This window comes from Taudactylus pleione, unplaced genomic scaffold (assembly GCF_031769625.1).
Source record: "Taudactylus pleione unplaced genomic scaffold, aTauple2 ptg000959l, whole genome shotgun sequence".
NCBI classification, from domain to species: Eukaryota; Metazoa; Chordata; class Amphibia; order Anura; family Myobatrachidae; genus Taudactylus; species Taudactylus pleione.
In genome coordinates, this window is record NW_028285360.1 from 5,109,615 (window position 1) to 5,253,793 (window position 144,179).

At 44.4% G+C, this 144,179-nt stretch overlaps 1 protein-coding gene across 1 annotated transcript; it reads right to left on the minus strand.

The window, feature by feature from the left end:
* Nucleotides 1-25,651: 25,651 nt before the first annotated feature.
* On the minus strand, nt 25,652-70,509 carry THEMIS2 (thymocyte selection associated family member 2). The gene is made up of 7 exons (XM_088459967.1): nt 70,407-70,509; nt 61,600-61,740; nt 58,763-59,167; nt 54,793-55,859; nt 52,408-52,549; nt 47,786-47,867; nt 25,652-27,514 (listed from the first exon to the last, which is right to left on the minus strand). The coding sequence occupies exons 1-6, from the start codon at nt 70,507-70,509 to the stop codon at nt 47,800-47,802; spliced, it is 1,926 nt and encodes a 641-aa protein (XP_088316093.1). The 3' UTR covers nt 25,652-27,514; nt 47,786-47,799.
* Between the last annotated feature and the right edge of the window lie 73,670 nt (nt 70,510-144,179).

Consider the following 144,179-nt stretch of genomic DNA (forward strand, 5'->3'; position numbering starts at 1 on the left):
CGGGCTAGTTACATCAGTGCAGCACTGATGTAACCATGCCAGCCCCGCTGATGACAGTCCTATACTCCTGTACAGTCCTACCAAGGTGCTGATGAGAGGACTCCAGGGCTGCCATTCCACCTTGCCAGTCACACGAACAGGAACCATCGGGACTGCCTTTCCAGACTGTCTGTCCCTCTACATGGTGACATACAGATAGGCTCCTCCTCTTGGCTGTTGGAGCCCACCAAAGTGATGGTGGGGGGTGAGATGTGCTGCTTACATGACTGGACAGACACGTATGTTGCTTGTCTACCTGTATTGCGATGTCTCAGAGGACAGTCAGTGCAAGGCAGGCTGGGAGTGTTGCAAAAGTGTTCTGACACACTGAATAGTTATTAAAAGTTAGGGGTGAGTTGGGAGCGTGGCCTGACGAGCGAGGAGAGTAGACGTTCCTTATAGAAACTCCTGCCCAACCCCTAGATAATCGCCTTTTCTGACCCCTGAAATCCTGCTGGTGCCCCCTTTGCTGCTCTACGCCTGGGGGGTTTGGTCTACAGAGCTGGGGTCTGATTTTTAACTTCCCTCCGGGTTGCTGCCCTTATCAAGCTGGAGCCTCAATTTTGGGCCTCCACTACCCTGCAGACCAGAGTGCATTCCCGTCCTGCCCCGGATTAGACTCCTGCCCTCCCACACCAGGAGTGCCTGGTCTCCTGCAGCCACTGGTTCTCTGCTGTCTGGACTCGGCTGCGGGGGCCGTATACTTTGGCTGCTACTATATGCGGCGACCATTATTCCAGCGGCTGCCTCAATTCCAGCGGCACTCCCGTCCTGCCTGGGATTGGACTCTTGCTCTCCCACACTAGGATTACCTGGTCTGCTCCTGCTGGTTCATCGCTGCCCGGACTCGGCTGCAGGAGCCGCTACAGCACACGGTGGCCATTGCTTCATCGACTGCCTAGCTCCCAACAGCACTTGGGCTGTCATTTGGTCCACACCCTGTGTCTCTCGCTCCAGCCAACCCTACTGCAGCCTCCTGAAGACTTGGTGGAGACCTCCTTACCTGCCCAGCAGGCAGTGGTGAGCGCTGAGTTAGACTACTATCTCTCCCTCCCTTTGCCTCACCTCCCCCTTCATGCTCCCCATTCACTTTAAGCAGTGTGCTGTTTAAACTGCCATCCTTTGCTCAAAAAAAGTAGGCGGCGTCTAAGAACACATATCAGGGAGTGTATTTATAAACCACCTTTATTAAAGGCTCAAAAATCAGTATGTAAACTTTCAAAAAATATCAAAACTAGTTGAGGACACGGGCCACTTGTGAGAGCTGAACCCAATTGCTGTCGCAAACTCATCCCCTGGGACTATTTCCATATATCTCTCCCGCTCACACATCATACACACAGCTGAAGCCCCGCGTGACCCGCGCAGCCTCCTGTGAGACACTCGGAGGACTGCGGACGGATTTCTCCATCAGGATAGATGGTGGTTTTGTGTGCAATATATATTTTTTATGCTGCTGATTCAGAGCTACCATCATCTGCAAGCCGCTGGAGCGGTGGGACCGTCAAGAGGGGAGTGAGTACAGCGGAGAACTGAGGGCCTGATTCAGACCCGCTAGTGAGCGCTCGCAAGCGGGTCGATGATGCCCTAGTGCGCATGCGCACGACGGAGGGAACTCCGTAGTGCACATGCGCGAGACCCGGCTAGCGACGAGCACTCCGTCGCTCCGGGTCTCGCACCAAAGGGGGCGTGCTGTCGATGGTGAGTGACAGCACGCCCCCTTTGGTGGGCGTGCTGGGGGCGTTGCTGCCCAGATGGAGGCGTTCCCATGGGAATGCCTACCGTCTGGTGCCGGCCCCACTGACATCACTTGTGATGTCAGTAGGAACGCTTTTGGCTCTGATAGAGCCAAAAGCACTCCTGGGCTAGCGGCAGCGAGACCCTACCGCAGGATCTCGTCGCAAGCCCGATGGTCGCGATGGTCATGACCATCGCGACCATCTTTTAGGCCGCTCGCATAAGCTGTGGGTGGTCACCCACAGCTATGCGAGCGGCCAGAAGGCCGCTCCAATTTTAGGTAGGAGGGCTCTGATTCAGAGTGAGCACTCTGGTCAGAGCGTCCGGCTCTGAATCAGGCCCTGAGTTCTCTCATTCCGCATTATCACTTTGGAAGCGCACACAGCGCATTGTGGAACATTGTCAGCTATTTAGTTTTATTGGGCCACTCAGCTCTCAATTTACTACTGTTTAGCAGCTTTCTTCTCAGTTGCTGGACACACTGTTGCTAATTGATGTGGAACACTGTCAGCTACTTAGTTTTATTGGGCCATTCAGCTTTCAATTCATTGCTACATGAAAATATATTTTTTTTCTCAGTTATTCAGAACATTGCTGCTAACTGGGTCATTTTCACTTGGCTCATAGAAGCATCAGAGCTCAGATGTTCAATCCATCAATTTGAGAATAATAGAGATATTTTATTGTGATTGTTTATCTTTTAATTGTAATTTTGTGCTTCATTTGAAGACATGTTATTCATTTAAATACTGTGTGTATAGAATTTTCTTATACTCCCGGGAATTTTATTGATATTTTTGAAAGTTTATACTGATTTTTGAGCCTTTAATAAAGGTGGTTTATAAATACACTCCCTGATATGTGTTCTTAGACGCCGCCTACTTTTTTTGTGTATTTATTATTGTTGGAAGTGTGGCAAAAACTTCCTGTGGGCGTGCTGCAATCTACACAAGGAGGGGGGTCAACAGCACACCATTACTGGCGCTTGGGCTATCTATCTTTTTTGCTATCCTTTGCTGCCTACTATTTTACAAGAGCCCTGCTGTCCCTAACCCCTGCTTGATAGACCTGTAAGGCAGGCAATTTTCAGAATTTGTTCCCCTTTTATAATAAATTGCTTTGCCTCCGGTTATTGCTATTACAAGCTTGATAATTTTATTATTGAGGCTCTGGCTCCCTCTTGTGGCAGTCTGTTATAGCTTCCCTATATAAAAGAATATATAATTTCAGCCTTTTTCTTATCAGATAGTTATAGCTCCATAACTTCTTGACCTATAAGCCCTCTTATCCCCTGACAAGTTAGATCCTCACACAGATGTTTATTACCTTAATTAACTTGAATGAAGGCACTGACAACTGAAGTGGAATCAATATTGAACAAAGATTTTATTACAAGGAAAGAATATTTTTGGTGGCGAAGAAAAAAGCATTGCTTCCCAAGCTCTAGTCCACGATAAAATAGTAAATGCGGAAACCTGAAGGCTTCTGATGCAACCTGAGTTACGATAGGCTACACCCCCCTTTATTTGGCTTAGTACTACTGGGTCCAACCTCTAGGAAGAAGCCAAGATCCCCCCTTGGCACAGACAACTTGCCCTGGGAAAGCAAGGCCGCTGGGAAGTAATGCTTTTCCGCCAACGCTAGGTTCATATCGAACCGCAGCTCACTACCCCAAAACTACAACACCACCCCAAATGCTGAAAAAAGGCTGCGCAAAAACAGTGACATGCACACTACATTAAGATGAACCCCATCAGGGCGGAATAAACTGGAGTCATCATATTGGACGTAAGGGTGTTTAACCACAAAACACCATTTCGCTATAACAAATTTGCCAACAGAGGCATTAACTTTCCTTCTCACCCGGTATAAGAGCATTGCCACTCGCGACACTGAGTGATGCCAGACCATACTAATCTAATGGGGCTCCACCGAGCCTGCACCTCCTTCAAATCGGCTTTATTTCGGAGTATAAGGCTGATGCCTGTTCCTATACCGAGATCATTGCCGCCGGCATGAAAAACCAAGCACCCAGGTACGCCCCATTTCGCAATGGACTCAGTAACAAGTGGAAGGACTTCCACCTAAGCCCCCTAACTCCTAAACGCTGCTGCCCTGGAAGATAAATGGGATTGCCCTGCCCAGAAAATTAAGGAATGCCCGATAAACCAAAAAGGGGAGCCGTCTTGAGATGCATCTGTAATCAGATTAATCCCAACACAGTCAATATCAATACAGAAACAGAAAACATACCGGCATAAATTAACATTCCTCCAAAAACAAAACATGACCAATACCAAACAAAAGGGGTCAGCAGGGAGAAGGGAGGGAGGGGCGGCACAGTAGGAGGAAACGTGCGACCCAGGTGAAGGTAAAACCATCTAAAAAAACCTTGGGGATCTTATATTGCTTTTGTTTATTTCTTTGTTTCATCTTTTTTCTCCTTCATCCACTAGGGGACACTGGAGTTCAAGACAGTGGGGTATAGACGGTGGTAGAGTAGAGCCTGGCACTTTAAATAATTTAGAAGTGTGACTGGCTCCTCCCCCTCTATGCCCCATCAGCCCCAGTTTTTAGAATGTGCCTGAGAGAGCCGGTCGCACATGAGGCTGTCTCCAGCCTTTCTCATATAATTTTTAATTTTTACTTAACAAGCTGAGGACAGGCAGGCTGCTTACTGTGGCAGTCTGCCTGCTACGTGGGAGCCACACGGCTACTGCAGTCTGTGTCCGGTGACCCTGAGGGGGAACTTTAAACAGTCATCGGACTCCATGAGGACCCGCCACAACTGAAACCGGTTCGTGTCCGGGTTTCCTCATTTGCCCCCCTGCCCAGCAACCCGGCCGCAGCAGTCCGTAAGTATATCCCACTACTCCTGACTAGCTGGAGTGGTGGGCCAAAACGCTGGGCTCAGGGACAGCGCACACTGCATGGCTGTGACACATGGCTCCTTCCCCCTGCCAGTGAAAGTGGTAGTGTCGGAGCTGCTGACGAGACCTGCCGCTGCACTCGACAGTCAGCGTCCGGGTCTCTGGCTTATACCTAGCCATCCCCCTCCTATTAACGAGGGGATGGAGCGCGGGCCCCTGCAAGTGCGTGTTAAGCGGCAGTGATTCTGTGACTGTCACTGAGACGCCTGTTCCTCCCTTCTCTATATGGGAGTAGAAACGCTGGGCGGTGTGAGTAAGATCACACAAATGACAGACGCCGCACCGCTGCTCACTAAATAGTGTAGCACAGGCGAGGTCCTGCCATCTGCCATTGGTAGTGTAATGGCGGGCTTCAGGAGGCCAGACGAGTCCCTCTACATGAGGCAGCGCTGACAAGCAGCGCGATCCTTGGTGTAGGAGTACCCGCGTAAAGAGGCTTCCCTTATTGAGAACAAGGGCCCAGCCTTATAAATGTGTCTGCTGATGCTCCCGTACCCCGCTCAGAAGGGCCGGGAGGAAGGTTGTCTTCCCTACATTACGCCCAGCCCACTTTTTCCTAGTAAGTGGGCAGAGGCGAGCCTTACAGTGCACGCGCGCGCACACACTGATAGCCGGTATTTTAGGGAAGGGCGCGTCATACATAATAGCCGCGCCATCTGTAGTCGGGCTCATGCTCTAAGCCCTCATCTGAGAGCAGCGCGGTCTGCCGGTCCGTTAGCGCTGCTGCGCAGACATACTCTGCATTAGTCCCCCCGTGAAGGGACCTCAGAGGTACCTGGGAGGGCATCCTGCCGCGTCTAAAGCAGGCAGCAGCAGCCCCCCAGTATTAAAATGGCGGCCGCACTCGGGGCAAAGCCACACCCCCTTCGCGGCCCTAATTGCGGGCACGCAACAGCCCAACCAGCGGGGCAGCCACCACTGCCTACCGCTGGTTAAAGATGCAGTGCAGTGCAGACCAGCGCCTGAATGAGCGCGGCTGCCTCCTAACTCCTGCAACAGGGTTAATTAATGCGACTCCCTCCCCCTCCCACGCTGGGAGTGCTGCTAGCACAAAAGTAGAAGTAGGAGGGAGTGCTTTTATAGTGCTAGCTACAAATAAGTATCAGCGCAGGGCTCGGATCTTTCCACGGCTCTTGCTGTGTGGAGTTTGTATGTTCTCCCGGTGCAGGCAGCACTGTCTTTGCTTAGGCTCATCTTAAGAATTAGCAACGCTCCTCATCTAAATCTCAGGAGGAGATGCCGCGTCCCGCAGCTCCTGGCTGGGCTGAGCAGGCTTCCCTGTTAGCTATAACATAGGGCTAATAGCCTTACGTTATACCAGCACAATGCGGCTCCCCGATGCAGCGCTGTATGACCATCACACTCCTGTCACAGCAGGACAGCATCACCGCTTTATACTATTAAGGGGGCTAGCAGCGCTGTGCTAACTGGAGTGTAGCAGTTTGCACACGCACAGCGCGGTATTCATGAACAAACAGCCCCCCTGCTTCCCTTTTAAGGACTGTAGTTACTGCCTGCACACAAGCAGTATAGCTCAGTGCACTACCTGCAGCAGGGAGTGCTTTAGCGTGGGTCTCTTACGCCTACCACACTGGGAGTGCTTCAGCGCAAAAGGTAGGGGAGGCCCTGTCCTTGTATAATAGGAGTTTAGTGCTAGCTACAGTGGATAGCTGGTTGCTAGCTGTATGGGCACTAGCCCAATTCCCTTTTGCACATAACACCACGTTAGGCGGTTCTGAAAGAGGCCAGTTCAGTCGATGCATCACAGCTAGAAGCGAGGGGTTGGTTATGACAGTCCCGCCAATGCAGCGCCGCTTGGCAGGCTTCCCTTCGTTCTATAACAAAGGGCGCCTAGCTTAATCTAATGGCTTGATATCTCAGCCTGTGAAGTATCATAGCCTCATGGTGTACTAGCTCTACTGTTCTGGTGCTGCTGCCAGAACTTATGGTTACAGCATACCCTTCACCCAGGGTTAGCACACTTTGGCATCCCATCCCCAGGCTTATGCCTCACATGGGCTCGCCTTCAAGAGAATCTTCCCATGCATATATGTGGCAGCACATATACTACATTATAGGCTGGTCTTAAAACCTTTCACCAGTTTTCTGTGCTTACCTTAGAAGGTATGCATATGTGCATCTATTTATATCTCATGTGTTCCCTTCGGCAGCACATACAGGAAGAGGTTAGTAACGTGCGGCTAGTGTAGTTGTTGGCATTACTGCCTCACAGCACTGAGGTAGTCTTTTTGATTCCCACTTCGAAAAATGGGTTAATCTGGCGCTAAAAGGGCTCACCTGCTAAGGCGAGTACACCTGTAACAGAAGGGTCCCAGGATCGAAACCAGTCTGGGACAGCACGCAGCTACCATATCCTGCCCCTGCGCAGTAGCTGAGTGACGGCCACACGCGGTACATGAGCAGTCCCCATGCGGGGGGGTAAGCCACGGGTATGGTATGTATATATGTGTGTGTGTGTGTATATATATATATATATATATAGCCCTGCAGTAGAAACATATACATGCTGGAGTGAAATTTGTCCTTGGAGTTCCTTCCATGGCTTTAATTTTTGCTCATGTTCTAGTTTTACAATATTATCGTCACCTACTAAATTTGTATGTAGGTATGCGTATGCATATATGGATATCGCTTCTTATCCTTACCATAAGAGCAGGGGTAGGATCTGTTCTTATCAGTTTTATGTCTGATACCTAGCATATTGATAGAAGGCTGCGATTGGAGGCTGGACTCCTGATGCGGTAGTTGGTACAATAACTCCGCTTAACACGATCTCTCCCGGGGGATTGGGTTGTGTGTGTATATACATGTATATGTGTAGGAGGCCTATACTTCCACAAGCATTAGGTTACCTATAATACCACGCATGGGAAGCCGCCTGGGATTACCAGAAGCTGTAGGCTATATCCATACATATTATATGGTGGCTCTATAATCCAAAGTCATGTGCTGCAGCTTACATAGTGATAGTCACAATTCCCTAAGGCATTGCTTCTAGCATGGACCCTAGACATGTCACATGTATATAAGGATATATACTTATATAGCTCGGTTCATGTCAGTCTATATCTATGGCGCCCCATTTCGGGGGACCTATTATCATTACAGTGATGCACTTGGTAGCAAGCTTGTAAGACGCCCATTCTTTGTATGTATATTTCCTAATAATTGGGAAACAAAAACCTGTTTTCTGTTTAACCCTACTGGGGTTATCACTACTGCTATCTCCCTTCTTTGCTTGGGATAACTAACGAGTTCTATGTCTAAGTACAGGTACCCTTCTCAGTATCGATTCCGGTACTCCATATTATTGTCGCATATCTCAATAGAATGAGTCTAAAGGGCCCTTAGGTACAATTCATATCTTGAAGGCATAGGGCCACCTACCGATTTAGGCAGGGACAGACCTGGGTTATATTAGATTGGTGGGCATAATACACATTGTAAATATTTGTGTAAGGATACTTAAACTAGCAGACCGTTTTTGGGGTATAAGTATAATCTACAGATACACGTCTCTAATGGAACAGGCTCAGGTATAGAGTCCTGTTTTACGACCTTCTTGTCTCCACTAACATTTTGCTAGTTTCCACAGTATTTTCTACTGCACATCTCCAGACTGAAGTATGTGCTGTAGATCATTGGTCTTAGCCCACTGAAGCTACTCTCTATTCCTAATGTGGCGGGTTGCTTTGCGATAGAACAGGTCAGTGACATTCTACATTTCGGCCAGAGGGCTTCTGGTCGCTCACAGGTGAGAGCTTACCCACTAATGCCTCGGTAGAGGCTCCTATTTCATGTAAACTGACATACATAGAGTTCTTCTCCCTTACTGCCTCCTAGCAGCCATCTGTTCTTTTAATCAGTTGGCTCTACACTTTAGAATTTTCCTGGAGTGTGGGTGCATAGTTACAACATTGAGAACCAATTCTACTAGAATCTGTTGGCGTTATGGACCAAAGCACATCTCTGGGCTACTGCACATCTTTACATAGAAGTGTGACAGTCACTATGTTCCACTCAGGGGGCCTGGTGGGTTTCCTGTTCAGTAGCTGTTGATATTTTTATCATACTGACAGGTACCTGACTGGTATCTTCCTGGTTTTTCTCATGCTATGTTCAGGCCAGCAGTTACTACTGCCTATGCACTTCCATCATGTTGGAAGTTGTCCGTTGTTTTCTCTTTAGCGTCAGGGTTTCAGTTGCTGGTTTATTCCTGTTCTCAGAATGGGTTGTACTGCGGTCTGACCCTCTGAAAGGTATTGTAATCTCAATCCTCTCGAAGCCGCCTCATGCCCAGGGTGATCTCCACTCTTTGGAGATTTCTATGGTCTCATCCTTCCGCTGGTTAACAACTTTGTAGTACTTGGACTTCCAGAAGGGTTCAGGGCGACTGTGCGGCCTTGACTTTTACCTCCCTGTATACTCTTTGTGAGGAGTCTGTGGACTCTCTGTTTTTGTAGATTGGTATCGTTATACTTCTATCTATATGAGTTATGTCCAGCAGTGCTGGTATTCTGCTATCTGCAAAATGTGGCAGCTTCCTGTTTCCGACTCTGGTACGGTTTCCTTGAGGTTTCTTCTCGGGTTACTGCCCTTCTCCTATGGATTCGGGTAGGAGTTCTCTTCTCCCAACAGTCTGGCTTGGTCTGTTTTCAGCTGAGTTTACAGTGTTCTGATGCTTCTCATCTGAGGGTGTTTTCTCGCTAGCCGCTTATTCCATTCGACTACTGTACGTTGTGGTATTCTGTGTCTGTTCCGCACGGAGTTCTGTTTGTCTCCTGGCTCACGACACTTGATTCTCAGCTCTTGCCTTCCGTTGAACCTCCGGTTCTATGCGGTCCCTGTTCGGTTGGCCGAAGGGTCGGCATGTTCTCCGCGCTTCCCACCCGGGAGGTTGGCTTTGGGACGTCCCCACTGTCTTGAACTCCAGTGTCCCCTAGTGGATGAAGGAGAAAACAGGATTTTGGTACTTACCGATAAATCCCTTTCTCCGATTCCACAGGGGACACTGGACGACCGCCCGGCGCGGCGAACCTGCCTGTTGTGGGTCTTTATATAGTTGTGTGACTGCATGTGTTCCCTGCAGTGGTTTCCTCTGTTTTCCTTCAGTCGGTATTGTTCCGTTCTGTGGTCTTCTCCTCGTTTTCCTGTTGTCCTCCGTCTCCTCTCGGGCTCAGTTCTTAAACTGGGGCTGATGGGGCATAGAGGGGGAGGAGCCAGTCACACTTCTAAATTATTTAAAGTGCCAGGCTCTACTCTACCACCGTCTATACCCCACTGTCTTGAACTCCAGTGTCCCCTGTGGAATCGGAGAAAGGGATTTATCGGTAAGTACCAAAATCCTGTTATTTCATTTGTTTATTTTATGTTTTATTTTCATTTTCTTTTCCCTCGAAGTAAAAAAATTGTTCGGCCATATCCCTTCACACCCCCACAATGGTGACGAGTAAAAATCTGGGTCAACCCCGCAGGGAGCGCATTTCTACCTGCTAATATTAGGACAAATGTAACAATTGTAAGTGGAAGATTTCCGATGCCTTCTTCTGCAGCGCAAGTGGCAGCTCTTATCCTAAAGTAATGAGGAGCTCATTCAGAGCCGGTCGCTAGCAAGCGGCCGCTCGTTGCAGACGATGTTCACTAATGTGCGCATACGTGTTCGCAGTGCTCGTGTGCAAACTAGTACGAGCGAACGCAAATTTCTCACTCACCCTGCAAAAACAGCCCAGTGGAATGAGAGACAGGAGAGGCCGTTTGTGGGTGGTAACTGGCAGGCCAGTAGTAATAGATGACTGGAGTTGCGGACGCAGGCGTGCCAGAGTGTTTTCACGCCATCTCTGAGGCGTGCAAAATTAACAGGCAGCATCATAGTTCACGTCACCTGGTTGATTTTTACACTGTACTGCTCGCAATGCTTGTGGTAGGGTACAGACAACCGCAAGCACTGCGGTCAGATTCGATGGATCTCGATGTACCGATGGTTGTATATACTTCCTAAAGACAGGCTGGTGGGTGTCTAGAAACAAAAGGTAATCGCTCACCCAGACATAGTGGGCGTGCTTATGCCTTGCCGTGCGATCACCTGCCTTGAAGTCACTTAGCTGAATTTCCATACACTGGGAGCGAGCGGCCGCAACTAGCGAGCGGCTTTGAATCAGGCCCTGAGTCCCATAAGAGGACACATCCAAATTTAAAGCCAGCAAACAACATTTAAAGACAGCTGAAAATTGAAATTTCGTAAGGGGAGAGGAATTTGCATGTGCCAGCCAATGGGAACAGCCCAACGGGCGTAAACTAGTAAACTTAACTGCTAACAATATCGGGCACACTCTGGACTGAGGCTGCGCTCTGAGGGTAATCCACCGCCCCGACCAAGCTGATCAGTCTTTGGCCCTGATTCAGAGCCGGACGCTCACATAGCTGTGGGTGCCCAAAGCTATTGCGAGCGGCCAGGATGATGGCCACGATGGTCAAGACCATCGGGCTTGAGACGAGACCTTTGTGGTAGGGTCTCGTGGCCGCAAGCCCCAGACAGCTTCTGGCTTTAATAGAGCCGGAAGCTCTCCCACTGACATCACTTGTGATGTCAGTGGGGCCACCCACAAACGGCAGGCGTTCGCTTGGGAACGCCTCCGTTTGTGGAGCCACCCCCAAGCCACACCTACCAAATGGGGCGAGCTGTCAATCACCATCGACAGCTCGCCCCCTTTGGTGCGAGACCCGGAGCGACGGAGCACCCGTCGCTAGCCGGGTCTCGTGCATGCGCACGATGAAGCCGGCTCCATCGTGCTCATGCCCAGTGGGCAAACCGACCCGATTGCGAGCGCTCAGCGCTTGCGACCGGGTCTGCATCAGGCCCTCTGAGCGGTGGATCTTGCATAAAAGGGAGTCGGCCTTACGTACCACGTTCTCAGCTAGCATGCCTGAATCCAACGAGCCCTTAGATGATGCAACCAACTAACAAATTCTAAAAGCCCCGTAAAAAGTTATTGCAAATGCAACCTGAAACAGTGCTGCCTCGTATGGGTCCGCAGCTACTGCCGGCACTACCTCGACCAGCGAACGCAACAATGTAAGATCGATGGGCTGCCTCCTATCCTCCCTAGGCTTATCGCAACAGGCCCAGTCCTTTATGGCTTTTGAAACTAAAAAGGATTTAGTTGGGTCTGCCTTGCCATTTAATCTTAAAAAATAAGCAATCCCAGCTAGGGCTGTAGTTGTAGACGCTCTAGACCTACCTCCTTCATAACAGCCCCAGAAAAATGCACTAAGGAATTGCTCCTCTATCTTACCTGAGGCAAACTACGACCCGAGGAAGTGTTCCCAATCCCTCCAAGCACGCCTAGTCCTTCTATACTGGCTCTACAATCTGCCATACAGAAGGAGGACAAATAAGGCCCTGAGAACTAGCATGTGATGCTAGACTCCTAAATCTTAACCACTGAAAATGCAACAATGCATCTGCTATGCAGTTGTCCATCCCCGTGGTATGCCCTAAAACCAATATTCGCTTCCAAGCAACGAAGGACTAGATGCAGGCATAGAAGAAGACTTCTGCTTATCAATGGTTTGAACAACCCCTAAATTGCCGCACCAGAACACAATGTTCTGATTACTCAATTTATGGGTCCAAGCTCTACGGCGACTATTATTGGAAAGAGCTCCAATAGTAGCATATTTGCCGTTAAGCCTGAGTAGTGCCATGCTTCCGGCCAAGGCTCAGCACACCATTCGCCATCATAATATGCGCCAAAACTGACTGCTGGCCCCCTGCGGAGAAGGCCAAATCCTGACGCCATTAAATTCGCCTAAGAACGACCACCACAAAGTCAGATCGTCTTTGATCTCCCTAGGCAGGCGTAATTTGTGATGCGGCAAAGATATGCCTGACGTGGCTATCTCTAGGTTCCTACAAAAAACTCTCCCTATGGGCATCACGCGGCATGAGAAATGTAACAACCCTAACAAGGACTGCACCTCCTGCAAAGAAACCTTGCTTCTACGCAATAACCAATCTCTCGCAACTGCCTGAACCTTGTCATCCGGCAAGCGACAACAACCGGCCAAGGTGTCTATCTCAATGCCTAGGTAGGATAAGCATGTCACTGGGCCTTCTGTTTTTTCACGCATGACGGGCACCCCCAGTGTGCAGAACAATGCATTCACTGAAAAAAGCACGTTGCCATACGTGACCGCACCTGCTGGTCCCACGATTAAAAAATCATCCAGGTAATGGGCAACCCCGGTATGACCGGTACCCGCCTGGATGCAACATTGAAGAAAAGTACTAAACTTCTCGAAGAATGCGCAAGAGACTGTGCATCCCATGGGCAAACAACGGTCCAAAAAATAAGAACTGTCAAACTTAAACCCATCAAGCAAAAAGATTTGGGGTGTAAGGGCAACAAACGGAAGGCCAACTCAATATCAACTTTTGCCGTTAATGCCCCAAGCCCAAAACTCCTCACCATACTTAGCTCATCATCAAAAGATTGATAACTCAAGCTGCAAATGTTAGGCTCAATAGCATCGTTAACTGGCCTGCCGGCAGGGTACGGCAAGTGCTGTATGAGCCTGAACTTACCTGGGACCTTTTTTGGGAACTACGCCCAGTGGTGATATGCACAAATTGGGCATGGGAAGTTCGGGAAATGGACCATGCGACCCAAACCCAGTTCTGTAGCCATTTTAGCTCTAACCACTTCGGGAAACATTCTGACGGAACGTAAATTGCGGGAAGCTAACAATGCAACCGGCCCTACTACTGGGATGTAAAAACAAAAAACCTTGAAACAAAAACGCGGAGGCCTTATCAATGTAAAAATCCAACCATCTAAACAAAGCTGGCAAACAAATCGGGGAAGGGGCTATACCAAGATTACTTTGTGGTGTCGCTACGAGGGGTGCCTGAAGACCCGACCTGTTTTAGTGCAATCTTTGGCGGAGTGGCTTCCACTGCATCTAGCACAGGAGTGGCGAAAACTAAATTTTGCTCCCCTATCACACTGCCCACAATTAAAAGCAAAGCACTTTCCTTTCACAAATGGAATGGCTTGTGTTTTGCCAGGGACTGGAACCGTACGCATTGGTGTGCTGTCACCTGGGACTTTGCACTGCTGCGTAACGTCAAGCCATACCTCGACGTCCTTAAAACCCAATGCCATGATCTGAGTACCATCCTGCTACCTGCGAACATGCTCATCGTAGGAACACCAGGTGGTGCCACGGGCTTTAACCTGCATGCCATGTAATGTATGAGATGAATGTACCTGAGTACATTCATCTATTCTGCTGGCCTAGTCTCGAGATAACAAGTAGCAAAAACCAGCATGCCACTCATCCAATTATTATAAGAATGATATACTGCCTCGCCATTTCCCCCGGATGCCTTTGCTGATGTTAGACCCTTCCTGCCTAACTCCGTAATTGTAAAAAGTTACACATAGTGACCCTTGTTAATCTTTTCTTTAACTCATCTTCTAATGCCCCAGTTATTGCCGTATTGGAACAATGCACTAAATCGGCATCATGACCCACAGTTGCTGCTCGTGCCTTGGCTGGCTTAATCGCTGCACCCTTGCCTTTTCCCTTAAAGTACTGCTCCAGCATGCGAATAAGCTTGCGCAGCCTCCTTGGCGAACCCGAGGAGGAACTAGAATCGCTAGAGGTAGAGCTATCGCTGCCAGGGACAATATTAGCAGATCCATCCTCACCAACAACGGGACCAGCGGTCGTAGCTACTTCGTCTTTGTCAGCTGCCGACGTGTAGTACCAAGTGTATTCTTAACTCGACTCTCCGAATCTCCAGAAGGGGCTGTAAGAGAAAGAAAAGCGGCAGTATCAACGAGCCTAACACTGTGGGCATTACTAGTAACAGGATTCGCAACTAGAGGAGGCGGCTGCTCTATCGCAGCCGCTGCCCCGCCGATTGGAGCAGAGAGTTGGCCCATGACAGGAGGTTGGCTAGGAGTGGGCGGAGTGAAAGGTCCCCACCCCGGAGGAGCCCAATAGGGATAAAACCCTGTCCCTGCAAATTGTAAGTAACTATGTGATTCTTTTTACCATTATTACATTCTCTGTAACTATTTGTACATAAGCTTTTAAGATATTCTTGAATTAAACATTAATTCTAGTTCTGGATCTGTGTTTTTATGACCCAAGGCCTCATATGGCTCACGTTACCTATTTTTCTAAGTATTGACAATTGTGTAAGCAGCTGAGAGCAGAGGCTCACCTTATGCTTTAGCATTATAGTTTTCTTCTGCTGGTGGCAGTTACCAGGTTTAGTTAACCACACGTGCTGAGGTAACCTGTAAAAGTCATGGGTGGCGATTCTCAGATTGGCGTATCTGGAGGGTCGGACCGCAGAACCGTGACAGCATTGGCTGATTATTTTTCTATTAAAGCGGCAAATTGCCCCTGTTCAACTTTGGTTTGGGAGGCCCATAAATCTGTTATCCGGGGACACATAATTAGCTACGCTTCTTATAGAAATAAGGAGCACAAACTTGAAATTGGCTCTTTTGACTGAGGAAGTTAAGCGTTTAGAAACTTCCCATAAAAACTTCCTCCTATTCTTTACAAAACACTTACATTAGTAAGAAACGAACTTAATACCCTTTTATCTGAAAAAAAAAACGACAAATCCCTCCGCTGGCTTAATCATCGTTTTTATGAAAAGAGTAATAAGGCGGACACATTACTGGCCAACAGGTTAAAATCTCGGAAAGCTAAATCTGCCATTCAGGCCCTACGATATGGAAATGGTGACTCTCGATATGATCCAGGTGCCATAAATACTATTTTGAAGACTTATTATAACCAATTTTATAATCTCTCAGATTCAGCCATTGTGGACCCTAGTATCGGTTTACAAACTGTTGATTAACTTTGTTCCTGTGGTCTTCCCTGTATTGACCTACAAGTGGCGGGAACACTTGGACTTCCCATCCCAGGGAGGAAATCCGTAATGTCCTAAAACCACATAAACCTTCCAAAGTAACGGGCCCTGACGGATTCCCAATATCCTAGTATAAAACGTTCCAAGCCTACTACCAGAGCAACCATTATGGTCATTCCCAAACCAAATAAGGATCCTCTCATCACCTCTAATTATCAACTTATCTCACTACTTAATGCTGATTTGAAAATTTTTGCTCAGATCCTTGCAACTAGGCTCAATCCCCTACTACCCAACCTTATTCACCCTGACCAGGTGGGCTTTGTCCCGTCTAGGCAAGCACTTGATAATATTAGACGTACAGTGGACATCATTCAGTATATAAATACTCATCAACTACCTTCTCTTGTGCTTGCCATGGACGCGGAGAAGGCCTTTGATAGGGTCTCCTGGCCATTTATGATGCACATGCTTACTGATTTTGGTTTAAGGGGCAAATTTTGCAGGCCACTAAGGCCCTTTACTTTAATCCAACTACTTCTGTTCTCGCTGGGGGATTACTTTAAGATCCTTTTTCTATAACCAATGGAACCCGGCAAGGATGCCCTTTATCACCCCTAATTTTTGCGATGATTATAGAACCACTGGCTAGGAGAATACGTATTAATCACGATATTGCTGGTGTGACTGTTGGAGAATCTCAATATACTCTTTCCCTATTTGTCGATGATATTCTTCTCACCTTGACTAAACCGCTCACTTCTCTGCCAAACTTATTCCGTGAATTATCTATATATGGAGATCTGTCGGGCTACAAAATCAACCATACCAATCTGAAGCTCTCCCTCTCCATCTTCTGGGGGGTCTGAAACAAATGTAATAAATTTAAAATTCCATTGGAGGAAAGGCTCCTTGCATTATCTTGGGTGTAATATTACCAAAACATGTGATCGTTTATATAAAGCTGATTACTCTCCCTTGTTTAAGTCTATTGAACGTGATCTTTTCAATGGAAGACTTATTTTATCTCATGGGTTGAGCGTATGAATGCTATTAAGATGAACGTTCTACCTAAACTGCTATACTTGTTTCAGACACTACCGGTTGCGATACGATCCCGAGTTCTTAATCAACTCCAATCTTTGTATTGTAAATTTAATTGGAACTATAAAAGATCCCTCATATGCTGGGATATTTTCGCTAAGTGACCATCTGACAGGGGATTGCGGTTACCTATGCTCCTACAGTACTATAATGCTTCTCGGTTAAGTCAGATGGTTGCTTGGCATGCTCCTAATTTTACTAAACACTGGTTTGACCTTGAGAGTGCTTTAGTGGGTATAGATTCCATTTCCCATCTACCTTGGCTGCCACGCAAACATAGACCTCGGGCCGCCCTCTAAATTCCAGCTATAGCTCTAACACTCTCCATATGGGATAATCTTAATAAAAAATGTGATCTCTCCACATACCCATCACCTCAGACATCCTTGTGGAACAACTCTTCTTTCCCGTCTGGTCAGGGGCAGGTATTACTTGCTTCTGTCACATTGTGGGACAATTTGCCCCCAGTCTTTTGGTGATATCAAGGAAAAAACATGGCATTCCCAACTCCTTTCACTACCAATACTTACAAATTCGCCATTTTGTTATCTCTTTGCTTTCTGCTCTCACACCTCGAAATCCTCCTATAGAAAGACTTTGCATATACCGACCTACTCACAGGGGTACTATATCCTTTCTTTACTACTCTATTTTGATATTGGAGTCCCCCCAATTTCTATACACGAACTTGCATGGGAGGCAGATTTGGGACATCCATTGGGTGATGATACTTGGAATGGAATTGGTAGCGGCAGCCCGACAGGAGCAGAGTGCGACACAGCGGAAGCCCGACAGCGCTGGAAATCCCGATCGTGGATAGGTAAGTATCCACTAACCTAACCCTCCTTAGGGGTGCCTAACCCTAACTCCCCCCCCGTGTCTAACCCTAATCCCCCCTCTAAGTGCCTAACCCTAACCACCCCCTTCCCCGCTGCCTAAACCTAAGTCCCCCGGGGGGGTGCCTAGCCCTAAGTCCCCCCCCTGGGGTGCCTAACCCTCCCTCCCCCTAGCCTAACCCTCCCGGGGGGGTGCCTAACCCTGTCCCTCCCGGGAGCCCTAAACCTAACCCTCCCCCCCGCGGCTGTCCGCTCGCGGCGCCGGGCATCACTACGATCGTGATGCCGGTCGCCGGTCTTCCGGCATCGGGGAAATGGCGTCTACATCTAGACCCCCGGCATTTCACCCTTGCCGGGATAAGACAGTCGGGAAGCCGGCTGCCGGTATATAGGCAGTCGGCTTCTCGATTGCCTCCCCTTGGGAATCAGTACATCTTGCTAGTTCCAAATGTTCTCTCAGTGAGACTATCCGAGAAAATTCATATAAAGTCTTCACTAGATGGTACCTAGTTCCAGAGCGCCTCCATCATATGTTTTCTAAAACTTCTGACCTGTGTTGGAGGCAATGCGGTCAAGTTGGCACATTTTTTCATACTAGGTGGACCTGCCCAAAAATTATTCCATTCTGGAGCATGGTTTGCTCCCTTATTTCATCTGCTGTTGCCCTACCTCTCTCCCTCTCCCCTGGCAACCTATTCCTCTGTGCCCCAGTTGACCAGGCTTTGAAAAAAACACTAACAAACTGATTCTCCACATCTCCTGTGCAGCCAAATATCAATTGGCACTTAATTGGAAAAAAAACAGATACTCCAACTCAACAAGAACTCCTGAACAGAATCTGGTTTGTATCTAAGATGGAGTACACTACTAGTTTAATGAATAACACAGTGAATCAATTTCATTCGGTGTGGTCTCCCTGGTACTCCTCTCAAGTGGTTACCCTCACCGGTCTCAAGTGAACCGTGATTTCTGTTTCTACTCCTGTTTATTTTTTTAAATTATTATTTTTTTATTTGACTGTTTTATCCCGGCTCGCCTATACTCCCCCCTTCCCCTCCCCACTTTCTATCCTTTCCTCTTCCTCAAATATCCAACTGCTCAACTTTATTTTCTACCATATGTTTTCTCCATATGCTTATTGATATTTAAGATGGTCTCCTTTTCAATTCTTGCGGTGCTGAAGAACTTTTATTATGTTGTTTATTTTGTTTATTTTTTATTATAATGTGATTTTTTCTATCGCTGTATACGCCATTGTATGTGTTTTCTATATGTGTACTATTTTTTTTCCATATATGGCTTCATGTTTTTTGCTAGATTTTCTATCTGTCGTAATACTATACTGTTTTGTTGTATGTTTCTGATATACCTAATAAACGATATTAAAACAAAAGTTAGGGGTGATTTAATTAAATTCTTGACCAAATATAGCAGGCTAATTTTTAACTTGATAATTCTGTATTGCCCGCGAGTACGTTATAAATATCCATATGGCCCATGGCAGAAAAAAGGTTCCCCACTCCTGGTCTAGTGTGTATGGTCCGAATGACAATTGTCGTAATCGTGCAGTCGTTTTCATGTCTTTAAGCAGATGTGTGCTTTAACAATATTTTTTATATTATTTATAGATTCAGAGAATCAAATGTTTACAATGTTATATGCAAGTTTTCTTTTATTTATCCAACAACTTGAGCCCATCTAGATATTTGATAATACTTTGGATATTCTTAATATTCATTTGTTTGTGCTGCACCCATAATTGACACAAATTTAATTCAAGTGCTATGACATGATTTAAAGCACATCTCTAATAAAGACGTCATCCTTCTGATGGATCTGGAATCCCTATCACAAGCACAGCTGAGCTAATCAAGGAGCCCAGCACTGTTGGAGAGTAGGCTTCTCCTTGATTACAGACTTTGTTAACAGATTGAGCTCAATGGGATATAATCTGTTATGTAGGATAAGACTACCTAATGGTGTGACAATTAATTTTCAGTGAGTGGTGTGTGTAGTGGATGTTATAATGGTAAAAAAGGAGAGGGGGAGTGAATGTTATAGTGTATTGGGGGTACTGTAATGGAGTGCACTTTAATGTGGCATAATTGGAACGGGAGCAATGTAATGTTGCATAAGATGAACTGGAGGGCATTGTAATGTTGCACAATATACACTGGAGGCACTATAGTGTGGCATAATAAGTACTGTGGGCACTGCAATATGGCTTAATAGGAACTGGGGAAGTATAATGTGTCAGAATATGAATTGTGGGCACTTCTGTGTGGCATAATTTGTGCTGGGGACACTGTGTGTCATAATGTGATCTGGGTAATTGTGAGGTGTAATATGCACTGGCAGCAATACAATGTGGCATATTGTAAACTGGGGGTGCTAAAATGTATCATAATGTGAATTGGAGGCACAATGGGTATAATGTGAACTATTGCACTACTATGGGCACCAAATGAACTAGGGCACTACTATGGGGCATAACATTAACTAGGGAACTACTATGGGGCATAAAATGAACGCCTATGCGGAGAGAGTGCCTCTCTAAATGCGCTGGGGCAGGGGCCTCTTCAAAATAATGCTATGGGTCCTAAAAAGTTCTGGCTATACTCCTGTTTATGCAGTCCAGTGTTCCAGACATTGACATGACTATACTTGTGACCTTCAAAAGTTATTAAATTGAAATGGCTCTCAACACAGGCCTAAACAGCAAGCGGGACACACGGATACCATCTACCGTCTAACCACTCACACATTCCATCAGCTTTGAGCCAAAGCCAGTGATACGGATCAGCTGGGTTAGAAAACACCTCCGTGCAGTTGCCAGATACCTGTGGGAGTGCAAACTGTGCATCTTCAATACATCTCACGACTGTATAGTGCATTATTACTACAATTCTGGATACGCAATTGACATTCCAATTGACAAACTGTCCATTATATAATAGTAAATATAATAAAAAATAAATAAAGTAACAAGCGCTCCTGTTGTATAGCAGCCTTCAATTAAATCTAGACAGATACAAACAAATGTACGTAAAATGGTATGAAAGCGCTTGTGGGAACAGATATAAATGCATAAAACTAAATCAAATGGAGTGTGTAAAAAATCATACATATCATCCAAAAAAAATACTAATGAAATAAAATAAGAGCCAGACAACTTATGTAAATTGCACACAATGAACATTCTGCACAGAGACAGCACAAAACAATGTTTAAGCTTTTCTGTAGAAAAAAATCAGTCACACAGTGTGAACAGAGAACTGGGAGTAGTTGCAGCTCACCATATCTCTCCCTAGCGTCAGGTGCCGCCGGAGCCCAGAGTCTTCCCCTTTGACCTCGCTATTATGATCCCTTAGGCAGAAGATGCACTCTGGGGACAAATAGTTGAAGAGATAGGGTAGGCTGCAGCTACTCCCCATTCTGTGGGCCTGATTCTGCAAGGATCGTAATTGCAAAACTATATGCAGGCTATAGATATATGATGTATGCACGCAGGCAGCTTTGCAATTGTGACCCTTGCAGATATGGTAATGCAGCAGGAGGCATCACACCTCCTGTGCATTACTTATCCGAGCTGCGTTGTCCAAAGCAGCATCGCATAATCTGCGTAACATCGGCTGGCTGCGGTGACCCATGCGATCAGCCAACGGAGATCCTGGCTTCTTCCCTCCCCTGCAACGGCGGTGACACACCTCTGTTTCAGGAAACAGAGGGCAATGCCGCCCCCTCCCCGCCCACAAATGGCAGCAGACTGTCAATCGCTGCCAGTCTGCTGCCAGTCTGCGAGTGAGTTAGCAGGACCCATTCTGCACACTCACAGAATTGGTCCTGCGCCTACGTAGATTCCCAAACATCGGGAATCTGCATTCAGGCCCTGTGTTCACACTACTGGGAATTCACTCAGATTTTCTACTAAAGAGCTTAAACATAATTTTGTGCTGTCTCTGTGCAGAATGTTCATTGTGTGCAGTTTACATAAGTAGTCTGGCTCTTATTTTATTTTATTGTATTTATTTTATTATTATTTTTATGGACTATATATATTATTGTTTCACACTCCATTCAATTTGGTTTTATACCTTTATATTTGTTTCCCAAAAGTGCTTTCATCCCATTTTACATTGTTCCATTATATAAACTCACAGCTACTGAAACAGAAAATGGAGAGAACAATTTTTTAAATCATTTAATATATAATTTACTTACTTCCCGTTTTTTTGTGTTTTTATTTTTTTCTTAAGGTGGGTACACAACTGAAAGATATACCTGCAGATCGAGTGATCTGCAGATATATCTGCAGATGATGGTCTTTCATACACACTGCACGACCATCATCTGTGCTCCAGCGGGTCCCGGTGGCCGGTGGGCGTGTAAGGGGCGTGGCCACGCCCTCTTTGGGGAAAAAAAAAACATTTGCGGCACTGGGGAGGGGAGCGCTGTGTGCCCCTCAGCCCGGCGCACAGTCAATGGGCGGCACGATCAGCGTGATCGCTCCCCCCTTTGGCATAGGAGACGGCTCGGGCTGCTGCTTTAGTAGCCTCGGACAGTCTCTCAGTGCAGCCCAGCACACAGCAGCGTGTGCTGGGCTGCTTTGGATGGGGAGCTGTGCCGCACCAGGTAAGTAGTACCCACTCGCGTCTCCCCCACCTCTCTCTGTACCTCTGTGTACGGGCGTTCGGCTGATCGCCCGTACACACTTGTCGATGGACAATATATGTCTGCAGACATATCTGTTCATTGACTGTGCAGCACAGCCAATGCGATATGTCTGTGAACGACGTTGTTCACAGACATATCGTCTGTACACACTGCCCGACGGGGGCACGATATATTGGCCAATCAATTGATCAGCCAATATATCGGCCAGTGTGTACCCAGCTTTAGTTTGACGCAAAGTCCTTACATTTGACACTATGTCATAGGGATATATACCAATTGTACTGTATTTAATGTAATTTATGTTTTATTGTAAAAATATTTTTAATATAAAATTGGGCTCAAGTTGTTTTAATTATAGAAATACAAGCACCTCACATTTCCTGTTATATGTGAATTTTTTGAGAAGCCAGCCACATCTAATTGAGGTTGCTGTGTTTCCATAAAGGAAGCAGCCAGACTGCAAGTGCTGAATAAATTATTTTTCATTACTTAAAATGATTTCTCCCTACAATAGAGCCCAGCAAAATATTAAAATTGGTGCTTGGTTTGCTTACCAGAATATTTTATAGGTGGGACAGGTACACAGTGTATTCATGGTGTTGTGGATTACTGTGGTGTCAACCTATACTCTTTTATATAGGAGCACCCACTAAGTCAGTGTTGGCTAACCTTGACACTCCAGCTGTTGTGGAACTATATATCCCAGCATGCCCTGCCACAGTTTTAGCATGCCCTAATAGCAAAACTGTAGCAGTGTATGCTGGGTTATGTAGTTCCATAACAGCTGGAGTGTCAAGGTTAGCCAACACTTCACTAAGCTATACATATTTTATTCCATCTGTAGATGTGATTCTGTCCTAATGAAAGTAACAATGAATCAATAATACTGTAAGTATCTCAGCAGTGATAGTTTTGAATGTACATACAGTTTGGTTTCACTTGACAGAGATGGCAGTTCTATTTAAGAAGTGATGTTGCCCATAGCAACCAATCAGATTCCAGGTATTATCTTCTAGAAGGGGCTAGATAAATGAGAAGTAGAATCTGATTGATTGCTATGAGCAACATCACTTCTTAAATAGAACTCCCAACTGAGTAAATTTACCCCTTATTCTGTGAAGTCTCAGTATCATTTGTTAATCATATAGTGGATGGAGAATAACGCTTGTAACTAACTCACCTTTCAAATAACACCAATGTGATGTTGATAATTGGTCTGTTCTCCACCAAAATAGATAATTTAATCAGGTTTACTGGTCAGAATCATAGGCAAACGCAGGGGGGGTTTCCGTCTGCCTGGAAACCCCCCTCCCCAGCACAAATCATGTCCACAATAGAAATAGTAATATAATACAATGTTACTAGTGCTGCATGTTCATCTCAGTATCACAAATGAAATGATTAGCAACACCTGTGGATTTTTTAAAATGTGTCGCCAGTAATAAATATACCTGTGCACCAACTAGGGGATGTGGAAAACATGCACTGTTAGGGGTGCACTGCTATAGACCCTCAATAGGGTTATTATTATTACTGTATAATAATACACTATCCAGTACAGAGACCAATATGTACATATATGTCCAGGGCAGTGCTATGTTCTTCTGCTGCTCCCCCAGACTCCAGGACTTGCTCCAATGCTCTGGAATGATGCCCACATCTGAAAAAAAACATTCTGCTCACACAGGATGGACCTTCTGCCGTATCTAATGGCTTACTGTGATCGCTGGTCCTGTATATGCTGGAATTATGCAACACAATATACTTTGTATGATACATATTAAAGCTGGATAAGTGTTAATTATACCCTCTTCATGGACTGGCCACACTCGCTCTAAAATCAAGCATTTGGAAACCCCCCTCTAGAAACCCTGCGTTTGCCACTGAGAGTGCAGTGATTGTTGATTCATTAATATGTGGGTTATCAAAGATCACAGCGATGACTCCTACGTGTCCATAATACTTCTACAACTAGTTCATGGTTGTGCTTCAATTCAATCAGACCAGTTAATAAATTAATTGCATTATACAATATATATTTAGTTTATAAATGATAAACACATTAACAGTCCATCCATATGTCTATTTATGAACTCTGGGCCTCATTCAGAGCCGGACGCTCTTTAAGAGCGCTCGCTCTGAATCAGGGCGTTTTGTTTTTTTTTGGTTGCGGCCTCCTGGCCGCTCGCTAAGCTGTGGGTGACCACCCACAGCTTTTGCGGGCGGCCAGGAGATGGTCGCGACCATCGGGGCTTGCGACGAGACCCTTGTGGTAGGGTCTCATCTGTCGCAAACCCCAGAGAATTTCCTGCTCTAACAGAGCAGGAAGCTCTCCACTGACATCACTGGTGATGTCAGTGGTGCCTCCCACAAACGGCAGGCGTTCCTTTGGGAACGCCTACGTTTGTGTAGCCACCCCCCGCCCGACAGCCGCCCCATTTGTAGTGAGTCCTGGACCGAGAGAATTTCTCTCTCGCTCCGGGGCTTGCTCATGCGCGCGCCGCGCGTGCGCAGTACCCCACCACCCCGCGAGCGGGTCTGAATCAGGCCCTCTGTTTGATAGGCAATAGTAATCAAGTATTCCCTATTTACCCCTGTTAATAGCTGGGCCAAGTGGATTCTTTTTTTTTTTTATATAATTTTTTATTAAGGCATCACAGATCAATGTGATATTCATGGTTACATAGTATCATTGCCATTTTCAAAAAATTCCGATAACATATCAGTTTCATAACTTTGCAATTAACATACAAAAAGATATTCAAACATCAAATAACCAAAGTAGTGGTTGCAGCATTTACATTTATGTTTACTATTCATATTGCAGAAAGAAAATAATGCATGCGAATATAGAATGGTTTCTAGTAGTTTCGGTTGGAAAATATATAATATGGTTCTGTGAACCCGGGAGGGAGACACCAGAAAGGCCATAATTATTCATCCAAATAAGTATGCGGATCCTGTACTGACAATCTAGTGAGATACCAGGTAGTATTTTTAAGACTATGGGGGGTATCCAAATAGCCCCGAAGTCGGCCTGACGCCGGCACTTATCGGGTTTTTTTTCCCTGGACCTGATGTGTCCCGAAAGAGAATCCATGATAATTGCCATTTTTTCACCTTAAAATAAGGCGTAAACACATAGGTCCGCGAACTTATCGCGGGACCTATGTGTTTTCATGAGAACTATCCTATTATTTCGACCGGGGAACAATGTTCGTGGCTAATTGGATACCGCTCTATGATGGATTTGTTTTCTGGTTGTGAGTGGGAGGGTGTGAATGTAAGATTCCCATAGTATAAAAAAAAGTTCCTCCTGTTTCTCCATATGTAGGAGTGCTTCCACTCAATTCTTATAGTTAGCATTACATTCAACAACTTCATAATTGAGAAAAATTGATTCTGTGCAGTTCGTCATCTGTCTTAATTCTTAATAGTTCTTGTGAGGTACTTGGATTTGGTAATCATGCATTTTTATTATTAGCTTTTATTTATAAGGCACCACAAACCTCCACAGCACTGTACAAAGCAAATACAAGACCAGGTAAACTGAGTAACAGGATATAATACTGTATATACATTATAGCAACAAATGTGACACATACAAATACAATTTTTTACAAATACAGCAAAATAGTTATAAATGTGGGAATAATACTGACACATAATAAATGTGATACATACCAAATGATAGAGATAGTGAACATAGGGGGAGGAAGAAACATTAGGAGGGAGAGTCCTGCTCGTGAGACCTTACATTCTAAAAGGGAAGTAGTGGATCTGACTCAATCGCAGCAGCACCTATGCATGTACACTCTGTGTAATGAATGTGCCTTAGGGGTTTTTGAAAATGTTTGCGTATGTGCAGTTGCAAACAAATCACTCAGCTACGTGAACACCGACATTGCGTGTGGATTGCATGCGTCTCAGGCCCTAAGTGATTGCCTAACCTGCCCCCCCACTTTCTGTGCTCTGAGGGTCACTTGTTGGTAACAAGACTCCTACCTGCTCACTGTCTATTGCACAATCAGGTGGAGGAGGTTGATGTAATGCCAGATTATGCAGTAGACAGCAGCAGAGCACAATATCAGACACATTTGTCTGACTATATATCAATATATAACCACACTCAAACAGCCACTCCTTCTGTTGTATGTGTAGCTGCTTTGGATAGAACACTGGGACCTATGCATGTGTGCTTGCATGGTAACAGAACCTATGAACTGTGTCAGTCTCACCATGGGGCATTCGTGTTGTTTTACATACCTGTACCAATTGATTATTGTGGGGGCATATGGACAAGCGACCCTTCCTGCCCAGTGAGATCTCGTAAACTATTTTGGAACCAATCTGACTTTGTTGTAAGCTCAAGGTTTGAACCTATGAATGCTGCCTTTTTGTGGACTATTTGTAGGGCAACTTAAGATTTCCCATGTTAGTATTTGTTTGTCTTGTCAGTATTTATTATGTACATATTTTTTTAATTCCTTCCTACATCTCATACTAATGACAATCCCACAATTCTTTTATAAAGAAAAAAAATTACTGTGGTTAAGTTTGCCACACAATACACAATATTGGATTAGTTATTTAAAAAGACTGAAGGAAAAAACAAAGTGTATCTTGTCTGCATACTTTCAATTTGTTCTGAGTTGTGATCTCCAAAATGTAGGAGGGTTCCCTGCTCTGCCCGGAGTCCGCTGTACAACTGAGGATAGTTGGCTCCACTCAAAATGAAGGGAAGACGGATGCTGCAGGAGAATATTACTTTCTTCAACACCTCGTTTTTAATTATTTACCATAATATCAGACTAGGCACATACATGATGCAGCACAGAAACACAGTATTGTCCATATTTGAAGCTTTTTTATTCTTTATGTTTTGTATGTTTATTGGCCTTTACCACCCACCTGTATTTTCCAGTAAAATCTAAGGAAACGTTGTTGGACTGACTGATGGTATGAGCATCTGGAGGCACACAATTACTAATTTAGGGCACATACACACAGAATGCCAAAGGCAGCATTAGCTCTATTACTTCCTTATGTGCTGTACACTCTGATGCAGGATCCAGTTAACAAATAGCAACCTCCTGGTGTCATATCAAGCCTGTATGGCATAGGGATCCAATAATAACTTCAGACTTAACCATTTTGTTTTTGCAGAAAACTTTATAGAAATCAATATTTGTAATCACACGGTGAGGGTAATAACAGGCCTTTGTGTCTTCATAGAGATGTACAGATGACTCATTCTCTGCTTTCAAATGAATCTAAACCAAGGGAAAGAAACACAAAATAAAATGGGAAACTCCATTATTTCTAAGTGTTATTCGCTGCTCCTGGTGCCTGGTTTTGATATATTCAACAAAATGCCAAACTAAACCTGTCCACCACACTATCTCAGCTGCCAACTAGCCACAGATTGGAAATCTCATACTCCTCCTTTTGCTGCAGTTTGTCAATGAAAACTCTTATAAAACAACTCATTATTATTGTTTCTCAATATCTGGGAACCCTGGGCAACTGACTATAATAATAAGAATTAGCCATTCTCTCTTTAACTATTCTTCCTTATTCATTTTGTACAAGTGTTTTATATATTTACACATAGAATTTACCCTTCCTCTTCCCTTCCTGCCACTTATTGTTCTGTTTTAATTTCTTTCAAAATGAAGAAAAATCTTCAAATAACATATAAATAAGTAAAGAGAGCTAAAATATCCCAATACTAGTGGTCCATAAATTAAATAATTGATCATCTATTATTTTATTAGTCATAAACATTTGCTTGAAATAAACTATAAATGAATGTATAGATCTATTTACCCTATATCTGCCATCTCCTGATTGTGCTATGATTCGGAGGGCAAAATTTACTAAGCGGCGGTTTGACAGCGGTTTCTATTCTATTCTAAACCCCGAAGGTTTGGTGGCGGTTTCTATTCTATTCTAAACCCCGAAGGTTTGGTGGCGGTTTCTATTCTATTCTAAACCCCGGTGGTTTGGTGGTGGTTTTGCAGCGGTTTCTAATGACAGCCCTGTTCTATTCTATTCTAAAATGTGTTTTGATGGCAGTTTTGCAGTGGTTTTGGCCTTAGTAAATCTGCAGAAAGCAAAACCGCCACCAAACCACAGTCAAAACACATTTTAGAATAGAATAGAACAGGTCTGTCATTTAGAAACCGCTGCAAAACCGCCACCAAACCGCCGGGGTTTAGAATAGAATACCGCCACCAAACCGCCGGGATTTGAATAGAATAGAAACCGCCGTCAAACCGCCGCTTAGTAAATTTTGCCCTCTGCGTCTTACTATTTAAAGATTATTGGGTAGTCTCACATGGTATACTACTGACTAGGCACCATCTCCTGAGACATTGGCATTGCAGGGTAAGGAAGTACATCTGATATTGGACCCTCCACTAGGTGGTCTACCACTATATGATTCTTTGTTTTTGTTACCTGATTTTTATTTATTTTTTTAATTCTCCCAATTAAAAAGAAAATATTAAGAAGTAGCATGGGGATGGGTCAACCACCATTTTAAATGTCCAGCAGCTCCCTGTCTGTCAGCCTAAATTAAGATTCCTTGGTTGACAGATGAGGTACACAACCAAACAGGACAGGTGGCTAATCGTTTTCCCTCCCTGATATTCTGGCTGGCCGATCCTTGCCCAACCCCTTTCCTGTCTCCCAGATGTCGTAGCTGACTGATCTCTCCCCTTCTTCTGTTTTATTATCTATCCTTTACTCATTTCCATATAGGTTATTCATGTAATGTGGGGTTGATGGGTCAAATTATGTAAGGGATAATAACTGAATGTGGGTATCCATATTACATGTGGGATTGAGAAACAGTCTTGTATAATATTGCCCACCAGAGGTCACTAATGTTATTAAGCTTGTCTATTTTCCAAATTGGGCAATACTGTATCAGGAGCATCCATCCTGGATCCTGTTTGGTCCTATACATAGACACTCCATGATTGAATCATTTACATCTTGCATTTTGTTTGCCCGTCTCCTGCTACATGCATCTGTTTCTTGTGACATATTTGAGTGGTGTTACCCAAAGCTCAAAACATGTCTATGCTGTTCTAATTAACATTATTCTCATGGGGGGGAATTCAATTCAGTGCGATGTTGAACAGCCACGAGAGGGAGCTCCCGAAGCTATTCAATACACCGCGCTGTTTGTGCGGGCAAAGGATTTCTTCTCGCACCCCCTTGGGGATGCGAGGAGAAATCCGACAAAAGTGCTGGGAGCGCAGCTCTTTTACTACCTAGCGCTGCGCTAACAGCCGCGCGCCCAGCACTTTAGTCAGAGAATGCCGGGCATTCTCCGACATAACAGTGCACTGAATTGAATAGCTCCGGGCGCTCCCTTCCGGCACTATTCAATTGACGTTGAATTGAATTCCCCCCCATGGATAGAGTATCATATATATATATATATATATATAAGTGCATGTCAGTATGTATAAATATTGAGCAAAAATTTTATCAATACGTTTCCAAGATAAACAATGTTGCTACTAGAGATTACTTTCTGTATATGGTGCTAAGTAGAGCAAATAAACAAATATGATGTTGTCATTAATAAAGCATAATATATTAACTTTTAGGAGAAGCAGACCCTTATGTCAGTATTAATAGGTCAAAGTTCTCATTTAAGTCCTTAAAAGAAAGTTAAATAGTGATGTGAATTTGTGATAGCAGTGCTATATTTTTTTCTTGGACTAACTGTCCACATAAGTGTTGTACAGTACATTATACATGATTTTCTGCATCCTGATTCTCTAAATATTAGAGCATGTTCGCAGTAATGAATATGTGTAAGTCTACACAAAAGCAGAGTCCCGCAGTTGTGGTTAATTGGTGCACTGGGCCTGATTCAGACCCGGTAGCGAGCGCTGAGCGCTCGCAACCGGGTCGATGGTGGCCCACAGCGCCTGCGCATGACAGAGCCGGCTCCGTCGTGCGCAGGCGCGAGACCTGGCTAGCGACGGGCAATCCGTTGCTACGGGTCTCGCACCAAAGGGGGCTAGCTGTCGATGTTGAGTGACAGCTCACCACCATTGGTGGGCGGGCCAGGGGGTGGCTTCCCAAACGGAGGCGTTCCCATGAGAACGCCTGCCGTTTGGGGGCGGCCCCACTGACATCACAAGTGATGTCAGTGGAGAGCTTCCGGCTCTGTCAGAGCCGAAAGCTCTCTGGATCTTGCGATGAACGAGACCCTACCACAAGGGTCTCGTCGCAAGCCCGATGGTTGCGATGGTCTTGACCATCGCGACCATCATCATGGCCGCTCGCTATAGCTGTGGGTGGTCACCCACAGCAATGCGAGCGGCCAAGAGGCCGCTCCAAAAAAAAAAAAGCCCTGCCTTGATTCAGAGCGAGCGCTCTGTCAGAGCGGCTGGGTCTGAATCAGGCCCACTGTTCAGTCTTATTGGGAAATATCCTATGGATATTATCCATTTGTCGGTTTGGTCCCTCAAAGTTCAGCGGGACTGTGTAGCTGTCTACTGGTTTTGGCGTCCTTTTGCCGTCTTCAGCACAAAATTCAGTTAATCTTTAAAAGTACTCTTGAGTTGCTCGGTATTCTGACTCTATTACAATTAGCTCTATAGTCCAATGGACTTTAGCTAATACACTAGTATTGTAACAATGGGCCTGATTCAGAGATGGACGCTAATCACTCACTGAGGCGCGCGCATCCAAAAGGGGCGGCTGTCGATGTTGATCGACAGCTTGCCCCGTTTGGTAGGCGGGTCGGGTGGGGTAGCTGCTGTTTTGGGGCGGCCCCACTGACATCACGAGTGATGTCAGTGGTGAGCTTCCAGCTCTATTAGAGCCAGAAGCTCACTGGGGCTTGCGGGAACGAGACCCTACCACAAGGGTCTTGTCGCAAGCCCGATGGTCGTGACCATCACCTGGGCGCTCGCAAAAGCTGTGGGTGGTCACCCACAGTATGCGAGTGGCCAGGAGGCTGGCTTTAAAAAAAAAAGCAGCTGCCCTGATTCAGAGCGAGCGGCTCTGAATCAGGCCCAGAGCCCTAACATTTCAGGCTCTGGACAGTAGCAACAGAACTTACAACACCAACAGAAACAACAATTGGTAATCAAAACTGCAAGAACTACAGGAGGTTGCATCACAGTCTAACAACTGGTCCAGTTCTGGCAGTATAGTTGCATTATTGGGATACTGACCTGTACGTGGAGTTTGCCCGGACGGGTTTGACATTTGGTAGATTTGCCTTGAATCATGCTGCTCTGCTTGTGATGAGGGGGTCACATGCACTTAACAGTGATGTCCAGGGTGTTGCTTCATGATGTACTATTCTGTGCAGAGCACCATTGATGTTATGAGTGAGAAACTCTCTGTGTATATGTCTGTGTTATGATGGAATCATCTTATATGAGGCGAGCGAGTCACCTGTTCAATGCTGGGATTCTAGGATCCTCACATGCAGGATTGCAAAGTGGTGTGATTGATGGTCAGCTGAGGATGCACAATGCTTCTGGAGTCCCACACACTCCTGAATGAGTAGGTGACCCTTCCACATCCCGCCCACTTTCTATTGATTTCTCAGAAAATTATTTATTTATTAACAGTTATTAACAGTTATTTATATTGTGCCAGAATATTCTCTTGCGCTTACAAATGGGAGCAAAACATTTATAAGACGTGACTGGGTAATAACAAACAAAGAGGTAAGAGGGCCCTCCTAGTAAGCTTACAATCAGTAGGAAAATAGAAATTTGATTGCAAATGGTAAAACAAGATTGCAAAGGTTGGTTGGCTACATGATCCAATCAAGCAGCAATGTTGGCATGGGGTCAGTGGGTTGTGTGAGTGTAGAGATAGAACATTTGTAAAGTTAACGCTATTTGTACACAGCGGACCTTTGCTGCCTCGCCGACTATAGCGTTCCTATGGGTTCTCTCGGCTCAGCTGCACGAGCAGTGTCCTGTTTCATCTGATGGAAAGGGACTCTGGGCCTGATTCAGACCCGCTCACGAGCGCAATGGTCCCCCACTGCACATGCGCACGCCGGAGCCGGCTCCGGCGTGCGCGAGACCCGGCCAGCGACGGGTGATCCAACGCTACGGGTCTCGCACCATTGTGATTGACAGCTTGCCCCGTTTTGGAGGCGGGCAGGGGGGGTGGCTGGCCAAATGGAGGCGTTCCCGAAGGAATGCCTGTCGTTTGGGGGCGGCCCCACTGACATCACGAGTGATGTCAGTGGGTGAGCTTCCGGCTCTATTAGAGCTGAAGGCTCACTGGGGCTTGCGGGAACGAGACCCTACCACAAGGGTCTCGTCGCAAGCCCCGATGGTCGCAATGGTAGTGACCATCGCAACCATCACCTGGCCGCTCGCTAAAGCTTTGGGTGGTCACCCACAGCTTAGCGAGCGGCCAGGAGGCCGTCTTTAAAAAAAACCAGGGACGCCCTGATTCAGAGCGAGCGCTCTCAAAGAGCGTCCGGCTCTGAATCAGGCCCTCTGTCTCCTCGTGATATCTCCTAGCTGTCTCCGGTTCTTGTGGCCTCTCCGACGGCTCCATAGCCGCACCAACAACTCCCCTGCTGTTCTCTGGCTTCCTAATCTCTCCAGCACCTCCCTAACGGCACTGGCAGTGACGGCCCTCCAAGCCGAATCAGCATTCTCGGCAGATCAGTGGATGCTAACTTGTACACAAATTTGTACACTAACTTGTACTCAAACTTTTGTACTGTTTGTCAGGACTTTGGGCCTAATTCAGACCTGCTCGTGAGCGCTGAGCGCTCGCAAGAAGGTCGATGTTGGCCCAGTGCGCATGCGCACGACGGAGGCGGCTCTGTCGTGCGCATGCGCGAGACCCGGATAGCGAAGGGCAAACCGTCGCTCCGGGTGTTGCACCAAAGGGGGCGTGCTGTCGATGTTGAGTGACAGCACGCCCCCTTTGGTGGGCGTGCCTTGTGGCGTGCCTGCCCAGACGGAGGCGTCCCCATGGGAACGCCTACCGTCTGGGGCCGGCCCCACTGACATCACAAGTGATGTCAGTGGGAGTGTGCCTTCGGCTCTGATAGAGCCGAAAGCACTCCAGGGCTTGCGGCAACTAGACCCTACCACAAGGGTCTCGTCGCAAGCCCGATGGTCGCGATGGTCTTGACCATCACGACCATCTTCCTGGCCTCTCGCTATAGCAGTGGGTGGTCACCCACAGCTGTACGAGCGGCCAGGAGGCCGCTCTAAAAATGAAGGACGGCCCTGATTCAGAGCGAGCGCTCTGTCGAGCATCCGGCTGTGAATCAGGGCCTTTGTACGCAAATTTGTACTCAAACTGGTACACTAACGTGTACTCAAACCCATGTGCTAATTGTCAGGACTTTGGGCCTGATTCAGACCCACTCGCGAGCGGCTGTCCGCTCGCAAGTGGGTCGCTGTTCTGGACTGAGCATGCGCACGACGGAGGGAGCTCCGTCGTGCGCATGCGCCAGACGCGACGAGCGAAGGAAAGTCCTTCGCTCGTTGTGTCCGATCAAAGGGGGCGTGCTGTCAATGTTGATTGACAGCACGCCCCCTTTGGTAGGCGTGCCGGGGGCGTGCCTCCCTGACGGGGGCGTTCCCACGGGAACGCCTCCCGTCAAAAGCCGGCCCACTGACATCACTAGTGATGTCAGTGGGAGTGATTTTGGCTCTGATAGAGCCAAAATCACTCCGGAGCTTGCGGTTGAAAACCTCAACCGCAGGCTCCGGCTCGCAATTTCGATGGTCGCGATGGTCTCGACCATCGCGGCCATCAAAATGCACGCTCGTATAGCCTGTGGGTGGTGACCCACAGCTATACGAGTGTCCAGGAGGACGCTCCATGAAAATGGAGCCCGGCCCTCATGCAGAGCGTGCGCTCTGCTCAGAGCGTACGGCTCTGAATGAGGGCCTTTGTCCTTATAGCTTATATTGGACCTAAACCATACTTCTAGTCCAGGAAACTCCCAAATAGATCAATCTCCCAGATCCTGCCCACTTCCCCAGTGAGGTAGGTGGTCCAAGGGCTTGATAATGCAACTTGCAGTGAATTATTTAATTAAATCCCAGTCCTTGTTATGTGATGATCCACAGTGGTGTGAGAAGCCACAATGATACAAATGGTGTCAATCCCCTCCCCGCGAACATTCATATAATGTCAGAAAGTATGGTACTATACCAGCCAAGCTGGGAGGGTTATATGCTTACATCAGTGCATCCAGTGGCAAATGCAGGATTTCTAGAGGGGACGCTCCATTTTCATGGAGCCCGGCCCTCATTCAGAGCGTGCGCTCTGCTGAATGAGGGCCTTTGTATGCAAACGTGTACACAGATTTGTACACTAACTGGTATTCAAACCTATGTACTATTTGTCGACGTTGTACATTGATCAGTGCGCTAACTCGCACCATCGGCTCTCAAAGCCAAATCAACTATTAAACTCTCCTCAGCACAGGCTCCAAGCCAAACCATTGGCTCTCAAAGCCAAATCAACTACTAAACTCTCCTCAGCACTGGCTCCAAGCTGCACCATCGGCTCTCAAAGCCAAAGCAACTATTAAACTCTCTTCAGCATGGGCTCCAAGTCACACCATTGGCTCTCCAAGTCAAATCAACTATGTAACTCTCCTCAGCATGGGCCCAAGCTGTACCATCGGCTCTCAAAGTCAAATCAACGATTAAACTCTTCAGTATTGGCTCCAAGCCGCACCTTTGGCTCTCAAAGCCAAATCAACTATTTAACCCTCTTCAGTACGGGCTCCAAGCCGCCCCATCGGCTCTCAAGGCCGTATCAACTATTAAACTCTTCTCAGTATGGGCCTCAAACCACATCATCGGCTCTCAAAGTCATATCACCTATTAACTACCAACAGTATCTTGCACCGGCTTCTAGCTGCATCGATAGCATACCACCTCTTGAACTGGCTCCAAACTCATATCAACCATCCACTGTACAGTCTCCATCTCTACTGTTACTCTCACCATTGAATCCTTTTGCTCCTCCGTGTGAATTGCTACTACCTCGAGCTGTAAGTCCAGGCGGCCGCCTAAGTACCGGTGAACGTACCCTGGTTCTAAGGGAACAATGGGCAGTTGTTATTGGCAGAAAATCTCGCTAGCCTGGTTCTAGACTTTTCACATGGAGTAGGCATTGGATATCATAACAAAACACATACTTAGAAGAAAGCATACATCCTGAGCAGAGCCGAATTAAGGAGGGGGGCACAGAACATAAATAGTTTCAGAATTTTATTTTGTTTCTACTGTTTCAGTTATTGTCTTGTGATTACCAGACAGTAACTAAAGGGTATGCAGTCGGGAAGCCGGCAGACCTAATACCGACAGACGGCTTCCCGACTGCTTAATCCCGGCGAGGGTTAAATGACAGGCATCTAAATCTAGACGCCTGTCATTTTACCGACGCCGGGAGACTGGCGCCCGGCAACCCGATTGAAGGGATGCCGGGCACCGAGTGCGGATAGCCACAGGGGGAATGGTTAGGTTTAGGGTTCCTAGGGGGGGAGTTAGGGTTAGGCACCCCCCGGGAGGTTAGGGTTAGGCTAGGGGGATGGAGGGTTAGGCACCTCTGGGGGGGAGGTTAGGGTTAGGCACCCCCCGGGGGACTTAGGTTTAGGCGGCAGGGAAGGGGGGGTTAGGTTTAGGCACTTAGAGGGGGGATTAGGGTTAGGCACTGGGGGGGCGGTTAGGGTTAGGCACCCCTAAGGAGGGGTTAGGGTTAGAGGGATAGAAATTATTTAGAGAATACTTACCTTCGACGATCAGGATTTCCTCCTATGCCTGGATGCCGCTGTCGGGATTCCAACCACCGGGCAGGGGTCCGGCGGTAAATCATACCGATTCCAACTAAAGAGACTCCCCTATTTTAAGAAAGGGTGCCTCCATGTGTGTGCAGGCCAGTATGGGGGAAATAGGGCAATAGTGACATAGCCCATCGGATCTGCATGCAAGTGTGTATGCACTAGTCGAAACGGGGACCCCAGCTGGGTACCGACGCACGATAGGTAGGCTGGGTACACGTTGTTAAATGTGTACCCAGCTTTAGACTGTGCGTCTCAACCGCATCACATCGGGATACATGTGCCGTGGAACTGTTTTTTAATTGCTTAGATGCATGTACAGTTGCAAAACACTGAGCATGTGCACTAACATCGGCATTGCGTGCGACTCAGAATCAGGCAATTCAGCACTGACTTCTTGCAGTTAAGGTGATCACTCAGATTTGTATTCATTTTGTGAAACTGTAAATTATCACATTTTATTTCTGTAGCCTGGCTGTCGGTACTTCCCAACTGTTAACTATGCAATTCTGTGGTTTTTGCAGAGAACATTGCACTTAACTGGAATAAGGAAGTTGTTTTTCAATTTTTATATTTTGTTATGATTCATATAATGTATCAGAATCACATGAAATAAGCACTTTTGCCATATGCGCTCATTTACTTCTATATTAACTTTATAATTAACAGTTTCTTATATAGCGCAGCATATTTCGCTGCACTTTACAATTGGAAACAACAGTAATAGAACAAACTGGGTAATAAAAGACAGATATAGAGGTAGGAAGATCCTTCTCACAAGCTTACAGAACTTTATATGTAAATAGAGATACATAATTCTCAAATATTTAAATTGACAGTAAATTGACCAGTCCCACTTTTAACAAGTACATTTTAATACTGAAAACAAAAAAATATATATAGTTGTTGGCAGGGCCGTAGAGAGCCGTATTATCATGGGCGTGGTCTAATCGTGGGAGGCGTGGCCATGCCCCCTTAGTAAAAAAAACAGAGAAAAAAAAACCTATTTGCGGCGATGTGTGCTGAGTAGGGGGACACTGTTTACCCCCTAGATAGGAGCACCTGGTTATTGGCACTAATGAGACAATATTGTTCCTGCTGAAAGTAAATCTACAATCTCCATGCAAAGCACTTAAGTTCAGAAAACAAATAATTGAGCAGCCCTGATATTGGCTCTACCCAATGTGAGGTTCTGGTTTTGTTGTGGACCCGGGTGGTGATAGGAGAAGACACAGAAGCAGATTTAAATGAAAATGTGGAACTTTTAATGAATGGTTTAGTAGACATGAATATGGCAAAAGTAAAAGTCCAGGCAAAGCACTGAAGTGGGAACTGTAGTGAAGTAAATGGGAGAATGTCCAGATAGTAACAGGCAGGAAACAGTCCAGTATGCAGGTATGGTGAGCTGAAATGATATGCAGGCAGAGGGGATGTGATCCAGCAGAGTGTAAGTGGAGGCAAGGTGCAGGGTAACAGCAGACTCAGGTACTCAGGCAGGAGGAAGGCAAATGGAGGGTGCATGGAAGTCCAGCGGTTGAAGCAGCAAGGTAAACAGGCTAGGTAGTGTTGCCAAGGAGGCAGGTAATGAGCACAGGAACTCTCTCTCTCAGCTGTCGCTGAGAAACACGTTGCACTGGCAATGAAGGGAGGCTCTGGACCTCTCTAAATACCAAGTGCCGCACCGTGAGTGGCCGGAGAGAGCACGTGACCCACCAGGATTGGACAACTGAATCACATGGCCGGAGGCAAGATGATGGCGCCCATGCTGGATGGAACGGAAGCACCGCCAGGCCTCACCAGCCCAGAGTGACTATGTGCCCGCAAAGAACCATACACAGCCAATGCCCCTCGCCAAACACCAGTGCCACCGCCAGATGCCCCTCGCCACAGCGACCTCACAGGTATTACCCGTCAACCACCATGCCGAGAAACCCTGGTTGTGACACCCAATTAGGGATGGCCATCAACTGTCAATAGTTAGCAAGCATCGATGGTTTGCCACCAATGATCTTTGGTTTTGCCAACTATGGTGGAGGTCCAGTGGTTCTTTGCCATCAATGGCAGAGATTCTGCTACTTTTTCCCACAGGGGCAGGGTGCTTAAACCCCCCACCCCTCCACCCAGTTGTCCACTTTAACCTGCCCTTTTCACTGATTAGCCCACCGCCTCCTTGGGAGCAACAACAGGGATATCCATTGATGGTTCAAACCATTGATCATTCTCCTTCCTCAATTTCCTCCTTTCATTGATGGAAACCACAGATGGCAGCACCAATGAAAATCATGAAGAATGGATGTTGAAATCAGTACAGAGCGAAGCTATGGGCCACCCAGCAGCTCGGGAAGCACTGGGCACACCCAAATTTCACATACAACAGAGAGATGGAGTAAGCGGCGTAGAGAGAAAAACAGCCAGGCAGTGCCGGAGCCACACTTGTCAGTCTGGCAGAACTAAGTTGAATGATGACCACACATGAAACAATTGGGTCATTTAGCCAGATTGCAGAATGTTCACCTTTGACTTTTTTTGGAGACTCTCCCTGATGGCCACTTGTGCATATCGGATCATTTGATCAGACTGAGCAACCAAATTGTGAAGGATCCATAAATTGCATGGTCAACCAGTGATCTCATACATGCGTCTATTTGATCACCAAGCTCATTTTACTGTATAAAATACATCCAAGATATAAAGGTCATACGCAGTCCCTATTATTCAGACTAGCAGACAGGCCACTACTGCCTCTAAGTATTTATACCAAGTTTATCAACATCCTATATTGTTGATGCTCAAGAGAAAGTTTATAAAACAATTTTGATATAATAATTGTCTAATCACTATCCTTTATATATTTACCATATATCTACTATATATGTTTACACTTGCATGATTTGTTTTCACTGAGGAGCTCATTCAGACCCGCTCGCTAGATGCGTTCTTTTGCATCCAGCATATGCAAATTCGGCTAAGTGACGGCACGGCAAGCGGTTGCACGGCAAGGCATAAGTACGCCCACTATGTCTTGGATGCGATCACTTTGTGTATACACACGCCCACCAGCCTGTCTTAAGACGCCCACTTGTGCACGTCATCTCCAGGAAGTGTATGCAAGCATCGGTACATTGGGTACCACCGGAAGCAAACGCAGTGCTTGAGGTTGACTATGCCCTACCGCAAGCACTGCGATCACTTCAGTGTGAAATACAGGCAGGTGACGTGTACAATGACACTTCCTTTTAATTATGTACGCCTCTGAAACGGCGTTGGGACGCTCAGGCACGCCTACGTTCACACCTCCACTCCCCCGTTTCTAGTGGCTGTCACCACCCACAAATGGCCTCTCTTGTCACTCACTCTGCTGGGCTGTTTATGCGCAATGAGCGAACGCTTCTCCATCTTTCACACTAGTACGTGCACCGCGATGCGTACACATGCGCAGAATGCGAACTTCGGGCAGCTACGAGCGAACGCATCTTAGCGTCCGGGTCTGAATCAGGTCCTAAGTGTTTTATTATTTTGCTGTGTCGATTATAACAGTCAATGTGCATGGATATAATATATTTTATTATTTTAATGCGCTGAACCTCCAGATTCTCTCCTATTAATTCCAGAGGATTTTGAAGGCTTCCTCTCCTTTGCACTTGTGCTGGTGGTAGTTTAGTCTGACCCAATGTGTGCTGAACCTGCATTCCTGTGAGTTTTCTGGTGAATGACCTGGACTATCTTTAGATTCTATTTCTGTCTACTGCTTGATCTTAGCCAGTGTATTGGAATTTCCCTTACCCACTGCCTACCTCTGAACTTGGATTGTTTACTGGACTTTACTTTACCACTGTTTCACCTGACCTCAGATTGTTTACTGGACCTTGCATTGCTTACTGCCTGACCTGCCTGACCTAACCTTTAAATGTTTACTGGACTTTGGGCCTGATTCAGAGCCGCTCGTAAGCGGCCACTCGTTCGTTCCGAGCGATGTTTGCCCAACTGCGCATGCGTACGGATTTTAATACGCATGCGCGAACCAGTCAGTGCGGCCGAAAATCGTTTGTTCGCTAAATAGCGAATGCCTGCTAATATGAGTGACAGGAGGAGGCGTATGTGGGTGGTAACAGGGGAAGGTGCTTGAAAACGGGGAGTGGAGATCCGAACGCAGGCGTGCTTAAAGGTCAAAACGGGCGTTTTATGGGTGTGCATAATTAATACAGCAGCGTTATTGACCACGTCACTGGGTTATTTTATAGTCAGAACTGCTTGCAAGATTGTGGTAGGAAAAACCAACCACAAGAATAGCGAGCAGTTCATACGCTGGTCGATGTACTTGATTAATCTAATAAATAGCGGACATGACGTAGGATGCGAGCGGCCAGGGGGCGTAGTTATCCAAAAAATGACCGCAAGTTTTGTTCGCTCGTTCAGACATGGAGGCGTCAACAGACCGCAAAGAGCGAACGGTTCATTTGAATAGCCAGCCCCTTTTCCTGAACGACCGTCCGCAAATAGCGTCCGGCTCTGAATCAGACCCATTGTTTGCCTCATGCGGCACCCATATCCTGCCTGTCTGTATCCAGTCTGTGGAGTCAGCACCCAGTGAGCACCTTACCGTCTCTCTGCTTCTATCTGTGTTCTGTTACTTCACCTACTTTATAATACCATAAGTCCTGCTACTTGGAGCTGAAGATCTGGGGGAATCTGAGTTTCTGTGAGCATATAGAAGTCTAGGAGAGAGGTTGCTTGCAATAGGTGAAAACCTCACTAAGTGGTTCAAGGGATCTTATTGTCTTAATTGCCCCAATAATTTTTCCTGTCCACAATCATGTAACAAATAGTTGGTGTCTATCTACACTCTGTAAACAAAGCCTATAGCCAATTTGTGCTGTGATCTCACAGTGAAGAATGGCAGAACCAGCCTGATACTCTTCAATATTAGGGGCCTATTCATCAAAGCTAAATTAACGGTTTTAAGAAAATTTTTCCTGAATTACCGTTTTCTGATATTCATTAACACACTTAATGCAGGGGATATCATTCTTAACATCCTTGTTAAGTGCGTCTGCATTAATTTCCACACTCCCCATACTTTAGTATGGGATTAGGCTATTCATCAAATTCCAAAAATTATTTATTTTCAGAATTTGATGGTGTTACTGTATGCCATCTTCAGATGGCGTACAGCCCCTGTAAGGCTGTAGCAGCGGGATATACTTACCTGCTTTCAGCGTGAGCAGGTCCTCCTCTGGCTCCCTCCGTCGCTCCCTAGTCCCTCCTCAGGCTCCGGCTGCACTGTGTGTTCACCCCGCTACTGCACGCTGCTGCTGCCGGGAAGTGTCTCCCCTCTGTTCACCGGTGGTTCTTAACTAAAAACAGTTAATTGAGGAAGCATTTACAAGTGCCACAGTGAACAGACAAAGGGTAGATGCTTCCCGGCAGCAGCAGCATTGCGGCGGGGAGAACATAGTAAAGTTAAAAAAAAAAAAAAAAGTCTTCAGCCTCCTCTCCCTGGCTGTCCTGTCCCCTTGTAGCCGATGCAGACCAAGGCTGGGCGGGAGATCGGGGGTCCGCGCCAGTGGCTGCAGCCTTTAACAGCCAGAAGGTGTGTAGTGCGGGGGACATAGAATGCGGAAGGGGCCGTAGCCACCCCCGCTGATGACAGACCTTTGTACAGAGGATGGAGCCGGGGGAGGGGGGTGTCCCGCAGGTACTTCTACATTCAAGCCGGGCTGATCCGGGAGGTAGAGGATGCAGATGCAGACGGAGGGAAAAGTATCTATTTTCAGAAAAGTTGTCATCGCAAAAATTACAGCTTTTCGGAATAGATACTTATGGAGAGGAGGAATGATGAATTCCTCAGGTAATTAGGTAGAACTCCTTGCAAGTTCTAAACCTAATTGTCTCCAGACAATTGTAAGTAATAATGAATAGTCCCCTTTGCCTTTACAGGATGTAGTAATAATTAATAGACCCCTTAGCCTGTACGCTGGGATGCCGATGGTCTGAATACCGGTGCCGAAATCCCGACAGGTCGGGATTCCTGCACCAGTATCCGACCTCCGGCATCCAGAAGGTAAGTATCGGGGTGTTAGGAGGAGATTAGGGTGTGGGGTAAGGGTTAGGCACTAGAGGGATGGTTAAGGTTAGGCAGTGGGGAGGGAGTGTTATGATTAGGGTGCGGGGAGGGGGGGTTAGGTTTAGGCACTAGGGGGGGAGCTTAGGTTTAGGCATCGGGGAGGGAGTGTTAGGGTGCGGGGAAGGGAGGGGGAGGTTAGGCTTAGGCACTAGCGGGGGAGGTTAGGGTTAGGCACCGGGGAGAGAGGGTTAGGGTAGGGGTTAGGGTGAGACTTACCATTCTTCCTTATGGGTGTCGGGATTCTGGCTGTCAGGATGCCGCTGTCGGTATTCTGACCTGCAGAATCCCGACAGACGGGATTTCATACCCAACCCGCCTGTACAAAAACAATGCTATCAGCTCACTTTGCAATGAGGTTCCAGGAAGTACTTACAGGCTCCCTATTGTACTTCCAGCTATGTACATAATTAGACAGATCATGGGTGTGTATAGGGGTGACCAACTATAAGTGCCCCATTTATGTTATTACAATTTTAGTTTAGGCTGAACACATATATTTATATTCATTTTTTGGCAGGTTTGTAACCGCTGCTCTATAGCAATGTCTATTTTTGTGGCCTAGTTTCTTTTTGTTTGTTTGTTTTACTTCCGTTACCTTCACTTAGTAAGTTTGTGGTTTTTGTTTGTGAATATCTTTTGAGCAACTGAAATAAGGAAGTTAAGACCTTGTCTTCACAATTTTAGTTAGTGAAACCATACTCATATCATATATCTAAATCACATGAAATAGAAATTGCTCATATATGCAGTAATGAGTTGCTACTAATAAAAGTGAGGCTCTGCATTACATAGTAGATAATATTACATTTATTTCTACTTTTTGTATTGAGGTTGTTTTGTTAAGTTTAAAAGCTGGTAATCTTAAATAGTAGAACCTAATAATAATTTTGAAAGAAGCACGTTTAAAACAGAAAATAATATTTTTTCTTAATTTAGGGTTTCAGCTTCGACTATTTTGATAAACTGTTCTCAAAAACACTTAATTAATACAATAGTAATTTGGTCAATCACACGTTATCATGGAAGCCACTAAGGTAATTCCAATCCAACCACTTCTTTTGGAATCTTCAAAGTCACTGCGACGTACACAAGGTAAGAGTAATTTTTGTCACTAATGCCCCTGGCCACTAGGCTGGAGTTGCAGAGTGTCTTTGGATAGGTGCCTCTGATACCACTTTGGTAATACCGCTTTTATACCAAAGTTCCAGGTCTGACCCGGAGGTTGGAACAGAGTTAAAATCCGGATCAGACCCGGAAATTCCCCAGCGCCGATCCAGGATATTCCCGAGTCGGGGCTATTCACACCGGAGCCATGTCTGCAGTGACCCGGCTCTTCTGGCCTTGAAGTGGACGCTTAAAGATTATGCCATCTCCAAGCGCCACTGAAGCCAGCCAATCGTCCGACATGCGGCACGATCCGGGTCATCGTTACCCAGATCGCGCCGTTTACACTGCAGGGTGGCACGGGAACGACCCGTGGCCAACTCTGCAAAATACCTGAGTTGGATCCCCGGGTCCATGGACCCGGGTGGATCTATTTACACCGACAAAAATCCCAGGTTGATGCACATCAACCTAGGATTTTTAGCTCGGTGTAAAAGGGGTATAAAAGGATTTACAAACCACTGTCCATTGGTACTGGCTGTTAATAAAGGAGTATGATAAGTCAGTTGATGGTTCATTTACCATTAGGGGGGAGATTCAATAAATCTGGTGGATGATTACCCGGATTCAATTAGCAAAGTTTAATGTGGTTAAACCTTGTGGTGTTTAGCGCGAAAGGAAACCCATTGATTCTACATTTTATGCGGAATCAATGAGTTAGCGCACGTTAACCCAGTATTTACCGCGCAGGGAAAAGGCTAATTAACTGAATAGCTATTCCCAGCGTGGCAAGATCAGTTAGCTGTGGGGTCAATCCTGCAGCTAATTGAATTCCCCCTAGGTTTGCAAAGCCTAGACCAAGTTTACCTTTGAGCTTTCAGTAGGTAATAGGTGATGAAATACCACTGGAGGAACTGGGAGATCTTTTCCTGACTCACCCAAAACACAAGAAAGAGGACATAATAGAACAAGCAAATAAAGTACATCTATTACAAAGCAGGAAGAGATAAGGGTGTTATAAGGGGGTGTTTGGTTGTTTTCTTAAAAATTTGATTTGTGCAACATTTTAGTTATGATTTACTTTTGTTTAATTTATGTAAATCACATACAAAAATTAAACTTGTCTCTACAGTATATGAATTATTATTAAAAGTGGGGATCTACCCAAATTATTCTTTCATTTTCATTATAACCCCAATACTGTATTTTGTAATAGTAACTTTAGTTTGCTTTCTTGATAATTTGTGCCAGTCTATTATATTGCTTATTCAGTGGATACATGATTGTGAAATGGAGAGCACTGTATTAGGATTCTGTCTATGTAGTCAGGGCCTGATTCAGAGCCGGACGCTCTCACCAGAGTGCTCGCTCTGAATCAGGGCCCTCCTACATGAAAATGGAGCGGCCTCTTGGACGCTCGCATAGCTGTGGGTGACCACCCACAGCTTATGCGAGCGTCCATGATGATGGTCGCGATGGTCAAGACCATTGCGACCAGCGGGCTTGCGACGGAGACCCTGCAGTAGGGTCTCGCTGCCGCAAGCCCTGGAGTGATTTTGGCTCTATCAGAGCCAAAATCACTCCCACTGACATCACTACTGATGTCAGTGGGGCCGGCTTCAGACGGTAGCCGTTTCCATGGGAACGCCTCCGTCTGGCAGCCACGCCCCCGGCACGCCCACCAAAGGAGGCGTGTTGTCAATCAACATCAACAGCACGCCCCCTTTGGTGTGAGACCCGGAGCGACGGCTACCCTGTCGCTAGCCGGGTCTCGCGCATGCGCACGACGGAGCTCCCTCCGTCGTGCGCATGCGCAGTGGGGTAACATCGACCCGCTTGCGAGCGTCCTGCGCTCACGAGCGGGTCTGAATGACCCCCTCAGTGTCTGACACTGATTCACTGTGTGTATGCTTTCAATTACCGTAAGCTGCTTTGCAGGTGTTAGTATGCCAGTCTATGCCTATGGTATTACCCTGCATGTGACATCTTGCTTTTAATTAATTAATTGAGCTGCTGTGCAGGTGTGTTTACCTACAAGTTTCTGGATTAGCTGTTCCCTGTATTTAAGACCTGTCCTAACATTTCACCATTCCCATTGATAGCGGTTGCTTACAGCAGTAGTGGCCTGGTTCTAAATGATACATCTGACTACTATTCCTGGTTCTATTTCCTCGCTACAGCTGACTATGATTCCTGGTTATGATTCTTGGCAGGGTTTGCCGGGATTCCGGTCTAGTGTCCGGCAGACCATCTGTGTTCCTGTCACATGTCTGGCTGTCATGTAATTACCATTCCATTCCCGGGTGAATTGGAGACGTTCAGTGTTGCCGTGTCTGCAGTTCAATTGTCTTTCACATCTACTCACTCGGATGTGGACACAGAAAACACAACAGCCTCGTCTTTGGATGCAGCTGCTGTGTGTAAATAATGTAATGTGTGTGAATATTGTAATGTGTGTAAATAATGTAATGTGTGTAAATAATGTAATGTGTGTGAATATTGTAATGTGTGTAAATAATGTAATGTGTGTAAATAATGTAATGTGTGTGAATATTGTAATGTGTGTAAATAATGTAATGTGTGTAAATAATGTAATGTGTGTGAATATTGTAATGTTTGTAAATAATGTAATGTGTGTAAATAATGTAATGTGTGTGAATATTGTAATGTGTGTAAATAATGTAATGTGTGTGAATATTGTAATGTGTGTAAATAATGTAATGGGTGTGAATAATGTAATGTTTGTGAATATTGTAATGTGTGTAAATAATGTAATGATTGTGAATGTTGTAATATGTGTGAATAATGTATTATTTGTGAATATTGTAATGTGTGTAAATAATGTAATGATTGTGAATATTGTAATGTGTGTGAATATTGTAATGTGTGCAAATAATGTAATGTGTGTAAACAATGTAATGTGTGTGAATATTGTAATGTGTGTAAATATTGTAATGTGTGTGAATATTGTAATGTGTGTAAATAATGTAATGTGTGTAAATAATGTAATGTTTGTGAATATTGTAATGCTGCAGGAGGCAACTGAAGGAATAGATGGTACTTCCTCATCTAGTTACGCTACTTACATATCTTCACTAATCAGTGAGTAGTGTAAAGATCAGCCAGTGTGCAACGTCATTCCCTATCATCCAAGTGGGCATGGAGGGGGAATATATCCATGTGGCGGGTGAAGCGAGCTACCGTGACCACAGTGTGGCGAGCGAAGCGAGCCTGCAAGGGGCTGAATGGTATTTCCTCATCTTTACGCTACTTACGCATCTTCACTGACGAGTGAAGATACGTAAGTAGCGTAACCAGCACCACCAGCAGGGGGCCGCAAAGATGAGGAAGTACTGAATAGACTCCTCCTGACTACATCGTAGATCTGACTGCTGCATCTGAAGGTGCAGCATTGGATCACCATTGCAACCAGAAAGACAAAGGCTACTTAGAATGGCAATCTTACCTTCTGGAGTCAGGAAATCTGTGTCTTTTGACGCAGAGCCTGGCCTTGGCACTCCCAGAAAATGGGGGCAACATACCCTTATTTACTAAAACGCAGGCCAGTGCAACACTCTCCCCACCCCCCAAACGGCCACAGTCTGTCAGTCAGGCTGCTGCTGTCGTGCACTGTGAGTGTGATCGCAGGACTCATTCTTGGCATGCGCAGAACAAGTCCTGCATGTGCACAGTTCATCCACCATCGGGTTAGAACGTAAACCATTGGGTTTACGTACTAACCTGATTCAGGCATTGTGTTTGCTGACTTATGCTGGTACATCATGTGGCTCCGCACTCCGGTATTCAGCTACTCTGCATCCAGTCAGACCTACATCTTGACCACCATCTGCACTCACCTCAGTTCCAATCAATACATCTACAGTGGTAAGAACTTGTGCTAGACTTACCTGTTGTTGGGGCCTTTTGCCGGTTATACTGAGGGGCTCTGGACCCGTGTTTATGGGATTATTCTGCTCTCTGTTATATTCCTGATTCCAGACCATGATTTTTTACTATTTCCATGTGTACCCATTCAGGAGTGTATTCCTGCACTGTCATTCGGAACATTCATTTATTCCTTACTGAACATGATGGTTTTGCATAAGCCGTTCTGCACATGATGTTCTTGCGTAGAAGGTCCTAGACATGATGATCTGCATATAATATTCTGCTTATGCTTCTCTACATCTGATTTCCTGCTCAAGTATTCTGCATTTCTACGTTCTAAGAATGATCTGTTTTGGTCTATTTGTGATATTAATAGAGACTGTCCTTGTGGTTCCTGCTACTAACCTGGCACACTGATCTCTTAATAGGCTATATACTGTACATGGACATTGGTACATACAACATATATATTTAGATAAAACCATATTATTACAACAAATGCACGAAGCATGACAGCGCTGGGTGGATTCTAAGCACAAGCCTTACATTTATCAAACATTTTTCAAACATCTCGTTAACCCTTATAAAAAGATACTGTACCTTCACTTGTTCAGTTAATTCATTATCTTTAAATGATGTTTCATTTTTTCTTCTATATGTTCATACTCATGATCACTGTCATCTGCGTAGAAGATATACTTACAGTTAATCTCCAAAAGATAATTTACTATCATAGTCAAAGACAGGGGTATAGCAAAGCCACAGGCAAGATATAGCAATAACAGTCTGCTATCTGTTTGAAAGAAAATTACAGTATATACAAATTTTATTTATAGGGATCAATAATCCTTTTATTTAGATGCATGCATGCTGTGTGCCCTTTGCAATGAACTATCACACTGCATTGCTACCAAAGCATGACCAATGCCTTTGGGGTCTATTTACTAAGCCTTGGATGGAGATAAAGTGATTGGAGATAAAGTACCAGACAATCAGCTCCTAACTGTCATGTCACAGGCTTTGTTCGAAAAATGACAGTTAGGAGCTGGTTGGCTGGTACTTTATCTCTGTCCACTTTATCTCCATCCAAGGCTTAGTAAATAGACCCCCTAGTACTTTATTTAGAGCTGGATGGAATTTCCACCAAAAACAGAGGCATAAATTGTCTGAAAATGATGCAATATTCATGGCATGCAGATATTAAGATACATTAGTCCTGAATCAGAGTTGTACGGTACTACACAGCCGCAGGGAAGTAGCTGTGCAATACCGTACAATGCGTATGCAAATACAGCAGGGGTCGTCTTGGGTGAATAGATCTGAGTGCCGCGTTCTAACCGTGAGGTTACTCAGATTGCTCCTCGCAGCTATGGTGCTGAGGCCAGGAAGTCTCCATCGGAAGACGCAGACCCTGAGCTCGGCACAACCAGAAAACGGGGGCAACACGTACCTGTTTCTGGGAACGGAGGCCGTCCCCATCCCCAACAGGCTGTGGCTTGGGGGAACTGCGAGCAATCTCGCAGAGAGAAACCTGCACGTGCGCAGTACAGATCCTGCACATGCGCAAGTCTCTCACAATCGGATTAGTACGCAAACCATCGCATTTGCTTACTACTCTGAATCAGGCCCATAATAAATTAATTATATATATAAGTGTGTATCATTTTAAATTTGTTAATTGTACCAGGCCTACCATCAGTCAGATGGCGATGATAACTGCCGTCTATAGTTGCTTTATTTCATGATAATCATAAATCAAAGAACAAAAATTAACCAAACGTGTCCCCTGTCCCCACACTAATGCCAGTATTAGCGCTCCTAGCCTAGGCTAGTATTAGCAAAGCCTTTGTAATAAAATAGTAGGGTCCCCCAAAAAATTCTGATGCAAGCACTTGGGCTACGCTAGCCAGGGCTGGTGGCATTGTAGTAGGGGAAAGCCACAGCGTGGGGTCCCCCTGCAAGAGTGACAACCAGCACTAGCCTGTTCAGCATGAGTCTGATTCCCTATAGGTTTGTGGACACTCCCTCCACCACCATATAAATATCCAGCCTAGTACTTACAGTTCTTGATCTAAATCAGGGATGGGGAACGTCCCGCCCACAGACAAATCATTTGGTCTGGTCCTCTGAGGCTAGCAGGGTGCCTAGAATGGCAACCTGGAACTAGAATCTATGCAGCAGTGCTTAGTCCTCAGGACGCTTCAGACGGTCACACCGCTGCCTTTACAGCTCCCCGGAGCATCCTCAGGATGCTCCGGTCATTGCTGTAATCACCAGCGATTGTGGCCCTGCCCCTGTGTGCTGTCACGCGGAGGGGCGTGGCCTGCTCCGGGCCTGTGAATAACGTTATATATATCGAAAATGGCACTCAGCAGAAAAAAGGTTCCCCACTCCTGATCTAAAGCTAGGTACACACTGGGCCTGATTCAGAGCCGCTCGCTCTGACAGAGCGCTCGCTCTGAATCAGGGCCGGGCTTTTTTTTTTTTTTGAGTGGCCTCTTGGCCGCTCGCATACCTGTGGGTGACTACCCACAGCTATAGCGAGCGACCATCAGGCTTGCGACGAGACCCTTGTGGTAGGGTCTCGTTCATCGCAAGCCCCAGAGAGCTTTCGGCTCTAACAGAGCCGGAAGCTCTCCACTGACATCACTTGTGATGTCAGTGGGGCCGCCCCCAAATGGCAGGCGTTCTCATGGGAATGCCTCCGTTTGGGCAGCCACCCCCCTGGCCCGCCCACCAAACGGGGCGAGCTGTCACTCAACATCGACAGCTCGCCCCCTTTGGTGCGAGACCCGGAGCAACGGAGTGCCCGTCGCTAGCCGGGTCTCGGGCATGCGCACGACAGAGCCGGCTCCGTCATGCGCATGCACTGTTGGCCACCATCGACCCGGTTGCGAGCGCTCAGTGCTTGCGACCGGGTCTGAATCAGGCCCACTGTCCGATTTTTTTTTGACTGGGCCGACAAACGGGCCAATTTTTTTTCAAATCCAATGTCCCAATATCTGTGCTACACATTTTCCACCACACTGATTTTTCATATGTCCGCCCACAAGGAGGATGGCATAAACTTAGAAAATATGGGCGGGTTATCGAGAATGCACACACTGCTTGATATCGGGAGAATAAGGCGAAGATGTCCTGTCTTGGCCGACCGATCGGATAATCAAAGGTATGCGTTTGTGGAAATTATTAACCATTTTATCTGTGAAACGCTCATGCCTACACACTATACAATAAATTAGACTGATTACCCGATTATTGGCAAATCGGCCCAATAATTGTATATTGCATATGTAGCTTTACTCTTCCTTTATTATTACACCACACCCACTGCACCAGGGGTGTGATGAGCCCTAGTGCATTCAGCACAGAGCTGTTTCTTCCTAGGGTGGGACCCACATTCTTTACAATACATTTGCATGTTCCGTGCTACTGATGATCTTGTACCAGGTGTGAGGGACCTCTTGTTTATCTGTGTCTCCATCCACCACTACATAGAAGGCAAGGTGCACAACACACCCTCACACCCTTACCGTACTTGGACTACTACACTAACCCCCACCTTTCCTCCCCTCGTTCAGCCTCTCTAAGCATAGATAAGTGCAATGCAGAAACATATATAAGTTTGCATAGAGATTTATAGATACGCACTTTTATTGCACATGCACAGTAAAAGTGGACTTCTGTTCATATCCACTAACCCTGTACCTGTTGTGGGTATAGGACAGATGGGAGCATTAGGGGGTTTTGAGAGTGAAGTGTCTGCCTGCAGTGTGCTCACAGCACTTAAACAAGAGGCAAAATAGTCACAGGTCTCACTGACCCTAATAAGTTCTCTCTGATCTGAACAGGTTGTGCTGCAAGTGTTAAGCAATGCACTGGTTGCCAACATTGAACACACCCTTGTAAACATTAGAAATATATAGATTACACTGTTTAAAATAAATGTCAAATTAGAATGAGTGGGAATGGACCATATTAGTTAATCACATCATACCATTTCTGTTTGGACTCAGCAGATAACTACTATTTGTAGATTTCCTCTTTTTGTCCAACACAATAGAACGCAACATTGTAATGTATTTGTGCATATTGTGGGAACAAAAACAGAAGGCTGCCATGGGGGGAATCCATTTGCGGCTGGGTTTTTGCTATTAAATTAGGTGACTGAAAATGGGACCCGGTGATTTCTATAGAAATCACAACATCTTTTTTCTTGCATTTCCAGAGCAAGTATGGTTTTTCCTAAAACCGTTAATTTTAGGACAAATCAGCGGGACTTGCTCTGGGATCCTGGTGGCACCCCCTCCCGAGGACTAATGAAGTAATTGGAAGTTTCCAATGAGCTTAATTAGTCCTTAATTACTCACCTTTTGAAGCAGTGTCTTCTGCATCCAGTGTCGGGAGCCGGGTCTTCTGCAGCCGAGTGAGTATGTGAGTGTGCGTGAGTGTTTTGTAAGTGTGTATGAGTGAGTGTGTGTGTGAGAGACCCCTCCACCCGTGTGAGTGTACCCCCCCTGTAGCCGGAGCTGGGAGACCTACATCCCCCAGAAGCCCTGACACCTCCCAGTAGCCCCGGAGCCTCCCTGCAGCCCCCTCCCCAGTGACAAGATAAAGGTGACCACCAGAGACCCCCAGACAGGTGAGTATTTTTTTACATGCCGCAGGGTTTTCAGCTCTGAAAACCTTGCAATCACTTTAAAATTTGATACCCGCAGTAATCCAATATTGGGCGCGAGGGCCACAAGGTTTTTTACCTCGCTAAACCTCACACCCAATTGAATATGTGAATATGCCTCATAGTGTAGTATTTTATTTTACATCAGACATAATGCTGCAGATAAACTTGAATGAAAAGTGTTTGTCAAAACCAAAAGGTTTTCAATAATTTTATTTTACTTTAGATATATATGATTGGGGCATTGAAAACAGAAATATACTGTAATTGCATAGCCAGGCATTGGTTTCTCCACATCTAGGGGGAGATGTATGAAACGTTTGATAGAGTGGTGAAGTTCACAAGTGGAGATTTTCCACCTGAGAAGTTGCCTATAGTAACCAATCAGCTTCTACCTATTATTTTATAAAATGTACTTGATAAATTATATGTAGCAGCTGATTGGTTGATTTGGGAAACTTCTCCACCTGTCCACTTCTCCGTTCTTTAGAAGGTTTGATACCTTTCCCCCTTAGATAGTTCTAGTCAGGGAACATAAACTAACCTTCATGTTTAACTGAGCTCTGTTTTGGTGCTGGAGTGTACACATTACTCTTCTGCAATTTATATGTCTCACCAATTGAGTTACTTCCATCTGAAGTGCGTCTGGGGGGTATGACAGGCCCAGCAATTATGTTGTCTGGTTCCTGCAATGGGAGAGAGAAAACAGAGCAGAATACAAATTAGTCTCAGTCATTAATAGTAGAAATTAATGTGACATAACAGAGACAATTGTATTGAAAGACCTCCATAAGGGTCCCACTTTGACTAGATAAGTGGTATGTACAGTATATGATTAAATATACTGTAGATGCATCATTTTAGAAATGTGATTGTCAGTAATAAATTAAGATTTTTCTGTTATAGTGCACAGTGTGCCTACTAATACATAAAATAAAACTCTTCTTTGGCCTCTCTATTTATCTGGTATAAAGGAACAGTAAGCTTGATTCAAATGTGGACGTAATGCCGATATTTACGCTGTTGAGTGATCATCGGTCGACTGCACATTCATCACAGTCACACTGGGTACACGCCAAGCTACCATAGCGATGACGCTCACAGTAAAAATTTCTTTGCAAAGTGATTGAAATTCAGGGATCATTTGGGGGCAATTACGGGGATTATTGGCAAAAATGCAGGCATGTGGCGACGATTTTCGGGGTGTGTATCTGCCTATACCTGCGATCCCATATGCAGATAATATGGCGCCAGTGTCTTAGTTACCTCTGCCATTCTGCGCCACTATAGGGTTATTCAGATGGTCAATTATCGAAGGATCTGCGATCACTGCTGCGTGTTTTTATTCACTTGCTTGGATATGCAAAGCAATGTGGTGGGTGTCTCAATACATTGCCAGGTGGCTACAGCATTAGCATATTTTTGCATAGCAACTGCGTATGGAATCACGGCTGCGATTGCATTAGTGCACATCTCTGAGTCAGGCCCATTATTCCCATTTGCCAACTTATTATGAACAAGTTAGATTTATGGGGCCAAATGTAATAGGGTGAGAGTTTAGGACATGTGAGAGTTTAGTGGTAAGCTGCCACATTGGTCATGTTTTATCTTCAAAATGGGAAAACATCTGGATGAGCTTTTAAATTGTGAGAGTTTTTTTAGTCCAGTGTTGGCTAACCTTGACACTCCAGCTGTTGTGGAACTATATATCCCAGCATGCCCTGCCACAGTTTTAGCATGCCCTAATAGCAAAACTGTAGCAGTGCATGCTGGGTTATGTAGTTCCATAACAGCTGGAGTGTCAAGGTTAGCCAACACTGTTTTAGTCTAACAACATGTGAGTTTACCTGTTCTTGGACTCTATTACATTGGCTGAGTTTATACAGTGTCAGAGTTTACTGCTAAACTCTCACATTTTCTAATCTCTCACCCTATTACATTTGGCTCTTGAAATTTGTTTCAGATAGTGGCATATTTGACCCAACAATCTTCCCACACCAATATGACAGAAGCCTTGAATTACTAATATGAGCTGCTAGTGATGCCCTGCTACATCCACTTTCTAATGTTCAGTATCAGACTTAATGCCTGACAGTCATAATGTTGACAGGTTCAGAATGCCGACATGTACATTAGGTTAACAAGCAATATGTCGACATTCACACGTTAAAATGTGAACATGTTTATGAGTTAGATATTTACCATATCGACACCAGCATGACGACATAAAGTTTTTTGCATATTTTAGCCTAACCCATAACCCCTAAACCTAACCCAAAAAATAACACAAAAATTTACTGTCAACATGCTGGTGTTGACATGTTAATATTGGCATTTGTTCATGTCAACATTTTTCTTGTCGACCTTCTGTCCGTGTCGACATGCTGGCTGTTGAGATTCCGACCAGATCCTGTCTGCCACTATTCACTTCCCCATTTCATAACACTACCACTGGCACAGACAAACTTGTCCCCACTAGTGGATAGGCCATTGCCTTCCATAACATCAGTATAGCCATTTGCTGACATAATCACTCCTAGCAATCTGATTGACTACAGATATGTTATTCTCACCTATTGCAAACCGTGGGAAACATGCATGAAAGGGTCATAGAATACTAGATAAAGGGCTCTGACTTTTGTATGCACATTAAAAATGCATCTTAGACCAGGTTGGATACAAAAAGTTATAACAAGGCCGTTCCGTGTCAAATCAACACACTTTTTGTTAAAATTTTGCCCCACCATTTAAATAAAATGTTGTATTTTTCTTAGACTACATGTATACTGTACTCTCCATATACCAAATTTGAACAAAATCTGAGCTGGTGAGATAAAATCAGTGTGTTGATTTGACATGAAATGACCCAACAGGAAAGGGAGATGGGGAAATTATACTAATCATAACAAAAAGACATATGTTCACACACCTTCAAACTAAGAGGATCTATATTTTTTGACCTCGCAGATTCAGTGTGTGGTCTTTCTTCTTTAGTTTGTACTTGTCTTTTAGGTGGCCTAGGAGGTGGAATTTGATTGCTTGGCAGGCTTTTCATCAGACTATAATAAAACAATTCCTTAAGCTCTTCCACCTTAATGGAAGTAATAAATCCTTCAACTGATGTCACAGGCTCTTCCAATAAAACCACTGTTATATTAAAGTATTTAATAGGCAGCTCAAAGCACTTTGAGACATCGTCATATAGACAGACCAACAACACAGGTTCTTCAATAATCTCTTCCAGCCTGAGAGAACCAAAAGAAGCCAAAGGATCAGAAGGCAAAGCTGTGTCTTTTGTTACAACTTTCACTTCGCAAGGAAGTTTAAGCTTCTGGATTATATTGGAAATACTGTACTTTTTGTTATCTTTAACGTCTTCTACAAAACGTCCTTCCATATGGAAAGGTAGCATGATTTCTTCAGGTTCATCATCCTCATCATCATCCGCAGATTCTTTACTACACACTAACACATCTACTTCTTCTGTTCCCATTTGGGTTGATCGGACAGATCTGGTATGATGCAAAATATGTAAATGATCTCCAATACATAGGGAAGGGAAATTATCATCAACACTCTCACAATCCTGGGTCACCACCACAGTTAATTTGCTTCCATCTGTCATTTTGGTCCAAATCTCATAAACTGATGAAAACTCTCTTGGTCTTTGACGAAATTTTCCTTGGTACAAATTGTGGATGTAAAAGAACCTGGATGTCTTACCTTTCATGCCTGAAGCTAGCATTTTTTTACAAAGAATCTTTTTGTAAATGATGATCTTTTGTCCTTTATGCAGAGAAGAGTAATTGTCATTTGACAACAAATGGCTGCATTCTCCTCTATCCAGAATTTCTGCTACAACTGGAAACCTGTCCTCAAGCTCACAAACTTCTGTCAAGAACAAAGGCTGGATAAAGGTGATGTCTCCACACTGGTCACTGATGTCTATCACATCTACTTCTAGGCTTGATGGCATCTTCACACAGTCTTTTCTCACTGCAATAAGGGAAAACAAAGCTTATACATATTATATATATATATATATATATATATATATATATAATGCAGTGCTAATTATCAGAAGGAACTCAGGGCCTGATTCAGACCCGCTCGCGAGTGCTGAGCGCTCGCAAGCGGGTCGATGTTGGCCCAGTGCGCATGTGCACGATGGAGGCGGCTCCGTCGTGCGCATGTGCGAGACCCGGATAGCGACGGGCAAGCCGTCGCTCCGGGTCTCGCTACAAGGGGGGCGTGCTGTCGATGTTGAGTGACAGCACGCCCCCTTTGGTGGGCGTGCCGGGTGCGTGGCTGCCCAGACGGATGCGTTCCCATGGGAACGCCTACCGTCTAGGGCCGGCCCCACTGACATCACAAGTGATGTCAGTGGGTGGACTTCTTGCTTTGTAAGAGCAAGAAGTCCACTGGGACTTGCGGCAACGAGACCCTACCACAAGGGTCTCGTCGCAAGTCTGATGGTCATGATGGTCTTGACCATCTCGACCATCATCCTGGCCACTCGCACTAGCTGTGGGTAGTCACCCACAGCTATGCGAGTGGCCAGGAGGCAGCTCTAAAAATACAATAGGCGGGCACTGATTCAGAGCGAGCGCTCTGAAAGATTATCCGGCTCTGAATCAGGCCCTCAGTTCCTGAATATACAGTCAGGTGCATAAATATTAGGACATTGACAGAATTTTCATATTTTGGCCTCTATTCACCACCACAATGGCTTTGAAATGAAACAAACAAGATGTACTTTAACTGCAGACTTTCAGATTTAATTTGAGGGTAATTACATCCAAATCGGGTGAACGGTGTAGGAATTACAACGGTTTCTATATGTGCCTCCCACTTTTTAAGGGGCCAAAAGTAATGGGACTATCAACTCAAAAGCTATTTCATGGACAAGTGTGGGCTATTCCCTCGTTATTTCATTATCAATTAAGCAGGTAAAAGGTCTGGAGTTGATTCTAGGTGTGACATTTGCATTTGGAATCAGTTGCTGTCGACTCTCAATATGAGATCCAAAAAGCTGTCACTATCAGTGAAGCAAGCCATCATTAGGCTGAAAAATCAAAACAAACCCATCAGAGAGATAGCAAAAACATTAGGTGTGGCCAAATCAACTGTTTGGAACATTCTGAAAAAGAAAGAACACACCGTAGAGCTCAACAACACCAAAAGACCCGGAAGACCATGGAAAACAACTGTGGTGGATGACAGAAGAGTTATTTCCCTGGTGAAGAAAAACCCCTTTACAACAGTTGGCCAAATCAAGAACACTCTCCAGGAGGTAGGTATATATGTGTCAAAGTCAACAATCAAGAGAAGACTTCACAAGAGTGAATATAGAGAGTTCACCACAAGATGTAAGCCATTCGTGAGCCTCAAAAACAGGAAGACCAGATTAGAGTTTGCCAAACAACATCTAAACAAGCCATTACAGTTCTGGAACAACATCCTATGGACAGATGAGACAAAGATCAACTTGTACCAGAGTGATGGGAAGAGAAGAGTATGGAGAAGGAAAGGAACTGCTCATGATCCAAAACATACCACCTCATAAGTGAAGCATGGCGGTGGTAGTGTCATGGCGTGGGCATGTATGGATACCAATGGAACTGGTTCCCTTGTATTTATTGATGATGTGACTGCTGACAAAAGCAGCAGAATTAATTCTGAAGTGTTTCGGGCAATATTATATGCTCATATTCAGTCAAATGCTTCAGAACTCATTGGACGGCGCTTCACAGTGCAGATGGACAATGACCCGAAGCTTACTGCAAAAGCAACCAAAGAGTTTTTTAAGGCTAAAAAGTTATGTTATGTTATGCAATGGCCAAGTCAATCCCCTGACCTGAATCCGATTGAGCATGCATTTCACTTGATGAAGACAAAACTGAAGGGAAAATGCCCCAAGAACAAGTAGGAACTGAAGACATTTGCAGTAGAGGCTTGGCAGAGCATCACCAGGGATGAAACCCAGCGTCTGGTGATGTCTATGCGTTCCAGACTTCAGGCTGTAATTGCCTGCAAAGGATTTGCAACAAAGTATTAAAAAGTGAAAGTTAGATTTAGGATTGTTTAGTTTGTCCCAATACTTTTGGCCCCTTAAAAAGTGGGAGGCACATATAGAAACCGTTGTAATTCCTACACCGTTCACCTGATTTGGATGTAATTACCCTCAAATTAAATCTGAAAGTCTGCAGTTAAAGCACATCTTGTTTGTTTCATTTCAAAGCCATTGTGGTGGTGAATAGAGGCCAAAATATGAAAATTCTGTCAATGTCCCAATATTTATGGACCTGACTGTAATATACATATATATATATATATATATATATATATATATATATAAATAATTATTTTTCTATAGCTCCACCCACATTTCCTGAACCTATTTTTCCAGAAAAATAGCCCTGTAATTAACTGGAACACAGATATCAAACCCTAAATCATTCAGATACTAGCGCTCTATATTCCAAATAAATTTTGTCGGTGTTAACCCAAACTTTGTCTCTTAACAGGAAGCATTAAGAACACTGTAAAGAGACACGCAGGGAAGTTTTTTCCCCTTTTACTAAAGTTGTAGTCAGATGGACTTTCCACCATGCACATTTCCAACCGGAAAAAAGTTGCTAAGTTTTTGTTTTTCCAGAATCCACAATGAGCACGTGCTGGAGGTGCGTTTTTTGTTATGCTTTAGGCAAATAGGTTGCAAATTAATTTCGATGACTTTAAACGTAAAAAAAAACTTCCAAGTAATTTTACTCATTTTTCCCCCATGACCTAAAGTTTCTTCTGTGAATTTTATGGAAGAAATACAGATAATTAAATGGAAATTCAATATGAAAAGAGTTATATTTTAGCAGGTATTGCACTTAAATTTATAAACTCACTCTGCATAATAGTTTGGATTTCATACACTGGCCGGAGATTGTACATTCCGGTACCGATACTTCTGCATTTGAAGTTACGTTTCAATAATACTGGGGACTGTAAGATTTGTTCCAATGTATATGATTCGTCAGTTTCACATTCATAGAATTGTCCCTCCGTTGATAAAGGGATGGTGATGCTGTATGACTCAGGACCATGACAGACTTGACATTCAGCACAACAGGTATGTCTGTCAACTGACACTAATCGAATAGGAAGTAGCTGCCTGAAGACATGACCTTCCACCATAAAGTCAGACTTGGATGTAAACCAGTATGGAAACATGACATCATCACAGGATAACTGCTTGTGTAACTTCCCAAGAGTGTTGTATATACAATTATGCACTCTGATTTGAAATACACCTGGAATACAAATACTTATTTTGATTACATATTCAACATATAATTTCATAAGCTCAAAAATATCGAAAATTCATTTAATTACATGTTGTAGTACATTAGGATAATTTCTTTAAAAAAAAAAAAAAAAACAACCCCGCCAAATACATTTAATGAACATTTATCCATGTGTCATAATCTTTATCTGCACTATTGTTATTATGGTGTACAATCAGCAAGGACTTAACACCATAATACTAGGGGTAAATTTAGTAAAGTGAGCGTTTTTAGAAGTGAGTTTTAGAAGAGATGTTGCCCATAGCAATCAATCAGATTCTAGCTATTATCTTCTAGATGGTGCTAGTTAAATGTTAAGTAGAATCTGATTGGTTGCTATGGGCAACATCTCTTCTAAAACTCACTTCTAAAAACTCTCACTTTAGTAAATTTACCTCTAGTAATACTGCACATCTAAAGTAGATCTTGGTAAGTTCAGCGCCCTTGTAAAGCTGGGTACACACTGACAGATACATTGGCCGATCAATTGATCGGCCAATGTATCTGCTACCCGTCGGGCAGTGTGTACCCGCGATATGTCCGTGAACGTCTGCGTTCACCGACATATCGCATTGGCTGTGCTGCACAGCCGAAGGACAGATATGCCTGCAGACATAGCTGTCCATCAGCAGGTGTGTACGGGCTATCGGCAGACCGTCCGTACACACAGAGCGGCAGCCACGAGAAGGGGGGCGGGACGCCCCCCCGCCCTCTGGGACACGCCCCCTGGTCGCCAGGACCCGCAGATGATGGCCGTTCAGTGTGTATGAACGACCATCATCTGCAAATATATCTGTCAGGTGTGTACCCACCTTTAGAGTCTATGGGGTCTATTTACTAAGCAGCGTTAGGAAACAGAGTGAAAAGTGATAAGAAAGAGATAAGGTGCCAGCCAATCAGCTCCCAACTGTCATTTTTCAAACACAGCCTGTGAGATGACAGTTGGAAGCTGATTGGCTGGCACCTTATCACTTTCTTATCACTTTTTACTCTGTCTCCTAACACTGCTTAGTAAACAGACCCATGTGTTTGTTGTGGACCCAGGATGGAAACAGGAGTAAACACCTGAACAGGTTTAAGTTGTTTAAAGTGGATGTTGGTAGAAATGAACAATAAGATGACTGAAGTCCAGTAATAACAAACTTATAACTGTAGCAGGAGGAACCTGTAGTGAGTGGGAATAAATAAATGTCCAGCACGGTGACAGAGATGAATAAAGTGAATCCAGATAGACTGTAAAGGTGAAATGGAAATCCGGGTGTGCAGAGTAATGGCTTGAGAGGGATATCCGGAAATGCTGTGATGTTGGCTGTACAGGAATGAGTGCAGGCTGTAGGGAGCCGAAGGCAGACAAGGAGCTAGGGCAAGCATCGGAGCACAGGTCTCAGGGTCAGGCGCGCAGGAGCTCTCTCTCACAGCTGATGCTGTGAAACACGTTGCACTGGCAACTACAGGGTGCTCCAAACACCCTTAAGTACCCAGCAACAGAACGTGATAGGCCAGAGAGAGCAGGTGACCCACAGACAATTGGCCTGCTATGTCACATGGCCAAAGACAATATGGTGGCTCCCAGACAGCCGTGATACGGAGACGCCACTAGTCTTACCCCTGTCTGGACGGCCCAACACTGGCAGACCTCTGCGTACACGCAATGCCAATCTCCATACGCCAGCTCCCTTACCAGAAGGACCACGCCACAGCGCCCTCACCGGTAAGGAGCGCAAACCTCCACGCCGCGAAACCTGGGTCGTGACAGCCCTATTTGGTCCAACTAAAGGATTTCTCCTCACACCCTCCTGAGGGTGAGAGGAGAAATCCGACTAAAGTGCCAGCCGTGTGGCTGTTTGACGGCTTAGCCGGAGAATGACGGTTCCCGCGAGTAAACACCCAGGTTAAGTCACGAGAACCGGCATTCTCAGACTAACAGCGCTCTGGTACGAATAGCTTCGGGAGCTCCCTCCCGAATTGAATCACGGCCTATGATTACTAATTTTTCCCCTTTTAAACTTTTCCTTTTGACTTTTTTGCATATCCACTTTATTTGAAATGGGGTTTTTTTGTTTTTTTTATAGCATTATAAAGTTTTAAATACAATTAAGACAAAAGGCCCTCATTTCATAGCCCGTAGGTTGCAGATGCAGATGCAGATACAGGTGCAATTCCAGGGAGTTAGCTCATATTTCTAAAGTGACAATAGTTTAAAAGGCAGAATTAACCTGGCTTTGCCTTTTGAATTAATGCCACTTTAAAAACATGGATGGATCATGCTGGATCAGCACCCGTGCCTGCAACCGCCAGGTTATGAAATAAGTACCATTATTTTGCTATAGAATGCAATTAGCCCCACACTTTTCAAAACTATATAATATATATACATGTATATACTAAAATAAGTATACCTTGGAAGTCATTGGGCAGGGTCTGGCACTCTCCTGTTTGCAGATTCACAAGAGACACATACTGCAACTCTTTGGCAAAAACTTTCAGCAAATCCCCAGTTGACAAACAACATTCAGAGCCCTGGATATCGTATACTGAACCTGTAAAACCAAAACAGTAACAATATTGTAGACAATTTACCTTGCATGGCAGTGGTTACCAAACTTTTTTTTGTGGCCCTAGAGCAGAGGTTACCAAACTTTTTTAAATCACGGAGCCCTAGAGTAACATCATTGTTTTCACGGCATCCCTAAGCCAAACGTTTGTTATTGAGAAATTCATAAAAAAATGTAGTAAAATAGTAAAGTGAAGTAAATTGTGCATTACCTGTCATCCTTAGGTTCGGTTATGTGGTGGGTGACAGGTTTCAGCTTCTGTTTGTCCACATATTTACATTACATTGACCATAAATAATTTGATTTGGTGCTGGACCACCAACCTGAGGCACCCCTGCAAGTGTCCTGAGGCACCCCAGGGTGCCACGGCGCACAGTTTGGGAACAACTGAGTATCAGCATTTTTTTCATTGCACCCCTAGACCAAAAGTTTCTTATTAAAAAAGTCAGCAAAATTATTAAATTAAGTAAATTTTGCTGTACCTGTCATTCTAATGGTGCCCACACACATAGTGACTTGCTCCCAATCAGCCGATGTACACGATTTCTCCTGAACTCTCCCCAGGCAGTCGTGGTCATGATTTGGAGTTAAAAATGTCCAATCTGACTTAAGATCTATCTTGCAGCCAGTGCATTGTATCCCATATTCCCATATTGGCTAATCTGCCCTACAGCACGGCAGATCTGAAGATGCGATGTACGACGAGCGGGGACGCGCATCGGCATCGTGATCAAGAATAGAAACTCACAATTTGGCCATTTTTTACATGATCTGTCATTACGATTCGTCGAAATCGGCCAAATTGGATGAAAAGTCGGTATGTGTGTGGGCACCTTTAGGGTCATTTATTTTGTGGTGGACAGGGTTGCACTTTTTGTCCACGTATTTTACGATTGGCAACCACGATTTGCCCATCACAATGGTTCTAAATCATTTTATTTGGCCCACAAACATGTATATATTATATATAACATACACACATTCATATAGAGGTTGAGTCTCCCATATCCAAATATTCCAAAATATGGCATATTCTATAATACGGAATTTTGTAGGCGTTACTGAGATAGTGACACCTTTGCATTTTGATGGTTCAAGGTAAACAAACTTTGTTTAATGCACACAATTATTAAAAATATTGTATAACATCATCTTCAAGTGTGTATAAGGTGTATATGAAACAAATAAATGTGTGACATATAATGCCAGTATAAGAAGATAATCATATTCATACAGTGGGCGGGATGTACTATGGGCAAAAATGCTGTTTCACATATGTAGCAAGCTCTGGAATTCAATACATGCCAGAGCTTGGACCCAGTGGGTAACACCATAGAAGCCTATGGAATTATGCAATTCTTCTAAGAGGGATCCAATTAGATCTCTCCCAGTGTCCACTGTGGCGGTGAGTGCTGTTCTGCGCTTGTGCAGAGGGACTTCTGGGTATTACCTGATTTTAATCGCATTTCTAGGTGCATACCGAAGCAATTAACGCCGGTATGTATCCAATAAATGGCGGGATATACTGCACTGCGGATGTGATGCTCAGTACATCCAGGCCAGTCTGTTGAAGTATCATGGGTCAACCTAAGATGGATATGCACTGTATGTGTGAAATTTCTATAATGGTGGTGATACGTGGTAGTCACAGAGAATGAATACGGATCATATGGGCAACATCATTAATTAGTTTAAATATCTGTTCTCCAACTATGAAACTCAACGTGAATGCCGTTCTTCGCAGACAGTGTAAAGCTGCATTCACGATCCAGGTGGAGACAGAATGTGAAGGTCCTCCACGTTCCATTTCCACCTTGTTCAGTTTCACGTTGTCTGGGGGGGACGCACAGATAATGTTGTTAACCACACAACATTCAAGGTGAACATCAATTCAGATCCCTATCAGGACATCATCATAATTGTGTTATATAAAATGCATGTATAAAATACTTACACAAAGTATGAGAATTTGTAAAGGAGGATTACAACACAAGACTGTGTAGCATCTATGCCAAACCACACCAGTGTAAAGCGACTACATCAGCCTTTGTGTCTGAGTAAGCTTGTACCACACACATCAGTACTTTATTGGCAACCAGAGGTCAGAATGATTGAAGTGATCAGTTTCAGTGCTACTTACTACTACCAATTCTGTAGCTGAATAAGTGGCAACTCTCGCTGACATGACACGTATTTCACCACATATAACTGTGCCTGCATTGAATAATGGTCATTGTGTCACTGTACACACAATTTTTTTTTTTACTATAGTACAAGGAAAATAAAACATGATGAGAAATGCATCTATATGAATATTACTGTACTGGTGTAAATTCGCAAACATTTTGTGATGGAATTAAGCATTTTTCATGCATGTACATGATTGGCATGTGTGATATGAATGGTATAGTATGTCACAGTATAAGGTGGTAATTCTTCAGGTTTACTAATGCCTGTTTTTTACTTGAGGAATTTCTTGGATGTTTCGATGTCACAGCCTCTCATGAGGACTCTGGAGTTGAGAGAACTTTGAAATAAATGGAGCATACTTGCTGACTTTTTATATCTCCTCTCCTGGAGAAGGACGCAGCTGGACATTTCGGGGCTCTGATGTCATTAGACCCCCCCCCATCATGGTAAATGCCGTGAATTATGGGACCGCAAAGTTGGGGCGGGGCTAAATGATTCGGTTTTGCAACATTTTGCCCCTCCCCTACATATGATTCCTGGCAATTATTTCCCCATCCTGCCCACTTATCTAGGAAGTGGGTAGGATGAAGGAGATCCGGACACTCTTCTGGGGGTGGGGGGAGCTACCCGAAAGATTCGAGAGCTTTCCGAAACTTCTAGGAGAGTAGGTAGGTATGAAAGAGAGTTATGTATGATTTGTGTACATTGGATTGTTTTTGTATGACAATACAGTTTTTTAATGTTCACATTTGTATCCTGGAGAATCTGATAAATATTAAGGGAGAATTTCCATTGTGTTAGGTAAAATTCACAATAGATGTCATGTCAGAAATATTAAGGTTGCATCTACCCAGGACTATATAAATATTAGTACTGGAATTTGGAGAGTCTCAAAATTTGGCAAATTGTTTGCTCATTTTTACTCAACAATTCATTTAAACATTTTTTTGTCCCAATGTTCATGTCACATTTATTTTAACCACAAATGACAATTATCTGAAGCATTAGCTACTGTTCTGAGGTTACACGTCCCCTTGTGCTTCAACCCAGCAGCAAGTGTCATGTCATATTGTGCACTCAGGCTGACCATTATGCAGGGGTGTAAGAAATAGGAACAAAGGGTAAAAATACAAAACCACAGGCACACTTGTGTTCCTCTTTCCACTAACTGAAGCATAAACAAAAATATTTTAAAGGTGGGAAAGTATAGTCCTATGATCCATGAACATATCTTGAATTATTTCAAATACCAAAAACATTAGAGAATGGGATAGACTGTGTACCCAGAAGACAATATTGTGAGGACATAGCGCTGTTGTGCTCTGATGTTATCATTCACATTTCTATTGCAGTTGCCGCTAAAATTCACAATCACACAAATACAAAATTCAATATACTTTGTAAGCAGCCTTTTAATCTAGCACTATGTTTTGGAATGTGGGTGGAAACAGATAAGGATATGCATTGGTAACTGGCAGGCAAGTGTGAGTATGCTGTTAACTAGGGCACCGCACCGCTCACAAGGCTGAGCACCAGCTAGTAGCAGCCTGAGCCAGAGGTTTTACTTTGAACTGCTCAACCCAGCCTGGACTACTCTTCCACACATCCTATATGCATTGTCATACTCATTATAATGTTGGCACTGCTGCCCTATGTTAATCTTTTGGACTAGATTCATATTATTAAGATTTTACATGCAACTTATATCCTGTACAGTAGTTTAAGGCAATTTACATTATTTGAGGACAAGTTCCTATGTATATGTTGGTTGTTGCTTTACTGTCCCTCCAGTTTCAAGTCAAGTTATTTACCGTGCCACGTGGCTTTTCCCTTTTACAAATCTTCAGTTGGATGCATCAAGTATCGCATTTTGTATGCAATGCATCCCGCCAATCAGCGCATGCTTACCTGCATTTAGTAACACTATAAGCATGATAATTTAGTTTATGACCCGGGAGCCCCTCTGCACATGCATGGCCGTCGGCCAGCGCATGCACAAGCAATGAGGGATTCCTCTCGGGGAAGTCTCCAGAAAAGAAGCCCATAGATTTCTATTTAATTTTTAGTCGGCGTTGCCTATTGGTGCATATGGAAAATGCAGTCAAACCCCCGAAAACTGAATTTTCGGGGTTTGGACTACGTTTGTAGCGTTGATGCATTCCGCCCCTTATCAAGATGTACAAGCCTGAAGAGAGAAGACATCTCGTGTGGAGGAAGTGTGTCTGAGAAGAGGTGAGATGCAGAGGGTTAGACCGCATATTAATGAGGTGAGATTCATCTTGTTACAGTGAAATGATCAAACACCCACCTACAATACCTGGGGCTACACAAGGAACTTTGCAGCATCAAACAGACCATGCAGGCACCATTGCACTTCATGGCATTTGGCTGCACATTTACATGGTACGGGCACACAGCCATACTTCTGTAGTATTCTTCTTGTTGGTGTACTGTGCACAACATAATTATTTAATTCCATAATTGCTGGCTCCTGACATTTGGCTATGGCACCTAGGTGTCCAAGAAATTTGTCGTAAGACCTTATTGGCCTGAGAAAAATAAACAACACGGCTTGGGCTTTATTATTAGTGGTATATTTAGTTCAGTGAGGTTGATTATTGGTGTTTGGTACGGAGGTAATTAGTTGGAAGGGAATTAAAACTTAAGAGCCCTTATGCCATGGTTGGTGATTATCCAGTAGGATTGTAAGAAGTTAAATAAGTTTGGTGAGTTGAGCTTACTTTCTCTATGTTCCTGTGCAGTTGTAGTTTTTCCGGCCACCCTTCCCTGTTTTTTAATTTTTGCTTTTTGTCTCTGGTTTATGCAGAAAAGCATCATTGTCAACTGATGCAAGTGGCGCAGGAGGTGGTTCCTGAGTACTGACTGGGATAGGCTAGAGTCATATCCCTAGAGAGAGGGCTTAGCAAGTGGTAGGGGTTGGGTACGGGATGCCAGCGGTTGGAACACCGACAGCGGCATCCTGACAGTCCGGTAAGTATACTAACACCAACCCCTAACCCTAACCCACCTTCCCGCAGCCTGACCCTAACCCTCCCCTCCCACAGCCTAAATCTCCAGGCCTATTTTTCACCAAACACAAGTCTACTTTAGATTGAGTAGTTATTTGTCATTATGTTAAGATATTATTGCATTTGGTAAAGTACTCCATAAACACGGCAAAGAACAACACCCAATAATGTTCCATCTCCCTTTTAGTATTAATTTATTTAATTTTAATGATATTTCTGTGTATAACTAAATCTAGTTTTTGTATTGCTTCACACACCTAAAAAGAGATCCACAGAACTCCACCCAACTTGGCTGGCGCAATATTCTTCTCTTCTACAAACACCTCTAGCTATTTCCAGCAGCTTAACCAGGTTTCAGGTATGTTTAACCATGTAGAACAACAAGGCGGCATAGAGACACAAGCATGAACAGGTACAATAACAATGCTGGAGTAGCCTGGTACATAAGGGTATTGCTGGGCATTGTAGTGCACTGGGTGGCAGGATGGTGTACACCCCGTTGGTTAGTGGCGCTATGGGTCTGATTCAGAGTTGTATGCTTTCGTACAGCCACTGCGAGTGTGTTCTGGCTCTGTATGGCTCTTATGACTGGGAGTCTCAGAAAGCACATCCAGTCTGAGTGGAGTATTCAGGTTACCAGCCAGATATAACTGAATGCAAAATCCTCATCATATCTTTTAAGTGCTTTTCTTATATTTATTCTTGCAGAAGTTCTTTTCTTTGGTTGAATGTCCACGCTGGTAGTCTCTGGTTCAGATATGTCTCCAGCTGCTGGCATATCCACAGTGGCATAAGTTCATCCCAGAAGCCCGGAGGCATGTTATCATTTGGTCCCCCCCACATATGTGAATTTGTTTCTATTAGGCATATTAAAGTAAATTTGCAGGACATCCTTCAAAAACACCCTTTTTCTTGAGATATCTGCAGATTTATAGAATCTCCTGAATGTATCTGCATTCTGGAGACTGGCACGGTAGCTAATACTATCCCAAGGTGGCTTTAGCTGCTGTTGCCTATGGGCTACAGATCGCAAAAAGTACCAGGAGAGGGATCCCTAGCATCCCTCCCTGGCACTCTCCACTCAGACCACTCATGCACAGTAGTGCTGAAGGAGAAGGGAAGGGTTTGAATTAGGGTTGTGTAAAGATCCCTTCAGTTAATGTGCCTGGAACACATGCAAAGGTATACAGCTCTCCCATCATATACCAGCCTAGTATAAAGATGGGGACTGCACTGAGGAATGTAATGTATGTTATGAGTATTAGTCACAGATAAGATATAGATAGACATGCTAATTGCACCTGTATAGTGCAATTAGCATGAGGCTGAGAGTCCTCCTGATGGAGGCGAAAGCCACCTTATGTTGGATGGGAAAGCCCTCCTGAATAAATTAGCCATTGTGGTCTCCTATGCAGCATGAGAGCTCTGTGCGTGTCAGGAGAGCCGCTGAGAACTGCCACAAGGTCTGCATTGCTGGTTGATGTGCGTCAATGTTACAGATATTTATACAATATTTTACACAGATGAGAAGGCAGCTGTGGGCATCCCTATGTTCTGGTAAGCTTTGGAACTATTAGCATATTTTCGCAGCTGCATTCTGTGCGAAATCTCTGCTGCGGTCGCATTAGCGCCCATCTCTGAATCAGGCCCATAGGCCGTATTACAAAAGTTCTGAGAGGTTTTACATTTGGTTTTCTTTTTCACCAGCTTCAATTGGTGTTTTGTCTTTCAAGGCAACTGTAGGAGAATGATTTTTCAGGCAAACTGATGTGGACCCAGCTTCTGACAAAACTGCTCATCTGAGCCTGTATCCTTCAGCATACATCTTGTTTTCTCCACTATTGGGCGGCTTATTTAGTAGCAATGTGGAGGTACAAAGTGCAATGAGGCTGGAGGTCAGGAACAGATGAATTATAGGGCGCTTGTCACAGCAGTGTAGCACAGGGGCATTTCATAAGAGGGGGCCCGTGTGCAGTCTCCGTCATGGGCCCCATCATCTCAGTCCGGTGGCAAGCAGCGCACTGAGCGCTGCGCCGCACTGATAGACTCTGGGCACTAGAGTGTGCCCAGAGTCTATAGCGCATGCGCAGGTCACCAGGAAAATGGCCAAGGCAGCCATTTTCCCTGTTCTGCGCATGCACAAAACGACTGGAAAATTGCCATTTTCAAGATGCTTTTACAGCGCTAACACCGGCACCGACGTGGGGCTTCTGGAGAGGTAAGTATAATATGGGTGCAGGGTGTGCGGTGCGGGCCCCCCTGGACCCAGGGGCTGGTGTGCACCGCACACCCTGTACCCATTATAAATACGCCCCTGGTGTAGCACCTTTCCATACATTTGATGCATTAGGGTGTCCACAGATATGTGTACTTTAAATACAGCACTGTGAAAAAATGCTTTACCATATCATGACAATTATAGCCTATATTTTTCAATGATTTAACCACTTCTATATCCGTGAGGATAAAGGCTCAAAAAATCTATATAGGCTGTGCGTTACAATAAAGGGGATGGAACAATAAGAAAACTCAAGTGGTGGTCAAAAGGGATTCTGTTGATGTGGTGCATTTTGATTACAGTACCTCCTGTGTAACGAGTAATGTCCCCATGGTTTCCAATTATTCTCACAACCCAATAATGCACCCTTGGGTGAATTGCCCAGGGTATATAATAGCAGAATTACTTTTTCTTGGCTGTCAGATGACACCAATCTTTATGTAATTACTTTTTTTAGGGTGTGGATAACAGCCGGATCCATACAAAGTATTTAGAAAAGGTCGGATCCATATTAAGTACATTGAAAATGCTGGTTCCACACACGCATGCACACACACACGCTAAATTTACTCACACACACCAAGAAAAGCCGGATCCATGCTAGATCCATACTAAATATATGGCAAAGGCCAGGACCATATTAAGTATATTGAAAATGCTGGATCCATACCAAATACCTTGAAAACCTGGATCCATACCAAATACATTGAAAAAGCCAGATCCACCAAAAGAGCCTGATCCACATTTGCAACACATCTACACATACCAAATACATTCAAAAGGCTGGATCTACTAAAAACATTTAGGATCAAATCAATTAGCCGCAAGGAAGGCGAGTTGCCATTACAAAAGTGCCTCATCTCTCCCCGCTCAAGGCTAGATCTCTTCCTGACTCGCAGATCTTCTGTACCTAGTCCTATGGGGCTGAGAACAAAAATCAGCCAGTCCGCAGCTACAATAAGTGCAGCATACAGCGGCGGGGGCAAGATAATTGAATCAACCCCTTAGAATAGATCTGGCATTTCTGGGTGTATGTGGGTGAATTTAGTGTGGATCCATTTTTTTTCTATATATTTAGTAGTCAGATATTATAAGCTGTTTCTGTTGAATAGACTATAACTCTTGTACACATCTGCATGAGTCTGTATACTTACTTTGCAAATAGACCCCAGATGCAATCTGTAAAATTCTTGGCAATGAGGATATCGGCAGTGTTGCAATAAAGTCCTTCAAAGGTACTGCATTCTCATCTTCCATGGTTTGGATTGCAATAATCTATCTGTTCTAACAACAACGGTAGTAACGAAAGTGAGCTTGCTCAATCGTCAGTGTCACAGAATTTCCTGTGTCACATTACAGAACTAAGCACAGTGAAACTGCAAGAGAGGAACTTTTGTCCCAACAAGTTTGGTTAAATAACACTGTGACAAATGTCTCCCAGTACCCCTCCCTAAAGAGGGGTACTGGGAGAAAAAGTAACTTCATAAATTAATGGTAAGACTGAAAGATTCTGTTCTTGAAACACATTAGGAGCAACAACACAGTGAAAATGGAATCTATACTTATAATAAAGTTGCAATGGTTGTGTCTGTACATAGATATATATTTTTTTGTAGAAATTAAGCCCTTGGGACTGTGTATGGAGACAAATTTTGAGTTGCTGCTCATGTTACATGCAACCTTTCAGTGTTACTGTATGTTAAGTGGATTGTCACTAGTTAGTAGCCCAACGCATATTTTTGTGTTAATCCCTGAAGAAAAAAATACAAATATTGTTTACAAAGACATTTTTTGATCAATGTTTACAATATAAAATATACATCACAATATTAGATGCCACTACTGTCTTTGTAAAATTATGCTGCATACACACGGTCAGATTTTCTTAGAGATATGAACGATAACGATTGCAAAAATCATTCAATCGTTCATATCATTGACATGTTGGTCATGCATCGACCAATGATGCGCGTTCCCGCATGTCAGATAACGATATCTGACATCGACTGTGTTTGCAGTAAGATTTGGACGATTTAATTCATTTTAAATAATGTCAGAAATTGTTTATCGTTGATAAAATCATTGAACTCACTGAAATTATTCAATCGTTCATCGTTATCGTTTAACAATAACAATGATCTAGCAAATCTGACCGTATGCACCATATGTCCTGCTAAGCAATAACAGACATCCACGCGAATCTGTGTGCAAACGCTATATATACTAATATTATAAGAACATTGTGTCTGTCTGTTTGTTCCAAGTTGCTGAAAAAACTACTGAAACGATTTTCATGAAAATGGCATAATTGTGTAGTGAAAACGGAATCGCTATAACACAGCGGCAGTCCGACAGATGAACAGATCCTGGCAGTGGCAGCCCGACAGCGCTGGAAATCCTGATCGTCCTCAGGTAAGTAATAACTAACCTAACCTCCCTAACTCCTTAGGGGTGCCTAACCCTAACCTCCCCCCCAAGTGCCTAACCCTAATCCCCCCTGTAAGTGCCTAACCCTAACCACCCCCTTCCCCACTGCCTAAACCTAAGTCCCCCGAGGGGGTGCCTAACCCTAAGTCCCCCCTGGGGGTGCCTAACCCTAATCCTCCCCCTAGCCTACCCCTAACCCTCCCAGGGGGGTGTCTAACCCTAAGTCCCCCCCGGGTGTGCTAAACCTAACCCTCCCCTAACGCCTTTTAACCCATGCCGGGATAAAGCAGTCGGGAAGCCGGCTGTCGGGATCACGTCAGCCGGTTTCCCGATTGTATCCCGTGAAAACTGCTAGAAATAAGCTGCACTTTGTTTCATCTCGATCTGTCAAATTAAAGCTGAGCAATAACAAAAACAAAATTTATTGACCTCATCAATGCAAGAGATAAGTGTAACACCAAGCTCGTGGCCGGTCAGGGGTGAGGGGAGAGGTGCTTTGGACCCGCGTTTACTTGAATAGGATAGGCTATATAGCAGTCTGTGCACAAGGCACACAGTGACATTGGTGTGAGTGGTAGATGAAGCTGCTGCTGCCACCAGTCTGTATAATACTGCTGGTTACGTGGGCCACTCCCGCGACAGGTCCCCTATGCAAAGCAATACAACTAGAACATTTCACATAAAAATAATGTTGTCAGAAGCGATTTCATCATGGGCGAAGCTGCGGGCAACCGCTAGTTCAATAATGTAAGAAGAAGAACATAAAAATAGAAGAATCAGCAATTCCATAAATCAATAATACCATTTAAGTAACTGATACTTAAGTAATTTCCTACTATAAAAATGCAGAAACTAATCCAGAAGCAACACAGCCAGTTCTGCTTGCACTAGATCCTTTCACATAAGGAATTTAACCGATGATGCACTCATAGGCAAACGCAGGGGGGGTTTCCGTCTGCCTGGAAACCCCCCTCCCCAGCACGCACCATTGCCACAATAGAAATAGTAATATAATAGAATGTTATTAGTCAGAGCCGGCCCTAGGCATAGGCATTCTAAGCAAATGCCTAGGGGCGACTGGAATGCCTTGGGGCATTCCAGGGCTCTGTTCCTCCTCCCCTCCGTGTAGCTGCCTATGCTGCTGTAGTCAGGAATATTTTGTTTCCTGCTACACAGCATGATTCCAATGCCTCCGCCGGCGGGCGTCCAAGTCCCCACCCACTAAAACCCCCGGCGGCGCCCCCCATCTCACCAGACCGCACATAGCAGTGCGGTGCAGTGGAAGGCTGCCCTTCCACTGCTTCACTAGCCCTCACTAACTGACTGAGCCCGCGCCTCCATGTGATGTCACCTATGTGACGCCCCCACAAGTGCATCATTGAGCAATGCAGCCAAGAAGTTAGCCTCAGCTCCGTGAGGGCTGCCCGGGTGACTGATCCTGATTCCTGAGTGTTCCTACAGTGCTGCCGATCCGGGTGTCGTCTCCTGCAGGCTGCTGCTACTGATCTGTAAGGTATGCAGTCCCTCACACAAATTATATGTTATTAAGTGTGTCTGGGCGTAATATATATATATATATATATATATACATACAGTCAGGTGCATAAATATTGGGACATTGACAGAATTTTCATATTTTGGCCTCTATTCACCACCACAATGGCTTTGAAATGAAACAAACAAGATGTGCTTTAACTGCAGACTTTCAGATTTAATTTGAGGATAATTACATCCAAATCAGGTGAACGGTGTAGGAATTACAACGGTTTCTATATGTGCCTCCCACTTTTTAAAGGGCCAAAAGTAATGGGACAAACTAAACAATCCTAAATCTAACTTTCACTTTTTAATACTTTGTTGCAAATCCTTTGCGGGCAATTACAGCCTGAAGTCTGGAACGCATAGACATCACCAGATGCTGGGTTTCATCCCTGGTGGTGCTCTGCCAGGCCTCTACTGCAAATGTCTTCAGTTCCTGCTTGTTCTTGGGACATTTTCCCTTCAGTTTTGTCTTCATCAAGTGAAATGCATGCTCAATCGGATTCAGGTAAGGGGATTGACTTGGCCATAACATTCCAATTTTTAGCCTTAAAAAACTCTTTGGTTGCTTTTGCAGTATACTTCGGGTCATTGTCCATCTGCACTGTGAAGCAGCGTCCAACGAGTTCTGAAGCATTTGACTAAATATGAGCATATAATATTGCCCGAAACACTTCAGAATTAATTCTGCTGCTTTTGTCAGCAGTCACATCATCAATAAATACAAGGGAACCAGTTCCATTGGCAGCCATACATGCCCACGCCATGACATTACCACCACCATGCTTCACTGATGAGGTGGTATGTTTTGGATCATGAGCAGTTCCTTTCCTTCTCCAACTCTTCTCTTCCCATCACTCTGGTACAAGTTGATCTTTGTCTCATCTATCCATAGGATGTTGTTCCAGAACTGTAATGGCTTTTTTAGATGTTGTTGGCAAACTCTAATCTGGTCTTCCTGTTTTTGTGGCTCACCAATGGTTTACATCTTGTGGTGAACCCTCTATATTCACTCTTGTGAAGTCTTCTCTTGATTGTTGACTTTGACACATATATACCTACCACCTGGAGAGTGTTCTTGATTTGGCCAACTGTTGTGAAGGGGTTTTTCTTCACCAGCTAAATAATTCTTCAATCATCCACCACAGTTGTTTTCCATGGTTTTCCGGGTCTTTTGGTGTTGCTGAGCTCTCCGGTGCGTTCTTTCTTTTTAAGAACGTTCCAAACAGTTGATTTGGCCACACCTAATGTTTTTGCTATCTCTCTGATGGGTTTGTTTTGATTTTTCAGCCTAATGATGGCTTGCTTCACTGATAGTTACAGCTATTTGGATCTCATATTGAGAGTCGACAGCAACTGATTCCAAATGCAAATGTCACACCTATAATCAACTCCATACCTTTTACCTGCTTAATTGATAATGAAATAACGAGGGAATAGCCCACACCTGTCCATGAAATAGCTTTTGAGTTGATAGTCCCATTACTTTTGGCCCCTTAAAAAGTGGGAGGCACATATAGAAACCGTTGTAATTCCTACACCGTTCACCTGATTTTTATGTAATTACCCTCAAATTAAATCTGAAAGTCTGCAGTTAAAGCACATCTTGTTTGTTTCATTTCAAAGCCATTGTGGTGGTGAATAGAGACCAAAATATGAAAATTCTGTCAATGTCCCAATATTTATGCACCTGACTGTAAATGTCCAGGGCAGTGCTAGGTTCTTCTGCCGTTCCCTCAGACTCCCGGACTTGCTCCAATGCTCAGGAATGATGCCCACATCTGAAATAAAACATTCTGCTCAGACAGGATGGCCCTACTGCCGTATATAATGGCTTACTGTGATCGCTAGTCCTGTATATATGCTGGAATTATGCAACACAATATACTTTGTATGTAACATATTAAAGCTGGATAAGTGCTAATTATGCCCTCTTCATGGACTGACCACACTCACTCTAAAATCAAGCATTTGGAAACCCCCCTCTAGAAATCCTGCATTTGCCACTGGATGCACTGATGTAAGCATATAACCCTCCCAGCTTGGCTGGTATAGTACCATACTTTCTGACATTATATGAATGTTCGCGGGGAGGGGATTGACACCATTTGTATCATTGTGGCTTCTAACACCACTGTGGATCATCACATAACAAGGACTGGGATTTAATTAAATAATTCACTGCAAGTTGCATTATCAAGCCCTTGGACCACCTACCTCACTGGGGAAGTGGGCAGGATCTGGGAGATTGATCTATTTGGGAGTTTCCTGGACTAGAAGTATGGTTTAGGTCCAATATAAGCTATAAGGACAAAGGCCCTCATTCAGAGCCGTATGCTCTGAGCAGAGCGCACGCTCTGCATGAGGGCCGGGCTCCATTTTCATGGAGCGTCCTCCTGGACGCTCGTATAGCTGTGGGTCACCACCCACAGGCTATACGAGCGTGCATTTTGATGGCCGCGATGGTCGTGACCATCGCGACCATCGAAATTGCGAGCCGGAGCCTGCGGTTGAGGTTTTCAACCGCAAGCTCCGGAGTGATTTTGGCTCTATCAGAGCCAAAATCACTCCCACTGACATCACTAGTGATGTCAGTGGGCCGGCTTCTGACGGGAGGCGTTCCCGTGGGAACGCCCCCGTCAGGGAGGCACGCCCCCGGCACGCCCACCAAAGGGGGCGTGCTGTCAATCAACATTGACAGCACGCCCCCTTTGATCGGACACAACGAGCGAAGGAAAGTCCTTCGCTCGTCGTGTCTGGCGCATGCGCACGACGGAGCTCCCTCCGTCGTGCGCATGCTCAGTGCAGACCATCGACCCACTTGCGAGCGGACAGCCGCTCGCGAGTGGGTCTGAATCAGGCCCAAAGCCAGTGAGGAATAGCTCCTGCAGATCGAAGGAAAGGAAAGAGTGTGGAAATTAGAAAGTAGGTTTGCAAGCCATGGAAGCAGACAATAGATAGGTGCAAAGAAAAGACAATCGGGCACATTTAAGCATTGCATGACATAAAAAGAGAATATATATATATATATATATATATTCTGGTGAGAGGGTTTGTCTCTCACCTGAATTGCCCACATTTCTGTTTGATCAGCTCCCTCCAAGGGAGTCTAGTTTGCAGCAAGGGAGATATGGAACTCCGGGTTTTCACAGTTACACAGACCTACCTGCAGTTCATCATTCAGGAGCGAGAAGAGTTTAAAATTCTCATACACCCACTGCTCCTGGCACTGATGCCGGCTAGCGGCCAGTGTAGTAGGCCAGAGTGTTGTAGTGCCAGGGACTATTAAGCACTGTGAGTGCTGGAACATTGATTTGTGTTTGTTTATTTGTGTTATATGCCTGTTTCCAGGCCTAAGCCTATGCATGCTAAAGTGCAGTGTCTGCTGCCATTAAAAGACACTGCTTTACCAAGTACTTGCCTGTCTTGAGTCCTCATTTCTACGCCCTGTGTTGCATTTGGTGGCCCATACAGGGACCTGCACTGCAGTGCAAACGCCAGCCACTTCCAGCGTGGCAAAGGATCTGACAAGGCAGAACGTTCGGTATATGTATGGTTGGCGAACCAGAAAAACCACAGTTATATTAATGACACTGTGTAACTTGCTGTGCACTATAACAAAAGCTGTTTTGTGTGTTTACTGAAAAAAAAAAAGTTACTTTCCCTGTTTTTTCCCTACTGAGGGGCTTAAGACATATCGGGCCAAATGTAATAGGGTTTCAATTTTGGTAAATTGCGAGTGCTAAACTCACAATTTTTCACAACTCTCCAATGTAATAGGGTGTCAGTTCACTAAAACTTGCATTTTTCAGAGTTGCTAAAAATCCACAATCTCAAACTCGCATCCAGATGTTTTCACATTGAAAACAATCAACTCGCCCAATGTAATAGGGTGTCTGTTTTAGACTCGCAAAAAAAAGATAACCAAAAGTCCCCAAATAATAGACCTGCTTCAGGCTAGCGAGTATATCCTGAGCAGGTCAGATTAACACAGAAACATGCACATATCCATGAGATATGTGCATGTTTCTGTGTGTACTTATGTAAAAGGTTTTAAAATGTGAAGTGCACCCCCTCCACAAAAGCATAACCAGCTCCGAGCTTTATAAAGCCTGTCCTGGTTCTAAAAATACAGGGGCCAAAATGTGTATATTAAGAACCAGCACAGGGCTTTGTTGAGCTGGTCCTGGAAAATCAGGGGACAAAACGAGTAGGAGTCCCCTGAAAATTCCGAAACCAGCACCGAACTCTTTCTAGTGGGGGGATAATGCCACAGCCAGGGAAAACCTTTCACCGGTTTCCCCGGCCAAAGCATTACCCCTGACCGCTAATCAGCCCAGGCTGGGGATCCCAGGGCACCCCAGACCTAGACTGATAGCCCGGGGCTATCCCCGGCACACTAGGACGGTGGCTGCCGGGTTGATAGTGTTAGTGTTTTGTGTAAAATAAAGAGTTAAATATTGTCTTTAGTTGTAGAACCACAAGTACCAGCAAGCCACCTCCACATGCTGGTATTTGGAGAACCACAAAAACCAGCATGCGGGGCATTACGGGCCCACTGGCACTTGTAATTCCACAACTAAAGAAATACGTGAAAAAACAAACACACACCGTGAAAGTAAATATGTAATAAATCATACCTGCACACTCACACATACTCACCTAGTATCCGAAGTAATCCATAGGGGTACCTGAAATAAAAATCCATACTCACCTCTCGTATGCATAGATCGCATCCTCTTGTCCAAGTAGGCATACCAGGGGTGAAAACAACAAAACGAGGGTACCCGATTCCAAGCCGGACTGAGTAAAGGTATGTGTTTCCACATACCTTTACTCCGCGTAAATGACCGGGGCACACGTGTGCCCCTTCATTGAAGGAGCCGCCAGCCAATCAGCAGGCATCCCCGTCTGAGCAGCTCGCTGATTGGCTGAATGCGGTCAGCCTGTGTTCCCCATAGACTTCTATGGTGAGAATTCATCATTGAAGTCAATGATGGGAACCGCTACATCGTAACCACAATGTTAATTGAGTTTAACTTTGTGGTTACATCATTGATACAATGTCGCAACATTGTATCAATGATGTAACCACAAGATTAATCTCAATTAACCTTGTGGATATGATGTAGCGGTTTTGACTTCTAACAAGGGGAGCGCTTATCCTGAACTTTTATTTTTATACAGCGCTTAAAATGGCCAGCAGACACTTGGGCTGAAAGACTTGCCCCTTATCTCACTGGTGAGGCTCAGAAAGCCTATGATGACTTGTCCTCTGCTGATGCGGAGAAATATGACCAAGTCAAAAGTGCCATTCCGGCCAGGTCAGGTCTCACTCCATCTGGGAAAGCGCAGCACTTCCACGAATAGGCCTTATTACCAGGGGTCCCTATTCGGAAGCAGGTTGCAGAACTCGCCAGACAGGGGCAAAGTTGGCTCCAGCCAGAAGACCGCACTGCCACTCAGATTGTAGAGCCGGTGTTTGTTGACTAGTGTATAAGAACCCTAGGGCGGAATATGCAGCACTGGGTCATACACGCTGATCCTCAAAATCTAGAGGAAATAAGTACAGTGTTGGAGCAGTATGAGACCGCAGGAAATATGACGAAGATGCCAGAAAGAAACCAGGGAATGGACGACCTGTTAAGATGGCACCCCATTGGCCTGTGACCCCCGACTGTCACCCCTCCTCAAGGAAACACCGCTGGAGATGCCAGGGTCGTTTGCTATGAATGCTGAGAGCCAGGTCATGTAAGGCGGGACTGTCCCAGAAAAACAAAGCCTATGGAGTGTGGGGTTGCTAGTATGGGTGCTACGTACCCCGCTTTTTGCACGATAGTACCCCTGGATTCCAGACCCCCAGTTAATGTGGGAAACTGTGTTACTAAATGGCCGAGAACTTGCAGCTATTTTAGACTCAGGGAGTGAGCTAACCCTGATCTCAGAGGCTGTCCTGCCCAGGCCAGTGGAAAAGGTGCCAGGGTTAGTTGAAGTACTCTGCGTTCATGGATCCACAGAAAACTTCTCCCAAGTGCAAGTGAGCCTCACCGCAGTTAGTCCTAAGCTCCCCTATCCTATCACATTAGGACGCAATTTCTCAGGATTTGTTGAGCTCGCAAAGGAACCACAGGTACATCGTCACTGTAAAGTCTCCAAGGCCCTACCTCAGAAAAGGGAGAAGAGTGGAAAAGCCTGGCCAGTCCTCTATGGAGAAGGAACATCTGACTCACCAATATTAAGTGAGGATAGCCCCAGTCCAGATTGGGATACGCTGCCAACTGACATAGACCTACGAAACTTTACACAGAGCCAACAGAATGATACTGCTGTCAGGAATGTCATGTCTAGAGTCATAGAGGTCAATGGTGCAGCAAAAAGCGCTTACCCTCTGGAGGGCACTCCATATTTTGTCCTTAAGATGAGACAAGAAAAACAAGTTGAGCAGTTATTGGTACCCAGGGTACATATACCACTGGTGTTGCGGGGAGGTCATAAGCGAAAACGCTAAAACATATCCTGCTCTGGTTCTTTTGGCCCGGAATCACGGCTGAAGTCAAAAAGTTCTGTCCCGGGTGCTAGAAGACAAGCCCGAGAGCTCATTTGAGGGCACCACTAGTCCCAATGGCTATTGTTGGAGTATCATTTGATCGCATCGCAATGGATCATGTTGGTCCACTGGAAAAATCAAAGCGAAGTAACCAATATGTCCTGTTGGTCTTGGATTATGCCACCCGCTATCCAGAAGCTATACCCTTGCGGAATGCCAAAACGACTACTATTGCTAGGGAGTTGATGCTCCTCTTTTCTCGCCTCGGGTTTCCTAAAGAAATCCTTATGGATCAGGGGACTCCATTTATGTCCCAAGTAATGTCAGAACTGTGTAAGAAGTTGGAGATAGTACATTTGCATACCTCGGTTTACTACTCACAGATAGATGGGTTGGTGGAGAGATTCAACAGGACCCTAAAGTCTATGATTTGCTGAGCTGTCATGGATAATAAATGGGAGTGGGATGAAGTACTCTCTTACCTCATGTTTGCCATACGTGAAGTACCCCAATTCTCAACTAGGTTTAAACCTTTTGTGCTCCTCTTTGGAAGGCAACTTAGAGGCATCCTAGACATCTTGAAGGCAGGCTGGGAACAGCAAAAAACAAATTGTTAGAGAAAATTTCATAGAGGCCCTAGTTCGGCAGAAAAGAGCCTATGATGCCACAGCTCAGGTCTGGAAGTTTTATCTGGGGACAAAGTGCTAGTGTTGGTGCCAACACAAGAAAGTAAGTTGTTTGGCCATTTGCACGGGCCCTACAAAGTGGTGGGACCTACAGGACCGGTACAGTGTTGAGTCAAACAGCCAGGAAGGAGACATGCAGAGCAGATATACCATGTCAATTTGCTCAAACTCTGGCAAGAAGAAAGTCCGGGACGTGTACTTCTCGCTAGACCACTCAGATGTCGCACTGGCTCTTTGAGAGATATGTTGTCCACGGAGTGCCAGGGAAAGTACAACCCAACATCTGCAAGAAGAAGACTGAAGGGTGTCGGCCGTCACCAAGTAAATATGTGCGCTTCCTCAGGCTTGGAAAAGTGAAAAGGGGGGATGTGTGGTGAGAAGGGTGGTCTCTCACCTGAATTTCCCACATTTCTGTGGGATCCACTAGCTCCAAGGAAGTCTAGAGTGAAGCCTGTCCAGTTTGCAGCAAGGGAGATTTGGAACTCCCGGTTTTCAGAGTTACACAGACTGAGCTGCAGTTTATCACTCAGGAATGGTAAGAGTGTAAAACTCTCATACACCCACTGTTCTGGTCACTGATGCTGGCTAGCGACCCAGTTTAGTAGGCCAGAGTGTTGTAGTGCCAGGGACTGACTATTAAGCACTGGGAGTGCTGGAACATTGATTTGTGTTTGTTTATTTGTGTTATATGCCTGTGTCCAGGCCTAAGCATATGCATGCTAAAGTGCAGTGTCTGCTGCTATTAAAGGACACTGCCTTACCGAGTACCTGCCAGTCTTGAGTCCTCATTTCTACACCCCATGCTACAATAGATATATTATTTATATATACTACCGTTCTAAAGTTTGGGGTCACCCAGACAATTTCGTGTTTTACATGAAAACTGACTTTTATTTATCAAATGAGATGCAAAATGAATAGAACATATAGTCAAGACATCGGCAGGGTTAGAAATAATGATTTCTATTTTAAATAATAATTTTGTCCTTCAAACTTTGCTTTTGTAAATAATGCTCCATCTGCAGCAATTACAGTATTGCAGGCCTTTGGCATTCTAACTGCTAATTTGTTGAGGTAATCTGAAGAAATTTCACCCCACGCTTCCTGAAGCACCTCCCACAAGTTGGATTGGCTTGATGGGCACTTCTTGCGTACCATACGGTCAAGCTGCTCCCACAACAGCTCAATGGGGTTGAGATCTGGTGACTGCGCTGGCCACTCCATTACAGACAGAATACCAGCTGCCTGCTTCTTCCCTAAATAGTTCTTGCATAATTTGGAGGTGTGCTTTGGGTAATTGTCCTGTTGGAGAAGGAAATTTGCTCCAATCAAGCACTGTCCACAGGGTATGGCATGGCATTCCTTATTCAAAATCCCTTTTACATTGTACAAATCTCCCACTTTACCAGCACCAAAGCAGCCCCAGACCATCACATTACCTCCACCATGCATGACAGATGGCGTCAGGCACTCTTCCAGCATCTTTTCACTTGTTCTATGTCTCACAAATGTTCTGTGTGATCCAAACACCTCAAACTTCGATTCATCTGTCCATAACTTTTTTTCCAATCTTCCTCTGTTCAATGTCTGTGTTCTTTTGCCCATATTAATCTTTTCCTTTTATTGGCCAGTCTCAGATATGGCTTTTTCTTTGCCACTCTGCCTAGAAGGCCGGCATCCCAGAGTCGCCTCTTCACTGTAGACGTTGACACTGTCGTTTTGCGGGTACCATTTAATGAAGCTGCCAGTTGAGGACTTGTGAGGCGTCTATTTTTCAAACTAGAGACTCTAATGTACTTGTCTTCTTGCACAGTTTTGCACCGGGGCCTCTCACTTCTCTTTCTACTCTGATTAGAGCCTGTTTGTGCTGTTTTCTGAAGGGAGTAGTACACACCGTTGTAGGAAATGTTCAGTTTCTTGGCAATTTCTTGCATTGAATAGCCTTAATATCTAAGAACAAGAATAGACTGTCGAGTTTCACATGAAAGTTTTCTTTTTCTGGCCATTAGGAGAGTATAATCGAACCCACAAATGTGATGCTTCAGATACTCAACTAGCTCAAAGGAAGGCCAGTTTTATAGCTTCTCTAACAAGCAAACCCATTTTCAGCTGTGCTAACATAATTGCATAAGGGTTTTCAAGGGTTTTCTAACCATCCATTAGTCTTCTAACGCGCTTAGCAAACACAATGTACCATTAGAACACTGGAGTGATGGTTGCGGGAAATGGGCCTCTATAAACGTATGTAGATATTCCTTTAGAAACCAGACGTTTGCAGCTAGTATAGTCATTTACCACATTAACAATGTATAGAGTGTATTTCTGATTAATTTAATGTTATCTTCATTGAAAAAAACAGTGATTTTCTTCCAAAATAAGGACATTTCTAAGTGACCCCAAACTTTTGAATGGTAGTGTATATAACATAGGAACTTTTTCCTGTCTTTTGTAAACCTGGGTTAATCAGAAATGGTGTGGCTAAAGGACCTCTGTGACGTATCCACCACGTGACCGCTGCAGGAGGCTGGACCACTCCTGCGTTACCATCCACTAGGGCATAGAGGGGGTATATATATTTGTGGTGAGCGCAGCGAGCCACCGTGCCCGAAGTGTGGTGAGCGCAGCGAGCCCGCGAGGGGACACTTTTGGGTGTGACGTCACAGGTCCATCAGCCTTGTATAGTCTAGACCTAACCCTAAGCAAAGTGTTGCTTCCTAGAGTTCAGTTCTAACCTGTGGCTCCTTTGTGCAGAAAACCACCACTGCTATCAGGCTCATTTACCAGACTCCAGCGTTCCTGTGATATTCCGTTACCTGTTCCTGACCTTGGTTTCATTTGTGACCCTGATTTCGCCTGATCCCTGGTACTGCATCTGATATCTGGTTTTGACTTCGGCTATTCCCTATGACCTGTTTACACCTGCTCCCTGGTACCGTCTAAGTCCGTTTGGTTCTGACACGGCCTGTCAACTAAGCTATACGTCTTCTCTGCTTCATCCGGAGTTTACCAGCACCTGTATAAGGGAACCTATCCTGAGGGCCGTGACATGTGTGTTGGACGCAGCCAGGCACATACCTTCTTGCGAGGGTCCCTGGTGAGTACCGCCGGCACATTAGACTCCGCGCCTCAGGCTTAGTTCTAGCCAACTCCCTAATACGGGGCCGCATCCATAACTATCCGGGAGTTGTGACACTAGGTTCCCTAATACAGGTGCTGGCATGCTCTGGATGTAGCAGAGTACGATAAAAACGTACTGCATAGTCAACAAGCTGGGTCAAAACCAAAAGGACAAGACGGTACCAGGGAGCAGATGTATGCAGGTCACGGATGATAGCCAAGGTAAAACCAGAATACCAAACGCAGTACCAGGAAGCAGATGAATGCGGGTCACGAACAAAGCCAAGGTCAGGAACGAGCATTGAAGTCACAAACGAGAACGTTGGAGTAAGGTTTGGGAGCCTATACTCTGGCACAGGAGTGCTCCCAGGGACTTCCTTATAAAAAGGCAGGATTTGATTTGGGCGCCTGGTTTGGCCCTTTCAATTTCATTATGTCTGCACGCACACCCTCTGGGGAGCCTCGGATGCCCACACCATGCTGCAAGTGGGAGGAGGACCACACAGCAGCGGGCGCCGGGGGATTCCCTGCTCGCTGCCCTTCCACTGACGAGTGTGCTGGAGTTTGACCAGTGTGCTGGAGGGAAACTTTTTTCTTTTATTTTTTCCTGTAGTTTAGAATAAACCACTTCCTTTACAAGCACCTGTGAAAAACTATTAAGTTGATATGAGGCACTACTATTTTGTATTGCTGTTCTGAGAGGCATGGATGGGACCAGCATTGGGAGGGGGTGCTGATTCCTGTAGTGCTATTTGGAAGTTTCTGGGGTACCTCCTAGGTGAGTTGGCTCTCAGCTTAAATATATTTATGTATGTGCCATTATCATGTGGCACAACAGTACGCAATTATATGACCCAGAGTGGGTGCTATTGTCATGTAGCGTTGGGGACGCCGGTATAGACGAGCCTTGACGTGGCCTGGTACTTTAACCATATTTTTGCAAATATATGCAACAAAGACTTCTGAATTTCTATTATCATGTAGTATCCAAGCCTTTCTGCTGTTCTTTTGCAGTGTGCTGGAGGGAAACTGTTTTCTTTTCTTTTTCATTTTTCTGTAGGTCTGCGCGCACGCCCTTTGGGGAGCCTCGGCCGCCCGCACCATGCCGCCAGAGAGAAGAGGACTACACAGCAGCGGGCGCCGGGGACTCTCTGCTCGCTGTGCTTACACTGTCTCCCACTGGTGTGTGTGTTTGGGGGACTTAATACTTTGTGCACAGGGCCGGATTAAGGGGGGGGCGACAGGGGCTATCGTCCCTGGGCCCCCACACACAGGGGGGCCCCCACTAGCAGCGGTGCAGCCGGTGGCTTCACCTGCCGCTAGTGTCCCCTCCGCTAGTGTAGTGTAGACCACGCAGGGAGCGCGGCCACACTACACAGTGACATACACACAGCCGCCGGCGGCAGCTGTTACAGCAGCTGATGAGAGTCACACAGACTCTCGTTGGCTGCTTCGTCAGCTGAGGGAGCCGGCTGGAGCTCACTTATGAGCTCCGTCTTCCGGCTCCCCCCGGGTGATGATGGGAGTGACGTCATGATGCTGACGTCTCTCCTATACTGCAGGAGAAGAGGAGCCGGAGTGGACAGCGGCGGTCATGTCAAGAGCGGGGATTCAGGTAAGTTGTGGGTTTTTTTTTTGGTGTGTGTAAGGGGCACTGCATAGGGGGTCCGCTTCATGGGGGCACTGGGGGCAATGCATAGGACAACTACTGGGGGCAGTGTATAGGGGTGGGCTACTACTGGTGGCAATGCATAAGGGGGGACTACTGGGGGCACTATATAAGGGGCACTGCATGGGCGGGACCACTACAGGGTCTGGGGGCACTACTGAGGGCACTGTATAGGGGGACCACTACTGGGGAGTTATATAAGGGGCACTGCATAGGGGGAACCACTATTGGGTCTGGGGGCACTACTGGGGCATTATCTAAGGGGCACTGCATGGGGGGTACCACTACTGGGTCTGGGGGCACTATATAAGGTGCACTAATGGGGGCACTGTATAGGGGGACATCTACTGGGGAGTTATATAAGGGGCACTGCATAGGGGGGACCACTATTGGGTATGGGGGCACTACTGTGGGCACTGTATAGGGGGATCACTACTGGGGCATTATATAAGGGGCACTGCATGGGGGACACTACTGGGTCTGGGGGCACTATATAAGGTGCACTTATGGGGGCACTGTATAGGGGAACCACTACTGGGGCATTATATCAGGGGCACTGCATAGGGGGGACCACTACTGGGTCTGGGGGCACTATATGAGGGGCACTGCATAGGGGGACCACTACTGGGGGCACTGCATAAGGGGCATTACCACAGGGGACGGTGGTATATAGGGGCCCCACAAGTTTGTTGCCCAGGGGCTCCCATAGACCTTAATCCGGCCCTGTTTGTGCAGGATATATGGGGGTAGCTTAAAAATATACAAGAGTACTGTGGCAATTATTAATGACATGTAAGGGCTGTTAATGTAATACTGGATTGGTGGGGTTATTAATATATATTATGGACTATTAATGAAATGTGTTTTGTTTTGTTAAAATAGCTCAAAATTCAATCATCAAGTTCCCTTTTAGCATGTCATACCTGGTGAGAATGTTTTAGAATTTTGGGAGGCAGGTAATATCACTTATTATTTACTATCAGTTATCTATATAGTACATACATATTGTGCTTTAAAGTAAATATGTAGGGGTGCCGAGAGGGTGGGGGAGCAGGTACTTGTTACCTGGGTCCAGCACCGCTCGCCCCCCCTCTTACATCACAGCACCCCAGCACACGCTGCTGTGTGCTGGGCTGCACTAGGAGACTGCTCATGGCTGCTAAGAAGCAGCCACAGCAGTCTCCTATGCCTGTGGGGGGAGCGATCAAGCTGATTGCGACCCCACTGGTTATGCGCCGGGCTGAGGGGGCTCACTGCGCCCCCCTCGCCAGTGCTCAGCACCGCAAAACTTTTTTTTTTACCTAAGGGGCGTGGCCACGCCTTCCACAAATAGGCGGGGCTCTTGGCAGGCCTGCAAATATGTATTCATTTACATCAGCTCCTGCCCCAATGGAGCTTACAAACTATGAGGTCTATTTAATAAGCTTTGTTAGGAGATAAAGTGAACGGTGATATTTGCCAGCCAATCAGCTGCTAACTGCCATGTCACAGGCTGTGTTTGAAAAATGGCAGTACATGTCACCTGCATGTATTTCAGCCCGCACTGATCGCTGTGCATGCGGCGGGTTAAGGCAACCTCAAGGGCTGCGAGCAGCTCCGATGGCTCACGATGGTCCCGATTAATCCTACATTTCCCGGAGATGACATGTGTTGCGAGTGGCAACGGGGCATCTTTAGACACTTGCGATCGCACTTTGCCGTAGCTCGCTAAAACATAGTGGGTGTCCTTACGTGCGAGCACTTCATTTAGATTTTTGTCCCCTTTTTGCCAGCGAGCGGCCGCAACTTGCGAGCGGGTCTGAATGAGCTCCACTATGCGATCCATCTTATGATATATCGTGCGGATCGTATACTGTATACGCCAGAACGCACATGCACAGCGGTCATTCATCACATCATCCCATCTGCTGTGCTGCACAGCAGATGGGACGATGTAATGAACGACTCAATGCGGCGAAATATCGTGCTGTTATACACCGGATTGTGCAATGTGTATGGCTGGTGCGATATATCGTGTCGTGCTGTCGCAGGGTAGACACATTGTATAGTGTGTACCTAGCTTTAGTGACAACACAACTGTACAGTTTGCAAACAATCTCTTTATACAATTTTAACCTAAGGCAGCTATAGATTGTAAACTTGTGCAAGCAAGGCCCTCTCCCCTTTGTCTACAAAATTTTGCTAATTGTGCACTGTAATTATTTATGTGACCTTCTTAACTTGTTTGCAGGGCCGGCTCCAGGGCTAATAGCGCCCTGTGCCGGCCGAGTTCTCTGCGCTCCTTATCGCACGCGGCGCAGTTGGAGGCATGGCCTAATTACGTGACGTTATCTGAGGAGCATGCCCGCATGGCACTCCTCCAAATAACGTCAGGCTGGGGGGAGCCTCATTAGCTGAACTTAATCCAGCCCTCTCATGGCACTGAATGGATGCCGCGCGCATGCGTGCAGCATCCATTCAGACTCCGGGGCCCAACCCACCGATTTGACCACCCGCAGGCCACTTCGGCCCATGGGTGGAACAGAGGGACAGTACTGTCCCACTGAAATCGGGATGCTGGGGTAGGGTGTGCCCTCTATGGGTGGCGCCCCTGTTCGACCGCTCAGGTCGAACACCCCTAGAGCCAGCCCTGCTTGTTTGTATTAGTCTGTACTTTTGTAACTTACTGCCTGTGTATTCCCCTTGTTCGGCACTACAGAACCTTTCTGGCACCTTATAAATAAAAGATAATAATAATAAGCATTCTTCTTTACGAAAACTGTTCAGGACACAACAGCATTGTTTGTGCGTGTATTCAAACAGTCTAAAACAGTTACCTTTCTATTTTTTGTATGTTTGTATTGTTGGAAATAATGTGTGTGCAGGCATTGATATTGCAGTCTATTCATCATCACTAAATTTCTACAGAAGTAGGTGAAAATTACAATTTTCACGTACTTTTGTATAAATCGTCCGACCCATACATCATTCATGTAATGCAGAAGATATCACAGTTGTGTCCTGATTACGATTTTCCCCCGATAATTTCCACAGTACCCATACTTTAGAATAGGGATGTAGAAATTATGTGATTAATCAAGCTCCGAAATTCCTTTATTTTTTCGGACCTTGACAGTGAAACTGTACGCCACCCTGAGATGGCGTACAGCCCCTGAATCCCTTTACAAGACGCCCTTTACACGGCATCTTGTGCAGAGAGGGATCTGTGCAGATCCCTCCCTGCTGTGTCCTCCCTGCTTGCGGGTCTCTGCTGCACTGTATACAAATGCTTAGGCTTATTACCAGAGGGCAGCTTAATTACAGGTGTGTCATCCCCTCCTAAAGTGTCCCAGTGCCCACTGGAAGTCCTGCGGAGAAGTGAGCAGGGGGTCCCAAGAAAGTATTCTTGTGGGCCCCACACGAGCCCCCGTCGGGTGTCGGACCACCATCCACTTGATAGAGGTGACTCTGACCTTTTCAAAGCTGCCGAGGGGGTGCCTGTATACCGACCTATTCTGTGCTGTGTCCCCTTGGCAGTCAGCCATGATAGAGGGTCCCACAAGCCAGGTGACAGGTAGTGCTAGCCAGCCAGAGCTGTCCCCATCATCCACAGCCCTTCTATCATCTCTGATGTCCGACCTGCCCCGGTTCAGTGGCTGTATCTCCCGTTGGCGGTGGTTTAGAAGCTCAGTTTTAGTGTCTTTGGAAAGGGCAGAAGGGCAGATTCTCAGCTCTCTAAAGAGATTATCGGGGGCCGGGAACCAGGTCGGGACCGGGGCCAAATCCTGGTCGGAACTCCTGCCAGAGCTGGAAGGCCTGGGGAATCATTGGTTGTTCAGCTGTAATGCCCAATTGTGGAGGTGCAGATAGATGGATCTGGGCTTCTTGGATAGGAGGGACTCTCTGCCTCTCTGCTTTCTGACGGTACTATGGGCTAGGTTCGGAGGTGCACGGAAACCAGAGCAGGGCTGTTTCAAAGCGTATGTTAATTTCTCCCTATGGCAGCACATAGCCGATAATGAAATGGGGTACTTCTACATTCTTCAGAAGGAAATAAGAGGGCACATGTGTGTGTGTGTGTGGGGGGGGGGGTCGGGTGCAGTGAGACCTAGACAGGGCTCATTCAAAATATTGGATCCTGGGCTACCAGAGAGTATCACTGGCCAGGTTCTACGATGTCCCGAACCTGGTCGGTACGTGAATGAAATTTAAAGTACCACACTACTGCTGCAGGAACCTAACACCCCACAGTTGGAAGCCTCTAGCTCCATTCTCCATGGGCTTCTGGAGCTGGTTTTGGGCTTGAAGTTTAGAGAGGGTTCTGGGCTACTAGGTGGTTATTCAAGTGTGTTCCTAACCCTCAGGAAATCAGAGATATTAGATTTTAAAATTGCCGGTAATAGGGAATGCGCATGCAAAGTCTGAAGCCTACAAATATCAACTGAGCAGTGTGAAGTGTCTCATACTTCCGAAAAGCTGTCTCATACTTCTGAAAAGCTGTACCTGCTATATCTATCTATTGATAGATATAGCAGGTACAGCTGTACTCATTGGTACATGTACACTGGTAATGGAGCGAAGCAGGGTTCTATATCTATACAGCTCCCCACCTGGTGAGTGTATGCTGCAAACGGGTAACAGTGCTGGTGTTACCAGGTCTTTCATAAGAGCTTATTAAGAGACTTCTCTCTCCCACCATGTCACTCTACACTCTACACAGTAAAGCTAATGATGGCCCCTGTGCATGCTTAGTAGTGAGCTCCATGGCCATCATGGGACAGGGCATGAAGCCTCCCTGGAGAACAGGAAGTCTAGAGTCTGTGCAGTAGCGCACTCCTCTTTCAACACCCCCCTTGCTACAAGCTTCTCCATGTTACACAAACATTTAATTTCAGCGTTTCTGTAGCAACCTAAAATAAATTGGGTTAAACATGAAATAGCATCAGCATATCATGTGACTTTAGCTTGGCTTTATTGGAATATACAGTAGCAAAAGGTCCTTCAATCACAGCATGGGTCATAACAACAGTATCTCAACTCACAAATTTGGGACTGCTGTCACTATCACGATTCTTGATGCTTTTTACACTTGTGGTTTTTAAATTGTGCAAAGTCTCTTTGCCTGTCTTGGATTTCCATTCACACCAATCAGACTTTGGTTTTGGCTTCTGGATATCTTGAGACACACTGAATGCAATGTTTGCAAATTCCTCATCATACCTCCTAGGTTTTTTGCCAATATGTGTTGCCAAATATAATAGGGTGAGAGTTTAGAAAATGTAAGCGTTTAGCAGGAAACTCTCACATTGGTCGTGTTTTATCTTCAAAGTGGGAAAACATCTGGATGACAGTTTAAATCGTGAGAGTTTTTGAGTCTAAAAACATGTGAGTTTACATGTTCTAGGACTCTAATACATTGGCCGGGTTTAAAAAGTGTGAGAGTTTACTGCTAATCTCTCACATTTTCTAAACTCTCATCCTATTTAATTTGGCCCTTGAGCTTGCAGAAGACATCTGCTTTGGTTGGACTTCCATGCTGATTTTCTCTGGCTAAGATACATCTTCAGATAAATGAATAAAAAAATTATGTGACTCAAACAGAAGGCGCTTGTACAAAAATAAAATATAAAATGAAATATAAAACCAAAACAATAATAAAAAACCTTCAAAAATATAAAATAATTACGTTCCTTGAAAGCAAATAGTGTCCTTCAAAAATATAAAATAATTACGTTCCTTGAAAGCAAATAGTGTCCGTGATAGAAGTTCTTCTCTCTTTATCCTCCCATGTGTATGTGATATCTTAGAAAAAAAGGAACATGTATGTGTAATACAGTTTTAAATCCAAAAAATGTGAAAAGATAATTCTTTAGAAGGGGTTCATTGAAGTGGGTGCAGGCGTACCCGAACTCACACTCAGTGGTGTAATTTCATACATCAAAAGGTTTCTTTTTCCTCCACCTTTTAACCTCCGTGTTAAAGGGATGTGTACCCCATGCCAGAAGTTTTCAAACAGCCAAGAGAAAGATGGCGTACCCCACTCACTATATGAATGTGAAATTTAAACACATCAAGGTTTCTTTAAATAGTCTTTACGGATGAAAAAGAGTACCCCACTCACGGTAAGTATAGAAGACTTCAAACATGTAAAGGTTTCTTTATAGGTCCCCCTGATTGTTTTTCTACATGCAAAAAAATACTCTCTCTGTGATGCGTTTTTCCCGGAAAAAAACAACTGAATATACATAACATCTAATTTTATTGTAACCGATCACCCATAGAGAAATACAGCAGCAAGTGATCTTGTATTAAAAAGGAATAATGACCTACAAAACATAAGAAAAATTAAAAAAATACAAAAATTTTAAGTTTCAAGTAAAAAGGATGCAAACCTGATTATTCAGGGTAAGGCTGTTCACACTTGTGGTGCTGTCAACACGTTTCGGCCTATACTAGGCCTTTATCAAGACATGTCCTGAGTGTGAATCAGCCCGGTATTTAAACCATGAACAGCCAATCCAGAAATCCAAGAAGTGACATCAGTAATTAGAGTATAGTTAATACCAAATCACATACTAATTTTCATATAAATGTAAATACAAATATAATAGACCTCCCCCAATCATGGTACTGTGGTTACCATTCATATATCAACCGATAAATCACAGATATGCACCGTATTCTATCCATTACCATGGCAACCCCTTGAGTGTTACAGGAAGTGTAAATCCTGTAATGGAGGTGACTAGTGTGTCAAATGATATTAAATGGGGATAAGAATGTAGCAGATGAGGTCTGCCACCTTGTACCATTCAGGAAGTCTTTACCTTTCCTGATGATAACAGATCACCCATAAAATTTGAAAAAAACGACTTCACTCCGGAGCCCAAAACCGGAAGTGACATCGCGGCATATTCAACAAAATCCCGGAACCCATAGTGGAGCACAGATATTAACATGCCCTCCAGAGGTGGCGGGTGTAATCGCCCAATCCCCCCCACAAGCCAAAAACAAACTAAAGGGCTCACATCTGGGATCAAAAGCCGGAAGTGATGCTGCAAGTCACCCAACAAGGTCCCAGAACATAGGGTGGAACGCAAGCATCATCTCCGGGCAAAATGGGTAGACATACCCACTCGGTCCTCCCCAAGGACCAGATCTCCAGACAGGGGACTGGAAATGCACTCGCGACCATAATAGCAAAGGGAAAACATACTCACATAATATAATTCATCACAGTCACATTAAAGAAACAACATCTTTGTATAATATAATAACAACAAACATCAAAACAAAAAAATAATAAAGACTAGACGTATGTTGTTTCCATCATAAGTGGCGTGTTGTTGTGAATTTTGTAATCAAATGTATACTGTCATGATTGTTCATAAGTCCATAATAAATCACTACAAAATCTAAAAGAAACTGAAAGACATTGATTAGAATATGGTCTATCGATACCTCTTAATCTATATACCCTAAATGTCGCTGTTTAATGCTACAAGTCGCATAAGAAATAATTGCTTTCCAGACTTATATTGTGGTTCCAAAGCACAAAAGTTCTTATTGCAATAAAAGAAAGTCACACGCTTTGATCTAGCACAATTAGTGCAAAAGACAATTAAATACAAAAGGTACAAGCCGATACATACGCGTGCGCACTAGTCCCAGTAAACAGTCATCTCTCCAGAAGCCTGTGGTCATCCAAGAAGAATGGTTGTATACTATAACCAGTAAGCAGGCTATATACCTTACAGAACAAAGAAACTAGTTAACAGGTTTCCTTCGGGTCTTGCTCCTGGACATTCTGGTACGATGCGAGTCATTGGACAGTTCATACAGCATCACTGGGGGTATGTCCCAGTTCCTCAGATGTTGCTTTGTGTGGTTTTCCCGCCGAAGAACTGGTTTAAACTAATCAAAAGACACTACATACAGCTTTACATTCTAAACACTAATTTCATATAGTTCATAACTTGCAGACGCATGATGCGATCTCCTTGTCGATAGAACCGGAAATCTGCAAATAAAGTGATTTAAAATGGTACCAAACATGATATGTCTACTAGCTTATGTACCTTAAATATTGTATACATTACATTTCACAACATAAGTATTCGCTAATAAAACCTCTAATATTAAGCTTAATGCTTGGGAACCTTTTTATAAGAAATTGAATATGTAAGTGTGAGAATATTGTGTAGTTTCACTATTTTGCGTTGTGCTTATGCGTGGGTGCGTGCACACTCAAGGATGCATGCGCACTCTAAGGTGCGTCGTGGATTGGAGCGGACAATCAAATCGTCAGATAACAATTGTATTGCGATCATATGCAATTATTCGACTTTGACAGGTCCAATATATAAACTCATAAAGTATATAATAAAAATTCATGATCGACATATACAATCAAAAAATGGAGCAGGTGACAGTAAAAACAAATAAAATACGCTGGTATTGCAAAATAGAGAGAATCTAAGTACTTCAAAAAATGTCACAAGAACCATTTAATCTCAAAATCGTTATTCAAACCCCCAGGTATTAAGGTTTTACATTAAAAAAAATTAGGTTAATTTCAGTTTTTGACAAAGCTTTAGAACAATCCTTATGGCATGAATTTCCCTTTACAGCTTTAAGTGCACCAAAAGATGATATACCAGAAATCGCACTTTTCTGACATTTTTTAAAATGTACTGGAAGGAAATGTGTCTCAAGGCTCCTCTTGATGTTTCATATATGTTCACCTAGTCAGATTTTGAGAGGCCGAGAGGTCCTTCCAATATAGACTTTATCACATGTGCAATGTATTGCGTACACAACATTTTTAGTGTTACAGGTAATAATTTATAATTTTTATCTCCTTCTCATTGATATTTATAGACTCTATCTTATTAGTACCTCCACTCTTAATATTTTTACACCCAATACAATTTTTACAATGGTAAAAACCTGTTGAAATGATATGAGATAAAGCCTGTGGAAGTGGTAGAGTACTAGACACAAGTTTTGATTTAAGATTAGGTGCTCTCCTGTAAATATGTTGAGGTCTTTCTGGTAGAATGGATCCTAGTGCTGGATCACATTTTAACAAGGACCAATGTTTTCTAAAGACCTTCTCAATCAATTTGTGTTCAATAGTAAATTCAGTTAAAAGCAAACTCAAAATTTTTATTTTCCTTTGGGGCTTCAGTTCTAAAGAGCAACTTCTGATGATCCACCTTTCTTATTGAATTATTCTCATTGTCCACCCTGGTTCTATTATATCCACAGGCCTGAAATCTATCTCCCATGGTAACCGCCTGTTCTAAAAATATCCTTTCACTCGTACAATTTCTTTTTAACCTTTTCAGCTGTTCACCGAGATGGAATTAATCCAATTCAAATGGTGACAGCTTGTTGCTGAAAGGTATGTCCCAGAATCAGTTGGTTTTGTAAATGTTTTGGTGTTTATTTTACCATCATCAACATAGACGGTAATATCAAGGAAATTAATTCTATCCTCCTGTATATAAAAGGTGAGTGCAATGTTTTTATCATTAGCTTTAAGGAATTAGCAAAAGTTGTTTAAACTGTCTCTCCCTCCTCTCCATATGAATAATATGTCATCAATGTATCGTGCATAAGACACCAGGCTCGCTCCAAATGGGTTGTTATTCCAAATATGATTAAGCTTTCACAAACCCATAAATAGGTTTTCATAGCTTGGAGTGAACCTGTTGCTCACTGCAGTCCCTGTTTTCTGAAGGAAAAAAATCATTTTTAAATAGAAAAAAATTATTGAATAGAATAAATTAAATTCCTTCAATAAGAAAATCCTGTAAATTCTGAAGTAGATCTGAGAGCCCCAGAAAATGATGTGATGCCTCCACACCATCACCGTGTTCAATGATGGTGTAGAGGGAACTAACGTCCATTGTGACCAAAAGGAACTAATTTTCCTATGAAATGGTATGCAACAATAATAAAAACAGGGACTTCACAAAACAGGGACTGTGATGGGCACCAGGTTCACTCCAAGCTACGTAAACCTATTTATGGGTTTGTGGGAACTTAATCATATTTGGAATAACAACCCATTTGGAGCGAGCCTGGTGTCCTATGCACGATACATTGATGACATCTTTTTCATATGGAGAGGAGGGAGAGACAGTTTAAACAACTTTTGTGAATTCCTTAATGCTAATTATAAAAACATTGTACTCACCTTTGATATACAGGAGGAAATAATTAATTTCCTTGATATTACCGTCTATGTTGATGATGGTAAAATAAACACCAAAACATTTACAAAACCAACTGATTCTGGGACATACCTTTCAGCAACAAGCTGTCAACATTTAAATTGGATTAAATTCATCCCCGGTGGACAGCTGAAAATGTTAAAAAGAAATTGTACTAGTGAAAGGATATTTTTAGAACAGGCAGTTACCATGGGAGATAGATTTAAAGCCTGTGGATATAATAGAACCAGGGTGGACAATGAGAATAATTCAATAAGAAAGGTGGATCGTCAGAAGTTGTTCTTTAGAACTGAAGCCCCAAAGGAAAATAAACATTTTGAGTTTGCTTTTATAACTGAATTTACTAGTGAACACAAATTGATTGAGAAGGTCTTTAGAAAACATTGGTCCTTGTTAAAACGTGATCCAGCACTAGGATCCATTCTACCAGAAAGACCTCAACATATTTACAGGAGAGCAACTAATCTTAAATCAAACTTGTGTCTAGTACATTACCACTTCCACAGGCTTTATCTCATATCATTTCAACAGGTTTTTACCATTGTGAAAATTGTATTGGGTGTAAAAATATTAAGAGTGGAGTACTAATAAGATAGAGTCTATAAATATCAATGGGAAGGAGATAAAAATTAGGGAGTTTATCACCTGTAACACTAAAAATGTTGTATACACAATACGTTGCACATGTGATAAAGTCTATATTGGAAGGACCTCTCGGCCCCTCAAAATCCAACTAGGTGAACATATACAAAACATCAAGAGGGGCCTTGAGAAACATTCCCTTCCAGTACATTTTCAAAAATGTTACAATAGTGCGATTTCTGGTATGTCATCTTTTTGTGCATTTAAAGCTGTAAAGGGAAATTCACGCCATAAGGATTGTTCTTTGTCAAAAACTGAAATGAACCTAATTTTTGAATGTAAAACCTTAATACCTGGGGGTTTGAATAACGATTTTGAGATTAAATGGTTCTTGTGACATTTTTTGAAGTACTTACATTCTCTCTATTTTGTAATACCAGCGTATTTTATTTGTTTTTACTGTCACCTGCTCCATTTTTTTTTTTTAACATTAATTTTTATTGAATATTTTGTTAATTTTTTTTCAAAGAAAAAAAGAAAAAAGAGGTACAGGTAAAAGATAAGGAATAAACAAAACAAAAAGGAATGGGGGTACAGGCAATAAAACATCACAATAAAAACAGATAAAACATTACATTATATTATACCAAATATGAAATATCAATCAAAGGCAGTAGATAATATATACTAATATCAGAGACCACACCACAACTGTAACAGTCGAATCAAAATGCAGAACATATCAGAACCTTGGGATATCAATTTGTGTTTATTGGGAGGCATGGACCCACCGTATTGAATTCATGCCAACTGAACAACTTTATCATTGGTGAATTAGTAGAGGTAGAATATGGACAATTCAGCGTTTCCATAAAAAAACTATAATTTAATTTAGTCTTTATCAAAGAAAGGGGGGGTTATCCTGCTTCCAGAATTGAGTGATGGCTGCCCTAGTAGCAATAAGTACATGTCCTATAAAATACCTGTGGTTAACTGGAACATCTTCCTGAAATATATGTAAGAGAACAGTGGCTGGGAACAAAGACAGCCACAAAACAGTAACCTCCAGGATCAAAACTTCTACCTCCAGCCAGAGGGGACATATAGCAGGGCAACTCCAGAAAATGTGGAAAATCTCACCAATTTGACCACATGAACGCCAACATAAACTATATTGGGAATGCCAAATTTTGTGTAATCTGTCTGGGGTCAGATAAATACGATAGAATAATTTCATATACATTTTGATATGAGAGATACATCTAGACATTTTAAATATAGAGAAAAATAATTGGGACCATACATGTGGATCTAAACATATATTTAAATGATTTTCCCATTTAATAATAGTTGGTATCTTAACTGGTTCTTCTGCTGTTAGCATTAGAGAATACCAGAAAGATATACCCCCTTTGCCAGAAATTGAGAATATACGTGAACAAACATGAGAAGGGATCATACCAGTCAAACCTACTAAATGTGGGAAAGATTGAACCCAATGTCTGATTTGAAGAAATTTGTACAAATCTCTAGAAGGAATAGAGAAACTAGCTTGTAATTGGGCGAAAGAAAGGAGAGTGTTATAAATTCATGAAGGGTACGAATACCTTTGGGGTACCAGGAGGATAAATTTAAATTTTAATTAGTTGTGAGAGGCCCTGAATAGAGAGATGTAAAGATGGCAGGTTAAATTGTAGGAGGGTAGATAGACTATCCCACGCTTTTTAAAGAAGCTAATGTAGCTGTAGACATATTTTTTAAGGACTTTCTAGAGCTGGGTGGAACCCAAAGTAAATCACAGAGGGGGAATTTGCTCCCTACGTCTTCCGGGTCCCGCAGTGTACTATGGGAGTGATGTCATAACGTCACTCCCATAGTGCCGAGGAGCGGACGCCGGGGACGGAGCTCAGGAGTGAGCTCCGTCTTCCGGGTCCCGCAGTGCACTATGGGTGTGATGTAATGACATCACTCCCATAGTGCCGAGGAGCAGACACCAGGGATGGACGGCAGCAGCACTGGAGCGGGGATAAAGGTAAGTGTTTGTTTTTTTTTGTGTGTGCGCGCGCGGTGGGGGCCATCACTACTGGGGGCAACTACAGGGGCCTACTACTGGGGGCAACTACAGGGGCTCACTACTGGGGGCAACTACAGGGGCTCGCTACTGGGGGCAACTACAGGGGCCTCACTACTGGGGGTAACTACAGAGGCTTCACTACTGGGGGTAACTACAGGTGCCTCACTACTGGGGGTAACTACAGGGGCCTCACTACTGGGGGCAACTACAGGGTGCTCACTACTGGGGGCAACTACAGGGGCCTCACTACTGGGGGTAACTACAGGGTGCTCACTACTGGGGGCAACTACAGGGTGCTCACTACTGGGGGCAACTACAGGGTGCTCACTACTGGGGGCAACTATAGGGGCCTCACTACTGGGGGCAACTACAGGGGCGTCACTACTGGGGGCAACTACAGGGGCCTACTACTTTGGGCAACTACAGGGGCCTACTACTGGGGGCAACTACAGGGGCTCATTACTGGGGCAATTACAGGGGCTCACTACTGGGGGCAACTACAGGGGCCTCACTACTGGGGGTAACTACAGAGGCCTCACTACTGGGGGTAACTACAGGTGACTCACTACTGGGGGCAACTACAGGGGACACACTACTGGGGGCAACTACAGGGGCTCACTACTGGGGGCAACTACAGGGTGCTCAATACTGGGGCAACTACAGGAGCCTCACTACTGGGGGCAACTACAGGGGCCTCACTACTGGGGGTAACTACAGGGTGCTCACTACTGGGGGAAACTACAGCGTGCTCACTACAGGGGCCTCACTACTGGGGGCAACTACAGGGGCCTCACTACAGGGGCCTCACTACTGGGGACAACTACAGGGGCCTCACTACTGGGGGCAACTACAGGGTGCTCACTACTGGGGGCAACTACAGGGCTACTCACTACTGGGGGCAACTACAGGGTGCTCACTACTGGGGGCAACTACAGGGTGCTCACTACTGCGGGAAACTACAGGGTGCTCACTACTGGGGGCAACCACAGGGTGCTCACTACTGGGGGCAACTACAGGGGCCTCAGTACTGGGGGCAACTACAGGGGCCTCACTACTGGGGGCAACTACAGGGGGCTCACTACTGGGAGCAACTACAAGGGGCCTCACTACTGGGGGCAACTACCGGGGGCTCACTACTGGGGGCAAAGGGGCCTCACTACTGGGGGAAACTACCGGGGGCTCACTACTGCATAGGGGGATCATTACTGGGGAGCACTACATAGGTGGACCACTACTGGGGGCATTATATAAAAGGAACTGCATAAGGGGGGCGGCAGCAGCTGGGGCTGGCATAGGTGCTGGGGGGTGGTACATTTTAGTTTGGGGGGCCACCAACATTTATCTTGCCTCCGGGCACCTGGGATGAAGTTACGCCACTGTAGACATCATCAGATATTTCTTAGCAATCCTGGCTCTCTTATTATTCCAGATATATTTATTCAGCACTGCATTAAATTTATTTAGCCATGAGAGAGGGAGGGTCCTAGGAATTGATCTAAATAGATACATAAGTTTGGGGAGAAGAGTCGTTTTGACGGCCGCCATTCTACCCATCCAGGAAACCTCGTGATTCATCCAATCTTTTGTGTGAATAATAAATTGGTTCAATAAGGGACCATAATTAAATTCAAGGAGAGTGTCTTCTTTAGCTGACAAAGAAATACCAAGATAGCGGAGAGAGACTGTGTTTGCCAATTGTAATTATAATGAGATTTAAGAGAATACAGAAGCTGGGGTGCGACATTTAATGCTAATACTTCCGTTTTGGATGTATTTAATTTATAATATGAGGCTGCAGAGTAACTATAAAGCAGCTGTTGAAAATTTGAAAGAGAGGCTTCCGGATGTGTTACAAACAGAAGGAAATCGTCCGCAAAAAGACAAATTCTATGGTGTGACCCGTTTATAAGAGGGCCATGAAGAAGGGAGGTGGTGCAGATATATTCTGATAAAGGTTCTATTGCTAAAACAAAAATCAAGGGAGATAAAGGACAGCCCTGTCTGGTACCATTGCTTATAGGGAACAAAGAGGATAAGAAACCATTGCAACAAACACGTGCTACGGGGGCACTATAAAGTGCAAGAATGGCATCTAAGAACCATCCTGTAAAACCAAATTTGGAGAGTACAGCCTTCATGAATCCCCAGTGCAACCTATCAAAGGCTTTCTCTGCGTCTAATGAAAGTGCCAGAAGCGGGTCCCCTACCAGTGAAAAATGTTCAATTACATTTAAGGCTCTTCGTCTGTTATCTGGAGCTTGTCGGCCCATCACAAAGCCAACCTGATCTGGGTTAATCAAATCAGGGAGTAACGGATTTAGTCTATTGGCTACCATTTTCGCATACAACTTAATATCAGTGTTTAATAGGGCTATGGGCCTATAATTTTGGGCATTGGTGGGGTCCTTGCCCGGTTTAAGGATAGTTATAATTCGAGCCTCAAGCATCTCAGGAGGAAATGAGCCTGAATTGGTCCCCGCCTTAAACATCCCCATCAGCGCCGGTATAAGGTCCGATTGAAACTCCGTATAGAAATTGTTAAAGAAGCCATCAGGTCCAGGCGCTTTATCACGTTTCAAGGATTTGATGGCATTTCTCATCTCTCCCTCTGTCCAGGGGGTATTTAAAGAAACTAGTGACTGCTCGGTAAGGGAGGGCAGAGCAAGGTCTGATAGAAAAGCAGAGATAGTCTCTGACGTGGGTTGAGCTGTGTGTATATCATCTTTCAAATTATAGAGACGCGAGTAATACTCTGCAAAGGCATTAGAAATGTCTAGTGGGTTGGTCAATTTGGCTCCAGAACAATTATAGAGGGCCCGAACTGAAGCATGAGCCTCTTTTCCTCTCAGCTTCCGGGCTAAAAGTCGGGATGCCCTATTACCATCCATGTAAAATCTTTGATTCATCCTCTCAATTGTGAATTTAATCTTTTTCAAAGTGTAAATCTCTAATTCTTCTCTAACTTTAAGGAAAAGTACAGAGTTGGAAGGATCAGATTTATGTTGGTCTTCTAGGTCCCGAAGTCTAGTTTCTACTTCCTTTTGTTTTTGAGCTTCTTGATGCTTAATTCTAGATGCTACTTGGAGTACCGATCCTCTAAGAACTGCCTTAAGGGCACACCAAAAATGAAAGGGAGTAGTATCCGTGGGCTTATTATATTGAAAGTATTCTGATAGGGCAGACTGAATGGCCTGCCTCGCCTCAGTAGAGGATAAAAGAACATTATTGAACCTCCATGGTCTACTGGAGGGGAGAGATTGTCAAAGGGGCATGATCAGACCATGTGATAAGGAGAATATTTGTACCTCTAATCTGTTAGAGGAACCATTTATCCATAAGAGCAAGGTCGATCCTGGAATATGATCCATGAACCCGAGAGAGAAAGGTGTAATCACGAGTCATAGGGTGCATAGCCCGCCAAACATCATACAGACCATACTCCAGAATCGACCGGCCAAAAGCCCCCGATACACTAGCAGGGTCAGCAGCAGTGCCACCACCTATATTATTCGATTTATCCATACATGGGTCTAGAACTAAATTAAAATCACAGAGTAAGATAATCTAACCTGAGTACACCCTTTGGGTAACCCTGAAAAATTTCCTGATGAATGACAATTGACCAGTATTTGGGGCATATACAGATGCTATAGTAACAGCTTTCCCCTCCAGCTCTCCCATCAATACAAGATATCTACCCAAGGGGTCTGCTACTTGGGATTTTATAACAAAAAAAAAAAGAATTGCCACTCCCCTTTTCTTTGTGGGATCTGATGCAAAATACCCATACGGATAATAAGGGTCAGAAAAAGTGGGAGAAGCATCTTTGGCAAAATGAGTTTCTTGAATCGCTATTACATCAATTTTGTGAGTTCTAAAATAGCGGAGGGCAATTTTACTTTTCTGAGGGGAATTTAAACCCTTAGCATTGATAGACATGAAATTCACCATTTTAACAAATCTAAAAACATGCGTAAACAGAGAAAGAACATCCTATCTGTACTGGGTTGATCAACAATGGCATAAAGATACAAAAAAGGTAAACAATATATAGCCTGTAAATTGGATCAAAAAATAAAAATAAAATAAAATAAAAGAGAATATAAATAGAAATGACTCCATGGCGGGAGTCATAGGGGCCACTAAACGGAGTGGCGTAAATGGTAGAACCACGGGGATGGTGACATGTTTCCCACCACCTGGGAACAAAATAACAAATAACACTCAAAAATAATATAGCAAAACACACACCGAATGTATCTGAAAAACAAATACTACTTAAAAGATATAAGGAAAAACAAAAAATTTAGCCTATTTTAACATTAATAGACATAGAAAATAGTAATAAAGCATATACACCTTACATCAATCAGTATTGAAAATAAGTAAAATTTAGAAAATAGTTATCATAATATATATCTGTGCAACATATAGAAAAAACATTTGGAGTTTCAAGAAACTGTAGAAACCAGAAAATTTCAATAAAGTGTCCAGCGTCCACTATATAGGAGACATTATAAACATGGACGCAAGAACTAAATTAAGGTAAAGGAATGCAGATCGTAAAACAATCAACCATTTTTGCCTGCTAAGAGACAATCAGAACTGAGTGTAGGAATATGTTCAGTAGATTTCGTAGTGTATGGGATCCGCCAAAGGTCCAGTGCCTTCATACCGTCTTCCGGAATTCCACGGATTTTAAGATTATTTCTGCAAGCCCTGTCTGAAAGGTCAGCCATTTTGTCCCGAAGTGCAGAGAGTTCCGCTTGGGTAGTTTCGTGAGCGGATATTTGTGAGAGGCGACTACCTCTCCCATCTTATTCTCGAGAAGGTCCGTACGGCCACCTAGTTCAGAGCAACATCATGCTTCAATTCCCCAACAGTAGAAGATAATTCGGCTGTGATATCTTTCTTAAGATCACCGAGGAGCTGCAGCATTCGCCGCACAGTGATAGGTTCATCCATAGAAGCTTCATCTGAGGGAGCATGTGTGGATGAAGCTGAAGGGGGAGAAGCAAATTTATCCAGTGACCCTCGCGGTCGTGAAGATTGTACGGAGTCTTTTGGCAGTGGGGGGGTTGCAGATGCAGCCTTGAATAAACTCACCGGAGGGATACCTTTAGCTGGTTTAGGAGTCTTCTTAGGCCCCATGTTTACTGGATATATGTCCAATTGAAAAAATAGCTTATAAGTAATCGCTGGAAAAATGGGGATATGCTATGCGGTGTGTAGTTGCGGTAGTGGTGGGAAAATATTCACATTAGAAAATAATCACTTCCATGTGGGCACCTGCTCCATTTTTTTATTGTATATGCCGATCATGAATTTTTATTATATACTTTATGAGTTTATATACTGGACCATATTCTAATCAATGTCTTTCAGTTTCTTTTAAATTTTGTACTGATTTATTATGGACTTATGAACAATCATGACAGTATACATTTCATTGCAAAATTCAGAACAACACGCCGCTTATGATGGAAACAACATACATCTAGTTTTTATTATTTTTTTTATTGTACAACAGTTTTGATGTTTGTTATTAATATATTATACAAAGATGTTGTTTATTTAATGTGACTGTGATGAATTATATTATGTGAGTATGTTTTCCCTTTGCTATTATGGCCGCGAGTGCATTTCCGGTCCCCCGTCCGGAGATCTGGTACTTGGGGAGGATTGAGTGGGTATGTCCACCCATTTTGCCCGGGGATGACGCTTGCATTCCACCCTATGTTCTGGGACCTTGTTGGATGAACTGCAGCGTCTTCCGGCTTTCGATCCCGGATCTGAGCCCTTTAGTTTTTTTTGGGCTTGTGTGGGGGATTGGGCGATTACACCCTCCGGAGGGCATGTTAATATCTGTGCTCCACTATGGGTTCTGGGATTTTGTTGACTATGCCGCGATGTCACTTCCGTTTTTTGGGCTCCGGAGTGAAGTTGTTTTTTTCTAATTTTATGGGTGATCTGTTATCATCAGGAAAGGTAAAGACTTCGTGAATGGCACAAGGTGGCAGACCTCATCTGCTACATTCTTATCCCCAGTTAATATTATTTGACACACCAGTCGCCTCCATTACAGTGTTTACACTTCCTGTAACACTTAAGGGGTTGCCATGGTAATGAATGGAATACGGTGCATATCTGTGATTTATCGATTGATATATGAATGGTAACCAGAGTACCATGATTGGGGGAGGTCTATTATATTTGTATTTACGTATATGAAAATTAGTGTGTGATTTGGTATTAACTATACTCTAATTACTGATGTCACTTCCTGGATTGGCTATTCATGGTTTAAATACCAGGCTGATTCACACTCTGGACATGTCTTGATAAAGACCTAGTATAGGCCGAAACGCGTTGATAGCTCCACGAGTGTGAACAGCCTTACCCTGAGTCATTAGGTTTGTATCCTTTTTACTTGAAACTTGGAAAATTATTATTGTTTGCATTTTTCTTTTTCTTATGTTTTAAATGGACATGTCAATGTTTTCTACTGCTATTTTTAAATGAGTGACCACTTGTAAGTCATTATACCTTTTTAATGCAAAATCACTTGCTGCTGTATTTCTCTATGGGTGATCGGTTACAATAAAATTGGATGTTATAAATATTCATTTGTTTTTGTTTCTGGGAAAAACGTGTCACGAAGAGAGTATTTTTTTGCATGTAGAAAAACAATCAGGGGCACCTATAAAGACACCTTTACATGCTTGAAGTCTTCTATACTTACCGTGAATGCGGTACTCTTTTTCATCCGTGAGGACTATTTAAAGAAACTTTGATGTGTTTAAATTTCACATTGATATAGTGAGTGGGGTACGCCATCTTTATCTTGGCTGTTTGAAAACTACTGGTATGGGGTATACATAACTTTAACACAGAGGTGAAATGGAGGAGGAAAAAGAAACATTTTGATGTATGAAATTACACCACTGAATGTGAGTTCGGGTACGCCTGCACCCATTTGAATGAACCTCTTCTAAAGAATTATCTTTTCACATTTTTTGGATTTAAAACTGTATTACACATACTTGTTCCTTTTTTTCTATGATATCACGTACACATGGGAGGATAAAGAGACTTCTATCACGGACACTATTTGCTTTCAAGGAACGTAATTATTTTTGAAGTTTTTTTATTATTTTTTTGGTTTTATATTTCATTTTATTTTTGTACAAGCGCCTTCTGTTTGAGTCACATAATTTTTTTATTCATTTATCTGTATTGAAATGTTGGTGAGATTTCATATGTTTGAATCACTATAGGCTGCTCTTTGTGTGCGCCATTCACTAAGGATTCGTCCTATTTATTATTCAGATACATCTTCAACTGCTGGCATGTCCAGTGACACATACTTGCTTCCAGCTTTTCTTCAATTTGTATTGTTTCTTTAAAGGTAACAAGCTTTCTGGTACTTGAATTCCACAATCCGTAACCTTTGGTGTTATGACAATAGCCAAGCGTGTTGCACTTAAATCCAGCTTTCTTCATTTCTCCTTTAGCATATGCACATAGGCTGTATTTTCCAATGTTTCTGAGATTTCTTACATATGCTCAGAATGGGTCCTGTGCAGACACAGACCTCTCAACATCTCTGAATCAGGCCATTAATGTGCTCCTACCTGTATATTCTAATTATTCTGCGGTGACAGGAGGATTCCTGTTGCCTACTCTTGCAGTGGATCCTCTCCTGCTGGCCTGGGGTTGTTTTTTGCTGAGCTCTAGTCTCCTGCATGTCTCTCCCTGCCAAGTTGTACAGCCTAGGGGCCTCCTTGCTGAGGCTGAGAGTTATGTTTCCACTTTTGCGGACTGTAGTGATCGGCTGATTCCCTTGGAGTCTCGGAGGGTTTGCATGCCCCGGAAGACTTTGTTGTCATTGAAAGATGTTTTCTTACATGAGCCCACATTATATCTTTGCGCCCTTATCTTTCTGGCGAAAATTCTCTGATGTTGCTGTTCACCTTAACAGGATTGGCAGATCGTCGGAGATTGGTGGTCGGGGGTGGCACTCTTTCAAGCTTTCTCTACATATGCCCAGGAGACTTAATGGATTGGCTCACATACACCAGGTGCAGGTCAACCCTTCTTGAATGATTTAAAAGCACTTGTTATCCAGTATCCTGTTTTGGTTTCAATACACTTGACTTGTAGTTATTAAGTTTATATAGATATATATATATATATATATATATATATATACACAGTGTAGTACTGGGACATGAATGGCCCACTGGGGAGAATGCAGTGATAGAGGCCCATACTTGGGGTGTGGCCAGCCTCCAGAGGGGGTGTGGTTAACCTCCACAGAAGCTAACCATTAGAGAGTGCAATGGCTGGGGCCCTTTAAAAATATGTAAATATAGTAAATACTTCTAGTGCGTGCATGATAATATACCAGATTAAGTACAGCAATGCATTGTAGAACATACATCATAGTCCTGTGCAGTAAAATGTAACACATGTATAATGTATAATTCAAGTGCACAGTCTGGAAACTGATCCCTAAAGGTGGGGTGGGCCCTCGGGCAGTGGTCCCCACCGGGTGTATCCCCTGTACCCCTATGGGCCAGTCCAACCTGTGTATATATATAGGTAGGTTGGAGGTCCAAATATGTCGTAAGTTGGGGGTATGGTCAGATAGGGTTGGGGGAACTGGTGGATGTTTGTTAATAGCTATATTCTATTGTCCATGTTTTGGAGATAATGGCTAGTGTATATTTTGTTACTTTACCTGTGTTGATCTGATATTTGTTTGATACACATCTGTCCTCTGTGGACAGGTTGTGTCAGGTGCTGGGGTATACATGCCTTTCATTGATCCTTTTTCTAAAGCTGAGTTCATATTCATTACAATGATACCTTCTATTCTCCTGGTTTCGTGTTGTGGGGACCTGAATAGCACCTTCGGGTTCCTGCTTCACTACTACTATATTGTAAGGGGATTTAATATATGTAAGTTCTATGTATTATGCAAGATACTACTGTGTAATTGCCCCAGTTTCTCTGACTACCACTGAGCCTCTTGTTTTATGCTATTTTTACTATGTTCTGTTTTTATCTGGTCTGCTACACTTGTAGTCTTTCCATTAGTTTCTCTTCTTATATCAGACTCCTATGTGTTAATCCTTGGATTCCTATATGATGGTTATGTCTCCACATTATATTGTTTATTGTCATTTTTTGGATGTAAACTTCAAAACTTTATAAATAAATTAATACAATTTAAAATAAAACAATACTGCAGTGCCCATTGGTGCTCTTGCTGGATGAACTAAAGTGAAAAAGTATTATATAAACCAAGCAAACTTCTGAACTATAGAGAGTCTTGTTAAAATGATAGTCTTGATGATTGTGTGTATAACAGATGATTGGTAACTTATATGGTGAGCGCAGGTAGCTTTGGACAATTCAGCCAGGTGCATCCAGACATCCCTTTATTTGACAAGCTGTCTGGGACTCTTAGGGGTCCATGTACGAAGACTCCACTTTTGTGTAGTTAATGCCGCTCCTGCTTTGCCAGTTATTAGCGTGAAGCAGGAGGTGGCTACCACAAGTTGTACTAGGAATGTCTCTGCCTCTGCTCTACTGCACTATGGACTCACTATGCCTCTGCACTACTGCACTATGGCCTCACTATGCCTCTGCTCTACTGCACTATGGACTCACTATGCCTCTGCACTCCTGCACTGTGGACTCACTATGCATCTGCACTACTGCACTGTGGACTCACTATGCCTCTGTACTACTGCACTGTGGACTCACTATGCCTCTGCACTACTGCACTGTGGACTCACTATGCCTCTGCACTACTGCACTATGGACTCACTATGTCTCTGCTCTACTGCACTATGGACTCATATAATATACACATGTAGGCTCCTCACCACAGCCTTCCTGTGTACATTGTATGTTTTGGTCCTGATGATGGTCCCTGAGAGGACTTAAATGTCGACTTTGAAATGTGCAGTTTTGTAAACATAATAAACATGTGATTTTATCTTTTTCACAACTACCTGGTGAGTGCCATTTTTATATATTTTTCTGTATGTGGATTCATTTTTGGATCTGTAAGGAGCACAGCCGTGTTGATCTGATGTGGCCTGGAGTGCGGACACTGGCACAAATCTATATAAATATATATATAAGCTTTATTGACATGGGACAAATTGATACAGAGCTTCCTGCTTCTGCACGTGAAGAGAAGGAGATAGCGACAGCTACATACCAGGACAGGAGAAGATATAGGTGCCTTTGGCAGAGCTAAGTGACTCAGGTGCAGCGCCGATATCCTAGCCAGCACATAGCGCTAGCAGGATGAAGGCAGAACAATCCCTTTAGTACATATTGGAAAGTGATATGTACAGTTAGTACATGGACCCCTTAGTACCAACCAGGCAGATCGACAGATTACAGTTTCAGTTTACAGGCCTGTTGTTCCCAAGCAGGTGCTTTTTACTCTCTCCCTTCAGCACAGGGTTTCTCCGATACACTTTCTCAGCAACAGGGCCGCCATCAGGGGGGAACTGCCTGGTCTGGAGTTCCGGGCCCGGACACTCTGGGGGACCGCCCGCTCTGCCTACCGCCTGTCGACTACTTTCACCCTGCTAAACTTAAGTTCACTGACATGCTCGGCTGGGGGTCCGCGGCTGCCCACTCTTACAGTATATCCTCTCACTATCTCTCCAAACGCCCCACAGCCTGCTGTGTATATGGCTGGCTGTGGGAGGCAGGCCGAGTGGATGCTCCCAGCCTGCTCTGTGCTGCTAGCCAATAACACAATCGAGCAGCTGGGAGCATCCTCTCTGCCTGCCTCCCACAGGCAGCCATATACACCACAGCAGCGGTGGGCGGTTGGAGAGGTAGGGAGAGGATATAGTAGTGGGCGCAGGTGGCCGCGTGCTGGTAGAAGCGGACCCCTGGCCGAGCCTGTCAGTGAATGTAAATTTAGCAGGTAAAAAGTAGTGGGTGGGCGGACCCCGGGCCCCTCGTTGTGCGGAGGGGTAGGGAGGGAGATTACTCGAGGAAGGGGGGGAAGGTGAGGCTCTGTATAATGGGGGCTGGGGGGGCCCTGCCTATTTGGCCCATCCCGGGCCCCATGATATCTGAAGGCGGCCCTGCTCAGCAACAACACAATGGTAGGGCTGCAGAGGCTATACTTCACTCTGGAGCACGCCTCACCTCTGCCCTCTCTCTCTCTCCTCCCTTGGTACCAAAAAGTATTTTTTATCAGCTCCTCTTTGCAACAGACCTCAGAAAGCCCCACCCCCTTTTCCCACTCTCCAGCCCCTTGGGTTCCTGGAAAAGGAAACCTGGCTCTCCATTAATCGATAACTGCCATCCTTTTGACTTTTTGAAGCCTGCAATGGGGGAGCCATTTTTGTTAGTTATGGGGGTAATGTAATAGTCTACATACATAGTGTACATACATCATACTTGCCTACTCTACCGCTCCCGACCCAAGTCTCCCGTAATGTCGCTAAACCCCCCCCCCCCCGGGTGGTGGTCCGGGGGGTGATGACGTGATTCACTTTGAATCGCTTCATCGTAGCCCCAGCCCCTGCTTTACAATGCCGATAATATCGGCATTATAAAGCGGGACAGGGCCGCAATGATGCAGCACCCCCCCCGCACTGCCCACATAAGCCACCCTCTGCTGCACTGACCAGGCAGCCCCCTCCCAGATGTAGGCCGACTTCAGTGCTCGTTTGCAGTGTGCGGATGGAGAAGGGACGACCATTTCAGATGTATCTTTTGCACTCAGCATGGGTCTGGTATATGTTCCAATGCTAATAATGGCGGCTGCGGTTGTAAGAACAGGCTTGTACATGCAGTCGCACAGATGTTTAGCATATATACATGGGCGGATTCTCTACCATAATGTAGTAAGCAGGCAGCTGTAGCCAGGCGGTGAAGAGGCAGCTGAAGCGTCTGACTTAAAATCAGGCCCTATATTACACTGTTTCTTATAGTTATAATGACAGTAAATAAACAATATATAACAATAAAAGCTGTGACCAGCACTCTAGCAAACCAACAACACAAAACAAATGAGCCCTCCAGCATGCTTCCGAGCTCCTAGGATATGTAAGCCTCCTGTACAGTCCCTAAGTTGTTGTTTAATGACACTCCATTGTGGTGAATCTGTGTATGAGGAGCTGAATATTGTCACAATTTAGGTAATGGAATATACAGTATGCCTTGTTCTTTTCTTATTCTAACATTGCATACAACTACATTATCGGGGTGTGGTTTATCATCATATGGGGTAAGTCTACATTTCCGCTTGTGTCCTAGCAATGGTTACAGATATTAATTAATATTAATTATTATTAATTAGGCAAGTCTACAAAAAACATAACTGTACATTATATACAGTATGGGGATGAAGCAAAGTTCTGTGAAAAGTAGGCGCATTATGCTTTCGGAATAAGCGTACACTACTCTGTCATATATCTCCCTCTCCTCAATAATAACCTTCCAATGAGAAAGGTGTAAATAATTTAGATATAAATGTCAGATAAGATGTAAATTTTATTTATTACTCTGTAACCTGTGTATTCACATCCTATTGGACCTTTCCATTTATATCTGAATTATTTGCACTTAATTAATGGAAAGGCCATTATTGAGGAAAGGGAACCTATGTAAAACTGTCTCCTTTTATGGACAAAAATATATGCCTTTTGCGCTGGTAATACATCTTCAGGTTGTATAGCAATATGTTAATCAGAGGCATAACTATAGTGGATACAGGGGATGCCGTTGCAGTATATATTTACTAGTTTAACAATCAAAGTGGTCAATTCAATTAGGAGCGAGTTTCTATCATGAAGCTTGCATATATCACATGAATGCATGCACCTGAGAAATGAGAGATTTAATTAGAAATACTACAAAAAGTGATCTGGGAGAAGGGCATGAAAAAGTGGGGAAACCATCCTGGACCCAAAAAAGGTGACAACTGAGATAGCAGGACCATATACGAGGTTGTTAGTGGCCACAAGTACTGGAGGTACATAAAAGGTGCCCGTAGTGTTTTTCAGCAAATTAAAGTCTTTCCAGCATTTTGGGGTACAGAAAATGTCCATAATGTGATTTTTCTAAAAGTTTTTAAATAGTTGGAATAAACACTTTTACCTCTCATCTGCAAGTTCAAAAACCTCTCTGTCATCAATATAACACCCCTACATACCTGTACATAATTTAACCCATTATTGAGCTTTTTAGCCAAATTATGCATTTAGAACCCTCCAAGTGCATGATTATTCATTAGGAGAGATGTAACAGAGGTTCTGCACTCTATCCCAACATTTTTTTTAGCTTAAGATAAACATTTTCCCTAACTTTTCTACTGCTCAGGGGGGTGCGCACAAAACAAAAGACTAAGAAAAAGCAATGCAAGTTTGGAATTGAATTGCATTTCGCTGTGACTTGCAGGACCCAAATCCCACCTATTTGAATCAACCCTAAAATGTCAGCACTCAGAATGGGGACAATGTCAACATCTTGACTGTTGAACACTCATACCAAACCCTGCCGTTGTTATGGAGCCCTCCTCTCAGGCACCCAGTTCACATGGCCATGAGAGCACTTTGAAAAGGTCTAGCTGCATTCTGGATATAACACGTGAGTGATTGGCCCCATTCTCACTGGTTATATTATTGTCTGCTGATTGTGTCATGCCGTCTTACTTGTTATTTGCTACACACTTTCTTACAAGGGCATTTCTACAGGGTCCTTTGAGGCCCAAGGTGAACTAAGTAGGTCCCCAAATAAATGCTACTGAAAAGAGCACTTATAACAAACATGGAATAACGGTAAATATGTTTATCTATAACTTTATTGTGGATTAACTTTTATTTTCTTTGGTGTTGTTTCACTTTACTACGTTATTGCCTTTAGATTATTTATGTTATATGTGGGAAGACTTCTTTCTTACTATTAAAGATTAGCATACTAAAGCTGGCCACACACTAGACCAACTTACATCCAACCATCCAACTAGCTGATTGGTTGGAATGAAAATCTGGTAAGGTATGAAAACAAATGACAATCAGCAATTTGCTCCCAAACACCGGAAAATGGACAAAAAACTGTTGTTTGAACAAATTGTTTAGATCAAACATTTAACAAACTTGTCTGAACGGCCATTGTCATCTGTTTTCTGGCATTTAAGAGCAAATTGCTGATCATCATTTACTCCCATAAGTTACCAGATTTTCCATTCCCACTAATCAACTAGTTGGCTGGTTGGATGAAAGGTGGTCTAGTGTGTGGCCAGCTTAACTGTATTTAAGTTAAAGCATTAACTCGCAGTGGCATATCTATAATGGGTGCAGAATGTTTAGTGCACATGGGCCCCTGTAACAAGGAGAGAGGGAAGCATTGAAACAGATATCTGAATGGCATGATACAATAATCAAACCTTCAGATAAAGAAGGCAACATTGTACTGTGGCCCAGGACCATGTATGTAGGAGGACTTCAAAAACAACTGAATGATAAAAATTTGTATAAACGTACATTTAACCCTACTAACTACCTCCTCACTCAATAAAACAACCTTATCTCTGAGGAATTTGCCAACAATGTTATAATGAAAAAGGATTACGAATTCTTAAAGATGGATAAGCCTAAAATACCAACATTATATCTTCTCCCCAAGCTTCATAAAAATTAATGAAAACCGCCTGGGAGACCCATCTTGTCCATTATGGGAAGTCTAATGGAGAAAGCTAGTATATATGTATAATTGGACCAATTTCTACGGCAACATGTGATCACACTACCTGCATATACTAGAGATAACATGGATGTACTCACAAAGTTACAAAATCTTAGTGTCAATTCTGGTGTCTGACTCATCTCTTTTGATATAGAAAGCCTATATACCAGTATAGACCATAAGTATGGCATACAGGCGGTAAGATATTTTCAAAATATGGGAAACCATTGTGAATTTCATAAATTCCTTATACATTTATTGGAATTTGTATTGACCAAGAACTTTGTGACCGGACGCCTTTCGTCTAGGCCAGCCCTGGTCACGGGTTAGCGCTTTCGGACTCCCACTCAACGTCAGTGACCGTCTGTCACTGACTCCACCCACTGCGCCGTGGGCGTTTCCTGAAGCTGCCACCACCAAGCTCCTTTCAGCGGCGCTTGAAACCGCTTTTCACGTACAATCAGGCTCCTACCATCGGTACCTGAAACCGCTCTTGCTGCGTATGCGTCGACTAACTGCGGATACACCTCCTGTTTGGTGTCGGCTGTTCCCACCTGATCCCTCGCAATGGACCAAGTCTGCACGGTAGCGGGCAGAGGGCTTGAGTTTCAGAGACGCCACACTCAATCCGTACAGTAAGAGAATGGAATAGCGTTTGGCGCAATTCTGTTGGTCGCAGGGTACAGATGTAATTGAAGTAAAGGCAAAAAGGTGTTTATTGCTCAAAGTCTTAAAGAAGACTCGTCCCTTCGGATTGAAGGGGAATAATCAGCATACAAGATGTTACAGCAATTCTTCTCCACGAAAGATTTTTAAAGATGTACAGCATACAGGGCTCACAGGCCCCCATTTTATATAATTCTTACACACAATATCACAGGGGGGTAAATCCGCCCTGTGTTCGTCTCAACCAATCATGCGGTGTCACAATATATAAATAACCACGTATTACATTTCAAAGGAGTCACCCTAATGCCTCCTTTCTAATCTACCACCCAAACTTAAACACAAACTGATTTATCATAAATTATAACTGTCTCCTAAAATGTTGATATAACATTTCACAGGAAATGGTAAATGACATTCATTCTTCCCAATGGAAGTACCAATCAGTTTGGCATTCCCAACCTTAACACATTAGGTTTTAGAAAGTGACATTAAAAAGGGGCTTCTTAAAAACAACCAAATTGTCTTTATCAACCTTGCTGGCTATTGCCTTTTCAAAGGAAGTGCTGTAAATGAAGGGTTTAGCCATATGACACTATTCACACCTTCACACTTCATCAGACCTCCTGCTAGGGAATGACAATTAGCATCTAGTTTCTGCAGTCACAAGCTTGTCATGTCTTATACAGGCATATTCAAGAAGTGCATTTTCTCTACAAAATATACATTTAAAATCATACATTTTAAATACCTTCACATTTCATGTCTGTGCACAGCATCAGGCTTTGCACCCTGCAGCACTGTAGCCCAGGACCTGCTGTCCTGGCTCAGTGCTGCACATACCATTTTAAATACGTTTTTATTTTTTAAACACTTGGCGCCTAGCGCAGAGTACACATTTACAATGGGCGCCTGGCGTCTTTTGTCCTTTTAAAAATGGCACCGCAGCACGGGGGTTAACCCTTTCAGTGCCGCGACCGCCATTATACAGGTGGGGCCGGCCTCTGGCCACACTTCTTTACCCGCAATGAACACTTCTACCTCCAAGTTAGAGGGATGGCGATGAGGACCTCTTGTGCTCCCACATACATCAACCTCTACCTGGGGTGGTGGGAGGAGTTTCATTTTAGTGAGTCCAATGAGAACTATACAGAGAACATCTTGCTCTACTTCCGATATATAGATGATGTATTTATACTATGGGAGGGGGAAGTAAGGAATTTGAGGACTTTTTGACAGTCCTGAACACCAATGAATTTAATCTCAAACTCACCCATGAGATGAGCCAAGAGAGATCAATTTTTTAGATGTGAGCCATTCCATAGAAAGTGAAACCAAACTAACAAAAACATTTTTGGGACAATCACTGCTTTTTCAAGGTAAATTTGGTCTAAAACACATCAGTGTTCCCTATACTGGTGAAGAGATATGTGTCAACACTCGTATTTCTGCAAATGCTAATCCTGAAACTAGCTACTATTGGAAACAAATGCACATGAATAGCAGTATTTCAAGAGGAAGTTCAAAGGTTTGTTATGACTTAATAATAATATAATTTTTTTACACATAATTTATTACATTTACTACTAATATATATAAAATAATTAACTTTGTGACTTACGTTCATGTTACATTAGACTGCACATGGCCCTTTCCATCACACTGGATGTCCCACTCCGTCACCAAAACAATTGTTTTTTTTTTTGTACAAAGCACAAATGCACAAATATTTAAATTAATATATTATTAAACCATTGGGTCTGCGTATCCAGCACAGGAAAAATCAGAGCCCCGCCCGGTCTAATTTCAGGGAAGTTAAATGTTATGTAACCTCGGAAGGATTGTATATTTTGTTCCCGTTCCGTCACATACATTGTAATTTTGTTTTTTTTGCAACAATTACTAACTTTTTTTTAACTTTTATTTTGCTAGAATCAACTTTAAGCTTTAACTCATTTATGATAAAAGTAAGTTCTAGATTCATTATCCAACATTTTCAGAAAACCTACAGCTACTAATAGCATCTTACATTCTAGTAGCTCACATCTCCCAGCAACTATTAACGCTATCCCCAAGGGGGAACTTCTCAGAACAAAAAGAAACTGTTCAGACCCAGAGATATATAATAAAAGAGAACAAGAGTTATGTACGAAGCTCCGCAAAAGGGGATACAGCAACAGATTAATTTAGAAGGCAGTTAGAGATATCGACCAGCACCTTCGGGAAACATTACTACAGCCAAAATCGAAACAGCCTGGTGAAGAACCCATTAGGTTCTTCGGAACCTTTAGCCCACAATGGAAAAAAATCAATTAAATTCTCCAGAAACATTGGCACATCCTTCAAACAGATGTTGATTTAGCAATGTGCTTATTACCTACCAAGGATCAAATCCAGCTGTAGAAGATCCTGTAACATCAGAGATCAAATCGTTCAGAACCATCTTACAAGAGAAATAACCCCCATCCACAATAAAAAATGCTCTTTCAGTTGTAGACAATGTAGAGCATGCCAATATAGGACTCCAAAACAATACTTTTTCAACAAATTCGGGAAAATTTTTTAATATATCTAATTATGTATGTTGTACAAGTATAGGAGTCATACAGTATACTATCTGCCCATGTGGTAAAAAGTACATAGGTAAAACATCACAACCTCTCAAAGTTAGAGTACTAGAACACGTGGGCACTATTCGTAATGCTGCCAAGGATCTGACTAAATTCAAAACGTTGACGTCCTTGGCAAGACATTTTTATCAGCACCACAATTGAAACCCGAGTGGACACAAAGTATTCGGGATGAAACACATTCAATTAGGAATACGATGAGGAGACTCAGACTAAGAACTTCTTAAACAGGAAACAAAAATGATTTTCTTAATGGATAGTTTGTTTCCTAAAAGACTAAGGACTCTATTTATTAACATTATTTTTACTAAAATAAAGTGAAAAAGGGTGTTTTCACACCCTTTTCACATTATTATAGTATCACCTATAGTTATTACAGGGCAATTGGAGTAGAATTCGTAATATTCTACTCCAACCCCTAAGTATCACTTAATTTTAGTAATCAGATCGCATTGCCCATAATTGTAATGGGAAATGTGATCCGACCAAAGTTACTAAAAATAAATTGTAAAAAAATACCTGGGAAAGCCCTGTGATAATAACGCCACCTGGAAGCTCCAGGCCCCCAATTAATATAGGCCCACAACATCCAACGCAAACAGTACTGACAGAAAATATATTTTTTTCCTGTCACCACTGGAGTGCAGAGATCACGAGAACCTAAGCAACCCAGGACAATTCAAAAGCTCCACCCATCCCGACAGGTGCTTGAAACCATGAACATTTACCTGTCCTGAGGCACTCCAACAGAAGCCCTGCCCATTCGTCTGCTCAAAGCTCCTCCCCCCACCAAAGCACACTCATTCCCCCTGGACAGCCGAAGCTCTGCTCATCATGCAGGGTGCGCAAAGCTCCGCCCCACATCAACCTGAAGCTCCGCCCATTCACCCTCGGCAACTTAGCAAAGTGAGAGCGCTTCCTGTAGAGATGCAGACAGAGGCAGAGCTGCCTGCAGCAGGAAAGAACATGCATTACCAAAGAACCTGCGCACAGGTCAGTGCATGCTTGCTGACTACTGGGGGCAGCCAGTTCAGTCGTGGGGCAGCAGAAGTGGACAGTGTGGGTGCGTGATGGAGTGATTATGTCGACACCCACAGGTCCGTCGACAGCTCTGCCGGGGCTCGGTACTGGGAGGAGGCATGGCCAACTCGGGTAGGTGTGGCCAGACCCCCTCTTTATGGAAAACAAAATGTAATATATTCGTGGCCGCGCGCATCACGCAGGGAGGGCTCCGGTTTAGCAGGCAAAATATATATATATATATATATATATATTTATATTGTCACGATCCTGTCTAGTTGTCAGCTTTTTGCCTTGAGACTTACCTCTGTCAGCTGCTCCATGGATCTGTGTTTGCAACTCTCCTGGGACATCTGCTCTGGCTGAATCATGCTGGCTGTGATATCTCTGTGTGTGCAGACTGCTCTCCTAGCCAAACTGATTAATCACCTGGACCCTGCTCTGTCTATGAGCATTGCTAGTCTTAATTGGAATCACAGGTGTGGTCCTGATTCTCAGAGCTGCAGAGATGAATACTCCTTTTGCATGCTGTGTCTTGCTCCACTCTGAATGCCACTGCCAGACCACCTGTCTGCATCCACCAATCGCTGCCAGACTCTTGGTATATAGATCCTCCTCTAATAGCACTCAGTGCTTGAACATCTCGTTACGTTTCGTGGGTGTACAACTTGTGCTGTAGCTGTACCTGAGTTCCAGTGTGTTCCAGGCTCCTGCTGGTTCCTAGACCAGTGCTATCTGTAAAGCCTGCTACGTTCAATTATCCACACGGCTCCCAGGCCGCCCCAAGTGACTATTCACGCTACCCGCTTCTCCACACGGCTCGCAGGCCGCACAAAGTAGCTTCCACGCTACCAGCTTCTCCAAGTGACTATCCACGCTACCCGCTTCTCCACACGGCTCCCAGGCCGCACCAAGTAGCTTCCACGCTACCACTTCTCGCCTACGGCTTCTAGGCCGCTCCAAGTAGCTTCCACGCTACCAGCTTCTCCAAGTGGCTACCCAGCTACCAGCTTCTCCACATGGCTCTCAGGCCGCACCAAGTAGCTTCCACGCTACCACCTCTCGCCCACGGCTCCCAGGCCACTCCAAGTAGCTTCCACGCTACCACGTCTACCCACGGCTTCCCAAGCCACAACAAGTAGCTTCCATGCTACCATCTGTCTGCAAGCTCTTCTACTGGTACCCCAAACAGCTCAGTCTGCCTACCTGCCGGTCCCAGTCTGGTCCCTCCAAGTTCCTTCTGGTCTCATTCCAACCTCTCAAGTTTCCAGTTCCAGTCACTCATCACCCAAGGCAGTTCTCACTGCTACCCACTTCTTTTATTAAAAGAGCTATTCATGTCCCCCATGGTTCCAGTCCAGCCGGCCTCCAGTGTTTCCAGTTCATCACCTGATACAGGTAACCCTCGAGCACCAATTGTGACAGTATGTTCAAGCCTAACGATGGTGGCGGATCAAGCACCTAATCCTGGATCAAGTGCTTTCCGTAACCTAATCACTCGTTTGGATTCACAGGAGGTGGTACAGCATCAAGTACTACAACTTCTGCAAATTCTGACTAACTGGCTAGATGATACCCAAATCTTACCTGAACCCCTAACTACTTTCCATCAACTGCTGGAACAGCTACAGGCTCTACTCAGCAAAATCTTTCAGCTCATTCCTGAATTTCTTAGAGCTACCTCTGTCTCAACTAAAAACTCTGTCTTGGAATCTCTAAGAACCAAAGATTCTTCCATGCCAAGTGAAGTGAGACATCGAAGTTACCCGCGCTCCAAGCTCTCTGTGGCTGAATGCCAGCGGCGTAAAGATTTACATCTCTGTCGTTATTGTGGAGCTTCTGACCACTTTATCAAGGACTGTTCCCTTTGCAATTCCAGCAGTGGTTCCAGGTGTCAACGTCTCAGTGCCTGTTCTGGTCCCGTCCCAGATTCTGCCTGTTCCGGTCCCAGCCCGGATTCTGCCTGTTCCGGTCCCGTCCTGGATTCTGACTGTTCCGGTCCCAGTCCGGATTCTGCCTGTTCCGGTCCCGTCCCAGATTCTGCCTGTTCCGGTCCCGTCTCGGATTCTGCCTGTTCCGGTCCCGTCCCGAATTCTGCCTGTTTCGGTCCCAACCTGGATTCTGCCTGCTCTGGTAGGGCACTCCAGTTGGCAACCCCAGGAGGGGTCTCCAGAGTCTCAACCCCAGGAGGGTCCTCAAGTCTCGTAACCCAAGAAGGGGTTTTGAGTCACTCACCCCAGGAGGAAGTCTCTGTCCTCGCATCCCAAAAGGGGGGTTCATGTTCCATACCCCAAGAGGAAAAGTCGAGTCAGCTTCCCCAGAAGGGGATTTTGGGTCCCATACTCCAACAGGGAGTGTCAAGCTCTGTACTCCAGGAGGGGACCTTAAGTCTCTCACCCCGGGAGAGGGTTACAAGAATTATGCCCCAGGAGGGGGTACCAAGTCTTGCACCCCAGGAGGGGGTCCCAAGTCTCGCACCCCAGGAGGGGGTCCCAAGTCTCGCACCCCAGGAGGGGGTCCCAAGTCTCGCACCCCAGGAGGGGGTCCCAAGTTTCACACCCCAGGAGGGGGTCCCAAGTCTCATGCCCCAAGAGGGGGTTCCAAGTCTCATACCCCAGGAGGTGGTTTCAAGTCCCGTTCCCCAGGAGCAGATTTCAAGTACCACACCCTTGGTGGAAGTTTCTACTGTCCTGTCTAAGAAAGAACATCAATCAACTTTGGCTTAATCATCCAATCATTGCGTTAAAGAATCTTTAAGTGGTTCCTTCTCAGTTCCTGAAAAGAATGCTGTAGATCAGGATGATATAGTGTCCATGACCTTCGATGATGATGTGTCCCAGTACACCATATTGATTAAGCATTATGATGCCCTAATGAGAACCAATCCAGCTCATGGTATTACTCCCACCCACATCGTCATGTTTCTTTTTATGCACTTTAAAGGAAAAGCCTTGGAGTGGGCCAACCCACTCATTGAGTCCAAGGATCCAATTCTACAAGACATAATAGCCTTCAGTACAGCTCTGCTTAAAGAATTTGCTCCTATGTGTCCGTCTCCAGATACCTGTTCTGATAAATATTCTAGAGTTATTTCAGCACCTTCAGATATTAAACTCGCATACACCGCTGTACTCCCTTCTCAAAATCATATGGTACAGGATCAATCAATCCGAGAGAAGAAGACTCAAAGAACTTTTAGAGACCAACAACATGATACCATGAGAGTTAGTTGTATTTCCCTCTGCCCATCTCCGGAGTCCTCTAGGTTTTCAAGTCATGTTAACTCCTCTGATCTTCCTTTGGACATGGATTCTGATTCTGAATTCGATCCTGTGCATGACAATACTCCTTTCCTCGACAACCATTTGGTATCAGACCATGCTCTTCCTAGTCATACGTTCTCCCAAGAATTACCAGTAAAAACTATGTTGCTGAAAAAGGAAAATTCTTCTGCTACTCTTCTTAACACTATGCAAATTCCTCTAGGGACACAGAGATGCTTGAAGGGATTAACATTTGTGATCGTGGGATACTTAGAGTCCATAGAAAAGGAGGAAGCCAAGTTGTTAATTGAGAGTTATGGAGGCAAAGTTTCCGAGAAGATAAGCAGTAAAATGGATTATCTTATTATGGGCCGTTACCGTGACAGTTTCTCCAAGCGAGTGAAAGCAAAGAGTCTCGGGGTCAAGGTTATTAATGAGGATGGCTTGTTTGAATTGATTGACATTTTGTTCTCCAAGGAAAGTTTTTTGAGCAAATTACTTCAGGAAACAATATTCCAAACACCTTCTAGAGTTCTCAAAGCTTCAAGTTCTTGAAGATATCGGACAGGCTCAGCCAAGTTTTTAGAAGTTTTTGTTTTGGTGTCCGGAGTCCACCCATAAGAGGGGGGTACTGTCACGATCCTGTCTAGTTGTCATCTTTTTGCCTTGAGACTTACCTCTGTCAGCTGCTCCATGGATCTGTGTTTGCAATTCTCCTGGGACATCTGCTCTGGCTGAATCATGCTGGCTGTGATATCTCTGTGTGTGCAGACTGCTCTCCTAGCCAAACTGATTAATCACCTGGACCCTGCTCTGTCTATGAGCATTGCTAGTCTTAATTGGAATCACAGGTGTGGTCCTGATTCTCAGAGCTGCAGAGATGAATACTCCTTTTGCATGCTGTGTCTTGCTCCACTCTGAATGCCACTGCCAGACCACCTGTCTGCATCCACCAATCGCTGCCAGACTCTTGGTATATAGATCCTCCTCTAATAGCACTCAGTGCTTGAACATCTCGTTACGTTCCGTGGTGTACAACTTGTGCTGTAGCTGTACCTGAATTCCAGTGTGTCCCAGGCTCCTGCTGGTTCCTAGACCAGTGCTATCTGTAAAGCCTGCTACGTTCAATTATCCACACGGCTCCCAGGCCGCCCCAAGTGACTATCCACGCTACCCGCTTCTCCACACGGCTCGCAGGCTGCACAAAGTAGCTTCCACACTACCACTTCTCGCCTACGGCTCCCAGGCCGCTCCAAGTAGCTTCCACGCTACCAGCTTCTCCAAGTGACTATCCACGCTACCCGCTTCTCCACACGGCTCCCAGGCTGCACCAAGTAGCTTCCATGCTACCACTTCTCGCCTACGGCTCCCAGGCCGCTCCAAGTAGCTTCCACGCTACCAGCATCTCCAAGTGACTATCCACGCTACCCGCTTCTCCACACGGCTCCCAGGCCGCACCAAGTAGCTTCCACGCTACCACTTTTCGCCTACGGCTTCCAGGCCGCTCCAAGTAGCTTCCACGCTACCAGCTTCTCCAAGTGGCTACCCAGCTACAAGCTTCTCCACACGGCTCTCAGGCCGCACCAAGTAGCTTCCACGCTACCACCTCTCGCCCACGGCTCCCAGGACGCTCCAAGTAGCTTCCACGCTACCACGTCTACCCACGGCTTCCCAAGCCACAACAAGTAGCTTCCACGCTACCATCCATCTGCAAGCTCTTCTACTGGTACCTCGACCAGCTCAGTCTGCCTACCTGCCGGTCCAAGTCCGGTCCCCCCAAGTTCCTTCTGGTCTCATTCCAACCTCTCAAGTTTCCAGTTCCAGTCACTCATCACCCAAGGAAGTGCTCACTGCTACCCACTTCTTTTATTAAAAGAGCTATTCATGTCCCCCATGGTTCCAGTCCAGCCGGCCTCCAGTGTTTCCAGTTCATCACCTGATACAGGTAACCCTCGAGCACCAATTGTGACATATATACAGGTTGAGTCTCCCATATCCAAAATGCTTGGGACCAGGGGTATTTTGAATAACAGAATATTCTGTATTTTGGAATAATTGCATACCATAATGAAATATCTTGGAAATAGGACCCAAATATACACACAGAATGCATTTATGTGTTATATACACCTTATACACACAGACTGCAGGTAATTTTATACAATATATTCAATAATTTTGTGGTTCAACCAAAGTTTGTGTACAGAAATGAAATTCATTTAGGTTTCATATACACCTTATACACACAGCCTGAAGGTTATTTTATACAATATTTTTAATAATTTGTGCCTAAGACAAAGTTTGTGTACATTGAACCATCAAAAATCAAAGGTTTCATTATCTCAGTCAAGCCAAAAAAATCCGTATTTCGTAACATTACGTATTTCTGAATATTTGGATATGGGAGACTCAACCTGTGTGTGTGTATATATATATATATATATATATATATATAATATTATATTAATATAATATATAATATTAATATAATATATAATATTAATATAATATATAATATTATATTAATATAATATATAATATTCTACACACAATACTCAATAATGACAATGTGTAAAAAGTTTTTTTGCGATGTTTGCAAATTTAATTAAAAAAAAACAACTAAGAAATCACGTGTACATAAGTATTCACAACCTTTGCTCAATACTTTGTTGATGCACCTTTGGCAGAAATTACTGCCTCAAGTCTATTTGAATATGATGCCACAAGCTTGGCACACCTGTCTTGGGGCAGTTTCACCCATTCCTCTTTGCAGCACCTCTCAAGCTCCATCAGGTTGGAAGGGAAGCGTCGGTGCACAGCCATTTTCAGATTTCTCCAGAGATGTTCAATTGGATTCAAGTCTGGGTTCTGGCTGGGCCACTCAAGGACATTCACAGAGTTGTCCTGAAGCCACTCCTTTGATATCTTGGCTGTGTGCTTAGGGTCCTGCTAAAAGATGAACCGACGCCCCAATCTGAGGTCAAGAGCGCTCTGGAGCAGGTTTTCATCCAGGATGTCTCTGTACATTGCTGCATTCATCTTTCCCTCTATCCTGACTAGTCTCCCAATTCCTGTTGCTGAAAAACATCCCCACAGCATGATGCTGCAACCACCATGCTTCACTGTAGGGATGGCATTGGCCTGGTGATGAGCAGTGCCTGGTTTGCTCCAAACATAACGCCTGGCATTCACGCCAAAAAGTTAAATCTTTGTCTCATCAGAACCGAGAGTCCTTCAGGTGCATTTTGGCAAAGTCCAGGTGGGCTGCCATGTGCTTTTTACTAAGTAGTGGCTTCCGTCTGGCAGCTCTAATATACCGGCCTGACTGGTGGATTACTGCAGAGATGGTTGTCCTTCTGGAAGGTTCTCCTCTCTCCACAGAGGAATGCTGTAGCTCTGACAGAGTGACTATTGGGTTCTTGACTAGGGCCCTTCTCCCCCGATCTCTCAGTTTAGACGGCCGGCCAACTCTAGGAAGAGTCCTGGTGGTTCCGAACTTCTTCCATTTACGGATGATGGAAGCCACTGTGCTCATTGGGACATTCAAAGCAGCAGATATTTCTCTGTACACTTCCCCAGATTTGTGCCTGAGACAATCCTGTCTCGGAGGTCTACAGACAATTCCTTGGACCATTCTTGGTTTGTGCTCTGACATGCATTGTCAAGTGTGGGACCTTATATAGACAGGTGTATGCCTTTCAAAATCATGTCCAATCAACTGAATTTACCACAGGTGGACTACAAATTAAGCTGTAGGAACATCTCAAGGATGATCAGTGGAAACAGGATGATGAGTTAAATTTTGAGCTTCATGGCAAAGTCCGTGAATACTTATGTACATGTGGTTTCTAATGTTTTTTTTTTTGTTGAAATTTGCAAAAGTCTCAAAAAAAGTTTTTACACGGTGTCATTATGGGGTATTGTGTGTAGAATTTTGAGAACAAAAATTTATTTATTCCATTTTGGAATAAGGCTCTAACATAACAAAATGAGGAAAAAGTGAAGCGTTGTGAATACTTTCTGGATGCACTGTATGTGGAGAAAATGGGCACTCCAGTGTTTAATGGTTTATCAAGGGTGCCAAGATATAGTGGAAGCAGCATCACATATGGAAAATGGCACTCCTATATGCTACCGTGTTTCCCCGATAATAAGACCTACCCCGAAAATAAGCACTACCCTTACTTTTGAAACCCGGTCCAAAATAAGCCCTACCCCGAAAATGAGACCTAACAAAATCCCCATTTTGAGCTGGGAATGCTTCAGAGGCCAGCATTCCCAGTCATGGAGTGCGTGGGTGACGTGATGACGTCACCCGCGTGCTGAGGATCCAGCGCGGCCGCGTCTGCTGGATCATGTTAGATCCAGTCAGCGCGCAAGTGAGAAGGACATCCCGGACGGCGGTGAGTCAGGTAAGTACCGTACTGTACTGGTGGGTGGGGGGTCCATTACAGGGGGGCTTGCACTGCAATAAGGGAGGCTGCATAAGGGACACTGCTACAGGGGGGGGGGGCTGCATAAGCGGCACTGCTACCGTACAAAGGAGGCTGCATAAGGGACACTGCTACAGGGGGCTGCATAAGGGACACTGCTACCGTACAAGGGAGGCTGCATAAGGGGCACTGCATAAGGGGGGCTGCATAAGGGGCAGCCTGTAGCAAGGGGGCCTGCATAAGGGGCACTGCTACCGTACAAGGGATGCTGCATAAGGGACACTGCTACAGGGGGGGGCCTGCATAAGCGGCACTGCTACCGTACAAGTGAGGCTGCATAAGGGACACTGCTCCAAAGGGGTAGGCCTGCATAAGCGGCACTGCTACCGTACAAGGGAGGCTGCATAAGGGACACTGCTACAGGGGGGCTGCATAAGGGGCACTTCTGCAAGGGGGCCTGCATAAGGGGCACTGCTGTCAATGTTAATGAAAATAAGACCTACCCCGAAAATAAGCCCTATGGTGTTTTTTTGACCCCCCCAAAAAATAAGACAGTATCTTATTATTGGGGAAACACGGTATATCTTTCAAATGTTGTAAATAAATACTTTTGTGTTTAAATGAGAACTGGTACTCCCGTTTTCCATATCTTACACTATTATTTATATATATATATATATATATATATATAAATATATATATATATATATATATATATAAAAAGCACTAATCCACGGCACTCACCATTCCTAGTTTTGGGGTGCAACATGGTATGTGACCACATTGTTTAAATAGAAATCACAGGGGCTCTGCACTCACCATAATAACTAATAATAATAATAATAATAATAATAAACATAATAAACAGTGGGGTTTTGGTTCATGAATTGATCAATGCATTTAAGCTTGCAGCCCATCGTCACGGGACCCCACTTTACTGCAAATCCCTACTCTATTGCTCAGAATTATAACATGGACATAGCCATCACATTAGTGTTAAACTCAGGGTATGCTATCAAGGTTTAAAGCTCACAGCAACTTTGCTTTTAAATGTGAGACAGTTACCAAGCACACCTGTTGCAAAGCACCTAGGAAAACAGCTGACACAAGTTAGATAACTAGTTAAAAGGGGTGCACTCACCATTCCTAGTTTTGGGGTGCAACATGATATGTGACCACATTGTTTAAATAGAAATCACAGGGGCTCTGCACTCACTATAATAACTAATAATAATAATAAACATAATAAACAGTGGGGTTTTGGTTCATGAATTGATCAATGCATTTAAGCTAGTGGCGGAACTAGATAGTGGTGGGCCCAGGTGCGAGAATATGCTTTGGGCCCCCCCTATCCATTTCTGGCACCCCAACATTTTTTCACCACCCCTCACTGCCCCCCCCAGTCATGAAATCCTGTCCGCCCAGCCCGTGTGTCAGCCTCATTCTCCCCCCCCCAGCCCCAGTGTGTCAGCCTCAATTCTCCCCCCTCCCAGCCCCAGCATGTCGGCCTCAATTCTCCCCCACCCAGCCCCAGCGTGTCAGCCTCATTCACCCCCCCCAGCCCCAGCGTGTCAGCCTCATTCTCCCCCCCCCAGCCCCAGCGTGTCAGCCTCATTCTCCCCCGCAGCGTGTCAACCTCATTCTCTCCCCTAGCCCCAGGTTGTCAGCCTCATTCTCTCCCCCAGCCCCAGCGAGTCAGCCTCATTCTCTCCCCCAGCCCAAGCGTGTCAGCCTCATTCTCTCCCCCAGTCCCAGCGTTTCAGCCTCTCCCCCCCCAGCCCCAGCGTGTCAGCCTCACCCCCCCAGCCCCAGCCTCTCCCCCCCCCGGCCCCAGCGTGTCAGCCTCTCCCCCTCCCCCCAGCATGTCATCCTCTTCCCCTACAGCCAGTGTCTCAGCCATCCCCCTCCCCCAGCGTGTCTCAGGCTCTCCCCCCAGTGTCTCAGCCTTCACCCTCCCCCAGCGTGTCTCAGCCTCTCCCCCCAGTGTCTCAGCCTCTCCCCCAGCGTGTCTCAGCCTCTCCCCAACACCCCAGCGTGTCTCAGCCTCTCCCCTCCCCCAGCGTGTCTCAGCCTCTCCCCTCCCCCAGCGTGTCTCAGCCTCTCCCCTTCCCCAGCATGTCTCAGCCTCTTCCCTCCCCCAGTGTGTCTCAGCCTCTCCCCCCAGCATGTCTCCCCCCCAGCGTCTCAGCCTTCCTCTCCCCCCAGCGTGTCTCAGCCTCGCCCCCCAGCGTCTCAACCTTCCCCCTCCCCCAGCGTCTCAGCCTTCCCCCCCAGCGTGTCTCAGCCTTCCTCCCCCCCAGCGTGTCTCAGCCTCCCCCCAGCGTGTCTCAGCCTTCCCCCCCAGCGTGTCTCAGCCTTCCTCCCCCCCCCAGCGTGTCTCAGCCTTCCTCCCCCCCAGCGAGTCTCAGCCTTCCTCCCCCCCAGCGTGCCATGCCTTCCTCCCCCCCAGCGTGCCTCTGCCATCCTCCCCCCCAGCGTGTCTCAGCCTCCCCCCCCCAGCATGTCTCAGCCTTCCTCCCCCCCAGCGTGTCTCAGCCTTCCTCCCCCCCAGCGTATCTCAGCCTTCCTCCCCCCCAGCGTGTCTCAGCCTTCAAACCCCCCAGCGTGTCTCAGCCTTCCTCCCCCCCAGCGTGTCTCAGCCTTCCTCCCCCCCAGCGTGTCTCAGCCTTCCTCCCCCCCCAGCGTGTCTCAGCCTTCCTCCCCCCCCAGCGTGTCTCAGCCTTCCTCCCCCCCAGCGTGTCTCAGCCTTCCTCCCCCCCCAGCGTGTCTCAGCCTTCCTTCTCCCCCCCACAGCGTGTCTCAGCCTTCCTCCCCCCCCAGCGTGTCTCAGCCTTCCTCCCCCCCAGCGTGTCTCAGCCTTCCTCCCCCCCAGCGTGTCTCAGCCTTCCCCCCCCCCAGCGTGTCTCAGCCTTCCTCTCCCCCAGCGTGTCTCAGCCTTCCTCTCCCCCAGCGTGTCTCAGCCTTCCTCTCCCCCCAGCGTGTCTCAGCCTTCCTCTCCTCCCAGCGTGTCTCAGCCTTCCTCTCCCCCAGCGTGTCTCAGCCTTCCTCCACCCCCAGCGCGTGTCTCAGCCTTCCTCCCCCCCCAGCGTGTCTCAGCCTTCCTCCCCCCCCAGCGTGTCTCAGCCTTCCTCCCCCCCCAGCGTGTCTCAGCCTTCCTCCCCCCAGCGTGTTTCAGCCTTGCTCCCCCCAGCCCATACCACCGCAGCCGGCTTACTTACCTTGTTTCCTTGGCTGCTTCTCTTCCTCGCTGCTCCTCTCGATCCGCGGCTCCTCTTGATCCTCTCCCTCCAGCAGACCGGCCCCTTGTTATGACACTGCGCGCGTGACGTCACGACGTCACGCGCGCCGCGTCATTACAAGGGGCCGGGTTGCGGTGAGTGTCAGACTGTCATGTTGGAGCCGGAGCGCCCGAAGTGGGCCCGCTCCGGTTCCAACCATTTACTTAATGGGGACCGGATCGGCGGGCAGCGGCGCTGTTGGATGCAGGAGGCCATGGGCCCCTGCACCACAGCGGGCCCCGGTGCAAGGCACCGGCTGCACCGCCGCTACTTCCGCCCCTGAGTGACAGTCATAAAATCCATATGATACTTCTCACAGGTCAAAGCCCACGAATATGCATTTTTTTTGAAGGATGCTTATTATGGGTTGTTCTGTGATGGATTAAATATTTTATCACTTTAAGGATGTGCCAGCTCTTTTTTGCCTTATACAGTAACATTATATGTGCTGTGCACTCCCATCTTTTTAACTTGGAGTGTGAGCTGTTTGGCTCAGGAGGACATATATATATATATATATATATATATACACAATCCAACGTCTGGCACTCCCCACTCCAAAGAAAGCTGCAGCCGGTGCCCTCATAAACTGTGAAGATACATGCACAAAGATGTAGCACTCAAAGCTTATTCAATCCATAAATAAATGCTACGGAAAGCAGGTAGATGTTCAACGTTTCAATACCTTATTCATATTGCATACCTCCCAACATGACCCTCTCCAGGAGGGACACAATGCTCTGGTCCTGGACTTCCCTGGTGAGAGGTGGGGCTGCAGCGCAGTTCAAAATTCAAATAGGGGAGCCACACCAACTGTCATTTCACACGCTGCCAAACATCACTGGCTGGGACTCACTGGCAGTTGGTGTGACTCCCCTATTAGAATTTTGGACTGTGCTGCATCCCCACCTCTGGAGCCACCACCAATCATAACTTACCAGGGAAGTCCAGGAGCAGAGCATTGTGTCCCTCCTGGAGAGGGTCATGTTGGGAGGTATGATATTGTCATCAGGATAAATACAACATTGTGAAACGTACCTTATATAACCCTGTCCACCTCGTGAATGCCGGACTGCAGGAGGGGACCGCTCACCCGAACTGCTGCCGAATCTACGACTGACATCAACAACAGACGTTCAGTCACGTGCCCATTCATTGTGTATCATCACCATGGTTACTGACTAGAAACTGCAAAAATACAAGATAAGCAGGGATCTGATATTAAAAACATGTAGCAAAAAGCGACATACAACATTATACAAAAATGCAAGACCATACTGACACAGGATCCTATATATATATCCACACCTCGCAACCTAAAGATATTAATCTTAATATATTAAAGATCTACACATAAATGGTATTTAGTTATATATATTTAAATAGTATTTAATTCTATGATGGTATTTAAAGCCTTGTAGTATAAATTTTAAGATGTAAAAAATGTATCTTAAACTTGAATAAGAATTACTATCATTCAAACCACTTGGATGGATAACATCCAAACGGTGGATCCAACGAACTTCGCACTGAAGCAATTTCTTGGCACGATTGCCCCCTCTAATAGAGCTAGGGACACAATCATTCTGTAACGCAAGCTATGGAGAGGATGATTCAACTCACTAAAGTGCCTAGCAACAGGCTGATCATTAGTTTTAGACAATAAGGCTGCACGCCATTCCCGGCTACCACCACCAGGTTTTCCTCACTTAACGACCGAGTGCCGCTCCTACGCCGGCATTTTGTCCGTCGGTCATCCATATCGATTCCATATGTGTGTGTACTTTTATAAATAAAAAAATATATTCAGTGCTCAATAATATAACAGGTGGTGCATACTTCATATAAGCGATGAGGGGACAGCGATTTAGGTGGTTGACGGTAGGCAGTAGATATGCCCTCCATGGTGCTAGCCAGACCCCACAGTCCAGATCACACTGATTGTCAGTACTCCTTCTAGCCCTTCCTATCTAATTTTGATAACCATATCCGACTGTTTTTAGAATCTATGGTGGATTTTTATACCCCCAATCTGGAACCCCAAAGATTAAATGATAGAAAATAATATTTAAACATGATTGATAGGATATGACTTTTAGGTCGGTATTCAGTTGTTTCACCCGCTTACGCGCCCAACAGGAACTATTCAATTGTTGCTCCTGTCAGGAGCGATCAGCTGCCGGCGCACCATTTTAGCTCACGGCCCCAGGGGGTGCGAGCTGATATGGGCGAAAAGTGACCTGTTTGGGCGCTCAAACAGCACTTTCGCGACCAGCACTTTGGTCGAAGGTAGCCGTTTTAGTCGGCTAAACCCGACCACTATGGTCACTTTAGACGGGAGATCCGGACCGCGAAAACAATTGAATATCGCCCTTAGATTGTAAGTATCAAGATCCTTACATTCCCAAATAACCCTACGTCAACCATTATACTGTATTATATTAATATTTAATATGGATCATAACAAAGAGTATATATAATACATTTTATTTATATAGATATTACAATAAATAATTAAAAATTAGGATCACAATATGAAAACTAATGAAAAAGGCACTAAACATGTGAGGATAAGGAATAAAATACCACACTAACTTTGCCAACTATAAAACTGTACACTATTTATATCTTAAACTATATAAGGATAGAGAAAAAATGTATATGGAGAAGGAATTAATTTTTATATTAACCCCACCCTTTAACACAATACTTACAACAGAAATGTACATAAGATAGAGACAATGGAACTATTAATTAATCCAGGGTTATTGGTACTAAAAGTATTTAGAATGAAGATATCATTAGTACTAGCCAGCACTATGTTTGGTGAACAGAGGGATTGTTTACATATGATAATTTTTAGAGTGTGACTGACAGGAGACTTTGGTTCACACCCCTCTGACATCAACATTCCATCCAGTCACATGGAGCCTGTAACCCAATAATATCACAAGGGTTCTCATTGAACAATGAGATCACATGATCAGGATTAGAGATTCGATTGGTCACACTTGAAGCATATATCCCAGATAGAGCTGACAATTGTGTCAGCCAGCTTGAAAAAAAAAAAAAAAAAAAAAGTTTGAATAGCAGCAAAACACGTGTTGTCCCCTGTGTTCGTAGAACAACATATGTGTGTTATGTACTATTATATGTGAGCAGTGTGTTTAGTTAACAGCAGACTGCATGATAGCGAGCAGTGAGGAGGATAAGCTATGATGCATGATGAGAAATAAAAACGGAGCTGTATTTGCAGCACCATGTCTGCAAGTACAACATTGTACCTAACATATTGGCAGCACAATCGTGGTCTAATCAGATGCACATGATTATTCATCTGAACGCATATTTTGGTAGGAAGGTGCACCCCAGAGAGGATATAGATATGCAGATGAACTAATATTTTTCTCTGTATTCTCTAAATGGTAATCTGTGCCGAAGTAAGTATATAACAATATGCAGGTGAACTAATCATTTACTCAGCACTTTCTAAATGATGAGAATGAGAAATCTGTGTTAAGCCAATAAATAAGCACACTGCATTTGTGGAGACTTGTTGCTCTGCCGGAATTTATATGAGGGGCAAATACACATGTGAATAAAAATAGATGACGTGCAAAGAGGAAAATATTTATGTAATGATAAACACCAGATCCGAAACTAGACTTTTTGGTTCCCTGTGCCAGAGAGAGCATTGGCGCCCTCCCCCTCCCAAACCCCATTTTTTAAATAGGAACATAAGACAGTGCACCTAAAAAAGGGCCATGGCTTCATGGGGAAGGGCCAGGGGAGAGATAGGGGTACTCCTGGGGCAACCAGGAGATGCTGGGGATAAAAGAAGAGGAAGCTACAAGTGAGACTGATATTAAACAGGAAAATTGACAGGCCTGAACAGCGCACCCTGCCCTGCGGTGCCCTGTGCCATGGCACAGGCCGCACTACCCTAGTTACGGCTCTGATAAACACCCGCGAATAACATTACCACTGTTCCCCAATGACCAATTCAAAATAAGGTGTGCAATAATCCTTAAGGGTAATATTTACCCTGTATAAAATTTATATCATTGTGTGGAAATCAAATGTAAGGAGACTTGTATTTTATACAGTACAAACCACTGAGTAACAGACATATATGATGAATAAGGAATCTGTGCATAATTCTAAGACATCCTTTTGTATAAGAAGATAAATGCCACATTTACTCATTGAGCTAATTATAGAAAGGATATCCAAGGTGCACAATATATTTGATTTGATTGACATATATAAACTATACTATCCAGCTGACTTTCCTAATTCTCCCTAGAAAGAAGTCTGTGCACATCTTCCTGTGGTATTACCAGATACATATGAATAAACATGACTAAATGTAGATTAAACCATACCAGATAATATAGTGCACATTATATTTGACCTCTTTAACTACATTATGTCAGCACATAAAGTGTTACTCACTACCGAATAACGTACCAACTGATTTCTGTTAAAGAACCAGTTCTCCTATAGGAACTGGTAATCTGTGAAACATATCTAACATAAACACAGGAATTTAACCCATTTTAATAAGACATAGGACCTTCATCTGTATAGTAGATATCTAATAATAACAATAAGTGTATCCTGGTGTATGATAGACCAATACAAATATCTTCAACTATATTATTATTATTATCAGCTCAGCACACGATCTGCACATGATATGCTGTCCAATCTTCATCCGATCTCCTGCAGCCAGACTCTTTTATAGTGCATCGTGTCCTAGATTGTAAGATCTGCCGTACAGCATGGCAGATCTGCCGATGCGATGTGCGACCTGCGGGGGCGCGCATCGTGATCGTGAGTGGGGACTCATGATTTGGGCATTTTTTTACCCGATCTGTCGTTCCGATGTATCGGAATCGGCCAGATCGGGTCAAAAATTGCTGTGTGTGGGCACCTTTACAGTACAATACAAAGCAGGGCAAGTACAAGCTTTATATACATTGCTGCATTAGCAATCATAACACTCAAATAAGCAACAGGGTGTAAGTGTGAGGTGCCCTTGTGGGTAAGGAGTAGATGAAAGTATAAGTAGGGAGAAGTGCAAGAGGGTAGGGGGCCCTGCTCATGAGCTGACATTCTAATGGGCCAGTCCTTCGAGCTGGAAATTAATACACACATTTTAACTTTTGAGCAAATTAGCTCCTAAATAAAATAACACAACGGGACAACTTTTTTTTTTTTTTTTTTATTTAATTCACAATTTCATGTTATATGTTTGTCAGAACCTGCTTCTTCGTGGGACTTTCTAGCCTTGGAGAGTGATAAAGTACCAACCAACCAATCAGCTCCTGTCAGTTTACAGGCTGTGTTTGAAAAATGACAGGATCTGATTGGTTGGTACCTTATCTCTCTCCACGGCTTAGTGCAGACTCCCCCTAAGAGAATTTTGCCCCTAAACACTGACACTCAGACATGTACCTCTAGCTCTCTACTTCTGTTTCTCTCCTGTAGGGAAGTATTACATTGGGGGGCGATTTTTGAGTGAGTGTCCATTGATTCTGCTGGAGTCAATTGTCTATCATTACGTACCTTCCAACTGTCCCGCATTCAGCGGGACAGTCCTGTTTTTCTGTGACTGTCCCACCAGCGGCCGCAGTGTCCTGCGGTGGGGGGGGGAAGTTGGGGAGAGCACAAACCGCTGCTCTGCATAGCAGAGCAGCAGGTGGAGAACAGATGCCGTGCGCATGCGCACGCCATCTGTTCTCTTGTGTACGGGCTGCCCAGCATCTCGGAGAGTGCTGGGCACGCCCCCAAAGTGATGAAAACGGGGGAAGCTGCAAGGCTCCACCCTGTTTTCCATAGGCGCTGCCCCTTTTTACACAAGCCACACCCTTTTTTGGACGCACGCACGACCTGACCCTCCTTGGGATTTTAAAATGTTGGGAGGTATGTCATTACAGTTTACTGTAACTTTCCTTCCGACTCATTTTATCTATCATATCTGATAAGGGGAGTAGTAGTATGGAGAGGTAGCATCACAGTGATGTCTTTAGCGTGTTCAAAATGTCATTCTAAATTGCCAAAGGGACACTCAGATGCAGACACCTTATTCGCAGCATGCAAAGTTTACAGCTAACTGCCGGGTGAGTCTGCAAGTGCTACTGATCTGGCAGTCCAGCCAGGGCTAAATCTTTAGTCTAGTTAATTTGTTAAGCCTACACAGCTCACCACACGTCCCTGAGGGGTCATCCAGTGTAACTCACTCTCCGCTGAAGCTTCAGGGAATTACTTTTAATGGGGGATATGTATCAACCTTTAAGAGAGATAAAGTGGATTATTTCCTATAGCCACCAATCAGCTTCTACAGCTCCGTTTATCTAGCACAGTCTATAAAATGACAGAAGCTGATTGGTTGTTAAAGGCAATTTCTCCACTTTATCTCAAAGGTTTGATACATCTCCCTAACTATGAGAACACCTTGCCAGTTCTCTTCAGACTTTATAGTGACTCCATCAGATGACCAACTTGGGCACAGTGTAAGATTAATCTTAAATTAAGGTTTCCTCTTCTTTAGAGACCATTATAGAGTCAGTATTCCAGTATTGCTGTGCGGCAAACTCTAAATATTCGGAACGCTGAATAATCAGAGTTGTCTCACAGTATGCTATTTAAAATTAGGGGGAAACCGTTACAATCCTTTTCTTCTTCCCCTCTGTTGAAAGATTTACTACCTTATGTAATGTCACACTTTGTACTTGTGTGCCTGGGTCTGATATAGGTTTCAGGTGTTCTGCTAGTGATAACCACTTTAATTACATGAAGGGTTTGATGCCCTTACTCCCTATAACTACTGCCTGTTGCTCACGTGTGGTTGCCACAGTATGAGGTCTCTTTCGTTTGGTTCTACTGATACTGTTCAAGTTCCATCTGTGGTAATCTTCTATGAATCTGTGCATGACCTCTGCTATCTCATACTCCGTTTCTGTATTCTGTCTTCTAGTTATTCTCAATCTGATCCGTTTTCTGACTCTGGGCCTGATTAACTACGGATCGCTATTGCGATCACAGCTGCGATTCCGCACATAGTTCTGCTACAAAAATATGCTAATGGCTGCAGCTGCTCACCCGGCATAGAGATGCCTATTACCGCTTTCGCACATCCATAAAACCTCGCAATCCTGTGTGTAGATCGGTAACATCGGACCCTCCCGCAGAATTACAGCAGGTCTGACCTTACACAGAAATTGCAACTGTCATCACACACAGTGAGTACTCAAGCTGCGTATGTCGTCGCAGTTCATGCACAGTACGCACAATTGGCTGATCTGCATACGCTGTTGCAATTGCGATCCGTAATGAATCAGGCCCTCTGTCCGTTTGCCTCTGGTGTTTGCTGAACCGTCTTGTGACCTCGAGATCCCCTGTGCCAGTGTTTGTGGGCAGCTGTACACTGTCCTTCTGCTTCTGCCAGCATTCCTGTTATATAAATATACCTTCTCCGTACTGTTAACTAACTTTGTTCTTCATATTACATTGCAATGAGTTTCCCTAGACTATTGGACATAACTGCATTATTGTGTGTTTATCGCTATAGTCTCCATTTCACATTTTTTATTATATTGTGTTACTTGGCTATAGCAATGTATCCTGTGATTTAGTACTGTAATTGTTTGTCAGTGGTGTTCCGGTTATTCTCTGTTATACTACTCTTTAGGTGTTTTGCTTCTGCAGTACCTCCTACTGTACCTCTCAGGGTTCTTTCATTTGCTTACATCAGTTTAGCTTTGGTTAGGCAGTTTAGATCAGGTAAATAAGTCTTATATGAGATTAGCTTCTAGTAGGCAGTTTAAATAGGGTTTGTTTATTAGTGTGCACTTTTGTCTCATTTTTGCCATGTCGTATTTTGTCATTGCATTTTCCAACTTGTATTGTCTATTATACTTGTCGCCAATGACCTTGTAGAATAGTCATGACCTGGTCAGTAAAGTAGCAAACTCCTTCCTGCCTCGCAGTTAGTTATGGCGAATACCTTTACTAGCTTGTCCTATAGTAGGTAGAGCCAATATAGACAGGAGGTTGCACATTATTATAATGAAGTATATTGTTTTATTCTGAAACATTTCTGGTACTGACATGTAGCTTTCAGATACTTATCTTCCTAGTGAGGAATACAGAATAATGGGAATCACCACCCAAAGTGGATGCCCCCAGAGCATGCTTGTCCAAGATAATCAGTTAAACATGCTGCAGCCCTTAGAGATGGCTCGGATAGAAAATTTGAGTCTATCCTTAAGTCTTAAGGATCATATGTTTTACCCATTTTAGCCTCCACTTGGGACAACAAGGCAGTTGAAAAGTGGTCATATCAGCTTTTGGAGGGCTTGCCAACACTATTGCATGGCTAAATGTTGAATCCCACTTTATCAACTTACTTTCTTGCATTCTTTTGGGGACTATCTAAATCCAGGAGACACCACTAGGTGAACTTGTTTCTTTCTCTAAAACTTTCCTCCTGTCTGTGCCACCCTCTCTGCCAATCCCTGTCTGCTGATGTCGATGGAGAGAGTTCTAGTGGAGACTGATCAGAAGCGAAGTGGATGAACAGAGGCACTGTGTTTAACCCCACATAACTGAACCTGAGGCTGGCAGGTAGGCATACTATTCAGATTTGAGCAACTGAATAGTATGCTTTTTACATTTTGTGTCCTATTCATCAATCATAAAACCCCATTTGCACAGCCACTAATTTGGTTTTGTCGGTCAGGGAATCACATGTACTAAGGGGCAGATTTATCAAATCACAAAAAGCCTGATTATTACCAGAAAACATGGTAGAATAGCATATTTATGTTTGATATCATAAGATGGTCTCATTTGCAAGGTCTACCTATTAATAATACACTAAGCTATGCCATTAGCCATTCCCTACGCATCTGATTAAACTTTCTATACTGGCTGACCAAACCTCTTGGTAGCAGGCTACGCCCCATCAACGGTGACCTACACACTTCTTTATGGGTCTCTGCCATTGCACTCCCCCTGTGGGCTCTTCATGCCCCAGCCCAACACGGCCCCCTTCCGTTTCAGCCTTTATCAACTAATGGCTGGATTCAATTAGCCGCGCAAAGCTGAGATCAGCGAAGAGCGCAATGTTTTCGCCTCATTCGCGTGTTTTGTGGTGAAGTTTTCACCTGCTTACTCAATGCGCGCAAACGCTTTTCGACCTATTCAATTGTAAAACAGGTGAAACCGCATATTGGCGAATGTAGCGAATAGGTCTGTTATTTTGGGGGGAAATCATTCTGTACCACAAATAAGACCTAACTCACCAGGGAAATCAATATAGAAATGTATTAATAGCCCTAATTAAAGTAACTTGAGTCATATTAAATTTAGTCAAAGGGCTGTTATATGGATATTTGCATAAGTGTGGAGAAATTATGGAAAGCATTTTTTTGGGGGGGTGGGGGGGGAGAAATAGCTTTAGTTAATTTGGGTGTACATTAAAATAGGTACTAGTGCAGTTTGGTGTCTATAAAGTGTAGATTTAAAAAATGGTAAAAATACACCTGCTGCAGCCACTTGCAATCTTAAAAACACCTGCATCCTTCCATAGAGCACCCCAAGAATACCTGTCCCAGTAGTTAAGATCCATTTTCCAACACTTTTTACATTTGGGGTGAATTAAGATATATATATATATATATATATATATATTTGCCCAATTAGTAATTAGGGGGGTGTCCAAAAGATTCTGAACCAAGTCCCAACATTTTTCCTGTTTTTTCCTAAGGAGTTTTCGTCTAGGCGAAAACGTCCTGGAATTGAACAGGGCGATAACATATTGCCGATCGTGGCTTTTCACCTCTAATTGAATACGGGCCAAAGTCTGACATATTGCCCCTGCCCTCGAGCCCCTGGCGGAATTGTTTTCACTATTTGTACAAGTTGGGTAATTTTCATTTTGGATCGCCTGATGGGTGGGACTGTTGCATATATGAGGATCACCTAAAGAGTGCCTTGATTGTGTTGATTGTCTTCTTCATTATTTATTATTTTATAGCACTAATTTCCTGTAAATTTGATATTTAGCATCTACTGTACACTTTACTTGATCACCCCCTTTTATACACCCCCCTCCCGCGCCTGCACTCTTTATTTATAGTTGCAACCGTAATGGAGAAAATTTACTGTCTCAACTTGTAAGTGTTTATTCTTTTCCTTTTTAAATTTCTTCAATAAACTAATCATTAAAATTCTAGCATTCACTTCCCCTCACTAGATGGCCAATAACACTGCTTTATGTATTATTTCTTTATCATGCACTGGACCTCGGTGATGTAGAGGCTCAGTCATCAATCATCACTTTATTTGAACCCCCCACCCCTTTATATCTCCACACTGCATGTAATGTTTTATTTTTTGGCACTGAGCTGCCTCAACATGTTATTTAATTTTAAATTTGTTTTAGAAATTACCAACAGTGGTCAGGGGCTTCCACACAGCCTACACTAGCTGCAAGATGCTGGGAATGGATGAGGGGATTACATTCTGGTACCTTCCCCATTGGCTTCATTCTGTCTACATGGGACTTACTCCAGGGGAGGACACAGAGTGTTTGAGGTCTTATGAGGTCTTATGAACCAGAGACCGAACTTCATGGGAGTGACTCCTCTCTCAGCTGAGAGATGGGAGCACACATTTGTGGCCAGCCCCTGGTAACCAAGAGTGCACAGAAGTCCATACCCTTCTGTATTTGGGAGGTGGGTCAAGTAAAGAAGCCACACAATAAGAATGGTTAGGACATGATTGTCCTCCTGGCCTTGGCAGTGGTCATGGATGTGCTGATCCCTGGGAAGAGGTGATTAGTCCCGCACAACTCATCACCTGCCCCTTGGTGGGATTTTGTTGCTGAAGAGAAGCCTGTCAAAATACACTGACAGTCAGACATGCAGCACCAGCTTTATTCTTCTGTATTACCCCTGCAGGAAAATACAGAGATGAGAGGGGTGCTTTTTCTGTGTGTGGGTGAGTTTTTCTGTCATTACAGTTTCTCTTTCTCATTTTTGATTGTCTTCTGCTGCTGTCCTCCTGTCTCATTGTTATATGTCATGTCTGACAAAGGGAGATGTACCAGAGCTAAATTTAGAGCTGTGCATCAGTGATGTATTTTACTTGTTCAAAATGACAAATTGCTAGTTAGTCAGTCAGGCGCAGACATCTATTGTGCAGTGTGGTGCCACTACATAGCAGACCAGACTGGGCTAATTTTTGACCAAGGCAATTACACAGCTTGCCACATGTCTCAGGGGATGACCTTCTTTAGGCTACATCGATTCAAGTGTCAAGGGTGAATCTCTTCAATTAAGGACCGTTTGTTGTGGATCCTCAGGCTCTGTTGCAACTCCACCATATGATCCGACTTGAGTCCATTTCTCCAAATATGTATTGGAAGTATTAAAATACTGCTATGTTTCAGTCCTGTGAGGGATCAGACTCCAAAGCTCAAATATAATATAGAGGCTATAATACCAAAATGACACCGTTGCTTGCAAGTCACAGGTTATTACATGTGGGCCTACGTGCTTTGATGAAGATTACACCAGTTACAGTAGCATTACATGATGTGTGTGCTTGGCCGACCCACGATGCGATGAACAGCCTACAGTATTGCGGCTGTTTTGACAATCTGGTGAAGAACTGTACAATATGTCGTTCACCAGCCGCATCAACAAGCATGGGGTCGTTTATCTAATTGACAGATTGAGCAGCATGTAGGCTCAATCTGTTGATGTAATGAACTTCCCCGCGGGAGCTCTCATAGTGGGTACACACTTGCCAATGTGGATATGTTGGTCCAATCAGCCGGATCGGGCGACATATCGTCTAATAGGGGGACGATGACTGCTAGACAACAAGATAGTATTACAGTCTGTAGGTTTAGTAAATAAAGTCGTACTGACTTTGTTGTCAATAACTGTAATTTGAATATCCAAAAACGAATTAGTTTCCAAACTGAGAGAATATGTAAATTTGATCGGACAATCCAACTGTTAATCTCCATCATCATTTGTTCAAAGTCCTCGTAACCACTTCTCCTAAACAATAGCACTTCGTCTATATATCTAGAGTAGAAGAGAATCTTCTCTCTTCTATCTCTATTAAAGAGCAATTCTTCAAGTTGGAACATATAGGCGTTAGCGTATGAGGGTGCGACGTTCAAGCCCATCGCACACCAGGTATGCTGCAGATAGATATCACCATTAAAATAGAAGAAATTGCGGCTCAATTTGAGTTCAAGCAACTGTAAAAAGAAGGAAAGCTCTGGGCCAGAATATTCAGGATTGTTGTGTAGTAATTTTCGCGTAGCAACCAGCTACCCTATGGGGATGCTGGTATACAAGCTGTTAATGTCCAGCGTATTATCAGGGATATCAAACAAAGCCTCAAGTTTGTTTCAGAGAGAAGTAGTGTCTTTTAGATTTGTAGATTGCATCTGTACACATGGTTGCATATAGTAGTCTAGGAACTTGGAGACATTGCTATAAAGTGAGTCCCGAGCCAATATAATAAGCCATCCTGTAGAGGCCACCATGTTCTTATGTATCTTGGGTAGGCTATACAGAAGCGGAAACCAACGGAAATTCTGTTTTAAAAAATTATGACCATCCCCATTGATAATTTTGCTTGATAAAGCAGAATCCAAGATCTCATCTAATTCATGTTTGTATTCAATGGAAGGGTTATGATCCAACTTTAGATAGACCTCTGCAACCGATAATTGGGACAATAGTTTCTTAGTATAAAGAATTACGTCCTGGACTACAACCCCGCCACATTTGTCTGCGGGGAGTATGATGATGTCTCTATATTTATTTAAATCCTTCAATGCTTTCCATTCTTCTCTTGAAAGGTTATTTTGTCTATAGTTATTGTTCCTCAATTCCTCAGTCACTTGTAAATCGAGTCGAATAAAACAGACAAACGGGCTTGGATGAAGGCACTTCTAAAAGGGTTGGAAGGTCTACGTAGTCTGGAATTCAGTGGAGAGGAGGATGATGTACTGGAGGGTTTAGGTCATGGGTCTTCAACCTTTGGCCCTCCAGCTGCTGTGGAACTACAGATCCTAGGATGCCGTGCAACAGTTTTAGCATCCTTTTATATCTAAATGGTGGCAGTGCATGCTGGGATGTGTAGTTCCACAGCAGCTGGAGGGCCAAAGGTTGAAGACCCATGATTTAGGTTTCTTGTTGGTCTGTCTTCCTCTCCAAAATAAGGATATATGGAAGGAAAAAACAAAAAGCTACAATGTGTGGTACCATTCCAAAGGAGATGATACATCAAACAAAATTAACTCAAGAAATCCTTAATCCCACACCGCCAGATGGTGCACAAAGTATTTAAACGGTGTAGGGAGACAGGTTCAGTAAATCACCTTTAGGGGAATCGTGTATCGTGAGAATGAATTCCCACTGCCCAAGTGAAATAAAAATAATAGAGGGCCATACCCCACTCACTCTAAATAGAGGTAAATTCAGTCATATAAAGGTATCTTTATAAGTGGGCATACCATACTCATACCAAAGGTAGATGTAATACTCCTATAAGGGTACCTTTGGATATACAGCAAATACCAGAAGAATTCTGCATTCATTAGCAAGTGGTCACTCCCCAGACACGTAGCCCAGGTTTAGGAACAGTGATAATCCAGTAATCCCCCATAGAGTTCCCCGGATCAGTGTCCCCCGGGACCTCGCTGTACTAGTTACACAGGAAGAAGTGACAAACCACCACCGTAAAAAGAAGTGAATATGATACAAACCATCCTATAACACTGATGTCAACATTACATAAATGTCAGAATAGTCAAGTATAATCAATGCCTATTAGAAAAATGGTAAATAGATACGCAAGCATAAATTAATTCAATAAATATGATCCAAGGCATACACAGATACAATAATAGCAGACTGGTAATCAATCATGGTCGCATGGACCAAACCTGGTATAAAATGGAGCGCTAACAGGAAAACGAGACACCAACAAATATGTATGTGAGAATCTCACAAATAAAATCAATTATAAGATCAATTAAACATATTGAAAATTGGTCATTTAAGCCTCGCAGCTTCACTGTATCTAGATTGAAGATCCACTTCGTTTCTAGCTGTAACAGCTTCTTTTGTTGGTCACCGCCTCAGGCACATGATCTATAAAATGTGTTTTAGATTAGCGAGACTCTCTGGGTTCCACAAAGTGTATAGCTGTTTGCCAGTAGCTATATATACACACACACACACACACACACACACACACACACACACACACACACACACACACACTTGTAATACAAATCCACTTACCACAAACACACACACACATACACATACCTGTCACTGATGATGCAGGCTGCAAGTCAGTGTGTAGAACCCGTCTCTTCAAGTTTTCAGTGATTGACAGTGCTGCAGCTGCCTCTGGGCTGTGGATGGTGCCTGCAGTCATTGGAGCGGAGAGTAGTTCTTCTAGTGCAGCTGTCTGCTTGGGCTTGCCTGCTCTTCCTATGAGGCCACGGCAGGGAGGGAAGAAGAGATACGTAATGACACTGCGGCAGCATCATTCATCATTACTATGGTGCATGCGCACTGCGCAGAACACACCAGCCAGGGAACGGGTCACCGGGGAGATAAGTTTGCCGGCTTCATTGTTTGTTAAGTTGTGCCGCGCCGGACGGACAGCGCGTGCAGTCTGTATGTGCTGTAAGTCAAATTTAGCTGCCACAACCCCTCTGAACCTCGAGGCCCAGGACGGGGGTACCCTTTGTACCTCCCTTTTTCGCCTGCCTGAGTGGTAGCACTCACAAACAGCTGCTTTACTCGACAGATCAAAACTCACAGTGAGTCAGATCCTTCATTTGTGACACCCAGTCGCAATTAATAATAAATAGGCCCCTGAGTTAATAAGTGAAAAAACAAATACCTGAAAATTACCTGGAACCGATTCAGAATTGTATGCTATTTGCATCGCCACTGCGTCTTTGTATGCAGCGGCGATGCGGTGGTGGGTAATGCCTCTGGGGGATATGTTACCATGGGGACTGGGGGGTAATGCCACTGGTGGATCAGTTGTTACTAGGGTATCAATTACTGCTGTGAGGGTAATATTACAATGGGGACACATGAATACTGTGTACATATTGACCGATATATCGCCTGTTCAATTGAATGTGAGATACATCTGTAGTGCATCGGCGGGTGTGTACAGACTGTAATGGTGGGTACACACTACACGATATGCTCCCTGAGCGATATCGTCTAGTGTGTTCCCGGCAGGCTGTGCTCAATGTCGTTCATGACATTGAGCACAGCCGCTGAACGATATCATTAATGATATCGTTCAGCGCTGGGCTCTCTCCCCCATTCCCTGACATGCAGCAAACTGACGAGATCGTCAGATTGTGCTGCATGTCAGCCCGATGAACGATGATGACGAACGACCCGCGGGAACGCGCGTCGTCGTCATCGTTCATCTTTTTTGTGTTAAAAATGGACGATAAAGTGGACGACTGAACGATAACGATATCGTTATCGTTCAGTCGTCCACTTTAATCGCCCAGTGTGTACGCACCATAAGTCTGTGAACAACATCGTTCACAGGCATATTGCATCTGTCATATAGCACAGCCGATGCCAATATATTTGACTCTATGTACGGGCGACCCGCCGACCGCCAGTACAGTTGCTGCAGGTACCCGGTAGTGATTGACATCTCAACTGGGCAGGCACATTCAATTGCTCGTTCAGTTGTGATGTAAGCGCTGACAGCGCAGACACATTGGCAGAACGATTGGTAAGTGTGTGTGCACTTACCAATTGTTAGGTCGGCAGGTCAGCCGCATGGCTGACACGTCTGCCAAGAGAGTACCCAGCTTTAGACAAACACACAAAATAATTTTTTTTCACTAAAATATTTAAATGTATTTTTTTAACAATTCAAATAAAAAATTGTTTTTATAGTTTTTGCGGTCACTTCTGAAAAAATAGTCTGTTAAGTGGTTGATA

Excerpts from the sequence above, each read along its gene's own strand:
- THEMIS2 (XM_088459967.1), bottom strand. The coding sequence starts at position 70,509 with ATGGAAGATGAGAATGCAGTACCTTTGAAGGACTTTATTGCAACACTG. Across the intron at positions 61,741-70,406 it reads ATCTGGGGTCTATTTGCAAA|GTTCAGTATACGATATCCAG; the intron begins GTAAGTATACAG and ends TTGGTTTTACAG. Across the intron at positions 59,168-61,599 it reads CCTGCCCAATGACTTCCAAG|GTGTATTTCAAATCAGAGTG; the intron begins GTATACTTATTT and ends TTTGTATTCCAG.